This window comes from Vitis riparia, chromosome 14 (genome assembly GCF_004353265.1).
Source record: "Vitis riparia cultivar Riparia Gloire de Montpellier isolate 1030 chromosome 14, EGFV_Vit.rip_1.0, whole genome shotgun sequence".
Classification (NCBI taxonomy): Eukaryota; Viridiplantae; Streptophyta; class Magnoliopsida; order Vitales; family Vitaceae; genus Vitis; species Vitis riparia.
In genome coordinates this window covers 20,524,695-20,638,058 of record NC_048444.1, presented here as the reverse complement: position 1 = coordinate 20,638,058, position 113,364 = coordinate 20,524,695, and the positions used below count along the sequence as shown (strand labels likewise).

Sequence of the window (113,364 nt, the reverse complement as noted above, 5' to 3'; positions counted from 1 at the left end):
CAACCTAGTTCTTTTTCAAAGCTTAGCAAACTAATCAACCTCCAATAGGCTAGAAACGCACCTCTTTTCTCACATTTTTTTTTCATTGTAGGAGTACAAGGCTTAAAGGTATTCTTTTCTAAATTGTCCATGTAACGGGGGTCCATCGATGACTCCCAACCAATTAAGGTTTAGGACATCAAGCTTTAAGGATCTTTCAACCACTAACTCCTCAGATTTTACCCCGGACTTTTGAGAATGAATTTTAATACCCAAGCACCTACAGTATGTTAAACTCCACCTATTCACCCTTGTAACGAGCATTGAGGTCAGTGACTCCCAACCAATGAAGGCTTAGGGCACCAAGTTTTAAAGATTTTCACCATATACCCCTCAGACCTTACTCGGGTTTCAAGGCAAGCAAACATTTTTCTTTCTTTTTTTCAAAGGCTCATTGGCCTTTTATAAGGTGTCCCAACACTATTAAATGAGGTCAAAAGTACCAAGTCTAAATTTTCTTAAGTCAAAAGGGAAATAGTTTTTCATTTTATAATCGGAACCTAGTGTGCACAGTGTGTGAATAGCTTAAAGTGGAAGAACTAAGGTTGAATTCAATAGAAGTTTCAACAATTCATCAACTTTAGTAAGCATAATACAAACTCTAAGTCAAGTAAAAAGACAAAAATTCAATTTCTCCCTTTTCATTTTGAGAATTTTTCCTTAATAACCATGGAGAGTAGAATAAAAACTTTTAAAAAATTTAAAAATTAAGCAAAAAGCAACTAAATTACCAAAATAACTTAGCATTAACAACAAAACTTCCTTCCTCAACTCTCTCCCCAACCAAGCTGAACATTGTCCTCAATGTGACAAAAGCGAATGAAAAATAGGGAGGAAGTGGTACCTCCTGAGTGACATGGAGTCTAAGTCATATAGGAGAAACCACATGTTTCAAAAAAAAAACAAAAGAGTCAGTGAGTAGAGGAAATAGAAAAATGCCAAGTTTAAACAAAAATGATGTCTATATATGATGTATCATCAGTAATACATCCAATCCTAGAATATAAAACATCAAAACATGGAATTATTTATATAATATGTAAAGGCAAAAGTAAAGAGATGATCAAGTAATGGTAGGGTCCTGTGGAGCTGATGCATCTGTGGTGGCCTCTTGAGTGGATTGGATCAGGACTTTGACCTCTGTTCTAGTAGTCTCCTCGGTTGGAGCTCTCAGTTGGAGCTATGGGCTTTGATGGTTTTAGGATGTCAGAAATGGAGTGAGAGGTTTCATGTGTGTCATCTCAGTGAGAGGGCTCTCCTCTTTAGATGCATGTTTGCGGGGCTCTATTGGCATTTTTGCAACTTCCCTTGGCTTTGCTAGGTGTTTTCGCAAACCTCCCTTTATTTCACAAGTTAATTTTGTAGCCTGAAGGTGATTTGGTAGCTTGGAGATCATTTTGTAGCCAAAGGGAAAAAAGAAAAACATTTTCGCAGCCCATTTCGAAGTTTGGAAATCATTTTGCATCCATTTTGAAGCTTGGAGATCATTTTGTAGCCATTTCGAAGCCAAAGGGAAAAAAGATATTTTCGCAACCCATTTTGAAGTCTGGAGCATTTTCGCAGCGGGGAAAGGATTTCACAGAGGAGGGGGATTTTCGCAGCCCATTTTGCAGCTGCGAAATGGGCGTACGGCGCTGCGAAGTGGAACTCGTGTGCCAAAGGGTGGTTTCGCAGCTGCGAAACACCCTTCGAAATGGGGGCGCGACTGCGAAATTCCTGTTGGTGCTTTGCGCATTCGTCTTCAAATAGCCATAACTTCTTCGTTTCAACTCCAATTTGCATACCATTTGAAGAATTGGACTCCTGACTTCCCGATCTTCGAAATGAGATATAGTATGCATAATTTGAGCTCCAGGAAGTGCTCCAAAATGCGTCCAACAAGGGTGTGGCTGCAATATTTCCGTTCATGGTGTGCGCGCTCGTCTTCAAATAGCTATAACTTCTTCGTTTCAACTCCAAATTGAGCACCGTTTGAAGCTCTGGACTCCTGACTTCCCAAGCTTTGAAACGACATATGGTATACATGAAATGAACTTCAGGAAGTGATCAAAATGTGTCCAACAGTTGCCGAAATGGGGGTGCAGTTGCAACATTTCAGCTCATGGTGTGCACGCTGAAGGATTTTAAGGTGTGAAGATTTCGCAACCATTTTGCAGCTGCGAAATGAGTGTACAGGGCTACGAAATGGCACTCGTGTGCCAAAGGGTGGTTTTGCAACTGCGAAACACCCTTCCAAATGGCGTCTCGGCTGCGAAATGGAAGATCTTCAAGGCGTGGAAAGTTCGCAGCCATTTCGCAGCTGCGAAATGGGTGTACTTGGCTGCGAAATAGCACTCGTGTGCTAAGGGGTCACTTTGCAGCTGCGAAAATTTTCACAGAGGAGGATGGATGACTGCGAAACCATTTCGTAGCGGGAGGCCATTTTCGTAGCAGACCTCTTTAGGCTGCGAAATCTCGCAGACCATGCTCTCTCCTTGCTTTTGAGCTCCTCTTGACTCCCAACTTCCTTCTTTCACCTCTTTTAACATTCCTCCTGATTTTGATCATCCAAAAACCTATGTTACATAAAAACAAATTAAAATTAAAGCATTGAAATAAAAATGAAAGCATTTGAAATCAAAATTAAAGCATTGAAATCAAAATTAAAACAAGTAATAAGTAAAACAAAAAGGTATGGACTAGCTAGTCTTTAGAAAGACTAAGTCCATCAAAAAATTTGATCCTAATTTAGCTTGCCCAGATCCCATATGAAGTTTGCATCCCTCACTTGAGATTTGCTTTGTATGATTTTGCCATACAAAGCTTGGGGGAAAGAGGGAGGCATGTGTTTCATTATTTCTTCCTTGATGACTATTCTCTGTGGTTTTTCATCTACATTAACATCATAGTCATCTTTCTCTATACTTTTCTTCTTTTTCTTTCCTTTGATTTCCTCCCTATTTTCTTTCTCTGTTTCACTCTCTTCATCATGTTCTAGCTTGGATGTGGGCAGATCAACCTCTTTACCATTCCTCAAAGTGATAACTGCTTTAACTTCCTTCACCATTAAAGATTTTCCCTTTTGAGCCTCCACTTGATGGATACCGTTGGAATTTTGATGAGGTTGAAAAGGAAAGTTTCCTTTTTCTTGTATTGTGTTGAGATTGGCAAACCTTGAGATTGAATATTGGAGATTATCTATCTTCTAAGATAGATCATTTTGGACTTCATCCATCTTTTTGTTCAATGAACTCTCTATACTATCAATTCTTTGACTGAGCTGAGCATTGATGGATTTTTGAGCTCCAACAAAGTCTCCCATGACCTTGCTAAGATTCACCATAGCTTGTTCAAAGTTCAAGGCTTGCGGAAGTGCTTGAACATGTTGCTTGTACTGAGGTGGCTGTGGTTTCCAAGAAAAATTTGAATGGTCCCTCCAATTGGAATTGTAGGTGTTGTAATCACCAAACATTTCTCTCACCGTTGGAATGGTAGGACACTCATCCACCAAGTGCTCATAAGATAGACAAATGACACAAGGCATAGCTTGCAATGGTGTCTAAGAGATGGCTTGCACTTCTTGCGTCTTCTTCATTTCTAGCTCTTCTAATCTCCTTGCCATAGCTGCAATCTTTGCCTTCATGTCTATGCCATCATTCAAAATATACATCTCACCCTTAGCATTAGGTTGAGACGTCATTCTTCACATATCTCTAGCATTTGGTTCATCCCATCCTCTTGAAACTTCAGCCACATAACTCATGAAGTTCATGGTTTTCTCTGCTATCTTGTATTCAACATGGCATGCACAACTAACAATTTGTGAATTAAGAACAGAGAAAACAAAAGAAAAAAAAAAAAAACAATTCTAAAAAGAAAAAAAAAATAAGGTAAACTAAAAACTAAATAAAAAGTATACTAAAATATGAACAAAGAAAAATAAACAAATAAAAAGAGTTAGTAAAAGGAAAAGAAAATTCACCAAACTTGTGATGAAGATCACAAGTACTCTGAAAAGGTGATATCACTATAAAGTGGCACCATCCCCGGCAACGGCGCCATTTGATACGTTCCCAATTGGTGTCTTAACTGATTCATGTCCTCTCAATGGTCCCTGACAGTGGTACCATTTGATTCGTGTCCAGCTGGTGTCCCTTGATTGTGGTCCTCAAAAGGGAGTAATTAACAAAATTTATAACCTATTACACCATGTACTAGCATAGCCTTAGCTAGCATAGCATAGTGGCTCTAGGGTCGTTCACTAGGATGGGTTTTCACTTCACAATTGATATCAATTCAAAGCTGAATTGGTGCTTTTTCATTTCAAGGTTAGCTTTAAAAGAAAACATAATCTTTGGTGGAAAAATGATTGGTTTTAAGCTAACAAAAAATAATAGTAACTGATTTTAATTACAAAGAAAAGTGTTTCTTGGAATTTCAGATCACTAGGCTCAGGTTCCTTGTACAAAAAAGGAGTTTCGGTCACTTGTTTCTTTTCCTCGCATTAGAGAATTAACATATAGTTAATTCTCTAACCGGTATGGTACAGATGCTTCCCCTTAATGGGTTTAAACACTAAATCTCTCTCATTGATGCATCTTGCAATGGCTCGTGTCTCTCACCTAGCCTTTGCCATTCAAGGTGATCTTTAACCTTGGATTACCCGTCAAAAGCTCGCAAGATATAACTAATGGATGTCTCCTAAGACTCGAAAAGCTTACCAAGTGTTGGCTATTCTAGAAAATCCTACCTTTAAACCACCTCCCAAAGGCTCGAAAGAGATAAACTAGTGTATCTCAATGGACGGAGACCACTTGCCTTATCAAGTGTTGGCCCAAGTGATTTTAAGGCGTTTTAAGTTAACTAAAAAGATAAAAACCATTAACGGGTCACACTTTCTCTTCATTAAAAACTAAAACAACAAAACTTCCAATTTATGCATGAGGAAACTTACCCGGATTTCTTCACTCCAAGAGACAAAGAGCCTAGCCTCTCATCCTCTGAGGAAAAATCCTCAGAGTTTGATTGGTTAGAAATAAAAAGTAAATAATATACAATACAATCAAAATGAGAAGGTAAGGCAGAACAAAGGCTTTGTATTTTACTTCCTTGCAAAACTGTACAAAGAATGCGTCTCTGAGAACAAGCTCCCGAGATGCGATTTTTTTTATGTAAAGAAAATTACAAACTATATATAAGAGGTTATTCACCCTTTGTTCTTACTTAAAGACTAAGGAATCCTATGATAGGTGGGTTACAAGGAGAGTTTGGGGATTTAGACATCAAATATCTAAAACAAAATATCTCAAAATGTCGGTTGCAAATATCGAGAAGCTTCAGGAGAACACCGCAGCCATGCGTACAAGAGGGCTGCGAAATTTCGCAGCAAAAGGACACCATTTTCGCAGCCGAAGGCTGATTTCGCAGTCGTGCGAAATTTTCCTTCAACTTGGAGTGATCGGCTTCCAATGGCTGTAACTCCTTCATTTCAACTCTGAATCACGCACCGTTTGAAGCATTGGATTGTTGATTTCCTGAGATTCTAAACAACATATAGCATGCTTAAATTGAACTCTAGGAAGTGCTCCAAAAGTGGCTGACATGACTGTCATCTAGAATGCTTCATGGCAGATTTCTCTTTGCTTCCCTTCCTTGCATTTCGGATTTGCTTATGGCAAAGGAATTCAAAGCTTCAGTTCTTCATGTTTCTGAGCTTTCCATTGCTTTGCCATGGATTCCAAAGAACTCTCCTCAATCTTGGATTGCTTTGGTGATCAAATTACTAACAAAAACACCAAAACTTACACAAAGTGATTCGAAATGATTGCAAAGGTCCTTAATATGTTAATTGGGTTAAAAGGCAATAACTACTACTCAAAAGTGTTTAAAAGAGTTAATTACAAGCTATAAAATAGCACTTTTTGAGTAGTAATCAACTTAACTATTTTCAAGTTGTTTTATGCACAAACTTGAAGGTAGTTAAATCAACAGTCTTTAGACAAAACCTGAACTTAACTATTGTCAAGTTGTTTTATGTACAAACTTGAAGATAGTTAAGTTCACAATCTTCATACAAAACCTGAACTTATCTATTGACAAGTTCCTTATCAATAAACGTGAGGATAGTTGAGTCCATAGTTTGAGAATAAACACGCAATTTTCATTCATACTTTATACATAACTCATCATAATATATATGTACAAAAGTAACAAATATCTCTATTTGTGAGTATGCAAAAAAAGGGGATTATTATTATAGTATTCATCTATGTGTTTATCCTATTACCTTATACAAAAAAGTAACTTACATTTCTGTTCACATGGGTACCAAAAAAAAAAAAAAAAGCTCATTATTACAATTTTCATTCCATGTAAGTTCATAGAGTGCCAAAGCTATCATGATATCAAGGGATTGGTCGTTTGCATGTTTTCCGATTATGCCCATATTGACCACATCGACTACAACGAGATGTGCAATTACCCTTTCCACTAGAAGGAATTCTTACTTTCCTTGGTCTTCTTATTGGGTGTTTCGTTTTAGGTGGTAACACAACTTTGTTACGAATGTGATGAAATATTACCCAATCTATTTCATTTCCAGTTGGATAAACACATTCTGAATATGAAGATAACAATGCTTTAGTAGTAAAATACTGGGAACACAAAGTGTAACATGAAATGTATAAAATCTACAAGCAGCACATGGAATATGATCAAGATCAAATTGTCAACATGTGCATGAACGAGTGTCTAAATTCACTTGAACACTAATACCAGCATATTTAACATTACACTCATTGGAGTTGATAGGTTCCACTAGATGTTTTGTTGACATATTATACCTTGAACGAAGTTCTCCATCAACTTACATGGTAAGTTAGGTTGACATTGACATTGCTTGTTGTTGACGAGTCACAAACCATTTTTGAGATAAGTTTCTCAATTCTTCAACCAATTGCAAAGCCAGAAGATCTCTAGCATTTTTCAACACAGCATTAAGGCTTTCAACGATCCCTATTGTCATGATATTATTGTTATCAGCTACACATTCACACACGTTCACTACTTTGAACTGGTCCAACACCTGACCGCGTCCTCCACCAGCCATCTCACTTCCCTACGGTTAAGTAGCATGTTCTACAAACTGCTCATAGTGGTGGCAAATCAGAAGCAACGTGGTATGATGGGAAGCCACGTTATATAGATCTCTCATGGTCCCGAACTCGTCTCTCTGCCGTTTTTCCTTCAATTATACACCATCTCATAAGAAATATTAGAGCTTGGAAATCTGAGACTTCACCAACTACAATTCAGAAACAAATGGTTGGAGGTAAGTAGGTGATCCTAAATTTTTCAAAAATGATTTTTATAGCAGAAGTTTCATATGCTTGGATTGAATATATTGCATGAAAACTTCTTTCATTTGGTATCAGAGCATCCTGAATCTTATCTTTGTCTTGTATTGATTTTTGCTTGAGATCCTTTGTTATATTTTATGATATCTCAATTACTGCTTAAACAATTGAAACACCCTTGCTTGTCGTGGGGAATCTTTGCCCCTGATGACACCACAACTGATGGTTCATTGCTACTGCCACTACAATATAATTTTAATAAATCCGGCTATGGACGGTGAGGCTCCACCCAATCTATGAGCCATAACTTTACTGGAAAGAACCCATTTTTCAAACTTGGAGATCGACTTCTCCAATTTTCCCCATTAAAAGCCATTGTCCGGCGACTTTCCAACAGAAATACTGCACCATTTTCGAAGTGGGTCTGCCTTCGGTACACTCATTTCCGAAGGTGATGATGATAAAGGCTAGGGAATCAATTTGGTGGGTGCAGTTTAAAAAGCCATTGTGACTGTCCGTCAACCTTTGAAATAGTCACTCCCCTCGCCGCCCACCGTGCATAGTACCAACCCCGCTCCCCCACGCTATAGGCCTTCATGGTATCGATATAGGCGTGGAACGGCTCTTGGGCGAACTCCCATGGAGCCCACGTAGAGACGGGGATGAAGGAATCGGGGCTACACTTCAGCGAAAGCGCCTTGACCCAATTGTGGTGGCTATTGACACCGTCGCAACCAGCCATATTGATCTAGCCCGTGATGGTGTCACACAAACCCTCCCTAGAGTGCTGCTGCCGCCGCTGGCAGAGGCAATGGCTGGGCTCGTGTTTGTGACATGAGGAAGCTGGTGACATGCAAAGCGAACTCCGTTTACCTGTGCGTTGGCTGCAACGTCCGTCTGCAAGCCTTGCTGAAGCAACGATGGGGCTCTTTCGGCCATGTGTTGTAAGCGGCTCCATGGCTAGCCGGTGGTGGTGCAGTCCACATGGGTGGCAGCGAGCATGTCGCTACTGATGATGAAGCAGTCCATGGGGTGGTAGAAAATAAGGATGGTGGGTTTCAGTGCAAGTGTTATTAATTTGTTGAACCTAAAGAGAGATTGGGTTCTACTATTGTTTTGGGCCTTTAGATAAATTGCTATTGGGCCCATTAGGCTCAATGCATGTGCAGTGGCCCATTTTTTGCAAAATAAGGGGCTTTAAGTGTTGGGCCATGAGTTAAATGAGAAATTTGGGCCAGTTTAGGCCCTTTTGGCCCGATGTGAATTATTTTTGATTGGGCTTCGAATTGATTGTGTTTTTATATGGATTTGGGCACCCAATCATAATCCGAAATCTTTTCAAATTAATTCTAAATTGTATGTGTTTTTTATACATGCAAATTAAATTATTTATTTTAATTTATATGTTTGTATGTATAAAAATGTACCCTAAATTTGAGTTAGATAAATTAAAAGTTGTAACTTTAATTGCATGCAATTGTTGTCTAAATTTGTGTTAGATATATTAAATTTATATCATATAGTTTTAATGTCTAGTGAACCATATAATTTTAAATAATTAAGGAATAGCCACAACATGCTTAATTATATAAAATTATATATTAAGAAAATAGGGATCACATTATGGACATTAATTGTAATTAATTAAATAAATATGATGATTTTACCTCATAGGGATTTCATTATGTTTATATAATTAATTAGGATAAAATATTAAAATTAAATTTTCCTAATTTACCCACAGGAGTTAGGAAGAATTAATTTAACAGGTTTATCATAAAGCTTATAGATAAAAAATATCAAACTATATTCATAATAAATTTCATAAATTTAGCAAAATAGTTTGATAAAATCTATCATAAAGATAATGAATTTGATTGAATTAAAGATTTCGCCCATATGCAATTTTTAATAAAATTAGATTCAATTTTTAAGCGTGTTCTACATTGGTAAAACATGAATTTAAATTAAAGCCTCAAATTTTAATAAGCTTGTAATATTTTTGTGCAGTTTTACCTAGCATATCTGATATTCATTGTGAGGTTCCCGAACTCAGGGGAGATAACTTTAAGATATGGAATAAGAGAATTCTTCTTCAATTAGGGTGCATGGACATAGACTATGCCATAAGAAAAGATGAACCACATAAGATTATTGGTACCAGCACACCTAATGAAATTCTATTGTACGAACGCTAGGAGAAATCTAATCGCCTCAACGTGATGTACATTAAGACAAAAATTAGTGCTGGTATACATGGTTCAATCGAGCAACATGAGAATGTCCGCGAATTGCTAAAGGTTATTGACGAGCAATTCGTCACTTCAGATAAAGCCTTGGCAAGCACTCCAATTATGAAGTTCACATCCCTGAAGCTCACCGGTATAAAAAGTGTATGCGAACACATCATGAAAATGAGGGACATAGTGGCTCAATTAAAGAAGCTCGAGGTAGAAATGTCTGAATCCTTCTTGGTGCACTTTATCCTTAACACTATTCCACCTTAGTATGGACCTTTCAAAATCTCTTACAACACACATAAGGATAAGTGGTCTATCAATGAATTGATGACCATGTGTGTTCAAGAGGAAGGAAGGTTAATGATGGAACAAGGAGAAAATGTCATGCTGGTGACGCAAAAGAAATGAAAGAAAGGAAAATCTCAAGCCAATCAGAAAGGGAAGCAACAAATTCCTCCCAAATCTAACATTAAGAAAGACAAAAAAAATGTTTTTTTTGTAAAAAGAAAGGACACGTGAAGAAGAAATGTCTGAAATTCCAGAAATGGCTTGAGAAGAAAGGTAATCCTACCTCATTTGTTTGTTATGAATCTAATATGGTTAATGTAAATACCAACACATGGTGGATTGATTATGGATCTACAATCCACATTTCAAATTCCTTATAGGGTATGCAAAACCCAAGGAAGCCAGTGAGAAGTGAGCAATTCATCTTATCCGGAAACAAGATGGGCTCGCATGTGGAAGCGATAGGGACATGTTATTTAACTTTAAATGGTGGTTTTGTTTTGGAATTGCAAAAGACCTTTTATGTACCAAGTTTCTCACGAAACTTGATTTCAATTTCTAGACTTGTACCGTTTGGATATTCCTTTCATTTTTCAAAAACATCTTTCAATTTGATTTATAAATCTGATTGTGTTAGGAATGGTATTTTGTCTTATGGTCTTTATTGCATATTCTTACAAAATGATACCACTCATAATTCATTACATGTCCAAACTGACATTAAGAGATGTGTTGTAAATGAGGATTCCTCTACATTGTGGCACTGGAGATTAGGTCATATCTCCATAGAAAGAATCAAAAGGTTGGTGAATGATGGGGTATTTAATACTTTAGATTTTACTGACTTTGAGACTTGTGTGGAATGCATTAAGGGAAAACAAACCAACAAGCAAAGAGAGGTGCTACTAGGAGTTCCACCATACTAGAGATCATACATACTGATATATGTAGTCTTGACATAGACTCTCATGGCCAGAAATACTTTATCACTTTCGTAGATGATTTCTCATGATACATGTATCTCTACATACTTCATAACAAAAATGAAGCATCAGATGTCTTTAAAGTTTTCAAGGCAAAAGTAGAGAAACAATGTGGTAAACAAATTAAGATCGTGAGATCGGATAGAGGTGGAAAATATTATGGTAGATACTTGGAAGATGGACAAGCACTTGGGCTATTTGCGAAATTTCTTTAAGAGCAGGGAATTGTTGCCTAATACACCATGTCTGGTTCTCCAGACCAAAATGGTGTAGCAGAAAGAAGAAACCGAACTTTATTGGACATGGTGAGGAGTATGCTTAGCAGCTCAAAACTTCCTAAATTCTTGTGGACTTAAGCACTTAAGACAATAATGTATATATTAAACTGAGTTCCAACCAAGGTTGTCCCAAAGACGTCATTTGAGTTATGGAAAGGTTGGAAACCGAGTTTACGACATATGCGCGTTTGGGGATGCTCGTCTAAAGTGAGAATTTATAATCCATAAGAAAATAAACTTGACCCAAGGATTATTTATGGGTATTTCATTCGATATGTTGAAAAGTCTAAGAGGTACAAATTTTATTGTCCATCTCACAACACTAGGATTGTGGAATCAAGAAATGCTAAATTTCTTGAATATGACTTGGTCAATGGGAGCAATCAATTCAGAAACATAGTTTCTGATACTGATCATACAGAGTCTCAACCTTCCACTTCAAGTGATAGATTGTTTGTTGTTCATAACACCTCTCAAGTTCAAACAGGTGTAGAATGAACAATCATTGAAGTTCAACCAGTCATTGAAGTTCCATAAGTTGTTGACAACATTTCAGTAGATCAAGTTGAACTTCATGCTTCTCTAGAAGATAATGGTGCCACCTTAAGAAGTTCTACTTGAACTAAGAGGTCAATAATTCCTAGTGATTATGTAGTGTATCTATAAGAACCTGACTACAATATAGGAGTAAAAAATGATCCTGAATCATTTTCACAAACCATGAGTTGCAAAGAATCAGAATTGTGGTACAATGTCATGAAGGATGAGATGAGTTCCATGAAGTGCAACAATGTTTGGGACCTTGTTTAGTTGCCTAATGGTGCAAAAGTCATTGGTAATAAATGGGTTTTTAAGACAAATAAAGACTCATTAGGCAACATTGAGAGATACAAGGCTAGACTTGTTGCTAAGGGGTTCACTCAGAAAGAAGGAATCAATTACACGGAAACCTTTTCTCCTATATCTAAGAAAGATTCCTTGCGTATTATATTGACATTAGTAGCCCACTTTGATTTGGAATTGCAACAAATGGATGTGAAAACAACATTTCTTAATGGAAAGCTAGAGGAAGAGGTTTACATGAAACAGCCTGAATGATTCCCCTCTAGTGATGGTAAGCAATTGGTTTGCAAGCTTAAGAAATCCATATATAGTTTAAAACAAGCATCCCGCCAATGGTATTTAAAATTCCATAACATAATTTCTTCATTTGGTTTTGTAGAAAATGTTATGGATCAATGCATATACCTTAAGGTCAGTGGAAGTAAAGTTTGTTTTCTTATTTTATACATGGATGGCATCTTACTTGCAACCAATTATAAGGGTTTACTTCATGAGGTGAAACAATTCCTCTCCAAAAATTTTGACATGAGAGATATGGGTGAGGCATCTTATGTCATTGACATTAAGATCCATAGAGACATATTTCAAGGTATTTTAGGTTTGTCTCAGGAAACCTATATCAATAAAGTTTTAGAGAGATTTCAGATGAAGGATTGTTCATCTAGTGTTTCCCCTATAGTGAAGGGAGATAGGTTCAATTTGAACCAATGCTCGAAAAACGATCTTGAGAGGAAACAAATTAAGAACATTCCATATGCTTCTGCAGTTGGAAGTTTGATGTATGCTCAGGTCTGCACAAGGCCTGACATTGCATTTGCTATTGGAATGTTAGGACGATATCAGAGTAACCCAGATTTGGACCACTGGAAAGCTGCAAAGAAAGTGATGAGATATCTTCAAGGAACCAAATATTACAAACTTATGTATAGACGAACAAGCAATTTAGAGTTTGTTGGCTACTCAGATTTAGACTTTGTAGGCTATGTTGATTCGCGTAAATCAACATCTGGATACATTTTTATATTGGCCGGTGGAGCTATATCTTGGAGGAGCATTAAGCAGACCTTGAATGCTACTTCTACTATGGAAGCTGAGTTCATATCTTGTTTTGAGGCTACTTCACATGGTGTATGGCTTAAGAGTTTCATTTTCAAGCATAGAGTTATGGATTCAATATCTAGGCCATTGAGTATATATTGCGACAATTCAGCTGCAGTCTTTATGGCGAATAATAATAAAAATGGAAGTCGAAGCAAGCACATCGACATTAAGTATCTAGCCATAAGAGAACGTGTTAAAGAAAAGAAAGTGGTTATTAAGCACATTAGCACTTAATTGATGATCACTGATCCTTTGACTAAGGGCATGCCACTTATTCAAGGATCATGTAGTGAACATGGGACTTAGTTCCCTTATGTAGATTCTATTGTACAAACTCTTATTATGAATGTTTTCTCATATTGATGTGCACCTTTATTTAATTTTGAGAAAATTTAACTACATTGGACCAAGAATGAACATAGGGTTTATTCATTAATTAATATTGCCACATAAAGTATAATGTTAAGAAATGAATACATTGTAATACATAGAAGTTAACACTCGTTATATAGAGGACTTATCGCCATGATTCATGTATTTGTTACTTAATGAGGATAATTGATGGACTAAGATAGGATATTAGGTTAAAGGTGTGGACCAAGTGGGAGAATGTTATTAGCTACACGTTCACCACTCTGAACTGGTCCAACACCTGACCATGTCCTCCACCAACCATCTCGCTTCCCTGTGATTAAGGAACATGTTCTACAAACTGCTCATAGTGGTGGTAAATCAGAAGCAACGTGGTATAATGGGAAGCCATGTTATATAGATCTCTCATGGTCCCGAACTCGTCTCTCTGCCCTTTTTCCTTCAGTTATACACCATCTCATAAGAGAGATTAGAGCTTGGAAATCTGAGACTTCACCAACTACAATTCAGAAACAATGGCTGGAGGTAAGTAGATGATCCTAAATTTTTCAGAAATGATTATTATAGCAGAAGTTTCATATGCTTGGATTAAATATATTGCATGAAAACTTCTTTCAATTATATCTTTTTCTGATAAAATATGAACGTGCCCATCGATCAACTCCTATATCCATCAAATATCTTGTTGTTCTTAGGTCAATCATCTCTAGTTGCCCAAAGATAAAATTAAACTTTGAAACACGATAAGCATGGGTAGCATCGTGGAACAACTTATGAATTGCAGGATTCTTGAACTTTGTCTTCAAATTTTGTCTAACGTGATAAGTGCAGACACTATGCCTCGCATGGGGAAATACTTTATGTATTGCTTTCTTAATGCTACCATGTCGATCTGATATCACAAACAAATCATCAATGTGCCCAATTGCATCATGCGATTTTTATAAACACCACTCCCATGAGGCTTCATTTTTTGAATCACCAATCCCAAAGGCTAAAGGGTACATCTGATTGTTGTCATCTTTACACACTACAATAAATAAAGTCCTTAAGTACTTTGCTTTAAAAAAATGTCTCATCAACTACAACCATATGCCTTATTGATGTGTGAAACCCAACAAAAGATGCACCGATCTACATAAAAAAGTATTTGAATTGATTATCATAATCAGTAACTATATCAATAATGGTACCATGATTTTTTTGCTCTAAAACATAGCAATAGGATGGTAAAGTGTTATAAGACTCCTCAGGTGATCCCCTAATAGAACCTAGAGCAAGTTCTCTGGCTTTCCACTCCTTATCATAATTGATTTGAATGTCATACTGCTTTCGAATGTCTACTACAATGTCTTTTGGTCGAAATTCACAACCAACCCCTTGATATGTTTCTCTTATACTCTCACCAATCAACCAACTATTTGCATGTCGATTGTCACGAGACATCATATCTAACCAACAAGTGTGTGTTGAATAGTATTTCATTATTTGAAACATATTGGAAATCCCCAACTTGGTAGCACGAACTCGACACTTGCATTCTTTATCAAAACATTTAACAATCAATAATTTAGTAGTGGGTTTAGTTGTTTTGAACTCAAAATTCATTTTGAGAGCCATCATATATAACTTCCTTTGTAATTCTTTCTTACTTGAGTATATTTGGTGTTCTTCTAGATGGTCATCACTAATTATAGTTTGTTGCATCATGTTTTGTCCTTCATTTGCTACACCTTCGATTATAGTGGGATTGTCATGTATGAAACCATCATTTGTATCAATCATGGTCAAGATTTTTGCACTTTAAGCTGAACCAGTTCTGAATGAGCCAATTTGGGTCACTTGCTTATCATTAGTAGGGTTAGTATCCATTCTATAATCCTTCTCATTAATTGCAGTCTCATTCATGTTCCAATCATGAACTTTATACCCTTCAAGTGACTCATTTTGAAATCTTGGTCCATTTTCACCATCAACAGTAAGAGTTTCAATTGACTCACAATGAATGTGTCTACTTTTATGTATCAACATTGAGTCCTCGTTCAATTCTTTATCAATCTCAGAAGACATATGATATTTGAAATAAGAATTGCAAATTGATTTTTGACTGTGATTATCAATTCTCTTTTCAACTGTGATGCACAATGGAATAGACATATTACCATTTGTATAATTTAAACCTGAGAAAATAAAGGTTATGCTTAATTAAGAAAAACACCCAAAAGGGGGGGTGAATTGAGTTTTTAAAAATCTTTTCAATCACAACAAGTTCAAGCACAATATAAGCAAAATAAAAAGATAGAGTTAGAGAATTCAAACTCGGGTTTTATAGTGGTTTGACACTTTCTTGCCTACATCCACTCTCTTCAATCTCCTAATCGAGTGAGGGTTCCACTAACTTGAAGCTTCAACCAAGCTTCCAATCTTTTTACACTTGGATTTCGACTCCAATGGGCTCTTACACAAACTTTTCAAGATTCAAACCTCTTGAAGGCTTTAACACTCAGATTTTACAAGAAGGAATCCCTCAACCTAGCTTAAGGATAGCTCAAATACAAGACAAAGCTAGGATGACACACAAGAGTGCACTAAAGGATATGCAAGTGATGATTTAATGCAATGTTTTAAAAACCGGACCGGTCATTGAACCGGAAAAGTTACCGGTTCACGGTTCACTGGTCGGACCACCGGTCGAACCGCTATCGAACCGGTGACGTCATAAATATATATTTTATTATTTTATATAATATAAAAAATTAATAAATTATAAATTCTATGTAAATTTTGACAGCATCTACTTTGTTTATTGAGTAACTTGAGTTTTGTCACAAAATTTTTTACCTGTAGAAGTCATCAATTATCATATATGATATTTATAACACAATATAAGATGTTATACATTCATAATGTCAATAAACTCAATATTTATCAAATAATCAAACCATTACTATCCTATAATAACCAAATTATCAAAGAGTTGTTAACTTAACACATTGTCCATAACAAATAATACAAATGTCAACCATAGGTCCACAACACTTAAATAATTACTCAAAATAAAAACATAACATGTCAATGTTTGAATATTCATGAAGATTTTTGCATACTAATAAATATAAAATTCATGTCTTCATTCATTTGGGAAATTGGAATATGGAGATTGAAAATGAGCATTTGGAAAACCAAAATTCTCCACATCAAGCCCTTCTCTAGCCATGTCACCACCATCTTCATCATCTACAAAAATATTGAATATATATCAACAAGAAATCATTTTTGAAGAAAAAATATAATTATTGAACTTTTATAAGTTTAAATATTTTACTAACCAATGTGAGAACTTGAACCTTCCACTTCATTTATTGGAATTGACCCTTCTTCATATAGAAGATTTTCCAATTCTTCAACATCTAGCTCTACTGGCTGATCATCATCAACTACCCAAAAATTGGTCTCATCAATGCATGCATAGTCAATGGGATCATAGATTCTTTTCTTGTTATAAAACCTAAAAAAGAAAAACATATAATTATTCATAATTGTGAATAGAAGAATTTGAATTCAAAACAACTAAGAAAGCATTTATACTGATTTTTTAGCCGCAAATTGTAATGAACGTATACAAGATCATTAAGCCTTTGATGTTCCAATCTATTCCTTCTTTTGGTATGTATACGTTCAAAGACACTCCAATTCCTCTCACATCCAGAAGACGATGCGATTTGACTCAATATTTGAATGGCCAACTTTTGTAAATGTGGTGCATTGTATCCATGTAGCCTCCACTATTCATCTACTTACCATTTCACATTAAAAATAAGAAAAAAATAAAACACATTAGCAAGTTTAAAATATTAAATAGTAAGTAGGTAACTAATAAAAAAGAATAAACACACTAATAAATGAAAATAATATTTTACCAGGTTGAAGTACTTCACGTGAAGAATAAGCAAGGTCTCTTCCAAAACTTCCCAATCGATCACGAAATAACCTCATTTCATTCATTGTTTCAATCTTACCTTTCAGAACTTTTTGATCAATAACATCCATAACACCTCCAATAACATTTGGCTTATTACAAAAGTTTTCCTGATCATATTGGAAACATGGATTCAACCAATAAGCTGCTGAATGAATGCTTTTCTTTAGTTGTTGATCCCAACGTTGCTTTATGATCTCTGTATAAGGCTTGTATAGTCTTTCGCTGTAGTTAAACAATTTCTTAATGCCCAAACAAACCCTATACATGTCTTCATACACATATCCCATCGAAGGCCTCTCATCACAATCAACAATACGCAATAAACGCATTAGTGGAGACATAAGATTCACAACAATCAAACAATCATTCCAAAATCTATTATCCAAGATGATGGACACTGCAACTTGGCTTTTATAATCCTTTGAATATCTAGAGTCCACAAAGAACTTACTAGTCACCAAAGCTTGCAAGTCATGTTTATGATCATGAAGACTCTTGAGTGCAATGAAAGTATTAGCAAAGCGAGTTGCACCAGGTCGTAGAATCTCTGTCCATCCTTCCCTTTTTCTCAACCAACTTAACAAAGCAACATGATTATACACAAAAATTGTCACCTTTGATGCACGTCTTACAAGTTCAGTAACATGGTCCATCTTACCAATATCCTTAAAGATCAAATTAAGACAATGAGCTGCACAAGGTGACTAATTAATGTGTTTATGCTTCTGAGAAATCAATCTCCCCACGGCCACATAATTTGCTGCATTATCAGCCACTACGTGAACTACATTGAGTAGACCCACCCATTCAATCACCTCATCAAATAACTGAAACAAATTAGTTGCATCCTTGACAATGTCTGAAGCATCAATAGATTTCACAAACGATATTCCTTCAGGACAATACACAAGGAAGTTGATGAGTGTTCTTTGTCTGTTATCTGTCCAATCATCACCCATTATTGTACACCCAACTTTTGCCCAAATTGCACGATAAGAGTCCACAAGTAACTGAACTTCCTTCTTAGCATCCTTTAAAAGATTAATCCGCAACTGATAGTAATTTGGACCCTTATATCCAGGACTAATTGCAGATATAGCATCCAACATTGGCTTGAAGTAGAAGGAATTCACAACATTAGTAGGAATGCATGCATCATAAAAGAATCTCCCAACCGCCATATCCACTCTCCAAGTAGCTTCTTTCCCAGCTAGCACACTCCTCATGGAAGGTTGAGCTCCTTGTGTATTTCTTGGTGCAAAATACTTATCCACTGTTGATTTTTTCCTTTTTCCACTACTAGCTGCCATAGGACTTTGCATTTCTTGAACCTCTTCTTCACCTTCTGCCATATCCCCTTCAAATTGTGACACATTAGGACCATAAGGATTTCTATATTCATCTGCTTCTTTGGTTGCTTTCTTAGCATTCACAAACTCTTGCAAAGAATTTTCCATGCGAAATCTGACATCAAGTGGAACCGATTTACATGGACCAATATCTCCTTTCACTCCAGCAAGATGTAGCTTCATTCTATGAATACCTCCACCTTTTGTAATCTTTATACAATACAAACAAATAAGAGCTCTCCTTCCATTTCCATATCTTTCTTCAGAAACATGCTCCCATGCAGGATCGGTCTTACTTCTACTTGATTGAAAATGGGTAGTTGAATCTTGACCAAAGAATGGAGTCAAGTTTGATGCCATTTTTTATTTCCCTATCAAATTAAAAACAAAAATCCCACATCAATCTAGAGAATGAAGGTCATCAACAATTTAATGATTTATAATCAAGTCATCAACAATTTACAATCACATATCACATATTAATGATAGTAAAAAATACACTTTTTCACCCATGATTCCTTAGATAATCATAGTACATAGTACATGAATAAGATGGAGAGCTAATGATATTTGGGGGGAGTTGGCATGGGGAATCTAAAATGGGCCTTTACATAAAGTGGTGTTTGGCAGCACAGGGGACCACTGTTTTGCTTTCAACTTCATTTATGCATGGGTGTGATGGGTACATCATTTACCAACCAAACAGAGCTCCCAATTTCAAAAACATTTATATTATATACATTTGAATGAAATTTTCATAGATTTCACGTGAAGGCTTTGAATGGAAAATAAAAAAGGGAAATGAGGAATGGAAAAGTGGACCAATTTCATGATCTGGTGGGTGGATCATATCCACTGACTTTGATTGCCCTATTCCCATGATAATGACTTCATTTCTCCTGTTTTTTTAATTTTTCACCTTCCATTTTGGTGAACTTTCTTTTCCATCTGGTTCCACCATCAAACATCATAGCTTACTAGAAGATAAGAAAGAATGTGTTTGGTAGAGTGGAAAATGGAAAAATTAATAATACTAATTATGAGGTAGAAAGAATAAATGTGTTTGGCACACGAGAATAACAACATGAAAAAAAAAATGAAGATAGAGAGAAATCACAATACAAAAAATAAGAATAAAATTTGAATTTACTTCCTTTTCCATCAAGATGGGTAATATCAAACATCATTGTGGTTAGTGTTGGATAGATCTTAGATTTTGTTTGGGGTTGAAGCAAAGAACAAGGACCAAAAAACACTAAGATTAGAAGAAAAGCTTGAGACCTTTTCTCTACTTTATACAGAATTAAAAAAAAATAAAAAATAAAATGCATAGAATTTTATAGCACAAACAAAAGTGGGTTGATAAGAAAATATGTTGACAGTACAGTTTCAGAAACCATTTTTGGAAATATTTTGCTTCTAGAAAATATTGATAACATTTGCAATTGACTGACAACATTTCAAAAGAATGAATTATTTCTACACCTTCCCATTCAGCAGCAGAAACCAACTCCAATTAATGATCCAACAACATCATATTTTCATTTCAATGAACTCATTTTTTCCTATTAAAATTCATTTGAAATTTCTCTTTAAATATTCATTTTTCCTCTTCTTTTAGGCACACATGCAAAAGATTTGGTGGTAGCCTCAATTATTTATACGTTTTCCCTTTTTAAATTGCTTTCTTTCTTGATGTTTCAAATCATTCATGAGCTGTGAATGAGCTGTGACTCCAAGAATATAATTCCATTTTTTTTTCTCTTTATCCTTTTCCCATACAATTTCTTTTTTCTTGTTTACTTTTTCCTTGAAAACATGGCAAAAGCGAGCGATCAAACAGTCAAATTCGAACCAAAGTCCACCCCCAAAACTCAATCAATTGCCAAAAAGGTCAAAATAGTGAATTATTTCCCTTTTTTTTTCAAAAGAAAGAGAAAAAAAAAAACAAAGATTGTGTTGTGCATTAGGGAAAAAAAAATTGAGAGATAATAATGAAAGCAAGATACAATAATAATTATAACAACAATTTCGTGATTGAATAACAAACACAACCATCAATCTCTCTCCTTTTTCCATGTATAGAACAGCACAAACACATTACAGAAAAAAAATAAAAATAAAAATAAAATGGAGAAAAAATGGAGATGAAGAGGAGACTAACTTCTGCAGCGAGTAATGGTGCTGCAACCACGGTTGTACGGATTTGCCTGAGCACTAGGCTGACAATTGTAGTAGGAAGCGCCACGTTGAGAGCACGGCACACTGTTCCTCTGAAGCGGTCGGAGGTGCTGCTGTGGGCATCGCGAGCTGCCGGCGGTGCTGTGGGCGTCGCGAGCTGCCGGCGGTGCTGTTGTGGGCGTCGCGAGGCTCCGACGGTGCTGCTGTGGGCGTCGCGAGGCTCCGGTGATGCTGTTGTGGCCTTGTGGGCGTTGTGAGCTGCAGCGGGGCTACTGTGGGGGTCGCGGCTGTCGTCGCAGTTGCCGTGGGCGTCACGACTGTTGGGAAACCTGTTGTCTTATGGGTGTTGCAGCTGACGGCGGCCCAAGAAGAAAGGGTTGGAGGCTGCTGGGTTTAATTTTGCTTATATAAGGAACAAAAAACGACGTCGTTTGATGCTTTTAAAAAAAAAAAAATTAAATTCATTGAACCGACTGGTTCCCTCAGAACCGACCGGTTCGTCCGGTTCATCGGTTGGACCGCCGGTTCACCGGTTGGACCGCCGATTCAGGCGGTCCAATCCCGATTTGATCTCCATCCGGTCTAGTGACTGGACCGAACCCGAACCGTGACCGGCCGGCGGTCCAACCGGTCGGACCGGTCGGTTCGGTCCGGTTTTTAAAACCATGATTTAATGCACTAAGAAAGAAATGAGAGTTTTTTTTATCAAGAACAGGTAGGTAGACAATTGATTACAAATGTTCTCTTATCAATAAATGAAGTGGAGCTTTCAATTTATAGGTTTCTAAGCTCGAGAGTCAAAAACAGCAAAAGGTAACCTCAACCGGTCGAGCTAGGGGTCAACCGGTTCACTAGCCATTAGAGCATTTAATGCATGACAGGTTACCGTTGCCTCGATCGGACCTCGACCAGAAAGAGAATCACCTCGACCGGGAAAAGGTCACTGGGAGAGAGAGAGTTTTTATGCATCCCTCGACCGGTCCTCGACTGGACGAGGGTAACCGATCGACCAGTTTCTCAACCGATTGAGCCGGTTGGCCATAGCCTCGACCGATTGATCCTTTTGGCCCCAAAAACTTATCTTTTTCAATTCCTTTCTTTTCTAACACTTAGGCAAGGTCTTTAGGTGAATTATTAAGCCAATTATAAAACATTTTGCCTAAGGTACATTTGTTAAAAAACTCGGGTTTTAATGAAATCAAAGTTTTAAAGAATAAACCGAGTTTTCTAAGTTGCATGAAACGTGTGAAAATCCTAAGTGCACTCATGCATTCATCTTACATTAGTTTCCTATGATCACAAGTTTTCCAAGTGTCTCGATCTTGTATCCATTTGGTCATTTGATGAATTTTCGAGTTTATGCCTGAGATTCTTAACCATTAAACCAATTAGTCACTTAACCATGGTTTGTTATCATCAAAACCCTATTAGGAGAACCCTTGGGCTAACAAAACCAATAAAGAATTTCACATCCCCATCATTAGTTAGTTGTATAGGACTTGTGGGTATGTTGGCATTGAATACATATTTCATTGAAATAAAACAATTCGTTTGATCTAGCTTCAGAATATGATGGACAACCCTTAATAACTCTTTATATGATATAGTTTTTGGGACCTTAATGCCTTTACCTATACTTCCTTCGAAATAGAAAGTATTTCCATCTCGTACCCATTCTCCTTCATAGAAAAACATTATTCCAACTTCATCAACCACTAAAATAACAAAATAATTCAATTATTGGCATCAACATACAATATTAGAATATTTTTTAGTTACATCATAGCATTACCATCAATAAGTAGGTATTAATTTTAAAAAACTCATTCATTATTAAATACATATTATTTCATTACACATTTATTTTTTTAATAAACAACAAATAAATAATATCATTAATCATCTTTACTACCTCAAATAATATCAATAATGCTATAGAAATACAATGTATATATAGTTATTAAATAAATTCAGATATTGTAACTTTCAACTATTTTAAACAATAAAAATATATTTATTTACTAAAAGATTGGTTATGTTGTAATTCATTTAATGTCAAGAGTAATTTGCAAATGATTCAACTCAAATTGAGTATAATTAAATTAAATAACAATAACATAATGTTACTATAAAATAACTATATATAATCTTAACTTACATCAAGTTCAACTTAATATACGTAAGGTTTTGGTATATAACTAAAAAAGATAACTTTATATATTATATCAAAACCATTATAAAAAAGATAACTAAAAAGATAACACATATATTTACATCTATATAAAGAACAAATATGTAAACAACACCAAAACCATTATAAAATTCCATAAGTTTATTACTTACCATCCTTTGATTTTTTCATATGAACAATGTTTCTCCACACTACACTTTTTAAGTTGATTGTTTCCTTCTTTTAACCCATTTTTTTCATGGCTGTAAATCATATTAAAAAAATTATAACAATTTTAAATTTATTTAAATATTTACTACATTTCATTAAATGTTTGAAAATATTCAATAAATAAAACATGAAAGAAAAAAAATATGAAAAATAAAAATAAAAATAAACGTATACTGTTTATCAAGTCATAACTTTAAACACTGTTTATCTAACCATAACTTCAAGCATTTTAAGTTGAAGAAATTTGAAGAGAAACTATGTGTGAAATTTGAATAAATGTATTGACAAAAGAGAAACGGGAATAATAGGAGAAAATGAAAAAAAAAAAAAAAAAAAGTGGAAGAAAGAATAAAAAAGAGGTGAATGGAGGAAAATAAAATTAGAATGGGAGGGAAAAATGAGTTAATATAGCTTAGGGGTATTTTTATCTAAATTGGGCCATTTTGGAGACTATTAAAAGTGGGGAGTTAGTTTTACAATATTGAGATATTTTTGTCCCTTTTAATCGGTTATCCCTAAAATAAAATAATTTATGATTTTATTATAAAATTATTATTAATGTTTTACTAAAAACTATTTATTTTTTAATTTATTTGTAATTATAAAACTTTTTTTTTAATTTTAATAAGACTTGAATTAAGTTTAATAATATTATATAAATTGAATATTTAATGTTTTTATAAAATCAAAACAGAAAAATTATTTTTTAAAAAAACTTATCCAAACAAATTTTTTATTTTTATTTTTAAAAACTATGTTTAAAACCAACTTACCAAATACCCTTATTACCGGGTTTTACCTTCAAAATGGCGTGAAGTTAGGACAAGGAGTCAAGCTGAAGCTGTACAATTGAAATCCCCGCGACGACGATCATGATGAAGATAATGACAAGGGCGACAGTGGCTTCTTCTTCTCCTGGTTCCGGTACATGCATGCTTTCTCTTCCTCCCCATTTCTTGTCTTCATCACAAAATAACTTTCATTCCAAATCCCTTCATTTTAATACCCTCGATGATGCCCTCTCTTCTTTTCATCGAATGCTTCATATGCATCCTCCTCCCCCCATCTTTGAATTCGCTAAACTTTTAACCTCCATCGCTAAAATGAAACACTACTCCACTGTGCTTTCTCTTTCCAAGAAAATGGATTCTTTTGGAATTCCACCTGATGTTTACACTCTCACCATCGTCATCAACTCTTTCTGCCATTTGAATCGGGTGGACTTCGCTTTATCCGTTTTAGCCAAAATCCTCAAACTTGGGCATCAACCCGACACCGCAACCTTCACCACTCTGGTTAGGGGGCTCTGTGTTGAGGGTAAAATTGGTGAAGCCCTCGACGTGTTTGATAAAATGATTGGGGAAGGTTTTCAACCCAATGTAGTCACTTATGGAACTCTGATGAACGGATTATGCAAGGTGGGCAACACTAGTGGCGCCATCAGGTTACTTAGGAGCATGGTACAAAAATGTTGTCAGCCTAATTTAATTGCTTATAACACCATCATTGATAGCCTTTGTAAGGATAGACAACTAACTGAGGCTCTCAACCTTTTCTCTGAGATGATCGCTAAAGGCATTTCACCTGATATTTTTACTTACAACTCATTAATTCACGCTCTGTGTAATTTATGCGAGTGGAAACATGTCACAACACTGCTCAATGAAATGGTAAAGAGCAAGATAATGCCAAATGTAGTTAGTTTAAATATAGTGGTGGATGCACTCTGTAAAGAAGGAAAGGTCACAGAGGCACATGATGTAGTCGACATGATGATTCAAGGAGGTGTGGAGCCTGATGTAGTTACCTACACTGCATTGATGGATGGACACTGTTTGCGATCTGAAATGGACGACGCAGTTAAAGTATTTGATATGATGGTTCGTAATGGCTGTGCGTGTACTGTTGTCAGCTATAACACCTTAATCAATGGTTATTGCAAGATTCAAAGGATAGATAAGGCCATGTATCTCTTTGAAGAAATGTGTCGACAAGAATTGATTCCTAACACCGTGACTTACAGCACTCTTATACATGGCTTGTGCCATGTGGGAAGACTCCAGGATGCAATAGCACTTTTTAATGAGATGGTAGCTTGTGGCCAAATTCCAAATCTTGTTACTTACAGCATTTTATTGGACTATCTATGCAAAAATCATCGTCTTGCTGAAGCTATGGCTTTGTTGAAAGCTATTGAAGGCAGTAATTTGGATCCAGATGTACAAGTTTATAATATTGCCATTGATGGGATGTGTAGAGCTGGTGACCTTGAAGCTGCAAGGGACCTCTTTTCTAATCTTGCCCCCAGAGGTTTGCAGCCTGATGTTTGGACTCATAATATTATGATCCGTGGGCTTTGTAAAAGAGGGTTATTAGATGAGGCAAGTAAGTTATTTAGGGAAATGGATGAGAATGGTTGCTTGCGGAATGGTTGCACTTACAATACAATTACCCAAGGACTTTTACAAAATAATAAGACATCAAGAGCAATTCAACTTCTTGAAGAAATGCTTGCAAGGGGATTTTCTGCTGATGTGTCCACCACCGCATTGTTGGTGAAAATGTTATCTGATGATGGATTGGATCAATCTGTAAAACAAATTCTATGTGAGTTCGTGCGGTAAAGAGTTATGATATTCATCAACTCTAAATATGAAATTTTTGGAGGGTCTAACTCTTTCTTGTAGTTGGGTAATTGTTAATATCACTTGTAAGTTACAGTTACACTTGTGTATAATATTGTTGCAACTTTTATAATTATTTGTTGTTCTCTCAGTACAGTCAATATTTTCAAAACTGTAGTATGTAGGATATTAGTGATAGCATTCCTTTTTGTCTTGCAAAAAGCAAATGTCAAATCTGAAGGATGTCATCTTTTGTTATATTTTATCAGCAGATTCTAAAATTATAAGATTTTTCTTTAATGAAGGATGTGATATTTTGTTATGCTTAATCAGAGACTGATATCTCAGCAACCTTATGTATTAGTTAGTCAACATTGTTTTTATACATGTGAACACATAAATGATTTTGATATGTAAATCTAACTTGCTTTCCTTAGTCTTACTCAGGTAAATAATGCATATATTGGGGTAATACTTTCCTCTCCTCCATTCTCTATCTTTCTTTCTCTAGCTTCAACCTACTGACTATTGATATCAAAGGTACTCGATGTAATGGTGCTTAATTGCGATGCAGGTGCGATATTCATTCCTCCATATGCACAGAGAATATCACAAAGATCTGGTGTTTATTTATTTATTTTTTTAATGCAGGCACTAGATTCATTCTTCCATATGTTCAGAGAATATCCAGGGAACTCCTTTTCTTATTCTATATCTGGGAGCTCCCAAAGTGCAGACCAGAAAATTTGGACCTTAGAGTTAAAAGTGTATCCTCAAACATGTCTATGTTCCTCATCCCTTCTTGTGAATATTACTTAATGCGGGTTTGTTTCCTACTTTACCTCTTTGCTTTGTCTTGTAGTACCTTGCATAATGCATGCTTTATTATGAAAAACCCTGATACCTACCTATCAAAAAAAAAAAAACCCTGGTAAGTTATAACCAGAATTTGGCCTTTGTTCTCCGTCCTGGCATAGGAGTGTATCTTATACTTTGTTGCATGTTATATCCAAATCCCTCATCTAAGGAGCCTATTCTTTTAGGATATGAATGTGAGTGCGATGATGAATGTGAAACAATGGGTAATACTTTAGTTCCTTCTACTTGTGTGGTGCTTTCACATTGTCAACTACCTTGTTGCTTGATAAGAGATGAGGATGGAATATGAGAGACATCCAATAATGTCGTTACTCATCCTAGTCCAACTCAAGATGTGGACAATTGCCTATATAATAGGTTAGATGGTAGTGAGATTGTGAATAAATTAATTTTATGCTTTGTGCTTAATTAGGGAAAAAAGATGTCAAGTCCTCATATTTTCTGGCATTTAAGTTGAACTTGAAAAGAAATTGGTGTAAGGTTTATGTTGAGAGTATGGATGTTTTATCTATTTGTTTTTGTTATTTTCAGTGGGGGGTATTGTTGTGATTGCATCTTTTTAATATAAATTGATAGAAAAAGGGAGAAACCTACGCTCTCTTCCTATTCTGTACATGGAATTAGCAGCCAGTACCTTTATGGGCAACATGGAAGGGGTCTCCTTTAAACATCCAGCCATATTTTTATTGCTATATTCCATAAGCCTTTTCTTTGCAATATCATCAAGTTCTTCCAGTTCTTGTTTTGGACCTTTTGCTTGGGGCCCCATTTTATGGATATCCACACCTAGCCCCTTGTGATAGAGATCAACTCCTACCCATATGGTGTCTGCTGCCTTCCTGATGTTGATCAGTTCTTTGGCATCAAGGTAATGGTTTTTGAGCCTGACAGAACTTAGGCCTTCATTTACGCTCCACATAAAATGTTTGATTGGACATTTGCCAATGTTAGGGAGCGCGACTGCACCGGTTGTTGGTGTCACAACAGGATAAGCCCAACAATTAAGAGGCCCTTCATAATCTAGAGAAGGAACTTTATCACTGTCAAATGTTTCTACTCCTTTGAATCCTTGTGAAGACATGTTTCTCCAGCAGTTTCACGAGATAATTTTTGCTGAGTCTTTTTTCGTATATGTATCCAACAATCAGTAGCATTACAATTGCTCTCTGTGATCAGCTCAACCAGATCTTCCTCTCCTTCAAGATACAAAACATAAGGGCTTAAATCCAGCTTCAGATTGGGCTGCAACTCTGACCCAGATTCATTATTGGAAATGCTGCTATTCTGTTTGAGCTTCCTTCTTGATTCCTTGCACCAGAAGGAGAATTCCAACAACCGGCGTGCAAAGATGGAAATGAACCTCACTGCTTTACTCACCAACACTATGCCTGTCTGCATCCTGATACAGAAGTCTGCAAGTAGGTTTCTTGTGTCATGCAAGTTTCCTACAGAGCCAACTATGGATTGGTAAACCTATTGGGCACTCTCTCCACTCTACCTTCCTCTGGATCCAGTATTTCTTTACCTTGAACTCATCTTTGGAGCTTTTTTTCCCTTTATTTGGACATCTAAAACTTATGTCAATGAATCATCTAAAAATGCTGGGCCAAGAGTACCACTCCCACTGCAATAGTCTGACCAATGAGAATTGAAGTGACTGAAATCAGACTCACCACTGCAAAATTTGAAGGACCAGGGCATCAGCCAAGATCGAAGCCATGCTTCCACACATTGTAGCACTCAGGCGACAGAGTGCCCCAGAAGAAGTACATGTCACTGAGCGCCCTATCACAAATTGGGGGCAGCAGGTATGAGCCGTGGTCCAATATTTCATTAGGGTCTTCTCAGAGTTTCTGAAACACAGATATGTCTGTTTCGTTGGAGCTTTCTACAGCTATTTCATATTTTTTGTCGTACTTAAATTCAAAATAATGCTTTGTAGTTGGAACAATAAGAGCAGAGAAGCTCATGATCAGTAGCACGATGAACATCACAAAAGCATCTTCTTTCCAGAAAACGTAAATCCCGCTAGTTCCCATTGGGATGCAGATGTTTACCACCAGGGTAATCTCCAGAATTCCCATATGGAAGCATTACAATACTCCAGAATGATGGAAGTGCGGTCTGAGTATGATATTGAAGCAATGCAAAAGGCAGATGACCTTCTGTCCAAGAAGGAGAAAGAGATGTGAGATTTAGTAGCCGAGCTTGAACTTTATAGGAAGAAATTCTTGGATCCAACAATGTTGGAGAATATATTGGAGCCATCTTGCGATTCAAAGGCAGGAGATACTAGAGTGGAGCATTCAGCTGCAAGCCATGTTGAAAATGATGTTGATGTTCCTAGCAATTTGGGTTACTGTGAAACCTAAAACTATGGAAGAGACTGATTAGCCTGTGTAAAATGATATTTCTGTATCTAGAGGAAGCCCACAAGCTGAAGGACATGTTATGTGACACCTCGAACTCGGAGGCTGAGGGTATCACGGTCACTTCACATATCAAATTGAAACCAAAACTGAAAAAAAAAATCTCAAAAAAAAAAACCTTCTATAAATCATAACAGAAGAGAATCTTTAAGTCAAGAATATTAAATAATCAACTCAAAATCCTTTTTTATAAAAGCACTCTTCCAATCTTGACCTCTTTTTTTATGGATAGTACTTGTACCTGAAAAGGAAATAATAGAGAAAGGTGAACTTGACGTTCAATGAGAAAAAAATAATTCAATAAAAAGGATCAAATATAGCACAAACTTAAATATGAAAGATCACATCTTTATAAAAAATATATATATTAATAAGTAAGCTCATTTAATTTAATAATTTAATTTACTTTTGCGGAAAAATTCAACATTTTCAATTTAAGGATGCAACAACATATACTTTATATAATCACTTCAATATTCAAAAGCATTTCATAAACAAATCTTTTTTACTTTGGTCTACACACAACAATACTACTATGCCCAAATAGTAGGACTTACACTAGGTGACTAGCCTCAAAATTGTTCTTCTTACCAATGGATGGAACAGTTTCTAATCAATGGTATACCAAAAGCCAATAATACCCTTATCGATTAGGGTTGCATTGGATCACTACCCTCACCAAGGGTAATGAAGGTCAATAATTTATCTCTTATTGACTAGGACCACGGATAACTAGAGTCTCCAAAGTCATTATAATAAATTAAACGATAAAATTCACTTGTAAAATAATAAACAAACCACTTGATATTCCCAATTTATTTAATTAAGGAACAAATAAGAGCATATTTAAGAAAAATTATTACTTAATCAACTTTAAAAAATTCAAACATTTTGATACTTCTATAAACATATGAAAAAATAGATAGAGGATTATAAAATGACTTATTGAATTTTTAATTTTTAACCCTTATCTGAGTTGGATAAACCCTAAGGAATAGAGTTGCAAAAATTTCCTATGAATCATCACTTCAGAGATTTAAAGAAATCCTTCAAATTAAAGTTCTTATAATTATTATACTCTAAGTATACATTTATTTATTATTTAACCTCATACCAAAATTAGATAAATTAATATTCCTCTCGGGAAATATTCAATTTCCATTACATATGTTAACTTGTTTTTCTAAATAATTACTCAACTTTATTTCTCAAGGAATTTTAGCTTAATGTTTTTCAAGCATCCAATCATCCAAATAATTTATTAAACTTTTATTAAGATTAATTCTTCTATACCTCAAAACCACACAAAAAAATATTTAACCACCCCAAAATTTTATTTTCGTAATTAATTAAATTATGACTTTAACCTAAGGTTGGGGGTGTCAACGCCTGGTCAAAGATCAAAATTGCTCGACCCCCAACAAAAGGTTTAGAATGCACCCCCGTCTCCACTAGGGCAAGCTTGCCTTTTGATAAATAATATGCACTAAAATATATATATATATCAAAACTTAGGATATAAATAAAATATTAAAAAAAAAAACACTTTAAATAACAAATTAATTATAACTATTTTATAATTAAATGAAAATTTTTCATTTAATTGATTAGTAAAAATATATCATAATTTTATTCATAGTATTTTTAATATTATTAATATATTAAAAATTTATACATTTATACATTTATCATCATTTATTTTATAATATATCATAATTTTAATATTAAATAGATTTTAAAATTAAACATATTATAATCACATATCACAATATTATCATCAAATAATATTTTATATAATTTAATAATCAATGTACACTTACTAAATTTATATTTTTTATTAACATGTACAATATTATATATATATATCAATTTATTTGAAAAAAATAACTTTAAAATGTCTCATATGTTTTTAATTTCATTTATAAGAGTCTTATTTTATATTTTTATAAGTTTTGATCAATTTTAGGTCTATAGATATTTTGTATCAAAATATCCACCAAAATATATTATAATCAAATATCACAATATAATGATAAAATAATATTTAATATAATTTAATAATCAATATACACTTATCAAATTTATATTTTTTATTGACACATATAATATTATATACATACATTAATTTATTTAATAAAATAACTTTAAAATGTCTATTACACTTTTAATTTCATTTCTAAAAGTTTTATTTTATATATTTATAAGTTTTGGTCAATTTTAGGTCTACCGATATTTTATATCAAAATATCTACTGATATATCTTTGATATATCCATAAAATTGAAATACCGATATATCCGTTATTACTGATATTTTCATCCTTATTACGTATTGTCAGGAATACTCTCCTCTTCTGTAAAGAAGATATAAATGCTCTACTGGAAGTTATTTTTTATGGTTGGGACTTAATGAATGTTGTGTTTCCAAATCTCTAGTTTTTGTTTGTTTATTTCCATTGCCTTTGGCATATACTGATACAAAAGTTTTCAGTTGAAACATCACTCTTGCCTGCCTGATCTTGTTGGTTGGAAAATGTTGTGTTGTCCCTCCACTGATCTCTGCTACTATGAATGTTACCTTTTCTTTCTCGTATATGGAGGACTACTGTTAGCAGGGTGCACCCTCTCCAAGTTTGTATAGCTACGAATGCTGCATATGTGATGGTTCTTACTTCAGTTGATCATTGTTCAAACTATTTGGAGAGATCACTTTCCGATGAAGGAGATTATCAATGACATGAATGGAGTATATGCTTTCTGCAGCCAAGCCAGCTATTTCAAAACTATGGTTGAAGATTGAAAGGGCCCCTCAACCTAGATATACAACTCCTAGCTCCAGACCCAGCAGGCTTGGATACTTGAAGCGAGGAGTAAAGCTGAAGCCCTAGAATTGAAGTACCCGCGATGAGGAAGATGAAGATGAAGATGCTGACGAGGCCTTCTTCTTCTCCTCCTGGTTTCGGTGCATGCATGCTTTACCTTCCTCCTTATTTCTCGTCTTTATCGCATAATAGATTTCATTCCAAATCCCTGAATTTTAATACCCTCGATGATGCTCTCTCTTCTTTTAATCGAATGCTTCATATGCATCCTCCTCCCTCCACTGTTGATTTTAATCGACTTTTAACCTCCATTGCTAAAACGAAGCAGTACCCCACTGTGTTCTCTCTTTCTAACCAAATGGATTCTTTTGGAATTCCACCTGATGTTTACACACTTAACATCCTCATTAACTCTTTCTGCCACTTGAATCGGCTGGGTTTCGCTTTCTCCGTTTTAGCCAAAATCCTCAAACTTGGGCTTCAACCTGACACCGCAACCTTCACCACTCTGATTAGGGGGCTCTGTGTTGAGGGTAAAATTGGTGATGCCCTCCACTTATTTGATAAAATGATTGGGGAAGGTTTTCAACCCAACGTAGTTACATATGGAACATTGATAAATGGGTTATGCAAAGTGGGCAACACTAATGCCGCTATCAGGTTACTTAGAAGCATGGAACAAGGAAATTGTCAGCCTGATGTAGTTGTCTATACCCCCATCATTGATAGCCTTTGTAAGCACAGACAAGTAACCGAGGCTTTCAACCTTTTCTCAAAGATGGTCGGTCAAGGCATTTTGCCTGATATTTTTACTTACACCTCACTAATTCACTCTCTATGTAATTTATGTGAGTGGAAACATGTTACAACACTGCTTAATCAAATGATAAATAGCAAGATAATGCCAGATGTGGTTATCTTTAGTACAGTGGTGGATGCACTCTGTAAAGAAGGAAAGATCACGGAAGCTCATGATGTAGTCGACATGATGATTATAAGAGGTGTGGAGCCTAATGTAGTCACCTACAATGCATTGATGGATGGACACTGTTTGCGATCTGAAATGGATGAGGCAGTTAAAGTATTTGATACGATGGTTCATAATGGCAATGCGCCTAATGTTATAAGCTATAACACCTTGATCAATGGTTATTGTAAGATTCAAAGGATGGATAAGGCCCTGTATCTCTTTGAAGAAATGTGTCGAAAAGAATTGATTCCTAATACTGTGACTTACAACACTCTTATGCATGGCTTATGCCATGTGGGAAGACTCCAGGATGCAATAGCACTTTTTCATGAGATGGTAGCTCATGGCCAAATTCCAGATTTGGCCACTTACCGCATTTTATTGGACTATCTATGCAAAAAGAGTCATCTTGATGAAGCTATGGCTTTGCTGAAAACTATTGAAGGTAGTAATATGGATCCTGATATACAAATTTATACTATTGTCATTGATGGCATGTGTAGGGCTGGTGAACTTGAGGCCGCAAGGGATATCTTTTCCAATCTCTCCTCCAAAGGTTTGCGTCCTAATGTTCGGACTTATACCATAATGATAAATGGGCTTTGTAGAAGAGGTTTATTAGATGAGGCAAATAAGTTATTCATGGAAATGGATGAGAATGGTTGCTCACCAGATGGTTGCACTTACAATACAATTACCCAGGGACTTTTACAAAATAACGAGGCATTGAGAGCTATTCAACTTCTTCAAGAAATGCTTGCAAGGGGATTTTCTGCTGATGTATCCACTACGACCTTATTAGTGGAAATGTTATGTGATGATAAATTGGATCAATCTGTAAAACAAATTCTAAGTGAGTTTGTGCAGTAAAGAGTGGACTTTTATGAAATGAGGAGGCATTGAGAGCTATTCAACTTCTTCAAGAAATGCTTGCAAGGGGATAGGTTAGTTGTCATTGATGTCCTTTGATGTGGATTTCATTTAAAGGACCTTAAACTGATTGTCTTGTAGAAATGGTATAGGCAATGATTCAAATAATTCATGGGTTACTGCCACTGGTGTTACTTGAAGCAGTTTGGTCTTAGGTTTGAGCTCACTTGGTTGCACTAGAGCACCCATGAGATTTTACAACTTGTATGTTATATATGTATGGTAGATCTTATTATACATTTAGCCAATTATTTACTGATGGTTGAGCTTAAAATGATTTATCTTTGAGGCAAATGGTGTGAGGTATGGTTGATAGGTTAGTTGTGATTAGTACCCATGATCAGCAGTTTGCTGGTAGCAATTGGAGACCAGAATACGTGGGTTCCAATATGGCAGTGTGTTAAAACTGATGTTTAGTGGCCTAGTGTAATATACTTAACTGTAGAAGAAAGGCAGATGTTCATTTCCAAGCTTCTTTTTTTATATATGGTTTGATCACAGGTGTATCCGTTTTGAAGATTGGAATAGGGGATGACAGAGAATGGGAAAATCCATTTTATTTTTATCTATTGTTGTGTTTAGTTGACTGATTAGAAATAGGCGTAATAAAAACCGAAACCCACCCATGTCAAGGATTTGGGATTCCTCTTTCCCACAATGTGTATTATAATTCACACACTCATTCTCATTCCTCTTTCCTATTCCGTATTCCCAAGGAATGGGATGTAGTAACAGAATAACTAAAATACAAAATGAGAAAATACTCATTCCATCATCATCCATGGCATCCCGACACAGTTGACACACCTTTTATCTGCAGAGTGCTGAGACCATGAAGTCAAGAGATCCAATTTTAGGCAGCAGAGGCCCCAGCTTGCTAATTTTTGAGGACAAATGCATTTTTCAAAACCTTTCATCCCAAGGGTGCTGCCAATGTTCCTTTTTTAAGAGCAACCCTGTTCTTCCTGAACATGCTTATCCATCATTTTCTGTAGTATAGTACATGTGGTAAATATTTACAGAACCAAAATACAACTATATGCCATCTGAGCATAGGATGAACATCACTTTTCTTTTTTCTAATTAGTTGCTTCAAATAGAGCTGCTAAACTAATCAAATTTCCATCCCAGGCCTCAACCCACCTGCCTTATAAATAATAAAGCTAACAAGGTCATGAGACACCAATACTTTATAGTTCAGCATGCAGATGCAGCAATTTGGGGGTAAAAGGAGGACGTTTAATTACTTGGTAAACACCTTCACAACCACAGCCTCAACATAAATTATGTCTGCAATGACTTCAAAGAACCATTTTATGAGGGAAGTGATTTCAGAACTTTCTGTACATGTACCCTTCCAGACAATAAAAACATTTCCATCAGCCAAAGATGTTCTAAAAACACATTGGTTTGGCCATTCCTTTTGGTTGACAAAATTACAACAAATGCACCTCTTCCCCTAATTTCCTGCACAATACATATTCTACTGGCACCCTATCGATCTAATAACAGTACATATAACCAGGCCAGAAAACTCAAATGAGATCAAAACTGTCAACCTCTCATCTATTTCCATCCTTCCCCACTCATATCTGCAAAACTCTGCTCTGCAAAGCACCACTATGGTTTTTCCTGATCCCTAGCATGAAACTTCCGCCCAGCTTCAACAGCTTCCCTGAAAACATTGCAAGGCAAGAAATTAAAGAGCATAAAACCTGAAGGCTGATACATATATATAAAGCTTTCCCAGTTTAAAACTACTACAAAATTGAGCAACTCGTTTCTCTTTTGGCTAGTAAGGTCAGAGGGCTTAATGCAGAGGCCAGTTGTAAGCTATCAATAAGCCATGATGACACAATATAAGTGATCTCTTATCCACTTTATGAGATATTAAAGGTACACTGATCCAGGATGCTGGTTACTGTTGGAACAAAATTGCTAGTTGCTTCTTTTGTGAATTTGGAACATTTTTGGCAAAAGTGTTCCCAATTTGATTATCAAAATGTCTCGAAATTTTGCAATAATTCATGAGACTTGAGTTTACCTCAGTATTGGGTGATATCCATAAAATTTGTGAATATGCAAATAATGTTCATGATAACCACAAATCCCCACATACACCATGTAATTTGAAAGTGTCCACACTCCACAATAACAACATACTTCCCCACTGAATTTCAAATAAATCTTACAACACTCTCAATGATCTAGATAGTAGATTACCATGCATACGTGTCCAAAACTGATTTGAAAAAAATGTGTAGCACAAGGTCAGGCTGTAACATAGGCCATTCTAAATCAAAGCCTAGTTAAACCCAGAAAGAACACATGTGTTTGATGAAAACCTGAATGCATTTACAAGCTCCTTATTTTCAGGGTCAAGCTTCACGCCCTCATAAAAGGAATTAGCTGCTTCATCAAACTTCTGCAATAAAAGGAGTAAAGCAAACATTATGTCAGATGATATAAAACATATTTTTCCTTCTATGCTTTGAGTAGAAGGCAAAAAAATAGAAAAAAAAAAAAAAACATGCCAGCAATAAACGCAAAGCTGCTCCTTCCCGGTAACAAGCTTTTGACCAATCTGGTCGTAGGGCTCTACAGGCCTTTGCATCATCTAAGGCATGTTCAGCTTGTCCTAGACGGATCCAACAGAGGCTTCTATTAGAGAGCAAAGTGGCATCAGTAGGATCAACATCAATTGCCTGTAGTACATCACCATGCACCAATTAGATCATAATTCAGAAACATTGTCAATTCGAAATGCTTCAAATCATTTATTGCCAATTTGTTTTTGACAGGTAATATTCAACTTCCCTCGCCCCCTCCTAGGATTCAAACCTGGAACCTGCCATATTCCCATTCCTTTTTTTTTTTTTAATGGGTCTGTTCAGCCTTTGCCTTGATTAAATCAAACCTCATTCACTACTCCCAATAACAGCAAGCAAAAAACTTCACACATTTTTAAAAACCTCCTAACCCCTCAGTCATCAAAGTTTCAGAAACACAATCTACTCCAGTTTCAAATCCAGCAATTGAACAAATATTCTTCTTACTGCAGATAGCTTCCACTATGCCCACCCTCCCTACATTAAGATTTCAAATGGTTTCTATAGTCTGATGTGCTTATTCTAAATAGTGAATTCAATATCAGCAGAACGCTGGACCTTGGTCTCTGTCGTAAAGTTTATCTAAAAGGTAATATTTTGCCAGGTGTGAAGGAGTTGTAAACTTAAAGTTTTCATTTTTCTAATACGTACTAGAGACGTCTGCAAAGATGCTTTATTTTCTAACTCTTTGCACCATGTATATATAAACATCTCACTAAGAAATTTTTGGGCTTAATTGTTTTTACATCTAATGAGCTTGTCTCAAGCAAGAGTTTAATCAAATTGGAACCTGATCTTGCAAGAGAATTGAAAATCAAACACAGAATGGACAAAGAATGTACTTGTGTATAAGCATCTACAGCCATATAATAGTCCTTTGCTTTAAAAGCATCATCTCCTCTTGATTTTGCTTCTGCTGCTTTCTTCTTGGCCTCAGGTGATACCTGAATGGTTTATCAAACATTTATGAGTGTCACACACATTTCTAAACAAATAGAAGAAAAGAGAGAGAGAGAGAGACAGACAGACAGACAGACAGACGGAGAAAAGAAGAAAGGAAAAAATAAAGTGAAAAGAATAGGAAAAGAAAAATGTCCCCTAGTTTTTCCTGAGCCTGAAACCCCCACCCCTTAAATCCAAAGAAAGTTGAAAATAGATAAAGAAACAAATAAAATCAAAACAAAAATGTAGCCCACTTTTCCAGCCCCCACCCAAAGATGTAGGAGAACAAGAAGAAAGGAGGGAAGTGAAAAATATAGGGAAGGTTGAAAGGAATAAAGGTACCCCAGTTTTTCCCTCAGCCTTAACTGAGAGCAAACACCAACCCAACCCAAACAACCTCCACGCCCCATGAAGATTCTCAGCTGAAGTAATGCAGAAAAACAAAAAAATACATTACAGGGCAAAGATGGCACCTGAGGGATATCTTGCTTTGATAAGGTGGTCTCCACATTAGCTTCCTTCACATTTCTTGTTTCATCCTGCAAGTTTTTCCCTCAAAAATTAATATCATATTTGACAGTGACTGCAACTTTGGCAGTCAAGGAGGGAAATCTAATTGGAGCAAAGAATTAGATTGTGTATACTTTGACTCGGTTTCAGGTAGAAGTGAAAAAGACCACTAAATTCAATGTCGATGTCTTAGGGTGGATGAGAACCCAAAATTTAAAACTTAATGTGGATTCATTTCACACAACCAGAGCCCCTTTTTTAAGGGTGGATGAGAACCCAAAATACATATCAATACAGAAATAACTTTCACATTTTGCATTCCAATGAGATATGTAGAAAGGCAGTTAGCTCGTTGGGGTGGCGCAGTTGGTTAAGGTGAGTGCTGGGATGTGTGGTAGAGGTGCAGTCCCAGGTTTGAATCCTACTGCATATACTCTGAATTACCTGGTGCTGGTTGTGGCGGGCACATTCAGCACCCTAAGGTGTGGGTCCCCATGGAAAGTCCCAAGGGCTCAGCTATGGAAGGGTCCTCGCTCTTAAAAAAAAAAATGTAGAAAGGCAATTATTGCTATGCTGTGCATAAGATGAAAGAAAGCACTGCATGTGTATACTTGTACATGTTGCTACACATCACACATATATGTCCTTGGTTCATACAAGCATATATTAGGCTTGTACATGCTCATAGTTTCATTTTTTGGCATATAACACAATGTGTCCAAACGGGTAGGACTATGGATGTTTATTGTAATAGTATTTTGTGAATTCTACAATGATGTGCTCTGAACTGTTATTCTGAATTTAGTTGGTTTCATCAACATTCTGACGGTCAAATTTAACATATGCATGACACTGATAATGTCTATGTTTGCCCCTTTTTTTACCCTCAGTATCTTTCGTGAAATTGGTCACACATACATATGTTATTTCTTTTCCTTCTATTCATTTCCTAATATGTTAAATAATTTGTAACAAAAGATGTAATATATCATAACACATGACAGGGAAGAATAGGAAAAATTTATGCAGCCTGCTTCATGAGTCGTCAACTATGACTCTGGAGCAATGACCCTTCTTGCCTTTCCTCATCTTCACCTTTCTGACCTTGAAATGGTCTTGTAGTTCATTTTATTAATCAATCAATGGTGATATCTATTGGACCTTCCATTATTTTACAGAAACTGAATGACAGAAATGCCAACAAGTTGAAAGATTTTCTTTAGACCTTCAAGACCAAATCCTATTTCCATGTTTTGACCAAAGAGGATATCACCTAGGATCTCCTCCTAGTTTAAATGATTTGGAAGTTTCAAAAGAACCCTAAAAGGTTCTGGCTTGGATTATAGCCCACAATGAGGTGAGCACCACCAACTATATGTTTTAAGCTAGGAGACACAAGAATGCCTTCAAGGCTACTTGTCCAAAAGAGCCATAGTGAGAACACTGCCATCTTTATTTGCATGGCCCACTTACCTAAACTTTAGGGCTTGGACTTTTTGTCATGGCTAGATTGGGTAGGCTGTCACCATGTTCTATTGCTTCAAAGTTTGTTTTCTTCTTCACTTTTGTGTTGGCAGATGGGCTGAAGTAAGCTTTCGTGATCATGTATTGGTTTGCTTTGATTCAGACCATTTTGTTGGAAAAAAAATCTACAATTTTTGTAGATAAGCATAAGTGTGAGTTATTTCTAGACCTCGGTTTCATAGGAGGTTTTAGATGTGCTCCTATGTGCAGGTAATTAAAGAGCAATTTATCTGGGAGGTACACCCCTCTCTCCCTGGGCTCCTAGAGGAGTCTTCCTCCATTTGATCAAATGAAATTTAATTCACTTGGAATTTGGGCAAATGGTGGATTTATAAAAATCTTTTGGAATTGTCAAAGTTTCTTGTGGTTCTTAAAAGCCTTAGGCAAGAAGGTACAAGTACAACAGGTTGAAAAAAGTAAGAAATGGAAGGTAATTCTTCTAATATTAGTAAGAGGGTTTCCCTCTAAATCTTTTGGCTTTTGGGGAACTATCTATCATGTGAGGCAGTGAGGGAGATTTTCAGTGTCTCCTCTTCAATGGAGATGAACTTCAAGAAAGGGTGTATGAGTTCTATGACACTTCTGGATTTTGGAGGGGATCATGATAGACCTCCAATGCGTTTCACATATGCTAGGCGAGCAAAAAATAATCTGTGAACAACCTTTATCATTTTTAGTGTAAATTGGTTGTTTTTTGTTAGTTGTGCTGAGCTGCATTCCGTTAGACTGCATTGGGATCTTTGGGGCTGAGTTAGTGAGTATTAAGAATAAAAAGGGAGAAAAAGGAAAAATAAAGAAGGCAGGAAAAAAGTTGATAAGTGGGGCTGTGGGGAGAGTTTGCAGACCTCTTGAATGTCTGCTACCCGATCTTTGTAATTTTTTTATCAATGGTATTTTCTTGATTGTTGGCTCTTTCCTCCATTGCTAATAGAATTCTGTTGTGAGTGCGTGGTGTGAATCCTAACAGATCATTGTCCTCCTTGAAATTGGGTTTGATCAGGAGCTTAATCCTTTTGCTTTATACCTCTTTTCACCTTTTTTATTTTTTCAGTTTTTTTAAGGGCTTCTTACCTTTCATTATTTCTTTTTCTCCAGTAAAGTTGTTCTTTTTAGAAAGAAAAGAGATGGAGAAAAGCACTTCAGTCATATCAACTCCAAAGGTTAAATTCAGGCTCTGGTACCTGTTGTTTGCCCATTTCAGACTGCATATGTTCAATTATTCCATCAATAGTCCATTCTGGAACAGACTGGATGGATGATGTGAGGGGAAAGAGAATCTCAACAACTCCACGATTGCCTCTTGCAGCTGCAACTTGTATCGCCTTCTGCCCATCCTGTAATAGGAAAAAAAATTATGATTCATTTGAGTTGATTGATCAAGTCAAGTATCACTACCATGACTGTAAGCATTATTGACAGAGGTATTATACTAAACCATAAAATCAAACAAATAAAGTTCCAGAATTTGCAAATCAAGTTAAGCAAAACTAAATGATCATGAGCATATACCATTTGCATTCCATAAAACAGTGGTTTAAGTCCAAAAGTTGCTCCATGTACCACCACACCCAACCCAAGTCAGGAAAACTCTATGTGCATTTTTATTTATTTATTTATTTTTTTATAAATGAGCGCAAATATATTAGAAGGCGAAAAGCCACAAAGCATACAGGTAGTATACATAGCAAACTAAAAACAAAAAACACATGAACAAACAACCTCACCAGCCCTTAAGGACCCGCAAGCCATTCCAAAAAGCCTAAAAGCGAAGAGGACTCCTCTCCCATATACACCCTAGCCCAACTCCACAAATTACATACAAAAGAATTTTTCAGTTTTTGTATAGCTAAAGAGCCCCCCCTAAAAGCCAGTCTATTTCTTTCCTTCCATACCGTCCAAAAAATACACAACGGGTCTATATGCATTTTTATTAATGATATGAAAATAGAATAACTGCATTAAAAGACGCCTACAAAAAATGGGTAGACGTCTACCAAAATGGGCACAACCAATATGCAGGAAGTGTAAGTACAAGGTGCAATAAGGCCAAAAGAATGGAAATAGCTGAACAAACCTAGGATTTCCCCTACGCAAACTATCTTCAAACTATCTAGAAAGCAAAAAATTTAAGAAGACATCTTTCACCACCAATAAAGTGTGATATGAACCTTAAAATGTTCTTCTCTTCCTCTCTTTCCAAATAGTTCAAAGAAAGCATAGAGAGTTCCAAACCATCCTTTCTTTTTTGACCCATGAAACTGCCATGCCACCTACAACAGATATCACCACTAGAAAGAATGCAAGCCAACTCAAACAAGGAAAACACCGTAACCCAAAGTTGGACAACCACTCAAACTGATGAGAATGTAGACAGACATCTCATCTACTGTTTGTAGAGACAACACTTGTTTATCAAAATTCAACTTCTTCTAATTAGATGATCAATTGTGAGAAAATTCCTAAGCTACCGCCGAAAGACGCTAACCTTGGACAACACCTTAGAAGCTTAAAATTTCTCCAGTGGGAAAAATCCATGGCAACTGTTGGACACACAGACTTGTTGAAACCGGATACCATCTACCAATTCATTGATAGAATTAACTCAAATGGAAATGGAGCTCAAGGAGTGAAAATTCTTCCACCATCTTCAACACCCAATTACAGGGGCCTCTCTAAACCTAGGATTCCAACAAGCCCTGGTCCCCAACCCTACATCCCAATAATACATATCCAAGCTTCTCTATGAAGGGTTAAAGCAAAAACTGTGAGGAAATGATCCTTTAGAATCCACTTCCAATACCACATGTTTGTCCCAAATTTTCTCCACAGGCCATTACTAATGAAAATGCTAGTTCTCTCATGATACTCTCTCCATATTCCCTGCTTATGCTTTCCAAAGGTTGAATTCCTTAGTGCCCCTATTCTGTGCTCAAATTTTGTCTATAATGACTCTTGTCCACAAACCATTCTGCTCATGAGTGAATCTCCATAACCACTCTGCTCATGACGATAGCTTCTTCTAAGAATGCCACAGCTGCAGATGTATGGGAGGGAGAAGGGAGTGGAGGCCATTGGAGGGTTCATTTTAGAAGAACCTTCCAAGATTGGGAGTTAGAGGAGGTGACCCAATTTTTGGCTCCCATTTACCCTGTGAGAATGCAAGAAAGAGAGGACGCTTTACTGTAGAGCCAGGATGGGAGGGGAAGTTTCAGTGTAAAGTTGTTTTATAATTCCTTATGTGATAAGACTAATATAGTTTTCCTGCCAAAGAGATTTGGTGGTCTCAAGCACCTCAAAGAACATTATTTCTCATGGGAAGTTGTTTGGGGATGATCATAACTATAGATATTTTAATTAAGAGGGGTTGGACCATGGTCAACAGATGCAGCCTTTACAAAGACAGCAAAAAATTAACTGATCATATATTGATTCACAGTGAGAAGATGAGTTCTTTTGGGTGTTTCTCTCAGCATTCTTTGGCCTGACTTGGGTGTTTCCAGCACTAGCGAAAAGTCTCCTCTTTGAGTGGAAATTTAAGAGATTGGATAAGAAAAGAAAAACTGTTTGACATTTAGGCCCTGTGCTTGTTTTAGAGGTGCTTTTAGAGCTTAGGTTGAAGGAGGTTCCCTTTTGGAGTGGTCCCAAGCTTCTTTGTAAATGGAGATTTTCTCTATGGTGAAGTTCTTAGATTCCTTGTTTTGTGGTTAGGTTGGCTTGTTATGCCTCTTGGTGTATTGGTTATGCCACTTGTTCATAGGGTGCTTGGTGTATACTGCATGTGTACATAGATTGTGCCCCCTCTTTTGGCTCTTTTTAATAAATATATATATATATATATATATATATATATATATATTTTTGATAAATTATATATATTAAAAAGAGGCACCAAAAGAGCAACCCAAGGTATACAAGATAAATACACCCACCCCACATAGCTCAAACAAAAAAGAAGCTACCAAAAAGGGGGTACAAAAAACATCCCGACCCTCAACGAGAGTCCAACCAATCAATGAAACCAATTAGTGTCAAAGAATCATCCTTTATAAACATTTTAGTCTCCAACAAAAAAAAAAAAGCAAACAAAAGATCCTTTTAACCTTTGGATGGAAAGCACATTGTCTTCGAAGGCAATTCTATTCCTTACATTCCAAATTGTCAAAAAAATGCATAGGGGCCTGTTCTCCAAACTTTCTTGCACTTTTTACCCACAAGGGACCCATTCCAATCCAAAGGAGTTGCCTAAATCAAAGAAGGAAGCACCTAAGAAACCCCAAAAAGAATAAAGAACATCTCTCATAAAACCATTGTCTTTACACAGTGAAGAAGGATATGATCTATGGATTCTTCATGCATTTGGCATAGATAACATTTATTTGCTAAAGGCCATCTTCTTTTCTAAATTTGGTCAAAGGTTAAAGCTTTTCCCCATGTTGCCTCCCAAGCAAAGAAGCTCACTTTGGGTTGTACCCATGAATTCCAAATGATTTTCATTGAAAAAAAAAAACTGAATTGCCCAACTCTAAGGATTTGTAGTGAGACTTAACAGAGAACTTGCCACAGTTTGTCTCTGTCCAAAACACCCTATCCTCATCCCTATGCACTTTCTTCCCATGTAGGCACAATCGGAAACTCCCCATTTCATCCACCTCTTAATCGTTAAAAGGTCTATAGAAGAGAGGGCTCCAACTCCCCCTTGCATTTGAGAAATTCCAAACATCCTTCACTCATGCCTCCTTAGAGACTGCTAAAGCAAATAAAAAATGGAAGGAATCACACAAAGGTTTAGCCCTACACCACTTATCTTTCCAAAATTTCAACCTTCACCCATTACCCACCACAAAGGATAGTCTACTCCTGACAAGGTCTCAATCCTTCCTAATTGCTTTCCAAAACCCTACACCATACCCCTCCCTCACTTTCCAAGAACACCATCCCCCTCTTTCCTCTCCACACTTCCCCCTGATCACTTCATTCCAAAAGGCCCCTCTCTCATTCGCAAAGCGCCAACTCCATTTGCAGAGACGAACCTTGTTGAGAGTAGAAAGAAACTTAACCCCCAATCCCTCTTTCCTTTTCTCTAAGCAAATAGTCGTCCACCTTACTAGATGAGGTTTCTGTTCAAGAGCCCCACCTCTCCTAACCTCAATCTAATCATCCTTGGCATGGAAAGCATAGACATGAAATAAATGGGCAAACTAGACAAAGTGTTTTGTATCGGGGTGATTCTCCTTCATTTAGAAACCTCATAGCCAATCTCTTGCGAAACCTCTTTTCAACTCCATCCCAAGCTGCCACAAACTTAAATTGATCACCCAACAACATCCCCAAGTAAGAGAAAGGGAGACTTCCGACGTTACAACCAAGCTCTAAAGCCAGATCTTCCACATTATCCATTCTTCCCACTAGAATTAACTTGTTTTTATCCAAATTAATTTTCAACCCCAAAATGGCCTCAAACACATAAGTAGCCAACATAAATAGGTCATCTGATCCAAAGAAGCCTCACAAAATACAAGTGTATCATCTATGAACAACAAGTGGGAAACCTAAACCTCTTCACCACCTCTACCCCTCACCTAACAAGCTGACAATAAACCTTAATTCACTGCTCTCTTTAGGAGGTAACTCAATGTCTTCATTGCAATCACAAATAAATAGGATTAAAAGGGGTTTTCTTGCCTTAAACCCCTAGAGCTTTGGAAAAAACCTGAAGAGGTTCCATTGACCAAAACAAAGAAACTAGTTGTGGATATACACCACTTCATCTACCCTATCCACTTCTCCCAAAAACCCATCTTTTTCATCACCAAAAACAAGGACTAGTCTACATGATCATAAGTCTTCTCTATGTCAAGTTTGCACAGAATTGGACAAGCATTGTTTTTCAAGATCGAATCAATGGCCTCATTGGCAATAAGCATTGCATCCAAAATTTGTCTACTCTCCACAAAAGCATTTTGGGCCTTAAAAATCATCTTGGCTACCACCAATTTTAACCTATTGGCTAGCACCTTAGCCAAACACTTGTACAACCTTCCCACTAAGCTAATTGGCCTAAAATCCCTCAAGTCTTTAGCTTCATTTTTTCCGGAATCAAAACTAGAAAGGTTGCATTCAAGCTCTTAACAAAACGACCATGTTCATAAAACTCCCTAAAAAAGTTCATCACCTCATCCTTCACAAACTCCCACAAACCTAGTGCTTTGTCCCTACTAAAACCCAAAAGGGCACCGAAAACCTCCTCTAAAAAAGGCTCCTCTAGCCTTGTAACCTCCTAAGCCTCTAACCTCTTAAATGATAGCTTGCTTAAACTGAGTCTCTAATCTCTTGAAGTAGTAAGAAGGTTTTGAAAGGTTCCAACCACTCCTTTGGTTTCATTTTCTTCTATGAACCAAGTACCATTAATTTTAACTCTAGGCATCGGATTCCTCCTTCTATGAGCATTAGCCATCTTATGGAAAAATCTAATATTTCTATCCCACCTCTTTCAGCTACACTTTCCTTGATTTCTGTCTCTAGGAAATTTCTTCTAAGAGGACCCATTTTTTGTAATCCCCCCTCACTTCCTTCCTAGCTTCCTCTTCCTCCAAAGAAAGTGAACGAGTTCTCTCCTCTGTATCCCAAAAGTTCACTTGGTTCAAAGCCAAAGCCTTCCTTACTTTGATCTTACCAAAGACTTCCCTATTCTAGCCTCTCATCAAAGATTTCAAAGCTTTCAGTTTTGTAGCCAAAATAAAACTAGCCAACCCACTGAAATTGCCCCTCCCACTAAGCCTTCAACACATCCTTAAAACTCTCCTCCTTCAACCACATATTTTCAAATCTAAAAGGTGCGACACCTCTCCTCATTTCTCCCCCATCAAGTAGAATAGGAAAGTGATTAGACATCGGTCTGGGAAGAACACACTATACAACCCCACTAAAGAGACATTTCCAATCCTCTAAGACAAAAAAAAATCAAGTCTTGATTTTAATTGATTATTCAAGCCACCACTCTAAGTGAATGAGCCTTCCTATAGAGGTAAGTCTCTCAACTCTAAATCCTCAATGACCTCAGAGAACCTCCTCATGGTAGAGGGCAAACTGCCTCCTCTACTGCGCTTTGTAGAGAATTTGATCAAATTAAAATTGTTTGTCATACACCAAGGATCACTCCACAACCCTCTAATAGCCCCTAGCTCACCCCAAAAACCTTCCCTTTCTTTCTTCAACGTAGGGCCATAAACCCTTGTAAAACTCCAACAAGACTCATTTTCACAATTCTTAAACCAACACAACACCGAGAATTTACCCACTTCCAATCCACCAACTATAACACCCTATTATCCCAAAACACCAAGACGCCACCCACTACTCTCCTCAAGTTAACAACACCCCATTCTAAGCCTCTCACCACGCCAAGACTCTGTACTATCCTAATGGACATCTCTTGAATCTTAGTTTCCTGTAGACAAACTAAATCCACCTTTTGAGACTTAATCAAAGCCTTAATCACCTCTCTTATCATTGTCATTGGTCCCTCTTACAATCCAAGATAAAATTTGTAGCTTCATTTAACTCGAGGTAGTTCCCCCACACCCCCTCAAACCAAGATGGTTCACCGAGCAAGTATTTTCAACTCCTTTTCAAATCTTGAGGACTTTTGAAATTTCCTCCTCCTACCAGTCACCTTCTCCTTATGTTCTTTTCTCCCTTTCATCCTTTTAAGAGAAGCTTCAAAATCTCCCCCTTCAAGATCCTTAGTTGGCATTCCTAAGTAGGGCTGAAATTTGCCAAGCAACTATTCATCCAAGAATTTGAAGCCCCACCCTCTTCCTCCACCAACCCACCTCACAACTCACTTGCCGAAAAGCCCCTAGCAACACCTTCCTCATCCCTAACTCTTACACAAGCAAACAACCCAACACTCTCCCATCCACCAAGATTACCCTCAATAGATTAGGGGCCACCTCCTCTTCCTCAACGATTGACCCAATGAGAGCTCCATGACCTTTATGAGCAGCAACCAATGCCCTTTCCACCTTAAAGAAAGAAAAAAGGAGGAGAAACTTGACCCCTTAGTGTGCAGAAAGAACGAGGCAAAGAAGAAAGGTACCTAGGAGCTTCTTCCACAAGGGCTTCGTCGGTTAAAGTTACACATCAGGCTACTAAACGTAATCCCTTCGCCTCTACATTCTCGAAAAACTCCTTATTGGCCATCCACTCCTTAGATGTTCTTTTAATAGATATTCTTTTGTTTATCTGGAAAAAAAAAAAAATTGTATTTAGAATGACCAAAAAGAAGGAAACAAGATCGATATAATTTGATGGTTATGGGCAAATTCACAATTTTTGTAGAAAAAGCCAATCATTAGTTCAAGGCCATGGAGTGAGTGGCCTTGAACCAAAGAGTTCAAAGCTTTTATTGTGTCACTTAAATTATAAAGGAATTGTTGAACCAAAAAGTTAAGAATAAGAAAAGCCTTCCACCAGGCAACCCTTCTTTGCTCTTCTATTGCATCAATACTTGCAAAGCATTTATAAGAGGTCTCTAAAGGAGAACCCAAATATTTAGCAGGAGGTTTACACCTAAACCTTGGGAACTACCCTACCTCTTCCACCATCCTAATTGGAATAAGCTCACTCTTTCCCAAAATGATTTTTGGGGCCTAAACAATTTCAAAACACAACCACACTCATCTCAAATAAATAATTGCTATTGGCAGTCCCGCATAAGATAAAGAAATCATCCACAAACAAAATATGTTAAATCTCAACCCACAACTTTCCCTCTATCCTCCTTTGAATCCACTAATGGAACTTCCATCTATGTTCGGTCCATAATATGACTCAAAGTTTCTATCATCAAAATAAATAACAAAGAGAGAGAGAGAGAGAGAGAGTTTCCCTATGTGAACGTCTTGAGCTCTCAAAAGTTTTGTTGGAATCTTATTAACTAAATTTTAAAATTACTAATAATGAAATGTAGAACTTAATCCAATCAATCCATTTCTACCCAAAGCCCATATTACAAATGATTGCAAGTAGGAAGTTCCAACTTACATGATCATAAACCTTCTCAATGTTCAATTTGCAAGCCACCCTAAGCCTTAGATTTTTGCATCTAGAGCCAATAACCTTAGGGTTATCAGAATTGCATGCAAACCACCTAATATATTAATGGGATGGTTGTTGATATCCTCTACCCTACCCTTTTCTGAGGACCAAACCAGGTTAGGCTCATCTAGAACAAACCAAAGAATGAAACTCATGGAAACTGCTCATTACATCAAGTGCATCTACAACCCAACAATGGTACTAAAAAGCCTAATGACTCTGTTCAAACCTGAAGTGCTTGAGCCTGTTGTCACTAATCCAAGTTGTTTGTCCCCTAGTTCTAAGTACAAATATTCGAAAAAGTTGAGAATCCCTCTTTTCAACTACAAAACCTCTAAATGCCAGGCATGTGCAGTCTGCTAATGAAATTACCTGTCCTTTGAGCTGCTATTTTGTCAAAGCAAATAGTTCTTTGATCCCCTTCCTTCAGCCAAAGAACCTAATTTCATCTAAAAGATGTTTCCTACTGGACAACCAAGTTTCTAGCTTCAATCCCAACAACTGATAAATCTCCATCTCTTTCCTTTAGATCTTAACATCTTAACCGAACAAAAGCTATGGCCTTGTGATCCACACAAGAAAGCTTATGTAACTCTCACCCATTTCACAAGCTCGTTTGACTCCTAGACTTTTTAGCTTAAGGCATTGTCCTATGGTTCCTCATCCATCTTCAATTTTATCTAAGTAGAGCCAAAACTTCCTCCTCAAACCCCTTCACAACCATCCCACATGTTTGACAAATCTTGTAAATTTCTTATTAACCCAAAAGAAATTCCCCTTCACAATTGCTATGTAACCCCAATAAGCTTGCCCTATGGACCCCAAATGTATTGTAGCCACTTTGTCTGGACACACCCTCCGATGGTTTTGTTAGCTATGGCTAGAGAGATTAAGTTATTGGCCTTTTCTCAGGGATAGCAAGCTTACCTTCCTGAGAGTCTCCTTAGAGTTTATATATGAATCAAAAAGTATGGCACCGCTGTGCTAGCGGGTCCCATCGTCATGATTGCAGCTCATAAGGTGGCAAAGCAATCATGACATTTCTGGTGTCAGGTGGCGGCTGTCACTTCAATTATGATATTTCTGGTGCCAGGTGGCGGCTGGCACTTCAGTTATGACTTTAAATGTCGGGGATGTGTCAGGCACTCTGATAAGATTTAAGAATATCTTGTAGAGCGTATATTGCATTAAAGATGAGTGACAGTTCAGGAGACTTGGTCGTCAGTGTTGTCAGAGTTATCTTTTTTATTGTGGGCAGAAATGGATCCGGCGAATTGCCAGTGTTTGACGAGCCAAGTTGTCCGGGGAGTCTGAATTGTCGACTGCGGATGTTATCCGGGTAAGCGCTTTCAGAGTATTCGGATCTGTCTGTCTGGGGAAGTTGAATCGTCTTCTCTCTCATCCGACGTCAGGCGCCGGATGTGAAATATCCGGAGAAGGTGGAACGTCGGCCGGACAGAATGGCGGCTGTGAGATATCCGGAGAAAGTGGGATGTCGGCCGGACAGAATGACGGCTATGAGACATCCGGATAAGATAGAACGTCAGTCGGATAGAATCCTTCTCTGGGTGGAATGAGCTATGCCGCGCGTCGCAAGGGGGAGAGAGCCACGTGGCATTTTTGGGGAGGATCCCACACCTAAGTCTTCCCTACCTTAAATTCCCCAACCCACATCTCCTATTAGCTTCCCTTGAAACTTGCACAAGGGAAAATGAGGAGGTGAAGAATAAGAAAGCATGTTCCCCCAATCCCAACAAGCCAAGGGGAGAGAAGAATGCTTCCTTCAAACACCATCATCCAAATCAATGAAGGATTACAAAGGGGTTGCAAACATCTGCTCCACCTAGTCCAACTTCAACACCATCTTCAACTGAGGGAGGTCTTCCTAGTATTCCCATGTGACCTAGCCTTAATCAAGTCCCCTTCAGCATCAGGAGATGGTCTCTTAAAGGTTGGGACTGTATGGTCTTAATCCAATTTGGATCTCCTGTGGCCATCACTATGTTTAAAATTTGTGAATTTGCCTCATATTAGAAAGATACTGCAAAAAGGAAAATACGATGCTTCTAACATCTAGACAAAAGGAAAAATGATACCAAAAAGAATGTAAAAGAATTAAAAGGGCATTTATGTATTTATGTCAAAGGAATGTATTTATGTAAAAGAATTCAAGAAGCCCACTCCTGCAAATTGAGTCAACTTAGTCAATGCTTGGTTCGGTTTCACTTGAGGATTGATTCAAAAAGAGCCTGAAATTGGGCGTTTATGTATTTATGTCAAAGGAATGTGCTAATGGCTGCTTTAAGTCTGGTTTGTAATTCATAGTGGAGGACAATACTCTTGCTTTGATTAGGTTTTGCATTTTGAGAGAAGGACCCCTCATCCTTCTCTTTCTTTTATGAATAAAAATTTATCTTTGTTTCTGATTAAAAAATAAAAAATAAAAAAATTCCTTCTTTGAGTCAAAACTAGGTTTCAATCAAAATTTGATGTCCTGGAAACCTCATTTTCTAATTGGGGGCACAAGAGACTACAGGTAACTCAAAGGCATATCTGCACTCAATATTCTCTACAACTAGAGATTAGCAGTTACTGCTGAGGAGATCAAGGATGCACTTGCTGGTATTTATTTTCAAGATAAAGAAGTGTTAACACAGCTTGGATGTCTTAGCTCCACCAGAATATTAATCAGTGTAGACAACATAACAAATCCACAAAAATAATCATTGCATTAATTTCTAATATTACAAAAATCAATTAGAGCTTTCAAGGAAAACAACACCAGTTAAATAAACTTTAGAATCAATATTCTCATAAACCTAATTGTTGATAACATAAATCGATGAATTTATTATAGCAAACACACACACACACCCACACACACACACCTAACAGAAAGGGGGGTGCAAGCCAAAGTACAAGGCACACCAGGCTGGCAGAATAAAAAATAACAAAAAAATAAATAAATAAAAATAAAAACCATCTCTTTTTTCATAAGGAAATTTTATTAAAGGAGCAACAGTGGATACAAATGTTTAAAACTAATAAACGAAATAACAAATTAAAAGAAACTCAGAAGTGAACAGATTAAAACACTTGTTACATGTATCCTAAAAGTATGCATGTACTGAATGCCAGAAAGACAAGAGCTAAAGTTGAGAATAGCATGTATTATACAAATAAATGAATGCATTTTATTGCCTTACCTCATCAGTGACATTGGGATCAGCTCCAGCTTTTAATAAGCAATTTATAATTTCTGGGCTCCCGATATCAGCAGCGATGTGCAAAGGGGTTGCTCCACCAGCAATAATATTCACTCTTGCACCTGCCTGCACAAAATAACATACAAAAAGTTAGTGTCATATGCAAGCAGATGGTTATAGAACATTAGAAAGTACCTTACCCACTCCAAACAAAAAAAAAAAAAAAAAAAACAAACAAACAAACAAATAAAAGAGCACAAAAGTTAGCAGATATCATGCTAACATGCACAATTGTAATAATGGCATGGGGGAAATCAGAGATAATCCAGCACCATGCAAATAGTCTGATCAAAATCAGCCAACTCCCATGAATCCAATAAATTCTTAATGATAATAAAAACAATAATCTATGATGCCTTGATTTTATGTGATTCTAACAAGGAGTATTTGGAGTTCTTGAGTTACGCTTTCATGTGGTTTGAAGTGATTTTCAGTTTAAAAAATAATTTGGTTAAAACCAAGTTGATATGAGCGGGGGAAGTTTCTAATTCTAAGGATTTGGCTACGATGTTGAGGTATAAAGTGGGCTCTCTCCCTTCCTCTTATTTGGGCCTCCCATTTGGAGCCTCTATTAAATCTTTGCAGGTTTGGGATATAGTGGAGGAAAGATTTCAAGAACGACTTACAATGTGAAAGACGCAATACTTATCAAAAGAAGGAGACTAACTTTCATAAAGAGCACTCTTTTTAGCTTACTAATCTACTATGTCTTTATTTGTAATCCCCTATAAGGTGAGTTTAAGATAAGAGAAGATTCAAAGGTACTTCCTTTGAGGGGGAGGCGAACTTCAAAGTAGGCCTCATTTGGTGAGTTAGTTAATAGTCTGCATGGATAAAAAGGACGGGGCTTGAGTATTAGAAATTTGTCTACTCTAAATAAGGCTCTTATTGGAAAATGGTGTTAGAGATCTGCATATGAGAATGAGTTGCTTTGAAAGCAAGAGATTGTAGGGAAGTATGAGGAGAAAGAAGGGGGTTGGTGTTCTAAAGTTTCGAGGGAAGGTTATTGCATGGGTCTTTGGAAGGCTATCAAGAACGGGTGGAAGGAGTTTAACAAAGGGGTTAAATTTAGGATGGGAAACGGTAAGAGGGTAAGATTTGGAAGGACGGTGTGGTAAGGATTCCTTAGATGAGACTTTCCTAGAATTGTTCTCAATAGCCCCCACTAAAGATGCCTAAGTAATGTGGGAGCAGTTAGGGGAAGTGGGTTGTTGAAATCTAGTGTTCACAAGACAAAATAGAGATTCGGAGATGGGAGAGGTGGAAGCTTTTTTCAAAGGGTTGCAAGGACAAATGATTAAAAAAGATGTTGAGGATGTCATGAATTGGTGGGAGTCAAAGGGAGGCATTTTTACAGTTAAATTCTTTTATTCATTCCTAGAAATTTGTAGACTGAAGGTGTTCCCTTCAGGCATCATGTGGAACCCTTTGGTCTCAATGAGGGTTAGTTTTTTTTGCTTGGGAAGCTTGATGAGGAAGATTTCTAACTCTAGATTAGCTAAAAAAAGGACTTGGTATTTACCAAGCAAGTGTTATTTGTGTAAAGGAGAGGAAGAATCAGCAAACTATATCCTCCTTCACTACCTTAAAACAGCCATACTTTGGCAGCTAATTTGTTCTCTACTTAGTGTTCAATGGTGATGCCACCTTCTATCAACAATGCCCTTCTTAGCTAGCATGGAGCTTTTGTAGGGAAGAAAAGGAAGAAGTTATGGAGAGCAGTTTCTTAATGCATATTTTGGACCTTATGGAAGAAGAGAAAGCAATTATATGGTCCTTTATGTACATGTTCTTGGATTGGGCTATGGTGCATTCAGGTTTTAGCTTATTGTCATTATTTGATCTTATTGTTTGGTTAGGTTGTAAGTGAGGCAAGGGTGTTGTTTTTTGTGCATCCCTCTTTCTTAATGGTTCTAAGCAGTCAAATTGCAACTGAAAATATGAGGATTGTTTTTTAGGACTCGTGGATCTATAAAGAATGGAAAAACATCTTTGGTAGATTTTACTAATGTGTTGGGTTTAGGAGGTTAAAGGGGGGGCTGGAAGGAAAAAAATCTAGAGATAGGCAGAGGCTTTTCCACCTATAATGGTTTTAGGGACGTGAGCTTGTCTTGATTATTGAAAGGTGTGGAAGCTTGCTATTGGGATGAAGACAAGATGTGCTTCAAGGCTTAGGAAGGAGGTGGGAGGACATTTAGTCTAGAGTGTCATTCTAATGGGGTAAGGAGGTTCATTCTTACGAATGTAAACAAGGTAGGTCAAAGAAGGCTCCCTTGTCCCAATCCCTGCTTGTAAATTCATTCTCCATCCCATCTCTATTTCCCATTTGAGATTAGCAAGGCGAGGATAGGGAATGGTTATTAAATAAATTCCTCATCCCCCAATAGGAAATCCTCATTAGTTTTTTTAATTTTAGAATTTATATTTAGTTTAAAAAAAAGAAAATATAAAATTATATATAAACTAATATATTTAATATAAATATTTATTTTTAAATATTAAATTGCAAATAGAATAATATTTTTAAAATTTTAATAATAATAATAATAATAATAATAATAATAATCATCATTTTAGGGATGTAAACAAGGCAAGGTCGGGGAAGGCTCACTTGTCCTTATCCCCACTTGTAAATTTATTCTCTATCCTCATCCCATTTCCCGTTTTAGACTAGGCATAGCGCGGACAAGGAATTCTCATCCAGGGAACAAATTCCTCTTCCCTTGATGAGGTCTCCGTTAGCCAAGAAGGGTCTCTCTAACCTAAGAAGAGAGCATCCAAGACACCCCAAAAAGAACAAAAAGCAACAGCCACAAAACCCTTGTCTTTGCACAACATACAAGAACGTGGTCTATGGATTCTTCATTATTTTGGTAAAGGAAACATCTATTAGCTAAAAACCAAACCCTTCTTTGGACCTTATCCAAGGTTAAGGCTTTTCCCCGTATTGCCTCCCAAGCAAAGAAGCCTACCTTAGGCAACACCCACAAGTCCCAAATGACGCTCATTGGAAAAGAGACTAAATTGCTCAACTCCAAGGCGGAATATAGGGATTTGATTGTAAACTTTCAATTCTTTGTCTCTGTCCAAAATATTCTATCTTCCTCATCCCTAATCACCCTCTTCTCATGCAAACTTAAAAGAAACCGCTCCACATTGTCCACCTCCCAATCATTGAAAGGCCTAGAGAAGTAAAGACACCAACCCACCCCGCCTTCAACTGAAGAGTTCCAAACATTTACTACTCACATCTCTTTAGGAATGGCTAAGGCAAATAAAGAAGGGAAGAAAACACACAATGGTGAAATTCCACACTACTTGTCCTTCTAAAATTTCACCCTCCAACCCTTGCCACTAAGAAAGAAATCCTACTATTCAAAAGATCCCAATCCTTCCTCATGGTTTTTTTCATAACCCAACACCATACCCATCGCTTACTTCTTGAAAACGCCACCTCCCTTCTTCCTATACTTCCCACTTATAACTTGTTTCCAAAGCGCCCCCCTTTTATCAGCAAAACGTCAACTCCATTTGCAAAGGAGAACCTTGTTAAGCATTGAAAGACACTTCACACCCAAGTCCCCCTTCCTTTTATCTAAACAAACTATCACCCAACTTACCAAGTGTGGATTTCAAACATATTAAATTCACTTACAAATTTTCTTATAAGAGAATTTTTACAGGAAAAAGATGAGCACTTCTAAACCTTCTCCTTCTTCAATAGGCAAGCTAAAAACAAAAGAGTCATACAAAATTGAAAACAAATAAAATAGCTTGTCATCTAGCAAAAAATTGTTATGAAACAAGATTTTCAACACCTCGTTCAAGAATTTCTTTAACACTTTTACAATCAATTCTTAAAAGAAATTAATTATCTCCATAATATGAGCATTAAGTTTTATTTCTTCTATATACTGAAGTAATAACAATATCATTTGTAGCTATCCAAGATTTGGTAACCCTTTTATTTGAACATTTATTGATTTTTTAGAAAAAGGATAGTCAATATTGTTTTTTAGGGCATCAATTTCAAACCATGTGGACATTGGAATGTTAGGCGTGGCTTGAGGGGCTTGTAAAGAAAATTTCTTACTTTTGGATTGTAAACAAAACCACTCTTTAACTCCAATAATATGGATATCAAATATAGAATACAATCTATCACCATTTAATCTAGAATTCTCAACCTAGATATGGACGAAATGGACAAGTAACAACTTGAATCTGAGTATAGTCCCAGTATACAATCCAATTGACAGTAAACTAAGCCACAAAGAGCATTCTATATTCCATTCACATATTCCTTCTACACCATACTTTGATTGAGTAAATTGGCTTCTTTCTTCATACTGGATATTTGAAAGGGTTGGTTCCTAGTCTTACATCTTGGATGACTGGTATTTATCTCATTAATTTGCACATACTGTTGTTCTTTGAAAATATTTCCTAATTTTCCTATTTCTATTTTTGAAGTGTTTTCTACCGTATTTATATTTTTGAGGTGGAGGGTTTTGAAACATCCAGTTTTGCTAGTTTTTGTAGTTCATTTAGAAGTTGATCATTTGATGTATTCTTTAGTTATAATGTTTGATTGTCAAGAATTTCCACTGGTTTAAATACAACTCAATTATAGCCTGGCATAAGGGAGAGTTCTATAGAGTCAGTATCTACCAAGATAAAAGGAGTTATTGACAAAAGGAAAGGTTGATTATAATCTGTTCTATGCAGTCAGTATCTACCAAGATATACTCATAGAACATCTGAATTTTTTCTAGGTATTTTGGAGGAAAATGAAAGCCTTTTAAGGGAAAAATTTTATAAAAGGGATTTCGACTCTAAAGAGAGTCGAAAGTTTTTTAGCGTATGGATAGGAATAGCAATCAGTTTCACTCTCTATCTCTCTAGAAAGATCAAGGACAACCACATGTGCACAAAAATTTAGATGGATTAAAAAAATGCAATATAACATGGCCCCCTAGAAATAGAAAGCAATTCACTTCCAGATAAATCTCTATAAAGAAACCATCAGCATTTCCCACTAAGCTAGCAGAAAGCTAAAATTAGAGGGCAAACAATTCTATATGACCTGAATCAACAGCTCCAAGCATGCCAGTGAACCAGCTGCTACAGCTGACAACAGTGGAGTAATGTTATCATCAGTTTCAGCATTAGGCTGCAAAAGAATATAAATGAGATAAGACAAACTCACCTCACAATTAATAAGAATAATGAATGCTTATGTTTTTTTACAACAATTATCAGAAAACTTGATATATAGAAATATAAAGGAACAAAGAAAAACAAGAAGCAAGAAAATGGAAATAAAGAAAATCCATGTCAGAAAAGAAAGGACAAATAACACATTGAATAAGAAAAGAAAGTTGAGTTAGATTAGCAAGAACTAGACTGAAAAATGAGTGAGAGAGCGAGAGAGGCCGAGAGCGAGAGAGCGAGTGAGGCTGCCAGCGGCGAGAATGTTCGTCGCGCGGAGAATAGGAGGAAAAGGAAGACGAGGAGCTTCGGGGTGGAGTCCAAGTCCTTTGAGCTGGAAATGGTGGAGAGGGGAGGAAAAACCCTAATCACCATCACGAAAAGTAAGAAAGGGGTGTCGTCTTGGGTGCGCATGGGGTTGTATAGCGTAGGGTTATTCATGGAAGGCTTACATCAGTGCATCGAGGATGCGAAGGAAGGAAGATGGGAAAAGAGCTGGAAGGAGAAGGGGAGAAGCTTCTCCCTGGTGCGTGTTACTAACAGGGGGGGTTGCTTTTTGCGTTTGGGGGTTGTTGATTTGGAGTTGAAAAGATACAGTATTTGCATTCCAAAGGGCAAAGGGGACAAGGGGGGATGGATGGCGATGGTGGAGGCTTTTCATCAGATGGATTTCAGCATTGACAAAAAAGATCAACAAGAAGAAATGAGGACAATGGGAAGACCGCGCCAGGAGATGGTGAAGGGAAGGTCATTTGCGGACACGGTGAAAGGTGGGTGGAATAAGGGGTCCAAAAACATCCGAGTGGAGGTGGGACGGGAGGAGTTAAGTAGAAACCTGAGTAGGCTGGAGCATTGCCTGATCGGAAGCTGGTGCCCTAGCAATGCAATAGGGGAAGATCTGGAATACTTGGGTTGGGAAATGGCAAAGACCTGGGGTTTGAAAGGCAAGATGGGGATGGCGAGCCTGGGAATAGGACGAGTTTTGCTGGAATTTGAGTTCGCGGAAGAAGCGAGATGGGTTCTCCTCTCTAGTAACAAGGCGGTGGGAGGAGCTCAAATGGAATTGGAGCGTTGGAATCCAAGATCGGGTTGTTTGGAGGAAGGTGAGGTAAGAAAGGAAGTGTGCGTGAGGATTTTAGGGCTCCCAATTTCGTTATGGGTCCCGTCGGTGCTGAGAAGGGTGGGAGACGCGTGCGATGGGTTCTTAGATGTCGACCCACAGACGGAGAGCATGGAGGAGTTGCAGTGGGCCAAGATTTTGGTCAGATCGGACGGCGAGAATTTCCCTGGCATGCTGGAGATAGGGGTTGACGAGATGACATATACCCTAACCCTATGGTGGGAGGCGGTGCCGTCGTTAAGGCTGGAAGAGGGGAGGAAACAGGGTCTGTGGAGTAGTCCAAGAAGGGAGGTTGGAGGTGACGAAGATACAAGCACCGGTCCGCGAGTGAAGGAGTTGGCGTGCGCGGGGTTCAAGGCGTTGCGTCAGTCAGAGGACGGGACGAGTCGTCTGTCGCAGGATGTGGGCTCCGCTGTGAAGGGCTCACAGGCGCAAGTGGGCTTGCTGCAGGGGTCCGATTCGAAGACTGGGCCCTTAGTTCCAGGCCGGGAGATGAATTGGGCTTATGGGCCTTTTTTGTCTCCAGTTAGTGAAGTCTCTAAGGGGGATCAGCTTGGGCCGCGGCAATGACTATGGACTGGGCCATATTCATAAGGGGAAAGGCATCTTAGCCCAGACCCATCTATTGGATAATGGGCTCCTTTTAAAAACTCTTCCCTCTGGCTCCAACGGTCATATTAAAGATGGCAATCTGGAGAGAGATTTCGTCAGATGCAGAGAAGAAGAAATGGGGAGAAGGCAGCAACCGGACCCAAACCATCAGAGGGCAGAAAGGATGCTAGAGGAAGAAGCTGCGAGGTATGGTTTAGAGGTAAATCTGGGGGGTATCAGGGCACAAGGGTCTTCCTCTTCTAATCTCTTTTGTTTCGGTCGGACTCCGGAGAGGGAGTGTTACGACCATTCTGGGGTGCAAAGGGAGGGAATTCTGATTGGAAGTGGGTCACGAAGACCAAGTGTAGAAGAATATACAGGGAGAAGGGATGGCTGTTGGGACTTGGTTGAGGTCAACAGTGTCGATCCTATGGGTAGAAATTCGGGGTGGACTGCAGACCAAACGGTTTTCCAAGAGGGTAGGAAGGAAGATCAGCTCAATTGGGAGGAAAGCAGCCTGGTTAAATTCAGTCATTTTCTGGGTTTCTCAACGGAAGGTCTGGAGAAGGAAATCCCGAATTTTTTGGGCAAAATCAGGAAAAGGAGGGAGAAGATAGTAGACAAAGGTCTGTTGGAGACTTCAAGGTTCGAAAGGGAGCTTAAGAGGTTGGAGTGCTCTGTTAATTATGAAGGGGATTCTAGGAAGAAAGGCCCTCTCCAGGGCAGAGGGAACCAAAGTACAGTTGCCCAATGAATTTAAGAATTTTGAGTTGGAATGTGAGGGGTGTGAATGATAGATCCAAGAGGAAAGTAATCAAGTCAGTTATCAGAAAAAAAAAAAAAAAAAAGGTGGATCTGTTCTGTATTCAAGAAACAAAGATGCAAGTTATGTCTGAAGAGGTGGTGAGGAGTCTAGGACCGGGGAGATTTCTTGATTGGAAGGTTTTGAATGATATGGGGACGGCAGGGGGTGTCTTGATTTGTTGGGACAAAAGATCGTTGGAGATGTTGGGGGTGGAAGAGGGCCAATTCTCCATCTCCTGTAGATTCAGGAACGTGGGAGATGGAGCAATCTAGGTGTTCACAGGGGTCTATGGTCCTTTCTCCAGAGATGATAGGGAGTGCTTGTGGGAGGAGTTCGGGGCAATTAGAGGACTGTGGGAGGAGCCATGGTGTTTCGGAGGTGATTTCAATTCAATTCTGTACCAAGTTGAAAGAAGTAGAAATGGGAGGATCACTTCAGCTATGAGGAGGTTTGCCCAGATCATAGATGATTTAGGGCTAGTTGATATTCCTTTACAAGGGGGATCCTTTACTTGGAGTGGGGGGCTTAATAATCAATCGTGGGCCAAGCTGGATAGATTTCTTATGACCCCCAGTTGGTTAGACCGATACAGTAGGGTTAATCAAAGAAGATTGGCCCGTCCAACGTCCGATCACTTCCCGGTTCTGCTTGAGGGTGGTGGGCTAAGGAGAGGCCCCTCCCCTTTCAAATTTGAAAACATGTGGCTCAAAGCTGAGGGGTTTAAAGATCTGATAGAGGGGTGGTGGCAAGGGATAGTGGTTAGAGGCAGGCCGAGCTACAGGTTAGCGGTGAAGATGAGGGGATTGAAACAAAATTTAAAGATTTGGAACAAGGAGGTTTTTGGAAGGTTGGAGAAAAACAAAGCTGAAGCTCTTCAGCAAGTGGAGCGTTGGGATTCAGTGGAAGAAGAGAGAAATTTAACAGAGGAGGAATCAGGCCACAAAAAAACAGCTAAGGAGAATTATGCTAAGTGGGTGTCGATGGAAGAAGCGCATTGGAGACAGCTATCTAGGGAATTATGGCTTAGGGAAGGGGATAGGAATACGGGGTATTTCCACCGCATGGCCAATGCCCGTAGGAGAACCAATGCCCTGGATAAAATTAAGATAAATGGGGTGAGGCTTACAGAGGAACAAGAAGTGAGGGATGGAATTGCAAATGCATACCAGCAGCTCCTCTCGGAAAGCTCTGGTTGGAAGGTGGATATAGGGGGCCTTTTGCTGAAGCAGATCAGCCCTGCAGAAGCGGAAGCCCTTGTGCTTCCTTTTTCTGAGGTTGAGATCTATGCAGCATTAATGGGGATGAATGGGGACAAAGCCCCGGGTCCGGATGGATTCACAATAGCCTTTTGGCAAAGATGTTGGGAGATTGTCAAGGAGGACGTCTTGGATATGTTCAAGGAGTTCCATGAACAGAACTCCTTCATTAAGAGTCTAAATCATACCTTTTTGGTCTTGTTACCGAAGAAAGGGGGGGTGGAGGACTTGGGTGACTATAGGCCAATCAGTTTGCTTGGGGGTTTGTATAAATTATTGGCTAAGGTGCTAGCCAATAGGCTTAAAAAAGTTATAGGAAAGGTGATTTCTCCTGATCAGAATGCTTTCATCAAAGGGAGACAGATTCTTGATGGCTCCCTAATCGCAAATGAGGTAATAGACTCTTGGCAAAAAAGGGGAGAGAAAGGTCTAATCTGTAAATTGGATATAGAGAAGGCGTATGATAGCATCAATTGGCAATTTTTGCTAAAGGTCATGCAAAAGATGGGCTTCGGGTCAAAATAGATAGAATGGATGTGGAGCTGTATCTCCACTGCCAAATATTCAGTGTTGGTGAATGGGGTTCCAGCTGGGTTCTTCTCAAGTTCAAAAGGGCTAAGGCAAGGGGACCCTTTCTCCCTATTTATTTGTCATGGGAATGGAAGTTCTAAGTGTGATAATCATGAGGGCCGTTGAAGGGGGTTTCATCTATGGCTGTAGGATATGGAAAGGTAGAGGGCAGGTCATCAATATCTCTCATCTCCTGTTTGCGGATGATACAATAGTATTTTGCGAGGCAAAAAAAGAGTCCTTGTTGTATTTGAGTTGGATCCTCTTCTGGTTTGAAGCCGCATCTGGCTTAAAGATTAATCTGGACAAAAGTGTGGTCATTCCGGTAGGGGAGGTGGAAGGGGTGCTTGAAATGGCTGCTGAAATTGGGTGTAGGGTGGGACAGGTGCCTACTGTTTACTTGGGGCTGCCCCTTGGGGCGCCTAATAGGGTCTCCTCCATTTGGGATGGGGTGGAGGAGAAAATGAGGAGGCTGGCCCTTTGGAAAAGCCAATTTATGTCCAAAGGAGGGAGAATTACTCTTATAAAGAGCACGCTGGCCAGCATTCCCTTGTATCAAATGTCATTATTCCGTATGCCTAAACCAGTGGCAAGAAGGCTTGAAAAGCTTTAAAGAAACTTTTTGTGGGGAGGCGCCAATGGGGGGAACAAGGCTCACCTAGTCAAATGGGAGGTGGTGTGCGCGGATAAAGAAAAGGGAGGGTTGGGGTTAAGGAAGCTTGATTGGTTGAACAAAGCTCTTCTAGGCAAATGGATTTGGAGATTTGCGCGTGCTAAGGAGGAGCTTTGGAAAAAAGTGCTTGAGGCTAAGTATGGGCAAGAGGAGTTTGGGTGGAGGACAAGAAAGGCAAATGGGGTGTTTGGAGTTGGGGTTTGGAAGGAGATCTTGAAGGAGTCCGATTGGTGTTGGGAAAATATGGTGTTCAAAGTGGGAAAAGGCAATAAAATAAGGTTTTGGTTAGATCCTTGGTGTGGAAACAATGTGCTGTCCCAAGGATTCCCGAACCTCTTTTCCATGGCTGCCCAAAGGAACGTCACAGTGGAGGATTATTGGGATCAGAATCTGGGTCAAGGAGGGTGGAATTTAAGGCTATTAAGAGACTTCAATGATTGGGAGTTGGGGTTGGCGGGCAATCTCTTAGTTGAGTTGAGGAATCATAGAGTAACTTTGGAGGAAGACTCGGTTCTTTGGAAGGAAGGAGCGGACGGGCTGTTTAAAGTCAAGAAAGCGTATAGGGTGTTGGATAATGCTGAAGGTGCGGACTTCCCTCATAGCAATGTTTGGGTGGACAAAGTTCCAACCAAAATTGCTTTTTTTGCTTGGGAAGCTACTTGGGGAAAGGTTCTTATGTTGGATAGGCTACAGAGAAGAGGGTGGCAATTCCCTAACCGGTGTTTCTTGTGTGGATGTGAAGAGGAAACAATCAATCATATCTTAATTCATTGTACAGTGGCAAAAGGATTGTGGGATATCATTCTTGCGTTGTGTGGTGTACAGTGGGTCTTTCCAAATTTTGTAAAGGAGGTTCTTAGTAGTTGGAAAGGCTCTTTTGTGGGGAGAAAAAGGAAAAAAGTGTGGAAATCCATCCCGCTTTTCATTTTTTGGACAATATGGAAGGAGAGGAATAGGCTAGCTTTTAAGGGGGGAGTGTTAGCTTTTCAGAAGTTAAAAATTTCGTTTGTGTATAACTTTTGGGGTTGGGCTAAAGTGTACATTGATATGGAGTCGAATTCCCTAATAGGTTTCTTGGAGTGGTTAGCCTCCAATTAGGGGTTGGGTTGTTTTGTTTTTTGTTTGAGGGGTTTGTAGCCTCGTATACTACCTGTATGCTTTGCGGCTTCTAAGCCTTCTTTAATACATTTGCTTGCTTATCAAAAAAAAAAGAACTAGACTGACAATTGAGACAGAAATTTCAGCCTTGGTGGGAAACTTGAGGGAATTTTCTCATATTGAGGAATAGAAACCTTCTTGTTGAAGGGGATTCTTCGGTAGGTGTTTCCTGGGTCATCTTCAGGAGAAGTGATCCTTGGCATTATGCTCTGGTTGAGAGAGTTCTTGGATCTTTCTAAAAGAAGGGATGCTTCTTTTAGTTGGAACCTTAGATTGGATGTCAGGAGACAAATCAGCTTCTAAATAGCAATGATGCACCAGTTTCTCAATGTCACATGTGCCTATATTTTTAAGCAAGCTCATCCATTCAGTTTCAGAGGCAGTGTGCTTTAACTGCCCCTTATCATAAATCATACTATCTATAAGTTCTGGCACTAAGGCTTGGCATCCTAACCACAAGTGTCTTAAAAAACTATCTTCCTGATGTCATTTTTCCTACTTCTAAAGATTGGGGAATCACTCCTCTTGCTAAACATGTCTTGCTAATTCAGGGGCTAGGCCTGTTGAATCCTTTGTAGGGGAAGTCCATTATTTGGTTATACTTCTGTATTTAGTATTGCTCGATGATGTTATACATCCCTTTTTATTCTTCCACATAGAGGTTGTCCCATCCTTTCATTATATTGCATTTCCTAGTGTTGATAAAATCATTCTATTGCAAGTTGCATAGATCAGCACCCCTTTATTCATACATCAAATTGTGGAACTTTCTTGTTTATAGAAACAAGAACAACTACAATGAAAGAACTTTCAACCAAGAGAAATAACATAAGTGGCAATGAAAGAAAAAGCACAAATGAGGCCTCCAACACCTACCACCCAGCTAAAAGAACTCAAAGGAAACCCCCCCAAAAGGCTGACAGGGAAAAGAAATCTCCTACATGCACAATGGAGGACAAGGTTCTCCTCTTAAAAAAAAGGCATCAGCCTTTGTGTGACTAATCTTGTCTCACATAAAAAGGAGCACATCATGTCTTCCAATAAATCTATGATTTGGCACATAATAGTTCTACCTTGGAGGCTCTTTTACCTCAAAAGTCCCATACAACAATCACAGAGTCCCCCTCAACCATGAGGTTACCAATCCTCAAGAAGCAGCCTCTTGAAGGCCTTCTAGCACTGTTCAGAGCCCATGTGACTAGCAAAACACTAACTAGCTCAGCCCCAGTTTCCCAACCAGCAACCACCAAATTTGAACTTGAGGCATCTAGCAAAGAGGGGATCCCACTAAGAACTTACAGCTTTCCACTAATTAGATAAGGAAATCAGCCTCCAAACCTAATAGGTTATGCTGATAAGAGTATCAAAAAACTCATTGGCGGCAGAAATCCAATGGGGTGTATAGCAATAAATACTATCGCACATCTAGGTAACTGACCTGTTCTCTCCTAAAAAATCCTGGTATTTGTCTTAGACTGTATGAGGCATGAGACCTAGGAATCATAAACAACAACATAATATGATGAAAAAGGTTAGTCCCCTAACCAAGAATCCTCAAATCTAATAGTCAGCATATATTCAGGACAACTGTGATTTACAGTTGTGTATATTCTATACAACTGTGATTCACAGCTGTTATTATTCTATGTAGTTGACTATCCTAAAATAGTCTTGTGTACCTTGTATAAATACCCTTGAGATATATAAAAATAATTATTTAGCAATTTATCAAGTTGGTATTAGCGCGAAAGCAAAGAATTTCCGTTGCTACCTAGCTGACACTTCCATTCTTTTTCACCCTCTTCGTTACCATATCATGTCTGCAAAAACTAATATGAGTATTTCTGATAGAAAAAAGCCATCCATGGTGACCATTCATGAGATTGCCTCTCCAACAATTTCTATTAAGTTGGATGGTGCTAATTATCGTGTTTGGTCTCAAATTTTGGAGATGCATATTTTTGGCAAAAAGAAAAAGGGATGTATCATAGCAATTGAGGCTGCACCCACAGAGGATGACCCAAACTATGATGAATGGGAGGTCTAAGACGCTCTAGTCAAGTCTTGACTCATCAATTCTATGATCGATCAAAGGAGGTCACACTTTGTGCAGTGTGGAACAGCTAAGGAGGTTTGGGATATAGTCAAGAGGAATTATCTTAATGTCTTTGATTCTTCTCAAGTATATGAACTGATGAAGAAATCTTTTCAATAACACCAAGGTGGACGCCTCTTGCAGGATGCTACAATGAGTTAAACTCAATATTCATGGAGTTCGATTATTGAAGACCTAATGATTTAACGTATGTAGCTGATATTGAGAAACAAAGGAAGTATAATGTTGAAGATTGGGTTTATATATTTCTTGCAGGTCTTGATCACAATTTGGATCAAGTTAAGGGTCGTGTTTTGGCCACCTCTCCTTTACCAAGTCTAAATGAAGCCTATTCACTAGTTTGTTGTGAAGCACAAAGGCAGGTCACCATGGGAACAAAAGATCACTCTGAGGCTTCCATTATGGTTGTCCATAAGAATAACACACAGTCAACACCTTTTACTCCTACCAACTCTTCTCACTACTCAACTCATTGCAATAGCACCAATCATACAATAGATGTTTGTTGGAAGAAGCAAGGTTATCCAAATTGGTACAAATTTAAACAAGCTGAAAGGAAGAACAAGAAATCACCTCAGGTTGCTCTTACCAATGCTACTCCAACTCAAGTTTCTCGATTATTTTTTTAATAATGTAATTCTAGTTTGGCCTTTATTTCTACTACCTCTAACACTTGGGTTGTTGATTCAGGGGTCACTAATTCTATGACTAATCATTCTTCCCTACATGACTCTCTAATTCTTTCACTTATTAAGTCTATTCAGGTTGCTAATAGAACTCCTATGTCGATTTCAAGAGCCGGAAATGTCTCACTTTCCCTCACACTCTCCATGTCTTTTGTCTTACTTGTGTCAAGTCTCTCTAATAGTCTTTTTTCTATTAGCAAGATTACCAAACATCTTAGTTGTTTTGTAACCTTCCATTCTACTCATTGTGTGTTTCGGGACAATCTTACGAAGATGATGATTGACATTGGTAAGGGGAGGGGAGGTCTTTACTACTTGGAGGGGGCAAGGGTGTGACAATTTGAATCTAACCGTGTTTTTTAAGTAGTAAGAGAGATGTCTGATAGAAAAAAATTATTTTATGGCATTGTCGATTAGGTCACCCATCTTTCTCTTAGTTGGAACGTTTATTTCCCCAATTGTTTCAAAATATTTCAGTTTCTAGTTGAAGGTGTGAACAATGCATATATGATAAAAATCATCTTGTACCTTTCAAAATAAATTCTCAATAAAAGTCTATTCTTTTTACTTGAGTTGTTACAGATGTTTAGAGTTCTTTTTCCACTCTTTCTATTTCAGGTCATAAATACTTTGTTTTTCATTGATGATTGTACTAGGGTGAGCTAGGTATATTTTCTTAAGTCTAAGAATGATTTTTTACATGTTATTCCTCAATTTTCCAGAATGATTGCCACACAATTTAATACTTAGGTTAAGGTCTTTCCCTCTAACAATGGTCATGAGTTTGTGAATCAGTCTCTTGTTGATTTATTCAAGAAAATGAAATCCTCCACCAAACAATGTGTACATGCATATCACAATAGAACAACATAGCGAAGTGTAAAAACCACCACATTCTAGAGGTGGCCTAGGCTTTAAGCTTTACTATGTGTGTTCCAAAATGTTTTTCGGTTGAGGTTGTCATGACTATTGTCTTTCTCATCAACCAAATGTCTACTCGTGTCATTGATTATCAAATTCTTTTGTGAATGTTATCACAATTTCACTCTATTCCTTCTTCTTTGAATCTTTGTCCTAAAGTTTTTGGTTGTGTATGTTATGCTCATATACACTCTCATCAAAGGGATAAGCTTGATCCTTGTGCTCTTAAATGTGTCTTTCTTGGTTACTTTAATTCCCAAAAAGGCAATAAATGCTTTCATACTCCTACAAGCAAATACTATATTTCCATGGATGCTCAATTTTGCGAAGGAGTCTTATTTTTTAGGACTGTGTCTTTAGGTCCTCTTAAGGGATGGGGTGTTTAGTAGTAAGGAAGAGGAAAGGTTATGGTCAAAAGAGAAGTGATTATGGATTTTAGGTCAAGGGGAAGATACAACTTATTTGGGTAAGAGGGAGTCTTTAGATACTCCCAACCCTATACCAGTTAGGTTTGAATATGAGGACAGAAGGGATGAAAGACCAACCAAATTATATTCCAATAAGGTTATACAAGGAAGAACAGAGATGTTACTGTCATACCCCCTCTAGGCTCCAATACTCCTTGTAGAAGAAAAAAGATAGAAGGAAAGAAAGGTATAAAATTATTTTCCTTAATCTTTTGCCTGTATAGAGACTTACATATATATACAAAAAATCCTAGCACCTAAATAAAGAACTTTCCTAACTCAATTACAACAAATCTCTTTGATCACGGGATTACCTAACTCTCTCCATAAAATCACGACTTTCCTAATTTTATTCTTCCACACTCCCCCTCAAGCTTGTGAATAGATGTTTTCTATTCTCATCTTAGATACACTTGCTTGAAACTTTGTAGTATTTAAACCTTTTGTGAGTATATCTACAAATTGGCGGTCATTAGATATATAAGGAGTACAGATCAACCCACTATCTAGTTTCTCTTTAATAAAATATTTGTCCATCTTTATGAGCTTTGTTCGATCATGTTACAACTGGCATTTGGTGTATAGATTAAAAGGCCTTGGACAACAATGAGAGGAGCTTTGACAGGGTTTAAGGAGATGTGAATTTTCGTTTTCTTATGAGGACTAAATCATGTTGTATAGATTCCTTGTATAGGGAGGAGTTTAAACATTTTTATAAAGGTTTTGTAATTATTGGGAGGATTCTTTATCCTTCTCATGTACTTTTTATTCATAAGTAATACATTTGTGGTTTCTGATTAAAAAATAAATAAATAAATAATCTTTAGTGAATATGTATGATATCAACCACAACTCACATGGATGACAATATTTTACTATGGAAATTCCCATCTAAACTAGTTCATTGAGTCAAGTTGAGTTCTCACATCCAATCAAGCACTTAATCGATATGGAGCAAGAGCATTATCAAGCATATTTGCATTAAGAGCTTCAAATTTTGGTTGGTTAAATTTGTGACATGAGATTGATGGTTTAGGTGGATAAAAATCACATGAAAAGGTTACTTGTGTTTGTTTTTAAATAGAGTTTATAACTCAAAAGAAGGGCAATTGACTATTTTTTACATAGGCCAATCAATCCACCTATGGAGCACAACAATTGGCCACAAGTAACTTCATTATTTTTTCTTTTCTAAAAAATCTCGTCATTGATCAATCCCCCTTGCTAGCCCATGGATCTACCATATGTAATCTTCCTCTATTTTATTTAAAATTTAGCCTACCAATGTTGATCTAAGGTCAAATTTTTAGTTTCTTAAGTTAAAAATTCTCTTTCTAAACATAACTTAGGATTTTTTAACTTCTCTATAAACAGCCATCATACCCTAATGTTGAGAGGAAAGGGTCATAGTTTCTTAAGCTTGTTTTGCTCTCAATTTTTAAAAGGTTTTCTACCATTTGTTGGGCTTGAAAACCCTTCTACCCATTCCCTCACAACTCTCGATAAATCCTTTTATGTGTCCACCTTTCTGAGAAAGGTTGAAGTCCTCAAAGGTAGTTTAAGGAGGCTAACCAATCGCTTGCCTTGGTTAGAATCAAGATTCAACTTCCTAAAGAAGTGAGGTGGATTCATAATAGCAGTTATATATGAAGATCCAAAGTGTAAAAGCAAGAACAAGCCCTAGTGATGCCCTATTTAGAAATTGTTTTCTAAAACACGTTTGGCAAACCTTTGACAGAAAACAGTTATATTTTAGAATTTGATCTAAAAATAGATTTTTAAGACAAATTTGAGATGTTTTCCGATGTATTTTATAGAGTGTTCTGAGCAACAATTCAAAATACAGAAAATGCTTTAGAACTTTTGCATTATATATAAATATTCAATACCTTCATGAAGAATAAAGTGAAAAAAATCACATTTAAGTTTCTAAACAAAATTTTGTTCCTTAAAACAATTGAAATTACTTTTAAAAACTATTTTTTTGAGTATTGTTTTCGAATACATTGCCAATAGATCTTATAACTTTAATTATTGCCCCAAGAAATCCTTCCCAAAGTAATAGGTAAAGACCCTAAAATCTAACAAAATGAATGAAGTGTCAACCCAAGACTTGGGTGGCGCAAAGAGGGGGATTGGGAATTAGGAATCTAACTCCCCTCTATGTTGAATTTCCTTCTCTTTTTTATGGTTAGCTTTGCTTTATTTGTTAGTGTGAACCATCTTTGTATGAGGGGTGTGTTTTGGTTTTTTTCTGTGTACATACCCCGTAACCCCCTGCACCCACCCCCCCCCCCCCCCCCCCTCCCTTTATAACTTTAATTATTGCCCAAGAAATCCTTCCCAAAGTAATAGGTAAAGACCCTAAAATCTAACAAAATGAATGAAGTGTCAACCCAAGACTTGGGTGGCGCAAAGAGGGGGATTGGGAATTAGGAATCTAACTCCCCTCTATGTTGAATTTCCTTGACTCTTTTTTATGATTAGCTTTGCTTTATTTGTTAGTGTGAACCATCTTTGTATGAGGTGTGTTTTGGTTTTTTCTGTGTACATAGCCTGCACCACCCCCCCCCCCCCCCCCCCCCCTCTTCCCTTTTTAATGCATATTCTTGTTGTCTATCAAAAAAAGGGAATCTTGTTGTTCTTAACATGACATTTTTGGGTAAGTGAGGTTAGAGATTCGCTTCAAAAAGGGACTCTTTGTGAAGGCGTGTGATTGTTGGGAAGCTTCGGGAGAGAGGTGGAGGTTAGACTTCAAGGATGCTTAGTGTCACGGACTTAGGCTTCTCCTAAGCTCATGTGCGGCACTTAGACAACTCAACCCGCTTGATGTTGCTAAGTTAGCCTTCCCCACATACTTAGCTAGCTAGGCTAATTTAGACACACGACTTGGAAGCTAAGAGAACCGAAGCCAACACTTCAAGGAAAGGAAGCTTTATTGCTTAAATGATGCTTTACAATGCTTTTGGAAGCTTACTTGCTTGGTTAGGAAGTGATTTGGGTGGTGTCTTAGCCAAATGAGGCTCTCACCTATTTATAGGCACTAGTGGAGCTCTCTAGCTATACAAAGAGTATTTATAAATATTTACAGGAGACCTCTAGAACTCTCTAGATAGCTCCATACTCTTCCCTTGTCTTCCACCTGTGTAAAGATGTGTGAACATCTCAAGGCTTCTCCAAAACCTTCCACACTCCTCCACTAGTGTAGATGACTCTAAGGTTCCAAAAGCTTCCTACTCACCTCTATAAGCTCAGGAGATGGTCATTTGACTCAGTCGTAACACTCTCCCCCACCCATGTCGTCGACGTCCTCATCGTTGCCTCGGCTTGAAATCTCTCGATTTGTTTCCAAAACTTTTCCAAGGCGTCTACATGTTCCCAGCTTGCCTGCCCCTCAAGTAGTCCTTTCCATTGGACTAGATACTCTATCACAGGAGGGACCCCTTGTCTCCTAGTGACCCATTCAACCAGGATATTCTCCACCTCCTTCTCCCGTGAGGTCGCAGATGGATGCTGACACCTACCCTTTCAATGCTTGGAGCATCGCTTCCTTTTGCCCAATGACTTCACCTTTCCCTTAGTGACCTTGTGCATGTGTGGGTGAGCTACCTCAACTCACTCCCCTTTTGCCTCCTTTACTTGCATTGTTGATAATAAGGAGGTCTTAAGCGTGCTAGGCATTGGGTTGACTTGGAAGGCACTGGGTTGTTGCATTGAGCCCACATGTGCCTCAAACCTTTTGTTCCTTCTCCTCGATCATCGCATTGAATGCCTTCCTTTTTTCACAATCTGGCGCCCAATGTGGACCACACACAAGAAGCACTTGATCTTAGGCATAAACTCCTCCGTTTCCGCTTACCCTTTCCTTCCCGGACGTTAGGCATCCTGCCCAATCTCATTCTAGTAGCATTGTGGTCCCTCGAAACCTCGTCTCCCCCACCCTTGGCATGGCTATCCTCCGAACACTCAACCTTAGAGGAGTCTCCCCTCTTGTAATTTGTTAAAGACTCTGCTACTGCCATAACAGTGGCCAAGTCTTGAACACCTCGGCTCCTTAATTCCTACTCAACCCATCTTTGCAGGTTATCCATAAAGTTGAATAGCTAATCCTCCCCGGTCATGTTTGGAATCTCAAGCATGAGCGAAGAGAACTCCTTGATATGGTTGCGAATCAAGTCTATGTGTTTAAGATGCCTCATGTTTTTCCTAGCCAAGTAAGCCACGTCCTTGGGTTAGAACTACCTCTTGATCTCCCTCTTAAAGTCCTCCCACATGCCTATGGTGAAAATGCCTTTCTCTATATCGGCAAACATCTGAGACCACCATAGAGTAGTTGTGTCAGTAAGGTAAAAGGTCACAGTCCTTACCTTAATCGCCTAATCAATCAGTGCGATAGCCTTGAAGTACCGCTCTATGTGCAATAAGAAGTTATCCAACTCCTTGGAATCCCGTCTGCCACTAAACCTTCGGCACCTCTACACTAGATGCCTCCCGTGTGGCCATGACCCATGCTGACACAGCAGCCTTATATATGGCCAACTCTTGCCTAGCCTCCTAGTCCCGAGACTCCATTCGGGTAGCCAATGGCTCCAACCTTGACTCCATGCTAGCAAGCATGCTTAAGACCTTCTCCTAGAAGGACACAAACTCCTCATACGACATTGACTGAACTTGAAAGACTAGCATCCCCTCATGAAGGTCTTGGATCTATTCCTTAAGATCCTCTATGCCCTTCTTCATGCCTTGCTCGATCAAGTCCATCCCCTCTTAAGTGTCAACCATGGCTAGCTCCACCTTGGCTAACCTTGCCTCCATGTTGGCAAAGGCGTCAAAAGACTTATCCTTCCTTCCCCTACCACATACAATTGGCTCAGTCTCCCTCCCACAGGTTTGCTCACTAGTCTCCTCAATATTGGAGCCCGACATGTTTCCTTCACTATGCCCGCTTCGTAGTCACGCTCTAATACCAACTATCACGAACTTAGGCTTCTCATATGCTCACATGCAAGACTTAGACAACTCAACCCGCTTGATATTGTTCAGTTAACCTTCCCCACATACTTAGCTAGCTAGGTTAAGCACATGACTTGGAAGCTAAGAGAACCGAAGGCAACACTTAAAGGAAAGGAAGCTTTATTGCTCAAATGATGCTTTACAATGCTTTTAAAAGCTCACATGCTTGGTAAGAAAGTGATTTGGGCGATGCATTGGCCAAATGAGGCTCTCACCCATTTATAGGCACTAGTGGAACTCTCTGGAACCCACAAAGGTTCCCCACTATCCTAGAGTTCTCTAGAATTCCCTATACAAAGACTATTTACAAGTATTTACAAGAGACCTATGGAACTCTCTATATGGCTCCATACTCTTCCCTTGTCTTCCACCTTAGTGTAGAGATGTGTGGACATCTCTAGGTCTCTCCCAAACCTTCCACATTTCTCCTCTAGTGTAGATGACTTCAAGGTTCCAAAAGCTTCCTGCTCACCTATATGAGCTCAAGAGAGGATCATTTGAGCAAGTTGTGACATTAGGGAAGGTTATGGTGTATGCTTTTGGAAAGCCATCAAGAAAAATTGAGAGGTTTTTAAAAGTAGAGTTGGCTTCATTATTGGAAATGAGAGGAGAACCAAGTTTTGGTTGGACAAATAGTGTGGCAACACCTTGCTAAAGTCTTCCCCACCTTATTTGCCATCACTTATTCAAAGGATGCGTGGGTTGTAGATATGTGTGAGGACAAAGGGGAGCTAGGTCATTGGAGTCCTATTTCTCAAGAAAATTCCATGATTGGGAAATTAGAAATGGCAGAAGCTTTTTGCAGAGAATTCAAAAGCATTCGATTAGGCATGAGATGGAGGATAGAATGACTTGGTCAGCCTCAAGGAATGAAAAGTTTTCCGTTAAAGCATTCTACTCTTTCTTAACTCCATGGGGTGTAGAGGCTTTTCCAATTAAAGTGGGTTCCAATGAGATTCGCTTTTTTGCATTGGAAGCACCTTAAGGAAGAATTCCAACTTTATACCACTTGAAAAGAAAGGGGGTTCCTTTAGTAAATAGAAGTTTTTGGTGTAAAAGGAAGGAGGAGCCCATCAACCACTTGCTTCTACATTGTGTTACAGTTGGTTATCTGTGGCAGTTGATTTTCTCATTATATATGTTGCAGTAGGTGATGCATTATTTGATTATATTGACGTTGCTAAGCTGGAGTGGGGTACAACCGTACAAGTTAGAAAAAAACGGAAGAAAGCTTGGCTAGCTGCCCCTTTGTCCCATTTTTGCGTCAATTGGCATAAAAGAAATCAGAGGGCTTTTGAAGATGTGGAAACTTTAGATCAAGCGCTTAAATTTGCACTTTTGCTTTCCTTATTGGACCATGTTAGGATTCATTTAGAAAGAATTCCTATGTCTTTGATCGATTTTTGTAAATTGGTTAGGAGCCAAGTAGTTGTAGGGAGGTGGTTTTGTTCTTTGCCCTTCTTTTTCTTTGTCTTTTCCGCTTGGCTCCCTTTGTATACTCCCACAGTACATTGGCGAGCTTCGGCCTATCTTCTATCTATAATATTTTTTGTGTGCTTATCAAAAAAGAAGGGTTGTGCAAAGTACGTCCAAGAAGCTCATGTAAAACAGGTATGACCAAAGCCCTGTAGGTCTTAAGAAGGGCCCCTAGAGGAATGTTATAATCATAAATTAAAGAGGCCAGGAAGCCTTTATCAAAGGCTCCACAACAGAAGACCATGAACAACCAAAGCCCTCAAGTGAGTAGTGTCCCTCTAGGATAAAGAAATGACAAGCAAAATAAAAAAATAAAAAACAAAAAATAAATTGAAGGGGGGAGGGGGGGTGGTGTGGGGGAAAGGAATTTGAACCAAAATGAATGACCCTAAGATGACAAGAATTTAAGGTTTTTTTATAGGCTTTTTTAACATTAATGAACTGAAGTTATTGAACATGTGGCAACAAAGACACAGCAAGCTCTAGATATTTGGAACAGTATCTATATTCATAAAAAATGGGATGCAAAGTGAATACATATGCCTGAAAAGAATTTAAGTTTAACAATATTCTAAGTTTATAATAATAATAATAAAAAGAACATATTAATGAAACAAGAAAACATGATCTTACATTAGCATGGTGTTCCAAGAGAACTTTCACAGCATCATGTTGCCCATGCCCAGCAGCCCAAATCAAAGGTGTTCCAGCATCACTTTGCGAATCAATATCAACACCTTTTGAAAGTAAAAACCTAAGTAGTTCAATGTCCCCTGCAAGCAAGTACGAATCGTATTGAAGGTGGGATTTAAAATGGGGAAAAAGATGAAAAAAAAAAAAAGAAAAAAAAAGGGTCAATACAAAAGGTCAATGCTAGATTTGACATGATAGGGCCCATTGATAGACGAAGGTAAAACAATGCCAAAAAAACAAGTGAAAACAACAAAAAACAATCCTCAAAACCCGTTTTAGGAACAATAGATAACCAAATGTGTTTTTTTATTTTTGTTCTCAAAAAGGAAAAATTGTTCTTGAGAACAATTTCCAAACATAGTCTTAAATTTTATAGAAATTACTTATAATAAGAGTTTCTAATAAAGAAGACTTTTAGATCCTAAAAAATGACTCAAATTGAAACTTTAGAAAAATAGGTTTTTTAAGAAACCGAAACTTGTGTTAAAGAGAAAAACAAAATAAACATATATAACATGAACTACAAGTACTATCAGTCCTAGTATTATGATAGGCTTTATTGTTTGGCTGTGCTCAAAGTAGGTGGAGGGAGATTATTTTTTGTTTTCTCTCCTTTTGTTTGCCTGATGGTGCTATTTGCTTCCATCATATGTGCTTTGTGCTCTATTTCAAGCGTTGTTAGTATATTCTCATTCACCCATCCAAAAAAAAGGTCAGTCCCAAGCCTTTGGATTTAGGCCAAGTGCTGTCTGGCCATACTTGAGCTAGCATAACGCAAAAAACTTTAATGGTTGCCCCAACCCTTTTTTTTTTTTTAATGAGCCCCAACCCATGACAACCCTAGATAATCATGAACCCTACTAATAATTAGTGCTGAAAGTCCATCTCCAATGGAGCCACAGAGAAGCTCTTTAAATTCCATAAGGTACACTCCAAAAGACTCCTAGGTTCTCAAGCCGTGTGTATATGCCTTTGGTTCCATGTTGATTTAAAATTATGTTAAAATCCCCCCAAAAATTTAAAATAAATAAATGGACATTTTCTACATATTACAAAACAGAGATTTAAATATACAAATAAACGTCTGCAGGTGTACTGTAAATAGGTGAACCATCAGCTTATCATTTCCCATGTATTCACCTCATACAAAAGACACCAAAACTATGTAAACAAGCGACATTGGTTTATAAGAGTGGCATATTAATTTTTCAAATTTCAAAATAGGATTCACAAAGCAGTTTTGATATACTCAAGTCATAGAAACATTCCTTAAGAGGGAGAAGACGGAAACTCCATTACGCTAAAAATAAATAAATAAATGAGGTTCATATGTGTGTGCATGCATGTGCATGTGCGTGTGTGTGTGTGTGTGTGTGGAGAGGAAGAGAGAGAGAGAGAGAGAGAGAGTTGATTCTTTATCCAGATATGGAGGAGAGATAATGTTGACACATAAATATGCGGCAAATGTTTTAAAGAAGAAGACCAAGAAGAAAAACCACACCAATTCCAGCAGAATGATGCAGAGCTGTTGCCCCTAAATCACTGGGTATAGCAGGATCAGCACCATGGTCAAGAAGGTATTTGGCAGTGACAGTATGTCCTTGCCGAGCAGCATGAAGTAGAGGGGTCTCACCTGTAAAGCAATAATAAATTCCAAAAGATAGGTACACTAAGACTATAGAGCTCTGGTGGCACAAGTAATTTTATATCTTTGCATTCCATTAGATGATGCCATTGTATATGTAGACCATATAAACAACAAAAAAATAGTTTTTAAATAATACAAAGAACATATCAGATTTCAATTAATACAAAGATGGTGCTAATCCTTCAAAAGAGTCGAACCAACCATGCTCTTCAATAAAACAAACCAAATGACCAAATCCAAAAAAATATTCAGTTGCATAATAGTTTTATATATATATATATATAGGTAAATAAGGTGTATTATAAAAAATAAAAATAAAAAGGCATACACGATGTATACAAAGAAGCCACAATACCCAAGAGGAGGCACGAAAACACAAAAACCAAAAAACGAGTCCTACCTAGAGCCTAACCAATCCACAAATCCTAACATCCACAAAGTGTTGTCCCCAATATACAATTTAACCCAATCCCAAAAAAGATTCAAAAAAGAATTTTTAATTGTTTGATCTATATTTTCACAACCATCAAAGGCTCTCCTATTGCTTTCCCTCCATAAGGTCTAGAACACACATAATGGAGAAATCTTCCAAGCCTTTTTTCTTTTTTTTCCCAACAAAGGCACCACCCCAGCTTAAAGAAATCCCCTAACTAAAAAGTACATAACCCGCTATACACCAAACAAAGCAAAAACCAACTGCCACACAATGCGCACTTTCTTACAATCAAGGAGAATATAATCGTTCGATTCCTCATCCTCCTTGCACATGTAACATTTGTTAGGGATCCTCCAACCCCTCCTTTGAAGTTGATTCAAAGTCAAAATCTTAGCCCATGTAGCCTCCCAAGCAAAAAAACTCTCACTGGGGCCTAAGAATTCCAAACTATATCATCACGAGGGAAAGACTCCACTCTCCTACAATCCAAAGAGGAGTAGAAAGACTTGACTAAGAAGGTGCCATTCCTTGACCCTAGCCACACCATCAAAGTCCACCCTGTTGGAATAGTCATACAATCTCCTAAAAAATACGTCCACTTCCTCAAGCTCCCAGTTATGTAACTATCTAGTGAACCTAGGGTACCAGCTACCACCATCCTAGACATCAACCACCCAAGCATCTTTTTTTTGTAATAGGTAAAAGAAGTATTGTATTAAAAAAGGTATACACGATTTATAAAAATACAAAAACTAATAGGGGCGAGAACGCACAAAAAACGAACGCACTCTAACCTCACCACTCCACAAAATCTATCACAGAAGTAACACTATCCCCCATGTACACTCCAACTCAATCCCAAAAAATATACAAAAAAGAACTTTTATTCTATAGCATTTTCAAAAGATGCTTAGGTCAACCACCCAAGCATCTTTTGAGGATGCTATAGAATAAAGCGTTAGAAACGAATCCCTCAAACAAGTGTCCCCACACCACTTATCTATCCAGAACTTCACCCTGTTGTCTACTCCAATTCTAAACCCTGTTCTTTCCTTGAAGACCTCCCATCCACCTCTGATAGTCTTTCACACACCTACACCATGCCCCTCCCTCACTTCTTTAGTACACCACCCCTCTTCTTCTTGCCCATACTTCCCTACAATAACCCATTTCCAAAGAGCATTCCTTTCACTCACAAATCTCCAAGATCATTTTCCCAACAACGCCTTATTTAAGATGGATAATTTTTTTATGCCCAAACCCTTTTTTAGTTTTTCCATCCAGCAAGCAAACCAATTCACCAAATGTGGTTTATGGGTCAAAGCCCCCCCTCCTCGAAGAAAATCCCTTTGCATCTTTTCCAAACTCTTTGCTACCCTCCTAGGGATAGCAAAGATAGACATGAAATTTTTTTTTTGATAAGTAAAGAGAAGTATATTAAAATGAAAGAGGAAACACCAAACTAGTGTCCTCTAGGTATACAAAGAGTATACAAAAGCAGCCCCTCGACTCTAAACCAAGGAAGCGAGCCGAAACCCCTACCTATAACAAAAGCCTAGCCACTCAAAAAAGCTAACCAGAGACCGTGGGCTCAAAACTATAAACATCCTCACCCATGACCACAGATTACATACAAAAGAATGTTTCAACCTTTAGATTGACAACACCTCATTCCCAAAAGCCAACGAATTTCTTTCCTTCCAAACTGACCAAAATGTACATAAGGGGGCCATTTGCCACGCCTTTTTACGGATTTTCCCCACAAACGCTCCATGCCACCCCAGGAGAGTTTTCTTAACTGTACCAAAGAGAACCCACTCCACACCAAAGAGAGAAAAAAGAAGATTCCACAATGTCCTCGTCATAACACAATGGAGTAAAAGATGATCCACCGTTTCTGCTTCAGCAAGACAAAGAAAACACCTATTTGCCAAAGAATAACCCCTCCTCTGAAGTTGGTCTAGAGTTAAGATTTTGCCCCAGGATGCTTCCCACGCGAAAAAAGCTACCTTTGGCGGCACACTCGATCTCCAAATACCAACATAAGGGAACATAGTTGAACCACCAGGCTCCAAAATAGAGTAAAGCGACTTGACTGAGAAAACACCACTTTTAGATGCTGTCCAAACCATCTTATCCTCGTTCTCCCTTTGCACCCTAAAAGCTTGGATTTTAAGCATAAACTGTTCCATCATCTCAATTTCCCAATCATTAAGCGCCCTTGAGAACAAAGGGGTCCAACCATCCCCTACACCATCTGGGTTCCACACTTCCGATACCCACACGTCTTTAGCCTGAGAAATGGCAAAAAGAGAGGGGAAGGATTCGTAGAGAGACTCATCTCCACACCACTTATCCTTCCAGAATCTCACTCTCCGACCATTGCCCACACGGAAGGCTAAACTGCTATACATACCCAACCACTCCTTTCTAATAGCTTTCCAAAGCCCTACACCATGCCTCCCTCTTTCAGCCCGAGTACACCAACCCCCCTCCTCTACACCATATTTGTGACTGATCACTTTCTTCCACAATACCTCTCTTTCAATGGCAAAACGCCAATTCCACTTACCCAAGAGAGCTTTATTCATCAACGCTAAGTTTCTTACCCCCAAACCACCTTTCTTCCTTTCCAAGCAAATCAGATTCCACCTAACCAGATGAGGCCTTTGATCAAGAGCACCTCCCCCCCACAGGAAGTCCCTCTAAATCTTCTCCAACCACATCCTTACTTTTCTGGGCAAAAGGAAAAGAGACATGAAGTAAACCGCCAAACTGGAAAGAGTGCTCCGAATAAGGGTGAGTCTTCCCCCCTTGGAAATATACTGTCTCTTCCACAATGTGCTCTTTATCAAAGTTTGTCTTCCCCCTTTGAGAAATACTGTCTCTTCCACAAGGCAAGCCTTTTTTGAAAGTTTTATTCCCCTCCTTCCCAAACCTTATAGCACTTGTAAGACACTCCCAAAGGTAGGCCTAAATAGGTGGTAGGCAAAGTGCCCACCTTGTAACCTAAAATCCCTGCAAGCTTCTCCAAGTTGGAGACATCTCCAATAAGTATCAACTCACTTTTCTCCAAATTGATCATTAGCCCTAATAGTGCTTCAAACCACATAAAGATCCAACTCAATTACTCCAAGTTCTTCTTGCTAGCATCACAAAAAATAAGTATGTCATTTGCAAATAACAAGTGGGAGACCTCCAACCCCCAATCATCCTTACCAAGAAGCCATCAATAAAGGCCCCTTCTATTGCCCTTAACAAAACGCGAGAGAGTGTTTCCATTCCCAAAATGAAGAGATAAGGGGGCAAAGTGTAATGCCCCAAACCCAATTTAGGGGTAAAATCGTAATTCATAAATTATTAATTAATTAAAGTAATTTAATAAGGGTAAAAAGGTCTTTTTGTATTTAAAACCCCTAGATATAAATTAAATTTTTCATATCTTCTCTATTCAGAAAACCCTTTTACACAAAGATCAGAGAGCATGGGGCTAAAGATTTGGCGGTTTAGGGTTTGAAGATCAATTTTTTCCAATAGGATTTTTAATCCTTAAATTAATATTTTATATTCGTTAATTAGTTTTAAACACTTTAGATATTCATTGGAATATCTCAATTTTGATTAGAGTTCGTTTAATTAATTTATAGGTCAAAAAATTTAAAATTTATGAACATAGTTTGATTTATTAATGGAGATTGACAAATTTTGATTACTCAAATGAATAGATCTAGAAAAAAATAATAAATAAATAACATAAGAGTTGCATCATTTTCTAGAATGGTGAAGAAAAAAATAATAATAATAATAATGTAGATGTGTGTCATGTATCAGAGGGTTTAAAAACAAAAAAAAAAACTTCTCTTGGATCATTCTCATCTAAGGCCCAGGTGGTGGGCCTATCAAGGTTGGGCCCTTCTCTTGGATCTTCTAGCCCAATGAACAAAGAGCCTTTTAGGGAGAGACAACGATTAAAGGAGAAGCTTGAAGAAGCATTGGGTTCGCTAGGGCTCAGCGCTTCTTCTTTGGCTTTCGTGACAGAAAAAGAGGGTAGAGAAGATCTCGCGGTTGCGAAGCGAGATGGGGGGAGCTTTGGATTTGAGGCTAAGAGGCGAGAGCCCTTTCCAGCGATGGTGGCGAAGCCAACCCTTGACGATGGCTATGTGGGGGCCATGAGGTGCGAGGAGTGAAGTGTTGTAAGACGTGGGTCTCCACCAAAATCTCGGGTAGCGATCATGGACAAGGCTCTTGTGGCAGAGGCGAATAGACATGCTGGGATTTCTACCCTCCCATTTGTGGAACCTTTAAGCCCTGGATGCCAGCCCTTAATGATGTTGCTTCAAGATGGCCGTTTGTTGAAGCTCTCGGGAAATGCAGAGAAGAGTCCTTCTGGTAAGGAGTTGGTGGTGAGGGATAAGGAGATGGTTCTCCCTTGCGATCTAGGCTTCGAAAGTGCTGCGAAGGGGGAAGAAGTTGTTAGTTTGCCCAGTAACTTTGTCAAGTTCAGTAGCAGTTTGGGGATGCCAATCACGGGCTTAGAGAAGAAAATTAGTCTTCTTCTTATGAAACTGGATTCGAGAAAAGGGAAGGGGGTAAAGGGGTCAGGGAGAAAGAAGAATTCTTTTCCTTTTTCCCATTCTGAGAGGGAACTCCGAAAGCTAGAAAGTTCAGTCAACCACAATTACTCTCCATCCTTAACGGGAAAGGGGAAGGGTGCCAGAATTTAGGGAAGGGTTTGGACTTGGGCTCAGGAAGCTTTAGTGCCGAGTAGGAGTTTCTTTTTTGGGGTTGCAGTAGGGGTTTCTTTTTTCTCTTGCATCTCAGTTTCCTTTGTGGTTGATTGTTGTTAGGGTGGTGGGTTTTTCTTTTCTTTTCTCCGGCTTGTCAATCGACTCTAACTGTATACTCCATGTGTACCTTGTTGTGCCTTTTGGCAAATGCTTTTAATATGTTTTGCTTATTTACCTATCAAAAAAAAGAAAAAAAAAATGGTATGGAGTGGGGGTTTGGAAGGCAATCAGAAAGGGATGGGAGGCTTTCAAAGATAAAAGTAGTCTTTAAGTTGGCTCAGGGAACCGAGTGAAGTTCTGGAATGATAGGTGGTGCGGGGATTTTTCTTTAAGGGATTCCTTCCCAAACCTGTATTTTATAACCTCTTCTAAAGACGATTAGGTGGCTGATGTTTAGGATGGGGGTAGTTGGGGTTTGAGGTTTAGTAGACAGTTCAATGATTAGGAGTTAGAGAAAGTAGATGCCTTTTTTAGCAGGTTGCATGATCACTCCATCTCTTTGGGTACAAATGATGTTATGGTTTGGATGGAGACAAAAAACAATGTTTTTTCAATTAAGTCCTTTTACTCCTCCTTGGCAGGTAGGAGAGCAGAGTCTTTCCCTCATAACATAGTTTAGATATCTTTGGCTCCTGTAAAAGGTAGCTTTTTTGCTTGGGAAGCAACTTGGGCTAAGATATTGACTCAAAAAGAGGGGATGGATGAAGGATACCTAACAAATGCTATATGTGCAAAGCAAAAGAAGAAATGGATGAACATATTCTCTTGCACTATCTAAAAGTTGGCATATTGTGCTAGCTAATTTTTGCTCTTTTTAATGTACAATGGGTGATGCACTCTTCCGTGAGAGGGGTAATCTTGAACTAATACGGCTCCTTAGTTGGCAAAAAAAAAAAGAAAAAGGCTTGGAAAGTTGTTATGCCTCTTTTGGTCCATTTAGAGCCAGAGGTATAGGAGAGCCTTTGAGAATTATAAAAGTTTGGAGAAAGCAATTAAAAGTTCTTTTTTGTATCTATTTTGGGATTGAATTAGATTTTTCATGGGGGATTGGTATATATCATTGTTAGATTTTGTGGATTGGTTAGGTTCCCTATAGGGTGCAGTTGTTTTATGTGTATTCGCCCCTTATGGTTTTTGTTGTTTTGCATACATCGTGTATACTTTTTCAATACAATTTCCATTTACCTATAAAAAAAAAAAGGTTGTAAAACAATTAGAATTAGAGTCATAATAAGTTATTAAAATCCTAGTAGACTTTGGATTTCTTAAAGAAGCTTATAAATAAGGCTAATCAATGTAAATCAAATGAATGAATTGATTGATGTTAATAATATTATAATTTTTTTATTGCAAGAGTTGCAATCCTCAATAGTGAGACTCCATTGATTTTCTTCTAGGTGAGACTCCTAAAAGGCCTTAATGAGACTCTAAGGTTTCCATCTTCTAGTTGTCGTATCTTCTTTCTTTCAATTTTTTTTTTTTCTTTATCATAAACTTCATTCCTTGTTTCTCTCCTTACACCTTAAAAATAAAAACCATAACCCAACTATTTGAGTGTCAGCAACCATCCTAGGGTTGTCATACATCAAGATGTCAAAATGTCAGCGGTGACACCCCAACCTCTCTCCTTTCCTTTCCCTCTTCCTCCAATAAGTTTCATTGGAGAATGTAGGTGAACCAGATTAGGGTCTTCATTGAACCAATTGATAAGCATTCACTAGTCTTGAGACTTAGAAAGAGAGGCCTCCATGATCAACATTGGCAGCCTCATGATCAAAGGGACTCCTTGTAGTGATTCATCAAGTGTCTACAGTCTACAGGCTGCAGAGTCCCTTTACAAGATACGCTGATTGGAAGGCTTGGATCCTTGATTTGTTAAAAACACGGTTTCCTCTTGTATTAGAGGAAGAGGACGGTATAACAAAGAGGGGAGCCTCTACCTCAATTGAGTTTATCGTGGGCAACTTTTGGGTCGGGCTCATGTTTTATGTGGTGTAGATATTTGGTTCAGGGTTGCAGCTTATGCGGGTTAGGTTGGATTCATGGTTAACTTGAACCAAACTTGAATTAATAAACAATCAACTTGAGTCCAACCCAACTTGACCTCTAACCCCAGATACTCAAACCAAGTCTAACTCAAGTTCAACTCAACCTCATTTTTCTAATCTTGAATTGAATTTAGGTTGGTCGGATAAGACTCAAGTTGATCGGGTTATAGAATTCAAAACCACAATATTTTTTAAAAACTTTTTTTTCTAAATGTATCAAAATTTAAATATTAAATCAAGCAAGATTTCAAGATGATAACAAAAAAGTAAAAACAAATTTACATATCTTTCTAGAAAATTGGAAAATAATATGATATAATTATAATTTGATATTTTTCCTTCAAAATCTAAAATAAAATAAATAAAATGAAGATTATTATATAGAAAATATAAATTATAAATATTATAAAAATACTAAATTAGTGCTGGTTAGGCTCAAGTAGTCTAAAAATTAGACCGAACCCCAGCCTGAGTATTAAACATGATTCCCCAGAACCGCCCAAAGGTCGGGTTTGATCAGATCAATTCGCCCATGTTGAACCATTAGGTTTAACACAGCTGCCACCTTCTTGTAGGTTTCGCTTACTTTGAAGGACATATGATCCTTCCCTGTCCTCCATTTCTCTCTTTTTAATAATATTCGGTTTCATATAAAAGATGGAATAGCCAAAAATAAAATAAATAGGGAAATAATACCATCTTCATCTTTTGCATCGACATCAAGTTTCAATTCTTCCAACAAGTACTTGCAGACCTCAGTTCTGCCTTCTCTGGCCGCAAAGTGAAGAGCCCCTCGTTTGTTCGCATCCTTAACATCCGCCACAGTTCCAGCCAATCCCTTCCCATCATCAAGCTGCGCTGCCAACTCTATCAAACCAAAATTCAACCCAAAGTGTCAAATTTTCATAGAAAAACAACAAACTTATTGACATTTCAAAAAGAAAAAAAAAAAAAAAAACATACTCTTGAAGAGATCAAGATTGCCTGTGCAAGCTGCATTGAGAAATTGTTGAACTTTATTCCTCGTCGCAAGGGCAGCATAGGCATCAGGTGCCATTATTGGGTGAAAAGGAATGAAACCCTAAAACCCTTTTTGAAGATTAAAAAAAAAAAAAAACCTTAAAAGTGGCGGTGAAGCTGGGGTTCTAGTTGAGTTGATCAGTACTCAGCACTTTGATGAGGGAGGCTCGGAAGAGGAATCCGATCGATGACGCGCGGCCCGGATCCTTTTATCATTGGGTCCAATTGTCTAAAGGCTCTAAACCAGCCTTTCCGGGCCGGTCTTGGGCCCCGGGCCCCAGCGAGCTGGGAATTTAACTCTAATCCCAAGCTCCACTCGAGACATATACATGTCATTTATTTATATATATATTATTATTAAAAAATACTTTTTAAAATATGATAATTGAAAATTTATTTCTGAATCTAGGATATTTTTTTTAAAAGTTAATATAAAATTATTTTTTAAAAAGAGATAACTTCATTTTGAATTGTCTTTTAAAGAAATTAACTTTAAATTTTAAAATTTACATTAAAATTAATTTCTGAAAAGACATAACCATATTTCAAAAAACAACTTTAAGTTATTACTTCATAAAATATCATAAATTTGGAAGTGTTTTTTCCAATGTTTTCAAAATCGGACCGGTCATTGAAGTGGAAAAGTTATCAATTCACGGTTCATTGGTCGAATTGGTGGTCGAATCGCCATCGAACTGATGACATCATAAATATATAATTTATAAATTATTAAAATTTAAAGTAATTATAAAAATAAAAAATAATAATTTATATATTGTTTAAAATTAAAATTTTATTTAAAAATCAGAAAATTAGTTTCAAATTAGAAATTTAAATTAAAATCATAATTTTAATTTTAATTTTAAAATTTTAATATTTATTTTTAAATAAAAAACTGATTTTAAAATAAAAAAATTTATTTAAAATTATAATGCTTTTAATTTTACCATTAAATCATATCTCATACCATTCATGTAAATCCATATAAAAAGGCATTTTTTACTTTATCAGTTTGAGCTCACAATCCATATAAAATTGTAATGTTGCTGTGAAGACTAATAAATAAACAAAAAAGGAAAAATTTATAAAAATGGAATATTAAACATAATATCATAATTAAAAAAAATACATTAAAATGGTGAAGGCGCACAGTGCACATAGTCAGGTTTTCTGAAGGGGCGTTTTGACCGCTGAGGGAGAGGGTTTGCAGTGTCAGGAGAGGGCTTTGCAGCGGGGGGAAAGAAGAAGGGGGCATGGTTGTAGCAGGGATAAGAAAAATGAGGGAATGGTTGCAATGGTGTAATGGCTGGGGAGACCACTGGTGGGAGTTGGCGTCGGTGTCGCGGCGTGTTGGGGGCGACAACTTCTTCACCTTCGGTGCAAATAGAGAAGAAGGGTTGAAGGTGCTTTTATATCCTCCAAAATGACGTTGTTTTGAAGAATTGTTTTTGATCCAATCTGTATGAATCAATAGAAATGGCAAATCCCTTATGATACCCCAAATTCGACTCGATTATTGATAGAGTGAATCAATCTGCCATTTCTTGAAATCTCTCTTTTGATTCAAAATCATGGTGTAACATGTATCCCCCCTTTCCGGTCATGGAATAGATGAAATAAATCAAAAAATGGATTTTTATTCAAGAATGAAATCTTATTGGAAGTGTCCATATCCGGTTCATCATTCGGAACCATATCACATCCCGGATCTGATGAAATAGGATGAATTGAGACGGTATTTTGTAAATACATAATTATCTTGAATATATTAACCATTTCTTTATTTTCCGATCGTTTGGAAGGACAAAAGAAACATTTTGTTGTTTCTTCAACAATTTCTGATCTCTAGTAGACTTCTCAATAGGATTTGAACTCAAATGAAGTTTTGACCATCTATTAGAGAAAAAAGAATGAATGGATCTTAGGAATGGTCCAATTCCGGTTCAACCTATTTCTAACCCAATTGACCGGATTGGACCGAAACCGTGACCAGTCGACAATCGAACTGCCCGATCTAGTCCCGTTTTTAAAACCATTGTTTTTTCAACTCTTATAAATCCTGAAATATTTTTACAATTACCGTTTTTTTTAAAAAAAATATTTTTTTAGAAAGCTATATAAATATCAAATTTTCCAATTTTACATCTCTAGGTTGAGAAAATACATACCATACATGAAATTAAAAAAATAAAAATAACATGCTTGTGGAATCAAAAAATTAATTCTCTAAAGGGTAAGAGTTAGGGATTTATTTCAAGTCACTGTAAAATAAAAATAAAAAAATAAATGTTATTGATTGTAATTCAGTGAATTTCACTGGTCTTCCTCTTATTTATTATCATTTGTTTTAAATTTTATCAAATGCATCTTCAATCTTTTTTATTTTTTATTTTTTATTTTTATTTATCTCCCTTTTAATTCAAAATAAAATAGTTATATGAATGAAATTTCAAACTCACAGTGGTTAAGATAGTTGTTAGCCCAAGGGTTCTCCTAATCGGGTTTTGATGATAACAAACCATGGTTAAGTAACTAATTGGTTTAATGTTTAAGAATCTCAGGTATAAACTCGAAAATTCATCAAAGGACCAAATGGATATAATATCGAGACGCTTGGAAGACTTGAGATCATAGGAAACTAATGTAAGATGAATGCATGAGTGCACTTAGGATTTTCATACGTTTTCATGCATCTTAGAAAACTCGGTTTATTCTTTAAAACGTCGATTTCATTAAAACCCGAGTTTTTAACTAATTTACCTAAGGCAAAATGTTTCAAAATTGGCTTAATAATTTACCTAAAGACCTTGCTTAAGTGTTAGAAAAGAAATGAATCAAAAAATAGGTTTTTCGGGGCCAAAAAGGCTCAACCGGTCGAGGCTAAGGCCAACCAGTCAACCGGTTGAGGAATCGGTTGACCGGTTGAGGTCGTTCGGTCGAAGACCGGTCGAGGAAGGTTAAAAACCTTCTTTATCTCCCATTAGCCTTCTCTTCCCGGTCGAGGTGATTCCTTTACCGATCGAGGTCCGGTCGAGGATCGGTCAATGATTACTACCAAAAAGTGCTATTTTGTAGACCTAATTATAATGGTTTTAAGTACCTTTGTGTAGTAATCATATTCATTTAACCCAATTAATTCATTAAGGTCCTTAGTAATTGGTTTTAACCATTTTGTGGCAAGTTTACATGTTTTTATCAGCTTATGAATCAATTCAAGCATGCCAAATGATGGAGGAGCTACTTGGACAAGTTAAAGGAAGGATTTTGGAAGTTTACAGGCTTGAATTTCAAGTAGAAACACGAGCACAAGCAAAGAGAAGCGAAGAGGAGAACAGAGTGAAGAGAACAGAGGACAGCAGCTGCAATCTTCTTTCGCACTTTTGGGGCACTTCCTGAAGTCCATTTTCTACATGCTATATACCATTTCAAAGCTCAGGAAGTCAAGAATCCAACGCTTCAATCCGTGTACGATTTGGAGCTGAAATGAGGAAGATATGGCCTTCGGAAGACAACTGCATCAAACCTTGCGAAAATTTCGCAAGGTGAATTTCTCCTTGCGAAATTTCGCAAGGGGATTTTCCTCATGGTGCGAAATTTTGCCATTTCGCAAGGTGAATTTCTCCTTGCGAAATTTCACAAGGAGGATTTAGGCACCTTGCGAAAATGCCAAATTTCCTCTGTTTCTCCACGCACGCACCACCCACTTCCCAGATATTTTTAGCTTGATATTTTCTCATGTAAATTCCTTTTGTAACCTTGTAATCAACCAATGAAAAGGTTGCTTTTGTAATAGCTCTTGTAATTTAGCTTGTTATTGTCTTTAAATAGAGGTGAAGAGCCTCAGACAAAAAAATCTTGTAACCTGTAACTTTATAAGTTATAAGAGCACTTTTGTTTAGAAGCTTCTTTTCTCTTTTCTTTCTCATTTTCTTAGTAGCCAAACATCCTTGGAGGATGAAATCCCCAAGGATGAGAGGCTAAAACCTTTAAGTTTCTCAAAGTATGGATGTTATGTGATGGCTTGGATGCAATCCCATGGAAATTTCTCGCACCTGGAAGGTAAGGTAGTCGTTTTTCATTAATGGTTCATTAATGCAAAGTTTGGTTTTTATTTCCTTGGACAACTTCCAACGGCCAATACTTGATAAGCTTTTGGATTTCTATCCATTAGTTATCTCCTACGAGCTATTGGAAGGTGAGGTTTTCAATTCCAAGTTTTGCATTAATCCATTAGAACCAATTTCAATGGCCATTAAAAGGTGAGTTTATCACCTGGAATGACTTTGAGTTGCCAATATTTGGTAAGCTTTTGGCTTTAGACCATTAGTTATCTCTTACGAGCCATTCAAAGGAAGTCTAAGGTGAATAACCATTGATGAAATTCACTACCATCTGTTTTGCCATTTTAAAGGATTAAAACTTGATTTGCTAAATCCATACCGGTTCGGGAAGCAAGCATCACCATAGTTGCAACCCCAACGCGAGGAGCCTATCCTGAGATTTCCAATTTGCATAAGAGCCAGAGCATAGCTATCCTATCTTTGAGAAACTTGTTTTTACACCCTTTCATTTTAGTCTTTAATGTTAGCTTAAATTAGTTTAAATCTCTTTAAAGCATTTTCATCTTCTTTTAAAGCTAACATCCCTAAGAAAATCACCTATTTTCCTAATTTGAATATCACTTGTGTTTGCGAAAACCCTTCCCAGTGAACGATCCTAGAACCACTATGCTATAGTAGCTTGGCTACTTTAGTAATAGTATTTAAGGTATAAATTTTGTTGATACGCCTTTAAAGCTAAGCTACCATGAGTCGCATCAGTCAAGGTCCGGTTGAGGCAACGGTAACCTATCATGCATTAAATGCTCCAACGGCTAGTGAACCGGTCGACCCCTAGCTCGACCGGACGAGGTTGCCTTTTGCTGATTTTGACTCCCGAGCTTAGAAACCTATAAATTGAGAGCTCCACTTCATTTATTGACAAGAGAACACTTGCATTCAAAGCCCACCTACCTGTTCTTGATCAAAAAGCTCTCATTTCTTTCATAAGTGCATTAAATCACCACTTGCATATCCTTTAGTGCACTCTTGTTGTCATCCTAGCTTTGCCTTGTATTTGAGCCATCTTTAAGCTAGGTTGAGTGAGTATATTTTGTAACAATCTGAGTGTTAAAGCCTTCAAGAGGGTTGAATCTTGAAGAGGTTGTGTAAGAGCCCATTGGAGCTGAAATCCAAGTGTAAGAAGATTGGAAGCTTGGTTGAAGCTTCAAGTTAGTGGAACCCTCACTCGGTTAGGAGGTTGAGGAGAGTGGACGTAGGCAAGAAAGTGTCGAACCACTATAAACCCGAGTTTGAATTCTCTCAACTCTCTCTCTTTACTTTGCTTATCTTTTGTTTAATTTTGTTGTGATTGAAAAGATTTTAAAAACCCAATTCACCCCCCCTTTTGAGTGTTTTTCTTAACTAAACATAGCCTTTGTTTTATCAATTGGTATCAGAGCTAGACCTCTTCTTTTAAGACTTAATCGTCTAAGAGGAAATGGCTATTCCATCAAGCTCATCCTAAGCTGAAATTTTTTCAAAACATAGAGCTCCATTCTTTACGGGAACCGACTATCTCTATTGGAAAACTAGAATGACTTGGTAATTGCAATCTACTGATTTAGATGTATGGGATGTCATTGAAGATGGCCCAACGTTTCCCACTAAACTAGTGGATGGTGTTTTGGTTCCAAAACCCAAGCAAGAATGGAATGAGTTTGATAGAAGAAACTTTCAATTAAATGCTAAAGCCGTTTTTACTTTGCAATGTGCTATGGATAGAAATGAATATAATAGAATATGTTAATGCAAATCGACTAAAGAAATTTGGAGGTTGCTTGAAATAACTCATGAAGGAACTAATCAAGTGAAAGAGTCAAAAATCAATTTACTTGTTCATAATTATGAATTGTTTTCAATGAAAGAAACTGAGACTATTGTTGAGATGTTTACTAAGTTCATCGACATTGTCAATGGTCTTGAAGCCTTGGGAAAAACCTACAAGGAATCCGAGAAAGTGATGAAAATATTGAGGTCTCTCCCATCCAAGTGGCATACCAAGGTCACCACAATTCAAGAAGCAAAAGACTTGACTAAGCTACCTATGGAAGAGCTCATAGGGTCATTAATGACATATGAGATTAATTTGACAAAGAAACTATAAGAGGGTGAAGACAAAAAGAAGAAGAGCATAGCCCTTAAAGCTACAACCAAGGAAGAACAAGATGTTGAAGAAGAAAAGCCAAGTGATGAAGATGATGATCTAGCCCTCATCACAAGAAAGCTCAATAAATTCATGAGAGGTGAAAGGTTTAGAGGAAGGAAATTCACCTTTAGAAGGGATCCTTCTAAAAAGGAATCTTCATCCCATTGTGACAAGGAGAAATGGGAAGAGAAAAGAGAATTAACATGCTTCAAGTGAAAAAAACCGGGACACATCAAATATGATTGTCCTCTCTACAAGAGTGAAGCCAAGAGAAGAATGAAGAAGGCAATGATGACCACTTGGAGTGAAAGTGAAGAATCCTCCGAAGAAGAAAATGAGAAGGAAGTGGCAAACATGTGCTTCATGGCAATAGATGATCTTGATGAGGTAAACTCTAACTTTAGTGATGAAGATATGCATGATGTTTTTGAAGAATTATATGAGGATTTTGAAAAACTTAGTTTGAAAAATAATTCTCTTAAAAAGAAAATTCAAGATCTTGAAAAGGAACTTGAAAAAGTGAAAGAAAAGTTTTCAATTGATGAATTATCTAAAACTTATCTTGAAAAGGAAAATGAGATTTTGAAAAAGAAAAATGAATGGTTAACCTCCTCTCTTTCAATTTTCTCTTGTGGACAAAAATATTTTGAAATGATCTTAGCTAGCCAAAAATGTGTCTTTGACAAACAAGGACTAGGATTCAAATCATAAAAAAATCAAAGGTATTTTAAAAACTACTTTGTAAAAGAATCCGCAAGTGCAAGTCCTTCCACCACTTGTAACTTTTGTGGAAGAGGAGAGCACATTAGTAGTACATGTCCCTTAAAAAATGGTACTCAAAAGATTTCTAATGCTAAAGCTAAAAAGGTTTGGGTTGAGAAATCCAAGGTCACTAACCCTCAAGGACCCAAAAAGATATGGGTACCTAAATCAACTTGAATTTTATTTTGTAGGGATCAATGAAGGATAAGTGGTTCTTAGATAGTGGATGCTCAAGGCACATGATCGGGGATGAATCCAAGTTCGTTTTCCTTACAAAAAGAAAGGGAGGATACGTTACCTTTGGAGACAATTCAAAAGGAAGGATCATTGGTCAAGGCAACATTGGTAATGACACATCCTCTCTTATTGAAAGTGTTTTATTAGTTGATGGTTTAAAACATAATCTTTTGAGCATAAGTCAACTTTGTGACAAAGGTTTTAAAGTGATTTTTGAAGCATCTCATTGCATCATCAAAGATATTCAAAATGATAAAACCATCTTCATGGGGCATAGATGTGATAATATTTATGCAATAAATATTTCAAAATATGATGGCCATGATAGATGCTTTTCAAGCATGCATGATCAAAGTTGTTGTGGCATAGGAGGTTGGGACATGCTAACATGGACCTCATTTCCCAACTCAACAAAGATGAACTTGTTAGAGGCCTTCCCAAAATAAATTTTCAAAAAGACAAAGTTTGTGAAGCTTGTCAAATGGGAAAGCAAATCAAAAACTCTTTTAAAAACAAAAATCTCATTTCAACAACTAGACCTCTTGAATTGTTGCATATGAATTTATTTGGTCCCTCTAGGACACCAATTCTTGGAGGAAAATCTTATGCTTTTGTTATTGTGAATGACTTTTCTAGATACACTTGGGTCTTATTTTTAAGTCAAAAGAATGAAGCCTTTTATGAGTTTTCAAAGTTTTGCAACAAGGTTCAAAATGAAAAAGGTTTTACAATTACTTGTATAAGAAGTGATCATGGGAGAGAATTTGAAAATATTGATTTTGAAGACTATTGCAATGAACATGGTATTAACCACAACTTTTCGACTCCTAGAACTCCTCAACAAAATGGGGTAGTTGAAAGGAAAAATAGAACTCTTCAAGAAATGGCTAGAACCATGCTAAATGAAAACAATCTACCAAAATACTTTTGGGTCGAAGCCGTTAACACCTTTTGTTATGTTTTAAATAGAATTTTATTAAAGCCTATTCTTAAGAAAACTCCCTATGAGCTTTGGAAAAACAAGAAACCCAACATTAGCTATTTCAAAGTCTTTGAGTGCAAATGTTTTATATTAAACACCAAAGACAATCTTGGAAAATTTGATGCAAAATCGGATGTTGAAATTTTTCTTGGTTACTCAACTTCAAGTAAAACTTTTAGAGTTTTTAACAAAAGAACCATGGTATTTGAGGAGTCCATCCATGTTATTTTTTATGAATCTAACAATTCTCTTCAAGAAAGAGAAAGCTTTGATGATGATTTAGGCTTGGAGACCTCCATGGGAAAATTACAAATTGAAGATAGAAGGCAACAAGAAGAAGTTGTAGAGGATCCCAAGAAAGAGGAATCACCTTTGACACTACCTCCTCCTCAACAAGTGCAAGGTGAATCAAGCCAAGACCTCCCTAAAGATTGGAAGTTTGTCATCAATCACCCACAAGATCAAATTATAGGTAATCCATCTAGTGGGGTAAGAACTAGATCATCCCTTAGAAATATTTGCAATAATCTTGCTTTTATCTCTCAAATTGAACCTAAAAATATAAAAGATGCTCTAGTTGATGAAAATTGGATGATTGCCATGCAAGAAGAGTTAAACCAATTTGAAAGAAGTGAAGTATGGGAATTAGTGCCAAGACCTCAAAATCAAAGTGTTATTAGAACTAGATGAGTCTTTAGAAACAAAATGGATGAAAATGACATAATTATAAGGAATAAAGCAAGATTGGTAGCCCAAGGTTTTAATCAAGAAGAAGAGATAGATTATGAAGAAACCTTTGCTCCCGTAGCTAGATTGGAAGCCATTAGGATGCTACTTGCCTTTGCATATTTTAAAGACTTTGTTTTATATCAAATGGATGTGAAAAGTGCTTTCTTAAATGGCTTTATAAATGAAGAGGTATATGTTGAACAACCACCCGGTTTTCAAAGTTTTAACTTTCCTAATCATGTTTTTAGACTTAAAAAGGCACTTTATGGTTTGAAACAAGCACCTAGAGCATGGTATGAAAGATTGAGTAAATTTCTTTTGAAAAAGGGTTTTAAAATGGGAAAAATTGACACAACTTTTTTCATAAAAACCAAAGATAATGACATGCTCTTAGTACAAATACACATTGATGATATCATTTTTGGAGTTAATAATGTTTCTCTTTGTGAAGAATTCTCTAAATGCATGCATAGTGAGTTCGAAATGAGCATGATGGGAGAACTTAACTTCTTTCTTGGACTTCAAATCAAGCAACTAAAAGAAGGAACCTTCATCAATCAAGCCAAGTATATAAGGGATCTCCTCAAAAGGTTCAATATGGAGGAAGCCAAAACAATGAAGACTCCAATGAGTTCATCCATCAAGCTTGACATGGATGAGAAAGGTAAGTCCTTCAACTCAACTATGTATAGAGGCATGATAGGTTCTTTGCTATACTTGACCGTTAGTAGAACCGACATCATGTATAGTGTATGCTTGTGTGCTAGATTTCAATCTTGCCCTAAGAAATCTCATTTAAGTGTTGTAAAACGAATTCTTAGATATTTAAAAGGAACTATGGACATAGGCTTATGGTATCCTAAGGGTGATAACTTTGAATTAATTGGATACTCGGATGCCGACTTTGCCGGTTATAAAGTTGAGAGGAAAAACACTAGTGGCACTTGTCATTTCCTAGGACACTCACTTGTTTCATGGCATAGTAAGAAGCAAAATTCGGTAGCCTTGTCTACGGCGGAAGCCGAATACATAGCAGCCGGTTTATGTTGTGCATAAATCCTTTGGATGAAACAAACACTTAGTGATTTCAATTTGATTTTTGAGCATGTTCCTATAAAATGTGATAACACTAGTGCCATAAATATTTCAAAGAATCCGGTACAACACTCTAGGACTAAACATATAGAGATAAGACATCATTTTCTTAAAGACCATGCACAAAAGGGTGACATTACACTTGAATTTGTAAGCACAAAAGATCAACTTGCCGATATTTTTACAAAACCCCTAAGTGAAGAGCAATTTGTTGATATTAGAAGACAATTAGGGGTGATTTCTTTATGATCAAATGATTGCTTGATGAATTCTTGTTGATATTGCTCTTGAATATACCCTATGACTGCGTGAAATTCATATCATATGCATCATATAGAAATAATCATAGGAAAGAGGTCAAATTTTGACCAAAAATCAAAATTCCCATGGCATTAGACATAAAAATTTGGGGATTTCAACTGAAAATGGCAGGGAAGGATCACGAGACAAGAAAATGCAAGAAAATTTGGAAAAATTGACCGTTGACCATGATCGTTGACCGTTGACCGTTGACCATTGACCATGTGGTCGACCAGTTGAGGAACCGGTCAACCGGTTCGTTAGGGCTGAGAATTTAAAACGCCCCCCGCGCGTTTCATTTCTCCCATTTTCACCTCCAGAGCTCGCCGTCCCTTCACATCCCTACTTCCCGAAGACTCTTTGGCCAGATTTCGGACCGATTGTAGGCTGAGGACTTGATTTTAGGACGGATTTAAGCTAGGGTTTTGGTTTGGAACCCAGGGTTTCACCTTTTGAGAGCGTCTCCTCTCTGCACCGTGTGTCTCAAGGCTGTTCAGCTCCATCTCCAGGCGTCTAGGGTTTCGGGTTGGTGGTTGCTTCTTCCTCCTTGCTTTCCTTCTCTCTTTGGACTCCTTCTTCCCCTTTTGTTTCATTGGATAGCACCACGGAGAGAGACGGGCACTTTCAGGGCTCAAGGCAAGTGCCCTGCTGAGCCATCTCAGCCTGAGCAGACGGAGGCTCATCGAAAGGTGAGGTTTGACACGACACTCTTCAGTTTGAATGAAGACTATCAGCGCTACAAGCAGAAATTTGCCCAGAGGAAAGTCGTCCCAGGGAGAAGTGTCAACTTCTCCCAACTTCAGCACTTTGGCTTTGAGGGGTTGTTCTGACGGATAGGATGGCTGCCCGTAGTGACGATCTCTGAGTCGGTCTTCCCCACTCTGGTGCGGGCTTTCTATTCTCGAGTGACCTACGGGCTTGGAGGACCCGTATTATCTACTGTGAGAGGCGTTGAGATCCGTTTGAGTCTCGAGAGCATCTGCCACATTCTCGACATCCCTTCGGTTAGACTTCGTGTTTATGAGGCCAAGGCGTGGCCCACTGTGCCGGGATTTGAGCCTAGAGAGGCTATTCAGAGGTTATGTGGACTTGCCGATCCTCAGGGGATGGGCAAACTATCGGCTCACAGCTTGACAGTGACTAGCCGAGTCCTTCACCATATGATTTGTCCGATTCTCTTGACACGTGGAGGACATCGAGATGAAGTTTCCTACCTTGAGGCTTTCATTGTGGACTCGATCCTCGCCGGGAGACGGATTCATGTTGGCTACCTTATGATGATGCATATGATCTCCTGTGTTGAGAGCTCGACATGAGTACTCCCCTACGGTCGCTTCTTTACCCGTGCTTTCAAGGATGCCGGGGTCGACTTGAGTAGAGAGACAGATTTTGAGGCCCCCACCACCTATGACACGTATGATGAGTAGTCTCTGGGGCGCATGAAGTTCGAGAAGGCACCCGATGGCTCTTGGGTTAGGAAAGCCGAGCGACAGGCCCGAGGACATGATCAGATACACCCTGGAGTCGAAGAGGAGGCCGAGATCAGAGAGATGGAGGATGAGTTGGACCCTCAGAGGGACTTTGAGTAGAGAGGGCCCGAGCTTGACATTCCGCCTCCACATCAGTCAGAGGGCATTCATGTTGAGGCTACCTTCTCCGAGCCTATGATGACTGAGCCGTCTTTCATAGTAGGCCCTTCATCTCAGCCATCATTTACCGAGCTATCATCTCAGGCACCTCATGTTCCTGATCATGCGCCTTGGATGGATCTCTCCGTGCAGATCAGCTCTCTTGGGACTCGTATGGAGGGGCTTGCCTTAGTCCATGACTCCCGCTTCTACTCTATGGAGGAGCATCTCGATCAGTATCAGACTGGAGTCACTTTTCGGTTTGATCACTTCCAGCAGCGATTTGAGCGCATAGAGGAGCGTATGAATCAGCAGCAGGCTACCTTCGACCATCTCGAGTAGCGCATGGATCGTATTGAGAGCCGTCAGGCGAGTCAGCATGGGGAGATGATGACATATCTCCACTCCGTGTTTCCTCCTCCACCCCCTCAGCCTTGAGGCTTTTTAGACATCCCCCTTCGCTTCTTTTTTATGTTGCCAAAGGGGAAGATATTTATAAGATCTAGGATCTATAGGATCTAGGAGACTCTCATGCATGTCATTGTTATCACTATCATATCTATCTTATTGTATATGTGAGGTTTCCATATATATATGATATGATACTTTTATCCATTGATTTTTCGTGTTTTACATTGCTTATCGTTTGATTGGTCCATGATTGGTTTGAGGGAGAGATTTCTTTCTCTCCTAGATAACCAAGGTTTGTCATCATAAAAAAGGGGGAGATTGTTAGCCCAAGGGTTCTCCTAATTGGGTTTTGATGATAACAAACCATGGTTAAGTAACTAATTGGTTTAATGTTTAAGAATTTCAGGTATAAACTCGAAAATTCATCAAAGGACCAAATGGATATAACATCGAGACGCTTGGAAGACTTGAGATCATAGGAAACTAATGTAAGATGAATGCATGAGTGCACTTAGGATTTTCATACGTTTTCATGCATCTTAGAAAACTCGGTTTATTCTTTAAAACGTCGATTTCATTAAAACCCGAGTTTTTAACTAATTTACCTTAGGCAAAATGTTTCAAAATTGGCTTAATAATTTACCTAAAGACCTTGCATAAGTGTTAGAAAAGAAATGAATCAAAAAAGAGGTTTTTTGAGGCCAAAAAGGCTCAACCGGTCGAGGCTAAGGCCAACCGGTCAACCGGTTGAGGAACCGGTCGACCGGTTGAGGTCGTCCAGTCGAAGACCGATCGAGGAAGGTTAAAAACCTTCTCTCTCTCCTAGTAGTCTTCTCTTCCTGGTCGAGGTGATTCCTTTACCGGTCAAGGTCCGGTCGAGGACCGGTTGAGGTTCGGTTGAGGCAACAGTAACCTGTCATGCATTAAATGCTCCAACGGCTAGTGAACCGGTCGACCCTTAGCTCAATCGGACGAGGTTGCCTTTTGCTGATTTTGACTCCCGAGCTTAGAAACCTATAAATTGAGAGCTTCACTTCATTTATTGACAAGAGAACACTTGTATTCAAAGCCCACCTACCTGTTCTTGATCAAAAAGCTCTCATTTCTTTCATAAATGCATTAAATCACTACTTGCATATCCTTTAGTGCACTCTTGTTGTCATCCTAGCTTTACCTTGTATTTGAGCCATCTTTAAGCTAGGTTGAGTGAGTATATTTTGTAACAATTTGAGTGTTAAAGCTTTCAAGAGGGTTGAATCTTGAAGAGATTGTGTAAGAGCTCATTGGAGCCGGAATACAAGTGTAAGAAGATTGGAAGTTTGGTTGAAGCTTCAAGTTAGTGGAACCCTCACTCGGTTAGGAGGTTGAGGAGAGTGGACGTAGGCAAGGAAGTGCCGAACCACTATAAACCCGAGTTTGAATTCTCTCAACTCTATCTCTTTACTTTGCTTATCTTTTGTTTAATTTTGTTGTGATTGAAAAGATTTTAAAAACCCAATTCACCCCCCCCCCCCCCCCCCCCCCCTCCCCCCTTTTGGGTGTTTTTCTTAACTAAACATAGTCTTTGTTTTATCAATAGTGTTTGTTTTTAACTTAATGTTGAATGCAATTTCTTTTCAAACTTTCGATAGTTTATTTTCAATTTTTTTTTACTTGTTACTTTTTTTTATTTTATAAATTACTAAATAAAAAAATCTAAAATTATTTGATTTTTTTTGCTAAATATTAAAAATATCTTTTTGAAATAACCAAAATACAATATCAACATGACTCTCACTCACTCTATTATACTTAATACTTAACGGAAATAAAATAATAAAACAAACAAACAATTTAATACTTACTAATATTAAATTGTATTTATAATTAAGTTAAATTAAATTCTATTTATATTTAAGTTAAAAAAAAAGTTGCCTTTTATTTAACTCAAACCTCATTGAATGTGAGTAAAATTTACCTTTATGTAATATAATAATACAAGCAACAAGAGATTTTTTATAAGTTTAGGAAATAATTTAAAAGTATAAATATTTATTTATACTTTTATTTATTTATTTCAAAATCCATTATTTTGAAATTACATTTTCATGATTTAGTTTTAGTGCATTATCTTGAAAACTTTTTCAATTTTTATTCTTCAATTTGTAATATTTTTTCATGCATTTTAAGGTTTTTTTAAATTTTTTTAATTATATATGTTTCTTTTTCATTTTAGACAAATTTTCCCTTTTTTTTTTTTTTTTCCTTATTTCATTACCCATTGTCACTTCTTGTTTGTGATTGCAATTCACTCATCTCTTACAAAGGAACATGCATTGTTGCTTCATGTTTATGAATGCATTTGAATGATATCCTATAAGTATCACATATTCTGTCACTTTGGTATTATTGTAAATTTTTTGGAAAATTATTTTGAGTTGTATTGAAAGAAAAATTAGCTAAGACAAAATGTAATCGAGTGTTTAAATGGAGAATAGTTTCAAAAGTGCTATGAACTTATCGGTATGTAAATCTTTGACAAATTAAGTCTCCTATAGTTTCTGTTTATTATTGTTAAAATAAACAACTATGAATTTAAAGGTTAATTAATTAATAAAATCACCTAAAAGGAGGGGATGAATTGGGCTTTTGAATTTTTTTAATAACATGCTAAATTTAGATAAAAAAAATAAATAAATCAAGAATGTAAAGAGATAAAGGGTAGAGGAAGCAAGCTCAAGATTTATGAGGGTTGGATTAATTATAGATTCACTATCGTGCATAAAAGTATTTTGGTAATTACGCAAAGTTGCACAGAGGATAGTAAATAAGGTCTCTGAATTAGACTAATTGATTAATTAGATGATCCTATATAGTTAAAAAATCAATTAGGGCCCAGTTTGGGTTATATTAAATAACCTCAGCCCATATGGGCTCAAGTCACTTAAGCCAAGAAAGAACCCTATATATACCCCCTTAAGGGTTAGGATTTCCAGTTAGTCATCTTCCACCTTTAGAGAGAGCGCGCCAAAGCTTCCTACTTTCCAAAGCTCACCCTTTGGAGTACTAAGATCATGATTAGAGTCATTTGGCAGAAGACTTTAAGTGTACAAGACATCTATAGACTGCAAACTTCTTCTTCACCTGCTTGGATTCAACCAAAGAGCATCTATATCGTAGATATGAGTTTCAAATCTTTAAATCTTTATCCTAAAATAGTTTTTAAAGTGATTATTTTTCACTACATCAAATCTAGAGAACCTTATAAATAGATGCATGCACCCTATGAGATCCAAGACCTATGAATGAAGTAATTCGGAGTTCCCAACAAAAATACCCCACAAAACAATGGTTCCCACACCTTAGAAAGGTTTTATCATGTTTTTTTACTAACCTAAGACTCTAATACAAGACAATCTTAGATCACTTTGTTCCCAAATTTTAGGATTTAGATTTTAAGATTAATACACTTACCTTAGATTAGAGTGTTCTCAAATCTATTCCATTAAGAGAAGATAAAACCTGAATTTTTCGAAGGTCTTAAATACCCAAGATTTTCCATCATGATGACTCTACCTTGATCTTGGTACTTAACCGGTAGGAGGGTTTTAGAAGGATGTGAGGCTAGGTCCCTCTCTTATCTTTGGATGGTGGAAGATAACTAACTTGAAACTTTAAACCCTATTAGGTTATTTATAAGGTTGCCTAACTGGGCTTAAGTAACTTGATCCCACCAAGGGTTTAGGTCACTTAATTTAGCCCAAAATAGGTCATAATTGATTAATTAACCCCATAGGGCCTTCTAATTAATCAATTAGCCTAATCCAGAAACTTTGTTCACTAACCCTTATACAACATTGTGTAATTATCAAAACATCCTTATACACAAAAGTGAACCAAGAGTCAATCTAATCCTCATAGACTATGCCAACAAGGTCTATGAGCTCAAATGAAGACCATTGAGACCCAATTTTGAAATTGATTCAACATATCACTATACAGAATCAACTACTCTCTAATAACAATGTAAATAATAATGAGACACTAAATGCTCGGGTTTGTGACTTACTATCTATTGCGTTTAGTTTTCTCGTGAATGGGTGTCAAGAGTTTAACAAGGTGAAAACTATCAGGCCTTCAAAACTATCTCGACTATCATTGAGCTATAGATCCTCCTATTACATGCTCAACTGACATATCTTAGTTCTCTAATAGCTTATGCCAAGTTCCATTTAAAGAACTACTATGACCATAGTTTACATGAACATATGTTTTTAAGATCACCCAAGAGGACATTATATCTCAATTTCATGAGATATCATGGTGCATCTATTGAGAATACTTATTGCTATCGACTTTCATCAATGATGACCTAATCCATAAAGAATATATGATCAACTTACGATCTCACTCGTAAATAAAAAACATTGCTAATTTTAACACAAGTTTAGTACTCTTTCAAGGTTGAGAAACAATGCAATGAAGTAGTTTGGCGAAGTCATGACAATTTGATAGCCTTGTATTATGACTAATTGTAGGTCCTGTTGATGATCACATGGATAGCATAGGTGTCAAATATGTAGCTAGTTTGCTTTAGAGGCATGATCCTTTGAAAGCTAGTAGGAGATTGTTAGGATAGAGTCCTTAAAAGCGTGATATGATGTAATAAATTTTTTGATTTATTATTTATTAATAAAGTTCCTATTCACTTTTATCTATCATCATTTCGTGTATTATACTTTGTAAGCATTCTAGCCTGCACCTCTTGCATTGAATGTGACTTGGATACAACCAAATATATTCATGTATTTGGAAGTCTTTCAAGGTGATTTGAGAGAAACACGAAGTTGATCCCATATATTAAAATGAAGCTACAAACTATGTTGATGCTCATCTATGGTAATGAGTTATAGAGGCAAAGTTAGAATTCATGTATTCTAACAAAGTTTGGGATCTTCTAGATGCACTTAAAGTTTGAGACCCATAGGGTGCATGTGGGTCTACAAGAGGAAGAGAGCAATAGATGAAAAAGTTAAAAAATATAAGGTTAGGCTTGTAGCTAAACGTTATAGTTAGAAACCCAGTTACGACTATAAGGAAACCTTTTTTCCAATAACCATGTTTAAATTTATGAGAATGCTCCTATTTATTGCAACGCATCTTAATTATAAGATATCATGTCAAGACATCATTCTTGAATGGTCATCTTGATGAGCGCATCTAGGAATGGCAATAGGGTAGGTTTGGGACATGGCACCCCTATCCCATTCTCATCCCAAAATACAAAACTATTTTGCATCCCCATCCCAAACCCGAGTCAAGGCAAGGTAATCGTTCTCCACCTGTTTTCAAACAAAAACTATAATCTTGTCCCCGTCCTTGTCGCGCCCTGTGTGGCATATGCAAATCTCAAATCCATAAAGAAATTCAACTCCCAAAAAGAAATTGTCGCTTAAGATGCAACAAATTGCAATCAATTTGAAGGAAAAAAAAAAACTCATTTTTTTTTTATCACAATGAACCCACAAGATTCAACTCAATATTTGAAACGTTTAGATCAAATAGCAACAACCCATGTTAATACAAATACCAAAAACCAATTTTTGATGACACCTATAAAACAAGTAAAACTCAAATTACAAATCACATAATGATTCATTTGGCAGAGAGAAAAAACCCATAAAAGAAATAAAACCAACAAGAAAAACACATTTAGGATTATAATAATGGGTGTCACTAGATTCCAAATCAATAAGAAACGAATATGGGAAAAACTCACATGGAGGTGGAGTGAAGAGTGGAGGCCATGAAAACTCTATGAGATATGGTACAATGAGATTGAGGATGAGGGTTGTGGGATGGGGAAATGAAGGTGGTGATGAGCTTGAGAGCCATTGTAGTTGTGTGATTTTGGTTGAGCTCTGCATTTGTGAGAAAAATCGACTCCACAAAGATCGGGAGTGAGAAAGAGAAGCAGAGAGAATAACGCCTCTATGTTTGATAAAAGGAGAGGTTGTTTAGCGAGGAACCCTGAAAATGAAGAGAAATATTTATAGGGGGTTTTTTTGGTATATTGTAAAATTGTACATTCAGGGCGCGTGAGGCGGGTTATTACAAAACCTAACCCCGACCTAAACCCAATTCAGGTTTTAATAAATAAACCCAACCTCGGCCCAAACCCGATTCAGGTTTTAATAAATAAACCCAATTCAGGTTTTAATAAATAAACCCAAACCCGCCCAATCCCCAATTACTACACTCCCATACCCATCCTAATAGGGGCGGGTAGCCCGAAAAACCCGTGAAGTTGCCACCCCTAAGCGCATCTATGTGATGTAATTGGACAATTTCTTACTAAAAGGCCAATAGCATCTAATATGCATGTTGCATATATTCATTAATGAATTAAAACAAGAATCTCACTTATGGAAACAAACATTTTGATTAAACATTGAGACTTTTGATTTTGATCAAAATAAGATAAGCCTTATGTATACAAGAAGAAGTAGGGAAACATGATGACATTTTTTATCTTGTATGTTGATGATGTAGGGTTACTATCATCAATTAAGATTTGGTTATCTACTTAGTTCCAAATGAAATATTTAGGAGAAGCACAATATAGTCTTAGGATTAAGGTTCTTAGGGATCACAAGAGTACGAAAATTGCATTATCTCAAACCATCTATATTGATAAGCCTTTGGTCAAGTATGTGATGTAGGACTCCAAGAAGGGTTTGCTACCCTTTAGGCATGAAATTCATCTTTCTTAAGATTAGTAGCCTAAGATATTCAAAGATAAAGATCACATGAATAAAATACCCAATGCCTCTATGGTGGGTAGCCTTGTGTATTTAATGTTATGTACTAGATTAGATGTGTACTTTACTATAGGGATGATGAGTAGATATCAGTTCAATTCAAGACTAGAACATTGGACAAAAGTTAAACACATACTCAAGTATCTTAAAAGAATGAGAGATTATATTTTGATGTACCATAGTGATGAGTTGATATTCCTTGGGTACATAAATTCAAACTTTTGATTTGATAGGATTTAATATTCCAATTCTTATATTTGAAGAAGTAAGACTTTGGAATTAGAAAAATATGTCTATTTTTATTCAAGTGTTTGTATATAGAATTAAAAACAGAACAATTAATTAAAGAGAATATTCTTTCAACTCAATTTAATATATGAATTCTTAAATTATAATGCTCAAACTTTAAAATATAAAAGAAAATTTAAAATTAAAAAGAATTTATTAAATATTATTATTTTCTTTAATTTTAGAATGCATGTAGTTTATTAAACATGTAGAGTCATATTATGCTTAGTAGTCATGTTTCACCCTTCATAAGATAGGGGTTGGATAGTGCCTTGCAATTTCCCATCCATTGTCTTCATTATAATACTTTAATATGTGGTATTATGGGAAGCCTTTAATTATCATAGGACACATAAGCTTTAGTTTGAAAATTGAATAAGATAACCAAGATATGTGCAATTCTTTTCGTTTATCAATGAATTTAGCATGTTAAAAGTACATAGAAATTTATGTATATATTTAATAATATATCTTAGACCATATTTGGTTCGATTTTTAAGAAGTTAAAAGCTTTTTTTTAAGCTCAATAAGAGCTTTTTTTGTCTCTTTGGTTAATTTTGTTCAAACAATTTATCTTAATAGGGAAGTTAAGAAGATATTACTTCTTGTAGAAGTTCTATTTTGACTTATATAAAAAGCTTTTTCATATCTAATAAGGCTTTTACAATACCAAAATTACCCTTTAAAAATTGTGACTTCGTTTCAACTTCATCTTCTAGCTAAAGCCAAAAATTGGAAGTTATCTGAAATAAGACTTTAGTAAGCAACTTCCAATATGGTTTGTTAAATTGGAAGAGAGGAGTTGACGGATGGGGAGAATTACTCCTAGTATGCTAAGATATGTATCAAAACATAAAATTAAAAAACAAAGTTTTGAGACTTAATGCAAATTCTTCAATAATAGTTTATACTACAATTATGCACTTTTTTAGAAGGATAATTTCTTTAGGTAGAGTTATATGTTTTGGGAACCATGTTTTCGTAACTCATACTCTTTAACTTAGATGTCATTCTTTATCTAGCTTTCTAGTTAAAGATTTTACTCATTTTGTTCAATATAATAGTTTGATAAATAAAATTAAAAATGACTTCACTTTTGGTCTAGCTCTATACCAAAACATTAAAATCCTTACACTAAATAGTTTGATGGTGATGGATTCTCAATCTCCTCCTCTTCTATATCTGTATCTTTCCTTCTATATCTCATCATTATTTAGATGAAGTTATTTTGATTATGTCATTTTTTGAGCACTATATATATAATTGCGATTTTTTAGCAAGAATATTACCTTACATATACTACTAGCAAGTCTAATGGGCAAAAGTGGGCACAAGACATGCAATAACAAGTTTGCAACAACAAGGCCATGTTGTACTTTACCTTTTCACCTCTTTTAAATTGACCCTAGTCCCTTAATCCTAAAATTACTCAAAGCCAATTTGCTTCACTCAAGAGGAGGTCTTAGGTAATCTGCACAAATGTTTATAGGTTTATTGGTAACTTTTGATAATCTTTTATTTATTCGTCAAGATTAAAATTTTTTTGTCACTACCATTTATATTATATTAGTAGATTTTCCATGTGTATATGAAAATCTACATTTTTGGTATTTTAGTATTCTTCTTCCCATCACTAATCTGAGATAGCGAACAAAACATTGAAATGATACTTGATGTTATTGCACCAAATTCTCTAGGCACTTGATTAACACTCAAAATTGAGGTTTTCTCATACGTAAAACAAGGATTTTATAAAGCATTTCGAGTGTCAATCCACTCTTTTAACTTAAATCTATGCTAAGTCCTCGATTGGGGACTAATATGTTTGTTTATCTACTATAGAATGCAACCAAAAAAAAAAAAAAAAGAGAGAGAGAGAATAAAAAGTGTGATTAAGAAGATTTTCATGCCAAAATATATTTAATAGATAGCTTTTGGTCCTAAACCATAGATCCTTCTCATTGTGAATTCAACACTAAATTGTGAAACTTCTGAAATACATTTATTTTTACTTTATTTATTTCATTAAATATTTTAGAAAATCATCTTTCACATTTTTTATTTTAATTAATTAATATTTATCACTAGGAGGAAGAATAGTACTTCATTGCTACAAATATGGATTATTGAAACAAATAAGAAATGTATTTGGATCTTTTCCTTTAACTTACAATATTGTACTTTTTATGACAATGGATTATGGGAATGTGTGACTTGAACTTTTGATTAGGCCTTGCAGATATATACCTTTATCTAAAATTCACAACCAAATGTGTCTTTGTTCTAACCACCGCATAAGCCCCAAACAGAATATGATAGATTGGTTTGTTTATTTTTTATTTAAATTTGATGGACAATTAATATTTTGAACTCAATAACTAAATATATTAATGTTGATCTCATAGGATAACAACTCGAATACTATAAGTTGTAGTGATTTTTTCTCTAGTTTTTTTCTTGATAAGTATTATTATGTACTAAGGCTTAAACTTTAATACAAAACAGAAGTTCTGTCAACACCTATAAAATCAAGGATGTTCGATCAACAAGAATTCGTCAACCACCAACTAATTAGATGAATGATCTCTTAACTTTCATTCTACATCTTTTCCTATTTAGAGTTCATTTAGTTGTACCAATGGACTGCAAACTTACTGCACCTTCTTGAGCAATATTTCCAAAGTAAGTGAACATGTCAATTTTCACTAGGATAATGCACAATTGGAATGGAGAGAATCCATGAAAAATGTACTTTAAGCACTTGATGAAAACAATACTGTGGATATTGTCAAATTATTTAAGAGAAAAAAGTTAGAGGGATGTCAACAAGTTAATAAAATCAAATAGAACAGTGATGGAATGGTTGAAGAATACTAGGTATGATTAGTACTGAGGATATTGTCAAATTATGTAAGAAACCACCAATATGGCTTCCCCGATTGGAAGAGGAACTTCTGATGAGTACAGCCTTCACAAGAAAAAACCAGAGGGGAAAAATAACTAGTTGTATAACACAAAGGAAAATTCAATGTTACATTGGGTAGGGAGCAAGGGAATTTCAATCTCAATGGAAAAAAGTTTCTGATGTGAATCAAAATTAACAATGATCAACCCCATTAAGACAATCCACAATTAAAGAGGTTGTGAAGTAAATCTACAAAAATTGATAATCATCAGAGTTAGATGCTGAAAGAGAAGCCGTCCAGCCTCATGGAATGAGAGAAAGTGATTAATCAGCACGCGGCAACAAGAAACTAAAGCCAGAATTCTCACGAATAAGTGGTGGTGGTTCAATGTCAGATATGTCTATTTGTTCCATAGACTTTGATATATCATCAACTGAAAATGGAATGCTGCACCATAAATGATATCATCAGCATCCACTTTGAGAATATAACACGTCAGAACAGATGTATAAGAGCTTTTTTTTTTTTCTTTTTTTTTTTTGGCTACTACTAAAGCTTTACCAAGTTATGTCTAGATCAGTTCTTCTTCCAATCTCTATCTAATCTGTTACATCTTTTAGGCTTAGATCATTTTATGAATAAGCACATTTAAAATCCAAATACACATTACAATAAGCCTAAAATTATATAGACTGCTAAAATCCTCAAGCAGTTTGCAAGTCTAATTATCATGCATTTTGGATTCTGAATATAAGATTAAAGTTTTTAAATAACAGTTGAAGATAAAACAGAATAACTTTCTTTACACCCATTCCAGGTATATTTCCAATCAGGTTAATATGAAATGAAAGAAAAGGAAAGAACATATCATCAGATAGTTGAATTTTGTAACCTACCTTGAATCATCATCCAACAGGAAAGAATTGCTGACTGCATTGTTCGAATCTTCAGTCATTAACACCCTCATGTTGGATATAACCTAGATGGCAACATTCACAAGGCAAAACTTACCATAGTTAGTTTTTCCTAATTTATGTAGTGCTATGAAAATTATCATACTTCCTTGTGACAAAGATGGCTCGAACCTAGTTTGAGTAATGGCATCCATAGAAACTTACATCTGGGGACACACTATGCGTGCCATACTTGTCATCCCAGTACATTGTACTGATCCGATACAGCTGCTGTATACTGAGCACCTGCAAATGGAGAAACAAGATTGGTTGAGATAAGGTAGATGTGAATGTTATCTCTCATTTTTGTCTATAGGAACACTGGTTACCGGGCATAGGTCATGGCTTATTTCATCAAGGGTTTTCTTTGGCTTTTGATGTATGACCTGAATCAGGAAATAGAAATGTCAAGATTTCCCCAATTCTTATTTCTTCAGCCTTAGAACTAGTAATGATGAGATGAACTGCAAAGGTTTACCAGAAACCCAATAGCCTGCCTGATATGCTTGAGCTCATCCCAAGCTGAACCTGCATACTGCAATTTTTTTTTTTTTTTGTTTATTCAGCAAGTATGTTATTGTACAATAATGAAATGAAGGCACAGAAACCAAGATACCTCATCGGTTGCCTTGTAACACCAATGTTCCAGTTCAGCCAGTCCTGCTTTAACATATTCACCATTACTAAATGAACAGCACTCTCGTCGTAATAGAAGGCTGCAACCATAACAATGTGTGCAAGACCATAAGGAAAAAACTTCAATCTGCGGTACAGAAAATTACTATAGAATATGAAATACTGACTCTATACCTGTTGAATAATTGGACATTGATGAAAGAAAATATTTGTGTGAACACCTTACGAACTAAAAATGGGGGTACCTGGAAACAGAAGAGGTGGGAAAAGGTATTTCACTGTAAATATGATTTCAGAAAAAATACCATAAGAGCAGGAAAAGAATTTTCCTAGCTTGGTCTTGCCAAGTAATGGACAAATAATTTGCCAAGTCAGATAGTTTGAATTGGCTTAGGCATGTACTCAAGAGTCAAGAGACACAAAATATGCCAAGAGTAACACAGACAGCCAATCGTTATCATTTAGGTAAGGAAAAGGGCATAATGAAAAGAAATCCGCTGGACCCCCACTAACATGATTTGCTTTCAAAGTATTCAAGAAATTTCCAAGGCTCTTCACAATCCCTTGCCAATGAGCAATCAAAGCTTGTTGAGCTGCAGTGTTTGCAACAGAACGTGACGGTCCCTTAACTAAGCTTGCTCTTGATATTCTTGGTGCCTAATTCATTATTATCCAAAAAAGAAATTTATACACATAAGTAATTCAAAAGGAAAGTCAATAAAAAGTTTATTGTCATGACTGGGTGCATAAATGATCAGATTCATGTACCTGGATGCACAACCCCAGTAAAGGAGAAATCTCTTTCTTCAGATTATCTCGAATCATTCCATAAATTTTTTCTACATATGCTGTAAGCTGCTGTTTGAAAAGCAGCGCTGGGTATTTGGCTTCAACTTGGCGTAAAGTTTCCACTCCACCAGTTAGACCACCATTTGTGAAGGAAAGATTAACTCCTTGTGGAGCTCCGCGAAAACTCTGTAAAGAAAATTATACAAACAGATTTGAACAGAAAAGAATTTTTTCTGAAATAAATAATAGGTTCGAGAGAGATTGTACCTGTGTCATCCTTCCAAACAATGTAGCTGATGATGATCGACGGCGCTGTGGAGCCATTCCAGCTGCACCACTTGCTTTCAATGTGCGCTGGAGTAGTAACAGAAGAGTTGAGGCATTGGATAACCAGTAGGCCAAAATGTCATTGTTATCCTGGGTCTGCAATCAGAATGGAATATTTAAATAAAAAGGGAAGCTACTAATCATAAAAGAAGAAGATAATGCACCATACTAGCATATAGGGTTGAACAATTCAAACCTCAATAGCCTGGCCTATTGTCTGGATAATCCGGTCAAAAACACTAGTCCGTTCAACTTCAAATGATCTCCATTGCAGGAGGCATTTGTATATGATACAGGCAGCAATTGGTCTACTTCCTGCAAAGCCTAAGTGTTGTGCAATGCATCGAATGAGCAGTTCCTGATTCTCCTGCTGCTTCTCATTGAGTGATTTTTGTGGTTTCTCCTCGACTTCAGAAAACTCCCTTTGGTTTAGTGAAGGGCTATGCAGATCCTAATAATTTTAAAGGTGATCAATCGAAGAGAAAGAAAATATCGCTTTCACAAAACAGACCTTTAAGTTTGAAAGAGATTTTTAGCAATTTTACATACCAAAGAAGTCCTTGCATCCCCTGCAACATGACCACCTTCAGAACTCCTCTGCCAATTATCAGACATCAATAAGTTTCCTGAAACATCTATAACATTGAATATCAAACACCAATTTGACAAGTTATTTCTATGATTACCTGAACAATTGATTTGGAGCGTCCTGAAAGAAACTTATTGGGTGCCATGGACACAGCCTGTTGACGGAGAACTTGATTTTCTGATTCTAAATTAGTAAGCTTCTCCTCTAGCCTAATTACAGAAGTTCAAGTGTTTGGTTAACCGTACTACAAAAGGACTGGTACTGACTACTTTCCCAATATAAACATGTAACTGCTGCATAGAACATGGGAAATGGTACTAGAAATGGACAAAAGAAGTTGAAGCAGTTCAAATATTTAACTTCAAAACATCAATGGTCAAACATCAAATGTTAAATGCACAAGACAATTTCAACACAAATAAACAGTAAGGTCAATATAACTTTTGAAGAAACTAAAACATCAATGCTTAAACATTAAATGTAAATGCAGATTAATTTGTTTCTTCTACTTCTTACAGAGATAAAAAGGGGGGAAATAACTAATGCATAGAACTAAGAACTTATTTTTGTATTTGGTTAGTGAATTCCTCTCTTAAGATCATAACTAATTCAGTCACAGACCAAGCACTTTTTGCATTTATAGCTGTAGTCCAGCAACTGGTCAATTGATCTATCCAGTAGCTGATTATGAGAACTTTCAATTGGAACTTTAAATTCTTTCATTTATGTTAAGAATGGATATTTTTCAGTAACAGTGTTACATGCAGTCAGAATGGAACTATTTGTTTTTGAAGTATTAGACTAGCAAACCATAAATTTGAGAATGTGGTCGGTTTAACAATCTTCCTTACAGAGATTTGATTGCTGTCATGATCATTTGACACTTTGTCTGACTTTACACTAAAAATTATCTATTCATGAAAAATTTCAAGAAAACCACATATAAGATGTCCACAAGATGAAATGAAAATCAGTAACATGAGGGAAAATCATTCTTAAAGTGTTATGCTACCTGCTCAATGATTCCTGGAGTTGCTGAACCTTTTTTTCTGTTTCTTCTAATTTTTTATGTCTTTCTTCACTAGATTCTTGGGCTTCAGTATATTTCTTCTCAGAATTGTCAGCTCTTTCTTTTTCTGACTGCAACAAGGCCTGTAGGGACATAAATTCAAGGTTAAGATCATCAAAATAACAAGATCATTATCCAGTGCTAGAAATATAAAAAAACCTATGCCCACCCAGTTGAATCTTAGTTAAATTTGTAAAGCTTACATGCATCCTGTTATAGCTATAGTTAAAGTTTGGCAACATTAGTTGTTTCACTAGTAAAGTTTAACCAATCCAATCACTTCAGGCTAGCTAAAAGCTGTAAAACAGCACTGATGTTGATTTAGTCATTTCACAGATAAAGCTGGATAAATAATGCATCCCAAGACTTTTACCTTTTTGGTGAACCATCTGTTTAAGTAATCATTAGATGCGGCCCTTTTGATTCAAATTATTATAACTAACTAGTTATGTCGATGATCTCCGCCATTTTTATTTTGGCACCAAATTTCACACAAATTATATAAAGTAATAAACTTATCAGATTGCAAATTGACTAAACACAACTTTACTAAATTTAAAATCCAAAATGTAGGTGCAACTCTTTACTAAATTTAATACCTCCTACCTCATCATGTTGATCTATTATTATCTACAATCCACAATCTAGTCAATAAAAACTTTGCCGTCACTCTCTAAAAATCATTATGCCTTGTGATTTTTGGTTCATGTTGGTTATTCTGAGTGCAATAAAATTCAGAAAACTTTGCAAAGGTATCTATGTCCAAATGCAGAAGAGAATATGTAGTAATAATTTGGCTCAAACCACATTACCTTGAAGCTCTCCACTTCTGCTGTTAGAGACTCAACTTTTTTGGTATCTTCAACAATAACTGGGGTTTCTTTAATAACAGGTGGTGCCTCTTCAATAGCCTTTCTTGCAGCCTCTCGTTCCTTGACAAGTAATGCATTTGTTTCATCAACTTTGGTTTGCATAGCTTGCAAAGAATTCTGCAATTTTGCTATCTCCTGTGCTTTTGCTTCTTCTAAGTCAGTCTGTGCACATGATTTCAGATCTTGGATGAGAGTGTGTACATTAAACAGGACAAATTAGAATTTCTTAGTCCTTAAGATGGTGTAGAATAAAAAAATTAAGCACTTAAAAAATGTTGAAGTCAAATAGTTTCCTGTTAGATTTTTTAATTGAAAGTACATCACTTGGTGCAAGAACAAAAGAATCTTTTGGTGAATTCTTTTTTTTTTCTTTTGATAGGTAATTTTTTTCTTAATTCTAAATGTGTCACAATCTTGGATCTCAACTTCTCAAAGCAGACGAACACATAAGACTAGCAATATCTTCTAGACTAATTAGTGGCTCTCCTCAGAATATAAATATTTACCCTTAAACGCTTTTCCAACTGTAGACGCCATGTTAAATCCTCCACTGTTTTTTCGAGCTTGTCCTTCGCTTCTTTAAGTGCACCTGTTTCTCTTGCAGCCTACAAAAAATTGGTAAGGGATATTAGCATCCAAGCTGGGAAAAAGAAAAAATTCATGATATACTGCCTTCACCAAAATGGAATACCATACATAATCCTTTTATATCATTAACGGGATGGAGACCATGTGGTTGTGCAGAAAGTACTTAATAAAAAATGGCTCAGCCTAGCTTCAGTCTTCTGTCTACATCTTACATTAGTTATCGATGCAAAGGCAAAACTTTTTGGCTGAAACCTGAATCTACAGGGAAAGGATAGCTGTTCACTTGATTAACAATAAAGAGGACAGATTAATAATACCTTCAATTGTTTGTAGATTATATATAGTACCTCAAATTTACTACCAGGCACATGGAACAAATATCAGTTTATCTTACTAAGTCTTTTTTTTTGTGCAAACATCATATTCAGATATAGATTTAATAAAAGTGAGATAAATGAGTCATGTAGAA

General features: G+C 37.0%; 5 protein-coding genes across 5 annotated transcripts in view; 2 read left to right on the top strand and 3 right to left on the bottom strand.

Annotated features, from left to right (window-relative positions):
* Positions 1-18,164: 18,164 nt before the first annotated feature.
* Positions 18,165-19,169, bottom strand: LOC117930536. Its single transcript, XM_034851180.1, has one exon. The coding sequence runs from the start codon at positions 19,167-19,169 to the stop codon at positions 18,165-18,167; it is 1,005 nt and encodes a 334-aa protein (XP_034707071.1).
* Positions 19,170-24,204: 5,035 nt separating this feature from the next.
* Positions 24,205-26,834, top strand: LOC117931019 (pentatricopeptide repeat-containing protein At1g62910-like). The gene has a single exon (XM_034851861.1). The coding sequence runs from the start codon at positions 24,264-24,266 to the stop codon at positions 26,013-26,015; it is 1,752 nt and encodes a 583-aa protein (XP_034707752.1). The 5' UTR covers positions 24,205-24,263; the 3' UTR covers positions 26,016-26,834.
* Positions 26,835-31,743: 4,909 nt separating this feature from the next.
* LOC117930180 (putative pentatricopeptide repeat-containing protein At1g12700, mitochondrial) lies at positions 31,744-34,317 on the top strand. Its single transcript, XM_034850674.1, has one exon. It carries the CDS (start codon positions 32,226-32,228, stop codon positions 33,981-33,983), a length of 1,758 nt encoding a protein of 585 aa, XP_034706565.1. The 5' UTR covers positions 31,744-32,225; the 3' UTR covers positions 33,984-34,317.
* A 943-nt stretch (positions 34,318-35,260) lies between these two features.
* LOC117930181 (ankyrin-1) lies at positions 35,261-84,883 on the bottom strand. The gene is made up of 12 exons (XM_034850676.1): positions 84,632-84,883; positions 84,365-84,535; positions 76,251-76,382; positions 74,690-74,829; positions 57,080-57,166; positions 51,934-52,059; positions 40,810-40,962; positions 38,068-38,133; positions 37,495-37,596; positions 36,578-36,748; positions 36,389-36,468; positions 35,261-35,718 (listed from the first exon to the last, which is right to left on the bottom strand). The coding sequence occupies exons 1-12, from the start codon at positions 84,723-84,725 to the stop codon at positions 35,664-35,666; spliced, it is 1,377 nt and encodes a 458-aa protein (XP_034706567.1). The 5' UTR covers positions 84,726-84,883; the 3' UTR covers positions 35,261-35,663.
* A 22,272-nt stretch (positions 84,884-107,155) lies between these two features.
* The window catches only part of LOC117929598 (myosin-9), an 18,114-nt gene continuing 11,905 nt past the window's right edge, over positions 107,156-113,364 (bottom strand). The window contains exons 23-38 of the mRNA XM_034849927.1: positions 112,814-112,912; positions 112,248-112,469; positions 111,379-111,518; positions 110,464-110,575; positions 110,327-110,374; positions 109,974-110,228; positions 109,718-109,873; positions 109,430-109,636; positions 109,175-109,318; positions 108,836-108,906; positions 108,642-108,741; positions 108,504-108,560; positions 108,355-108,411; positions 108,191-108,271; positions 107,969-108,051; positions 107,156-107,519 (exon numbers count right to left, since the gene is read on the bottom strand). Of these exons, the coding sequence (XP_034705818.1) occupies positions 107,396-107,519; positions 107,969-108,051; positions 108,191-108,271; positions 108,355-108,411; positions 108,504-108,560; positions 108,642-108,741; positions 108,836-108,906; positions 109,175-109,318; positions 109,430-109,636; positions 109,718-109,873; positions 109,974-110,228; positions 110,327-110,374; positions 110,464-110,575; positions 111,379-111,518; positions 112,248-112,469; positions 112,814-112,912 (1,956 nt within the window). The 3' untranslated portion in view covers positions 107,156-107,395. The remainder of the gene's footprint in view (positions 107,520-107,968; positions 108,052-108,190; positions 108,272-108,354; positions 108,412-108,503; positions 108,561-108,641; positions 108,742-108,835; positions 108,907-109,174; positions 109,319-109,429; positions 109,637-109,717; positions 109,874-109,973; positions 110,229-110,326; positions 110,375-110,463; positions 110,576-111,378; positions 111,519-112,247; positions 112,470-112,813; positions 112,913-113,364) is intronic.

Excerpts from the sequence above, each read along its gene's own strand:
- LOC117930536 (XM_034851180.1), bottom strand. The coding sequence starts at position 19,169 with ATGGCATCAAACTTGACTCCATTCTTTGGTCAAGATTCAACTACCCAT.
- LOC117931019 (XM_034851861.1), top strand. The coding sequence starts at position 24,264 with ATGATGAAGATAATGACAAGGGCGACAGTGGCTTCTTCTTCTCCTGGT.
- LOC117930180 (XM_034850674.1), top strand. The coding sequence starts at position 32,226 with ATGAGGAAGATGAAGATGAAGATGCTGACGAGGCCTTCTTCTTCTCCT.
- LOC117930181 (XM_034850676.1), bottom strand. The coding sequence starts at position 84,725 with ATGGCACCTGATGCCTATGCTGCCCTTGCGACGAGGAATAAAGTTCAA. Across the intron at positions 38,134-40,809 it reads CTGAAATGGGCAAACAACAG|GATGAAACAAGAAATGTGAA; the intron begins GTACCAGAGCCT and ends AAAAACTTGCAG. Across the intron at positions 35,719-36,388 it reads GAGCTTGTAAATGCATTCAG|GGAAGCTGTTGAAGCTGGGC; the intron begins GTTTTCATCAAA and ends CAATGTTTTCAG.